General features: G+C 38.6%; 6 protein-coding genes and 1 long non-coding RNA gene across 25 annotated transcripts in view; 3 read left to right on the top strand and 4 right to left on the bottom strand.

Moving 5' to 3' along the window:
• ZRANB3 (zinc finger RANBP2-type containing 3) overlaps positions 1 to 20,112 on the bottom strand; it is a 37,286-nt gene extending 17,174 nt beyond the window's left edge. Inside the window, exons 1-6 of one of the 5 annotated variants that reach the window (XM_090143572.1) lie at positions 19,686 to 20,109; positions 16,789 to 16,853; positions 14,364 to 14,523; positions 2,962 to 2,980; positions 2,100 to 2,278; positions 1 to 47 (exon numbers count right to left, since the gene is read on the bottom strand). The exon at positions 1 to 47 is cut by the window's left edge and continues 185 nt beyond it. In XM_090143572.1, the coding sequence (XP_089999698.1) occupies positions 1 to 47; positions 2,100 to 2,278; positions 2,962 to 2,980; positions 14,364 to 14,515 (397 nt within the window). In that variant the 5' untranslated portion in view covers positions 14,516 to 14,523; positions 16,789 to 16,853; positions 19,686 to 20,109. Of the gene's footprint in view, positions 48 to 2,099; positions 2,279 to 2,961; positions 2,981 to 8,709; positions 9,070 to 14,363; positions 14,524 to 16,788; positions 16,854 to 19,685 lie in introns of those variants that run through there. The other 4 variants (XM_031590748.2, XM_031590745.2, XM_031590743.2 and 1 more) reach the window with 4 other exon arrangements.
• A 23,832-nt stretch (positions 20,113 to 43,944) lies between these two features.
• R3HDM1 (R3H domain containing 1) lies at positions 43,945 to 86,547 on the top strand. Of its 12 annotated transcripts, XM_090143571.1 has the most exons (27): positions 43,945 to 44,033; positions 44,851 to 45,061; positions 50,546 to 50,587; positions 51,040 to 51,129; positions 54,608 to 54,722; positions 56,526 to 56,604; positions 58,170 to 58,229; positions 58,311 to 58,451; positions 60,863 to 60,971; positions 61,067 to 61,162; positions 62,596 to 62,633; positions 62,716 to 62,766; positions 62,904 to 63,130; positions 65,612 to 65,866; positions 68,345 to 68,499; positions 69,466 to 69,567; positions 72,098 to 72,358; positions 72,921 to 73,041; positions 76,343 to 76,497; positions 76,741 to 76,889; positions 78,891 to 78,994; positions 79,431 to 79,595; positions 82,522 to 82,691; positions 82,894 to 83,044; positions 84,147 to 84,229; positions 84,732 to 84,816; positions 85,144 to 86,547. In XM_090143571.1, the coding sequence occupies exons 2-27, from the start codon at positions 44,891 to 44,893 to the stop codon at positions 85,509 to 85,511; spliced, it is 3,543 nt and encodes a 1,180-aa protein (XP_089999697.1). In that variant the 5' UTR covers positions 43,945 to 44,033; positions 44,851 to 44,890; the 3' UTR covers positions 85,512 to 86,547. The 12 variants fall into 12 exon arrangements, with proteins under 12 accessions (XP_089999697.1, XP_089999689.1, XP_089999690.1 ...); XM_090143563.1 differs by lacking the exon at positions 50,546 to 50,587 and having other exon boundaries at positions 69,466 to 69,564; XM_090143564.1 differs by lacking the exon at positions 50,546 to 50,587 and having other exon boundaries at positions 84,150 to 84,229.
• On the bottom strand, positions 54,730 to 91,856 carry LOC149917198 (uncharacterized). Its single transcript, XR_016468129.1, has 4 exons — positions 91,408 to 91,856; positions 91,151 to 91,322; positions 59,809 to 59,938; positions 54,730 to 55,493 (listed from the first exon to the last, which is right to left on the bottom strand). It is a non-coding gene; the product is annotated as an uncharacterized LOC149917198 (long non-coding RNA).
• A 65-nt stretch (positions 91,857 to 91,921) lies between these two features.
• UBXN4 (UBX domain protein 4) lies at positions 91,922 to 105,629 on the top strand. Of its 2 annotated transcripts, none has more exons than XM_031590749.2 (13): positions 91,922 to 92,078; positions 96,394 to 96,496; positions 97,338 to 97,366; positions 98,197 to 98,315; positions 98,857 to 99,016; positions 99,703 to 99,805; positions 101,148 to 101,202; positions 101,353 to 101,517; positions 102,269 to 102,396; positions 103,289 to 103,391; positions 103,722 to 103,853; positions 104,134 to 104,342; positions 105,003 to 105,629. In XM_031590749.2, the coding sequence occupies exons 1-13, from the start codon at positions 91,997 to 91,999 to the stop codon at positions 105,139 to 105,141; spliced, it is 1,527 nt and encodes a 508-aa protein (XP_031446609.2). In that variant the 5' UTR covers positions 91,922 to 91,996; the 3' UTR covers positions 105,142 to 105,629. The 2 variants fall into 2 exon arrangements, with proteins under 2 accessions (XP_031446609.2, XP_089999707.1); XM_090143581.1 differs by lacking the exon at positions 91,922 to 92,078 and adding an exon at positions 92,442 to 92,776.
• A 662-nt stretch (positions 105,630 to 106,291) lies between these two features.
• On the bottom strand, positions 106,292 to 124,460 carry LCT (lactase). The gene is made up of 17 exons (XM_090143590.1): positions 122,465 to 124,460; positions 121,388 to 121,467; positions 119,799 to 119,882; positions 119,172 to 119,274; positions 118,743 to 118,818; positions 117,270 to 117,951; positions 116,283 to 116,928; positions 112,977 to 114,536; positions 112,379 to 112,647; positions 111,627 to 111,917; positions 110,883 to 111,081; positions 110,365 to 110,567; positions 110,071 to 110,180; positions 109,346 to 109,480; positions 108,475 to 108,698; positions 107,513 to 107,749; positions 106,292 to 106,842 (listed from the first exon to the last, which is right to left on the bottom strand). Exons 1-17 carry the CDS (start codon positions 123,117 to 123,119, stop codon positions 106,637 to 106,639), a joined length of 5,760 nt encoding a protein of 1,919 aa, XP_089999716.1. The 5' UTR covers positions 123,120 to 124,460; the 3' UTR covers positions 106,292 to 106,636.
• Positions 124,461 to 127,244: 2,784 nt separating this feature from the next.
• MCM6 (minichromosome maintenance complex component 6) lies at positions 127,245 to 139,286 on the bottom strand. Its single transcript, XM_031590750.2, has 17 exons — positions 139,091 to 139,286; positions 138,305 to 138,451; positions 137,648 to 137,758; positions 136,936 to 137,185; positions 136,130 to 136,295; positions 135,904 to 136,049; positions 135,211 to 135,361; positions 134,452 to 134,593; positions 133,323 to 133,464; positions 133,078 to 133,185; positions 132,303 to 132,458; positions 131,178 to 131,306; positions 130,503 to 130,664; positions 129,241 to 129,376; positions 128,814 to 128,981; positions 128,168 to 128,307; positions 127,245 to 127,498 (listed from the first exon to the last, which is right to left on the bottom strand). The coding sequence occupies exons 1-17, from the start codon at positions 139,198 to 139,200 to the stop codon at positions 127,385 to 127,387; spliced, it is 2,478 nt and encodes an 825-aa protein (XP_031446610.1). The 5' UTR covers positions 139,201 to 139,286; the 3' UTR covers positions 127,245 to 127,384.
• Positions 139,287 to 139,324: 38 nt separating this feature from the next.
• LOC149917197 (uncharacterized) lies at positions 139,325 to 140,411 on the top strand. Of its 3 annotated transcripts, none has more exons than XR_016468126.1 (2): positions 139,325 to 139,978; positions 140,101 to 140,411. XR_016468126.1 is itself a non-coding variant. In XM_090143558.1 (2 exons), the coding sequence occupies exons 1-2, from the start codon at positions 139,481 to 139,483 to the stop codon at positions 140,380 to 140,382; spliced, it is 603 nt and encodes a 200-aa protein (XP_089999684.1). In that variant the 5' UTR covers positions 139,325 to 139,480; the 3' UTR covers positions 140,383 to 140,411. The 3 variants fall into 3 exon arrangements, 2 of the variants coding, with proteins under 2 accessions (XP_089999684.1, XP_089999685.1); XM_090143558.1 differs by having other exon boundaries at positions 139,325 to 139,801; XM_090143559.1 differs by having other exon boundaries at positions 139,325 to 139,830.
• The last annotated feature ends 2,338 nt before the right edge of the window (positions 140,412 to 142,749 follow it).

Raw genomic sequence — 142,749 nt, 5'->3', positions numbered from 1 at the left:
TTAACAGGCCATATCCCAGAATCGTCACTTTGCTGCTTGATATTCTCCTAAAAGGGAAAATTCAGAAGTTGTCTTAGTACATATTTACTGTAGGAAAATTAACATAGCAAACAAGTTCCAGAAAGATATTTTTTTTTAGTAACAGAAGGTATGTATGATGTCTTTTGAATTGGCTAGTGATAGAGTTGCTAGATTGACTAATATTGGCTATTCAATTGAAAAAAATTCTAGCATCCTACATTTCTAAGTCACACACATTTCATTACCATTTTCAGGGGACATCATTGTGGTTGAACACCAACAAGCTAAGCAACATCATGACAGACTCACTCACCCTCCTCAAAGAGACAGGAAGAAAATATGATGAAAAAACCTTGTGGGTTGAGATGAAGACTTCTTTTTTTTTTAATTTAAAAACAAACAAACAAACAAGTATTGGAAATGATTTCTCACAATAGATTTTAAAACATACAAAGGCATAAAGCACAAATTGTTTTTAAAATCACTAGAGAGCACTGTAGCCCTTCAGGAGCCTTTAAACACAGAAACACAAAGTTGTTAGACAAACAAGTTACCAGAACAAGACACATAGGTGATCTATTCATCTGTCAGAAACTACAACTCTGCTGGCCTGATTTTTATTTTTTCTCCAGTAGAAAGAGATCAAAAGCCAATCCAATAATCTAAAGTCTCTTACAGTATTTAAGAACAATTAAAGTTTGTGCATGTGTACATCCATGCTTCTGGACACGGAAGAAGAGGCCTAAGCATATTTCAACCTATTTATATTAAGAAGGTAACCAACATTCAAGCAGTACACTTCATTGTTGAAGTTCAGAAGGAAAGCAAAGTACTGAAATTAGAGAAATCAAAAGGTTGAAGATACAGCAGCACAATTTCCCAAAGTGCTAAACCAAGTGTGTCAGCTCTGTTTTTGGATTTTCTTGCAAATGCATAAAGCATCCTTTATGTTAAAATATTGATTAGTTCAACAGCTAGGAAGCCTCCTGGGAATTAAACAGAAAGCCAAGCTTTCCTCTTATCTCATTGAGATGTAATGGTTAAGGTTTATTCCTTTTAAGAACTTCAGAACATAAAATGAACAGAAATCCGTTTGCCATTTCCTTTCGTCTTCACATTTCCCTTATTCCACATTTCTCTTTGCTGCATTCAGCAGTATAAGCATAGAGTTTTTATGTGCAGTTTAACTGAAATGCTAAAAAAAAACTCTCGCTCAATGGATCTTTATTTTATTTCCCATATTCCTCTAACAGCTTTATTTTGATTAGCAATAGGTAATTATCCCTCAATTAAGATTTTAAACATATTTTGAATTGGATTTATCTGGTTATGGTTACCCCAAGGAGGATTCCAAGCTACTTTCTCATCTGCATGTCTTGGCAGTCATTTCCTGATACTCTACAGACAAGTTGGAAGTCAATCTACTTTGTCCAGAGGTCTTAGAACAATATCTAGACACTGCTGTGAAATTAACCAAGTTATTTAAAGCAAAACAGATTACAAAATACCTTTTCAGTTCAGTGTTTCCTTGCAATAGGAGAGTTATTTTAATAGCACTTAAGACTTGTAGTCCCACTGTAATGAATTCATGCTACTAAGTATAAAGATAGAAAACCTGGATCACAATGACCTTCACAGTTAGAGAATGCTTACTATAACATTTAAATTTCTCAGTGCTCTACATAGAAAGTTAGCTGTAATGAAATCTTTATTTTCTAATCCATACTAGAATTGTTTTCAAAAATGTATTCAAAATGTTTTCCAGAAACTAACAAGTACAATACATCAGAGCTGACACATGACCAACGTGTTCAATACAAAACACCCCACAAAGTAACCAAATCTTCAGCAGACAGCCCTTGCTACTGTGCAAAAATCAGACCTCTCAGTTACAGAGACAAGAAACAATCACAAAACCCAACTCTCCGCTGAAACATAAAACACAATTTAAATTTCTTTTATCTTGATGCAATCCTTACTTTTCATTATGATCATATATATCGTATGTTTTTCACATACATACTGCCATCAATTTACAGAAGGAAACAGGACTTTCTATACAATAATAATGAACTTACCCAGTATCAGTTTTGTTTTGAATGATAATAACATCATCTGGAGATAGTTCTGGAATCCATTTTTCCATCTCATCAACCCAAGGATATCTCAGAGATGAAGGCACTACTATTAAGAGAGGCCATTCCTTCCTGTAGTAGTAGGAAATAGCAATTGCTTGAATTGTTTTACCTAGCCCCATCTGGGAAAAGGAAAAAAAAGTAAAAAACAGAAGTTATGTTCAGAAATCATTGTTACTACAGTTATCTACAATGAAAGAAGATACTTCTCTTTAAAGGAATTCATACATACTGCATATTTGGTTTGCTTATTAAAGCTACAAGTATCTTTTTCAGTGATTTCAGAAGGCTTTTGGTTCAGAGACTTAGTAAGATAGACTAGGAAGTTGACCAAACTCTTCAACTTGTTAATTTGTCAAAAATATAATAATAAAAAAAAACTATTCAAAGGAAAGATAAATATTCCTAAGATGGAAATTTCCTCAAGCTTCCTTCTGCTAATTAACACCTGAAGTAAGAACTTGGAACCTACATCAGTCCTCAAACATTACCTCTTTTACATTAAGTTTTTATACATAACTATAACTTTTTATTACAAAAATATTTTATCTATGGTAAGAAATTACAAATTCAAATTTCCATAATATGGACTAAGTTTAAAAATGTTACAAGTCATGAATTTCACTATTAATGAAAGTACACCCTAGGTTTGCATCAAATTCAGTATTTTCTATTTTCCACTTCAGTATTTTCAGAACATCTAGATAATATCACAGGAATTGGGCTCCATTCCCTGCCAACTTTCCTGAATGAAGCACATTAAAACAAGAAAAAGAGATGTTAAAATAACTGGAATATCACTTACCTCATCAGCAATCATACACCTACAGGTGAAATAAGGGGGAAAAAAAGCAGAAAAATTAATAGTAAATATAACTGATAAACCAATCATTATAAATTGCTTACTATGAATTTAAGTTACGCATTCACTGAATCCTAAGGATTTTCTTTGTGACTAAAGGAAAAAAGATAGAATTCCTTTTTAGTGTACTTTTGACAATAACAATACAAGTAATTTTGGTATGATTGTAAAAGTAAGTACACCAGTTACTCTAAAATGGCATATTCAATTTGTTAGTATTATTGAAGAACATACACTGTGGAATTGAATTGCTGCTTTGGTTTAGCACTATATTAAATGTAATCATAAGAGACTGTGAGAAGTACATCTTCAATTTTATTGTCTTTCAGAAACATCATTGGTTTTGCTTCTTTGCGATTAAGGGTCACTTCTATAGCACACTGATTTAGAAAAAAAAGTCACTTCCAGAGGTGTTTCATTTGTTCTGAAATTGAAACAGACATCCTCTCACCTCCCCAGCTGTACAGGGCAAAGCATTAGAAAATGAACTTGATTTTTTTCCATTTAGAAGCCCAAGTGAAGAAAATAATGGCAACTCTACAGGCAAAAGCAGGAAATTATTTAAGTAAATGTATACTTCCTGAACAAACACCACCTGATATAAATTTCTTTAAGGTATGTTACGTTATGTCTTAGTATTAATATTCATAAGTCTGAAAGGATCTCGGGAACTGAAGTACTGGCCAACACAAGCTCCTTCAAAAACATTTTGAAATTGGAGAAGGCCAATGGAATTATTTGATGGACATTCAGTTACACCATCAAATGGCTGACATCACGTATTTCCAAACGTTGTACCCTCAGCTATTTTACAAACTTTTAGCTCTGCTATTGTACAAGTTCACACAAGTTGGAAAAAAATACACCTCCCAAAAAACCAAAATCCCAAGGAAAAAAGAAGCCTCCAAACACACAAACAAACCCAAGCAAACAGAAAAACAAAGGTTATCCAATTTGAAAGAATTATCTAAAGAATTAAGAGTTTAATTCTTGTAATTAGTAGGTAAAACACCTACATCATATTCACACACCAACAAATTCAGAGGAAGACAAAAACTGTTAATCTAAGAAAGAAGAAAAAAAAATCTACTCCCTTAAAGTCTTGCAATAACGAGAGTGACTTAAAGTTCTGTTCTCCTGTAACAACACCAGACTACACAAAGCTTCAGACTTGCTAAGAACCTTCTTACCACAATCAGTGCTAAGAGTTACAAAGCAAGATCTAAAACGAGCACAGTGACAACTTGTATCTCAATAGCATTCCCTGCTTGAGTTTCAGCTAAGTAACTGGAGGTTAGATTAATCCTCCACCTAATAAATAATCTGAGGAGTTTTTCAAGCACTGTATAAGTTTCCAAATTTTCATAAAAAACAAAGTGGAAGAATTACTCCCACTGTTTTGTATCATAGTGCCACACAAAAGGCTTGGTCACACCATTGAGAAATACAGCACTGAATGCTGCTGTTTGAACTGAATGGCAGCAATAGATTGACAGCTGCATGCAGTCCATCACTTTGAAGATTTGTAGATGTTTACTGACAGAAAAGCATCAAGTCTCAGAAATGGAGACAGTTCAAGCTCCAGGAGAGAATGAACTTCACAGGCCACTCTGCTTGTGCCCCATCACAAAAAAAAAAAATCAAAAGCCCAAGGACTTTTGCCTTGAGCTTTTGCTTCCTATCCCCAATAGGATTCAGTCACAGACACAAATTAGTCTTGATTAATTGCTCTGGATGAATTCCCTACTGCCTGTTCCCCACCAATGCATCTTCTGAGAAAACAAACTTCTCTGCCACACAAGCAGATGTGCACCCACTGCACCATGCAACTCAAATGAAACACTCCTTCTGTGAAAAAAACTGAGATCTTCCAGGTCTCTGCAACTATAACTAAATTTAACATATCGAGACATTAAAATTCTGTATTTTGATACTAGAAACCGTTTAAAATAATACAGAACTGCTTTTTCAGTGTTGGGTGTATGGAAATTCATGTAGGTACTCAAAGTAGTAACAACATCAGCTGTGATCACATTCAATGACATAAATCTTGCCATGAGGCCAAAATGGACATTCCTGTGGCCAAACTACAAAGCTTGGCAGAAAACACACAGTGGCAGTTCCCAGATCTGATGTGCTGGATACAAATTTGATGCTCTGAGAGCTCTGGTACATTGATGCTTGCTCATTCAACCTGAAAGTGTAGATTTCAACATCAACATTTTCTTCCAACACACACAAAAAAATAATATGTGTATTATATAGCTTGAGTTTTTATAAGTTGCTATCTACTTGTAATTAACTTTGTAACAGTACCCTCTGCTTTTTAGATGTTTTCCACTTCAAACATGGTTGGGATGGAACAATCAAAACAAAGAAAAAAACATAACAAAATGTAACTGCTAAATCCACACAGGCAAAGGAAAAAAAAAGTCAGGCAAAGGAAAAAAAAGGCAGGAAGAGAATTATTTTTAGTGGCAACTCGAGATTTTGGAGCCTTTATGTTTGTGATTTGCAGAAGGGCAGAGACATTAATTTGCAGGCAACAAATACACAATTCTATTTTTAAATAATGCCATACATTGCTTACTTTAAAGACTGAATTTTTCCATTTAATACAAACTGCTTCAATTATACTTCTAAAAAGAATTCTTCCTTGCAGATTCTTAAAGGTGGCAACTTCTTTCAGTAGACTGATTTTTAAAAACAGTTTGAAGACTGAAATGAAGTGGAATGTACAACAACCTAACGCCAGAGAATCATTATTCATTTTAGTTTTAACTCCTTAAAGAAATGCAGAAAATGAGTAGCAAACAAATGCAGAAATATAGCAATAAGCTACATACAGAGCAGAGGCATCACTGATGAAGCTAAAAACATCCTTTAATATTATATTTAATCCTGAAGGATATCAAAGCGAATGCACAAACACAGCAATATCTGAAAGTACATTGTATTCAGTAGCATCTGCTGGTAAGGAAATGTGGCAGAGAGAACAGGAATACAAATGTTCCTTGCCATCTTGTGCTGATAAATACAGTATTTCTCAGTATATCAGCTTCTATTTTAGCACAGTATTTTAAATAATGAAATGAAAACCATGTCACTTTAGGCGTGCATCTCCTACACAGCAGAAATAAATCTACTTTAGTGTGAGCCACGCATTTTAAAGAGATCAAAGTGAGAATACATGAGGTCCTATTGCACTGTGTTTTGGCGCATGCAAACCAACTACTTGGACCTTCATTCTACCTTTCAGAGCAACAAGCCAAAATAAAGAAGTTTACAAATTGCTCTGACAATTAAAAGCTAAGAGCAATCAGAATAAAAACTCTTAAAAGTATGTCAGCCACAGGAACAGATTTTTTTCATTAAATGAAAATGATTTTCATTAGTTTACTGCAGCCATTTACAGTTTGATGATTTAAGCATCTGCAGGACAACAGGAAGTTGTTCTATTTCACTGCTTTCAATTATTTTCAGACTCTGCACATAGAACCTTCTGTTTTCAGCTTCAAGTGAATATGTCTTAGGTGAAACCTGTTATGCAGCAGTGCTATCCAGAACAGCACATACAATTTGATCACTCACATCCATGGAAGATAAATACAAGCCAAAAGAGAAGTGGAAAAGAGCTAATAGGAAGATTAAGGGGCAGCTGAGCCTCCCGTGGTAGGAAACAACAAGAGAAATACGATTGCTTCATCTCCAGAAGGAAAAGCTGAAATGCAATGCTTGTTCCACCTCTCTCTGTTCTGTAAATCCACAAAAAAACAATTTCAGAGATAGAAATCACTACAGTGTTGGTACATAAAAGTCTCAGCCTATTAACACATTGAAGGTAGAAATTAGAATTATATTCTTAATTAGACTAATAACCGTATCTGTGAAGAATCACAAGGGGAAAAAAAGTTATTAATTACAAAGCAGAACCCAAATTTTACAAAGAATCAGCATGGACCCTGCCAGCAGCACAGGCCTCAGGACAAATCTCCAATTCTGTGTTCCCACACTGACAGTACAGTTTCTGTTAGCAGTTATAAAGATACAGTACTTCTACATACACTTCTCACCCTATTAAGTCTGAATCCCTTTGAAAGAGCTGTAATTCAGCAATAAATCTTCAAATCTAGTTCTCTCCCATCTGTTCTTCTACAATATTTGTAGTAAAAATCAAAGGCTGAAGCAGGGAAACTACTGGCTTTTCTTCCTATGCCTGCAACCCCTACATCATTTAGGCACTGAAAAATTAACTACACACATCACAGACTAACATGAATCAGGTGCACAAAAATTGTTTTTAAAGCTCCCCTGAAGTTTTCAGTCTTAGAACAAGTCTTAAACATGACTGCTCAGTGTAGTTACAAATCTAAGTAGTCCATTATCTGCTTTTTAAGGCACAAAAAATAGCTTATATACTGAGAGGGAAATCACCAAGAGTCCCCACATTTTATAACCACATCAATTAGTTTAGAAGTGTACGGAACTTCCCTATCATTATAGCCCAGATCCTACAGAACTCATCAGATATCTGATAGTCACATAAAACCATTCAAAAGAAATACCCCACATTTTGCTTTATGTAACCTTAAAAACACGCAGCCGCTATTTTTAACAAACGTCAGTATGTTCTACATTGCTGCAGTTAGACAAGCTGCCAACACGAACATAAAGAAACAGATCTTCAGATACACGGAAGGGACAAATATGTACTTTTAGTTCATATATTTTGACTGCAAGAAGACAGACTTCTCGTTCTCTGAAGTTCAATTAGTCATTTCCTCTCAACTGGTAGTTACCCAATTTGAGCTTCATCGTTCATATCCCATCTGTTCATTTGACACCTTAATAATAGCTCTATCCAAGAATAAAAAATCAGAGCTATGATACGCACTTTCGCATCCTGTTTTAGGCTCAGCCCACATGGTCAAAAGTTTCAGAAGAGCAGGAAAAATCATTTTAGATGTCTCAGTTACACTTCCCCTCAGCAGAGAAGTCCAACTAGGCAATGAGCATCACCATCAATGGCAAGCTCCTTCCATTTCCTTTCCCATTTCTAAACGCTTCCTTTCTTCACAGTGAATCCTGAGGTTGGCATCTGAATCCGTCCGTTTGTGAAGGAATGCTGCTATTTTTTCCTAACAGAACACATCAGAATCTCACTGCAGTGCATTACACATTCTGCTACAATCTTCCTGGTATTCATAAACCTTTCACAGTTGTAGGGTCAGCAGTGGGCTGTGGACACAGCAGTAGTTTTCATAAATAGAAGGGAACCACACAACCTGATCTCCAAGACTTCACAGTGTTTTCCTTTCAAGATGCGTTAACTTAAAATAAAACTAAGAGAAAGTATCCTGATAGGTGAATATGCATGCAGAGAAAAAAGAGCAAATAGGCTGTTTTGTTGGTTCACTCCAAGCATACATAGGTTCGAAGCTTTAATTTTGATCCAGACAAAAAAGAATACTATCATCTACGAGTATAATTTAAGGGTCCACACAAAACTGAATGAATCAGAGCCCCAGAACCAGATAGTCAAGAGTCAGCACACACTATCAGAACAGTCTTGTAAAGGTGCATTTGCACATTCTTATTACAGAAGATCTTGGAGAGAAAACAGAACTTAGAGGAAAATCAGAAAAAAAAAAAAAGGAAAGGAAGAACAGAAGGGATGATAATTTTTCAAACCTCATAGAGCACAGGAAGATCTGATGGTTATGTTGACGTCAAGAAGACTGAGCCAGCTTTCTAAAGCATAAGGAGAAACAGATGTTCAAAATTCTATGCAGACCACTTCATTAGAGAAGCAGAAGGGAAACTGAGGCTAAGCTTGTGTGGCGTATGTCATACAGCCACAGGAAGTCGTCTGCATCAGAAAGACATTAATACTGAAACAGCTTCATAACATGAGTTTCAGGGAAGGAAAGAGTGTTTAAATGATAATTATTTCTATTTCTGTGTGTCTGGGTTACATTCAGGCAACCCTTCTGAAATGTTAGCAACATCACCAAGTAAACAATGCAATTACAGTCTGTTGAATTAATTACGATGACTTCAGCAAGGTATGTGAACAAAAACAAAGAATCTAATTTTCAGAGTTACTCTTGGAAAAATACCAACAATTCAGCAACACATGGCATATGTCTGAGGTTTAACTTTATAACCTATATAATTTATATACATATTTAAGAATCCTAATAAGTCATGCAGTCATTGCTGTATGTTCCTTGCAACTACAACACTATTTTGCAATTATATTCTCTCTAAACTAGATAGTTCTGCCTCTTTATAAACAATGGATTAAAAATTAAAGGGGATATAGTGTTCCAATGTAATTATTGCTTGCTTGTGGGGATAATTCAACTTTCTGATTTATTTTCAGCAGCTATTTACCCAGAACTGCAGGCAGCTTTTTCAGAACAAAATCCTTCACCTTTAGTTCCATTTTCCAAGACAAACAGTCAAAGCAGTAGCACTTGATTTCTTAAAACACTGAAAAATTCTGTTACTACTCAAACAAACTAAAGCTGGTTCTGTTAATGCAGCCTTTGGAACATGTTGTACAGAGGAAGCTTTGCATCTTTCTTTCACTAGTGTGGGTGTTCTGATATTCTTGGGCTTCTCACCTACTCATGTGAGTCAGTTTTATATAACGCTACAACATATAATCTACCTCCTACTCACAAGCCAACACTTTAGCACTAACATCTTAACCAAGGGTTATTTAAGGAATCTGAACTTAGTGTATTTTTATATAAAACTGCGCAAGCAACCATTACATTTGTGTGTCAGTAATCGCAGCACTCAGTCCTCAAACTAGAACATAGATGACTTTCTTGCAGAAATAATCAAGGTTGTTTAACCAAAAATAGAGCCCCAGAAGATTTCAGCCAGATCATACCCTTGCTCTTCAATTATATTAAGTGTTTTAAAAAAGTAAATAATGAAAAACCAACCATCAACCTCATGTAAGATGCACTGAATTGCCACATCTGCAGTGTCCTCAATTCTTCAAAGAAATATAGAGGAGAATGGCTGTGCAGTCTTAGGCTTTTCTCCAACACTCCTCAGCTTGTATCTGAGCAAGACATCCAAAATTATCTGTGTTTATGAAGGTTTGAGAGCCATATCAGTGTATTAGCCTGCATATTTCGGTATGGAAAATGATGTGTGAAATAACACATATCAACCAAAGTAGTCAAGGCAAAGTTTAAACTCAAAGACTTAGAATCACAGAACAGTCTGGGTTGGAAGGGACCTAAAAGACAAGACTATCCAGTCCCACTCACCTGCCAGGCTATGGCCAGGGAGGCTCCAACTAGACCAGGTTGCCCAAAGCCCCATCCAACCTGGCCATCAGTGGAGCATCCACAGCCTCTCTGGGCTCCAGTGCCTTACTACATCTGAATAAAGAATTTCTTCCTCATGTCTAATTTAAGTCTATACTCTTTTAATCCAAAACCATAACACCTTGCCCTATCACTAGAGGACCTAGTAAGAAGTCTCTCTCCATTTTCCTTATAAACCCCCTCAGACACAGATCAGCTCACCACTGCAAGAAGAACTGACATCAATTAATTGGAACAGAATGGAATAACAAACTAATTTCAACTTCTGACAATCTACACTACAAACTTTAACCCAGATATTAATTTTCAAGATTGAAATACTTGCAATCAAAGTAGCTCTTGCCTAGTATATAATGTAATGTCCTTCGATGACAGTTAGCTACTTCTTATTACTATCAAATAAAATTTGCTTTCCCAAATGATATTTCTTACTGCAAAAGCTGCAGAAGAACTCATCTCTTTGAATCTTCCTCCTTAGTCCCTCTGTTCCCTCTGATCTGAAGAGATAAAGCCAATGGAGGCACTTGTTGATATCACTTAATACTTCAAATCACCAAGTACATATTACAATAAAAATGAAACATTCATAAAAATATTCCTATGCATGACTCAACAAAATGAATATTCAAGAAATTCCATTTTCCAGCACGGAAATTAGTTAAATTGGCATCTATCAAAGTCACTGGGACAAAAGTGAAGAAAGTAAGTAGATCTCCCTTAACAAATGGTGATAATCTTCAGCTTCCTTATTTTGGAAATCCTTCTCTGAACTTTCCATCTTAAAATCAAAATGGTCAAAAGTTGAACAAGAATTTAGATTAGCTCCAAACTTACAGAAATATAGATACCACACATTTGCACACCTTACCAGATATTCTATTTGGTAACTACACCAATTCAGCATCCTTGCCTGCAACATGTAAGAATGATAGTAGTTATGTGCTTACAAGAAAACAAATCAGAATGCTCACTCAGATTCCCAATAAACCAGACAGCACACGGTCTTATTGGCTCTAGAATTACTATTTTTATTTTTTTCTAGACAAGTGTTAGGCAGTTTGTGCTGCTATAGACAACACCTTTGGAGCATTTAGTGAAAAAGCTAGCATCTGCCTGCCTCTTCTGCCTCACTTTTACTAATGAATTATAAGCTCAAATCACAACAGCATATTTATCTTATTATTAGGGAAAGTATGGGAAGATGAATAGATTAATCCCAACCCCATTAGTATCTCAGAGTATATATTTCATTCAAGAATATACAGGTTTTTTTGTTCCCCTTTCATGCTGGGAGCTTCTCTAACCTAAGAAAACATTAACTCAATCTCTACAGTCAACAATAGAGAATTCTCTCTACGCCAGTTTCCTGCCACTACAGCAAAGCATGGATTAAGTGATGACAGCACAGGGAGTGCACAGCCTCAGAGATAAAAGAGAAGCCCAGATGCACATATTGCTTACTTCAAGTACTATGTTCATATATTTTCAAAATTAGAAAAGACACTTTTATGGAAAAGCATCAGACCTTGTTAAAATTTACCAAAGGGAATAGTAAAAGAATGCTTAAATTATTAAGGAGTGCACAAAAGAGAGATTTGGGTGAGCCAGAGGCTGACAAATTCATAAGAAAATTCAGCTACAAGCTGCAAAGGCTCTTGTTCTCTGTTTTGGGACTAAAAGAAAATTAGATCTGAGTAAGGGACAGATTTTTGAAAAACAGTCCTCAGGAAAGTTTGACTTAATATATTTTACTCCAGAGGCTATGTGAACATGTGCAAACAATTCCCCAATTTGACCCAGCTAAACTCGCTATGCCAATGAATGCCATTTCTTGCAGCCATAATGCAAATACTTTCATACCCATGTCACAGTGAAACCATCAGCATCCTATTATTCAACAGTCTTTTGTTAATGAAAAGTTTCAAGAAAAGAAAAAACTAAGTCCATAATCCTAATTGAAATAACCCCATAGCCTCCTTAGCAGTCATTAGCTGAGGCATTTCAAATCTTTCTACACACTTATTGCAGGCAACTGTTACTTCTCAATGAAAAATATCTGATTTGAATTTATCTAGTTAATCAGTTTCCTGAGGAAACTCTATATTATAACAGCTTGCAAAGGATCAAACATATTCATTAGCCTACACAAATTAACGTTAAAGAAACTATATACATATTTTCTTGTGTAATTTTATTATTTGTATATATAAATGCATCTCAATTGCATATCATGTAAACTTTACTTTCCCTTATTAGCATCAGATCATGAGATACAGTAGCCTAGGGCTTCGGATACATTAAATGCAACTCTTAAATACAAACTTTGCTGCCTATTCTGTCAAAACTTTAGTGATCCACTAAAACTGTACACAGTTATTCTTACAGTCACACCAGAAAAGTACATAGAATCATAGAATCCTTAGAGCTGGAAGAGACATTTACAAGTCATCTAGTCCAACTCCCCTGCAGCAAACAGGAACATGCACAGCTAGGTCAGGTTGACCAGGGCCTGATCCAGCCTCGCCTCAAAAGTTTCCAGGGACAGGGCACCAACCACATCTCTGGACAATCTGTTCCAGTGCCTCACCACCCTCACTGTAGAAGACTTTTTTTTCCTTATATCCAACCTAAATGTACCCTCTTGAAGCTTTAAGCCATCTCCCTTTATTGTATGACCACAGACCCTGCTAAAGAGTCTGTCCCCTGCTTTCCTGTAGCTCGCCTTTAGATACCAAAAGGCCTTCTCTTCTCCAGGCTGAACAGCCCCAGCTCTCAGCCTCTCCTTGCAGGAGAGGATTATTTCTGTGGCTCTCCTTTGGATGCACTCCAACAGGTCTATGTCCCTCCTGTACTGAGGACTCCACATCTGAATGCAGTACTCCCACATTAGCACCCACCAGTACCCCCAGGTCTTTGTCAGCAGGGCTGTGCTCAATCCTTTCATGCCCCAGCTTGTATTTGTTGTGAGAGTTGCCTCAATCCAGATGCAAGATCTTGCATTTGGATTTGCTGAACCTCATGAGGTTCATCTAGGCCCACTGCTCAAGCCTGTCTAGGTCCCTCTGGATGGCATCCCATCTCTCTAGTGTGTCAGATGCACCGCCACAGCTTGGTGTCATCAGCAAACTTCTTGAGGGTGCAGTTGACCTCACTGTTGTCACTGATGAAGATATCAGAGCACTGACCCCCCCCCTTGTCACTGACCTCCATCCATTTTGAAATTATAAACTTCCTCACAGCCTCAGCTCAAATCATTTCTTTTATGCCAGACTTGTATGACAACATTACTTTCCAGAGGAGCAACGTGCAGCCTAAAGTCATGAAACTACCGTAATTGCTTAGATATTCTAAAACTTACGAAGCAGAGATATTCTCCTTCCCACTTCTTTGACCTTTTAACACAGTAACATGATCTTAGCTAAGTATTTCCAGTTACTGTTGCACAGTGATTTTTCTGATTTATAGGGTACTTAATTGCTGAATGCTCTATCAGTTGCTGTACTTGTTAACTGAGCACTCTGCAAGTTGTCTTCTGCTTGGTTGTTGGAGCTCAGTGAGTTCCAGAACAGCCTGATTACATGCCAGAATTGTACCAAGTTTAAAATAGAATACCACACAGATGCATCAAGATCTGTTAGTCATTCTCTTAACAGACCTATCATGCCATTAAGAACTACAGAAGCAAATGTGAATTAACTTATTTTGAGACTGCTCTATTAACATCACAAAAAGAAGGCTCCACTGATAGCAGCCTCCTCTTATATGTAGAGATGTTGGATACTACAAGATGAATTTGCACTATTAAATATTTTCTCTCCTCCAATAGGAGAAAAACAAAACAACCTCATTTTAAATCATGTTATATTACAGTTGATTAAAAGAAAAAATGTAATATAACTAACCTAAGTGTTGCTGTATCCGCATAACCTTTGTAACCACTCATTAATTTTTACCTAGAATAATTCATTCAAGTATATAATATAAGGAATTTACCTGCCACTCCTCTGAAGTGCAAATATGATGCCTTTCTCCTGAAAAGGAAGCAGTTTCTTTCTCAGTCTTTCAGGCAGAAAGGACAGCTCAGTATCAACATTTTCAGAATAAGAAGCTTCACGTGTACATGTGTCCTGGAGCACATTAGCCATTTTTGAACCTACAGGAAACAAACCCAAAAAAAGATGTCTTACTTAAAAGATAGGTCTGCAACACATTAAAGAATAAAACCTCATGGAATAATAACAGCTTGAAATACTTGACATTTACACATAAGCTGTTCTTATACTGACAGCACAAGAAAGAAATGAATAGGAAATACTCAGTATAACAAGTAGCCTTTTTCTAACACCTAATAGTCTAGGCTTTTAATGGCTGTCACATATGACAATTTAATTTGTAAAAAACACATCACAAAGGAAGAACATCAGAATCACCACCATATTAATTAGTAACTTCCAAGATATAACAGTCATTAAGATCCTCACAATGCTTATGTTAAAAAGGCGAAGTCACAAAGTTGCTTTAATTACAGTGAACCTCTGATAAGGAAGATCAATCTCCCCTGATAACCCTTACCCAAAAGAAAGCAAGCAAAATATCCAAAACATTTCAAACATCCTTCCTGTTTCCAAAGTAGCACAGCTTCACTTGTATTGCCATATAAATAAAGTGCTAAATGAAGTTGCCATAGAACTGCCTGCCTTAATTTAGAATTAAAAACAAATAATAAAGCTTCATCTCTCTCTTTATAGCTAATAAAATCATGGCAACACGTGGGTGTAAGGAGGGAGTTTTCCCCTATGGAACCATTTCCAAAGAGGAGTCATTCAGCAAAGGGGGCAGGTGAAGAATGCTGTTTTCAACATCAAAAAATCTCACCAAGATTGTAAGAGAAAGTTGGTAAGATCTCAGTGTTTCACTGTGCTTTATCAATACACTTTATTTTATAACCTTTATGCCTTTGAAAACACATTAGTTTTTTGGTGGTTTTTTTTTTCCCCTGAAGTTGATTCATTTTCATCTTTTGGCTTATCTGGCTAAAAGTTATCTGAGGTGGACCTGTCCAAGAAACACGTTTTAGCTGGACACAAGAAATCTACTTAATTTAGCACGCACATAGGCAAACTCTTAAGTCACCCACTGAGGAGTATCCTAGTAATCTTTAAGAGCTTGGAGGTTTTTCCCCCTCCAGGCTACAAAGTGAGATTGAGGACCAGTCTTATGAACCACAGAATTGCAGGGGTTGGAAGGGATGTCCAGAAATCACCAAGTCCAATCTCCCTGCCAAAGCAACCTCCCTACAGCTGGTTGCACAGCCAGGCATCCAGACGGGTCTTGAATATCTCTGGAAAAGGAGACTTCACAACCTCCCTGGGCAGGCTGTGCCAGTGCTCCGTCACCCCCACGGGGAAGAAGTTCTTTCACATCCTATGTTCCAGTTTGTGACCATTTCCCCTTGTCCTACCCCCACAGACCACTGAAAAGAGGTCGGCCAATCACATCTCGAGAATTCTCTAGAAAGTACAATATAATGCAGATGATAAAGAGCCTGCAACCTTATTGTCAATAAAATGTTCTAACTACTCAATTGGAAGAGGTTGGTGCACATCACTGTATGGGAACTGCTGAGTCACAGCCTGAACCTCTGATTGACCCCTGAGGCAAGCAATGAGTCAGCCCTGGGAGCACAGGTGAAGGCAATTCACCTGTGCTGCTGGAAGGGGTGGAGCCTGGCTGCACCTCTCCTAGGCCCATTTAAGAGCTGACTACCAGTGGGGAAGGATCTCTTCTGGAGATCCACTTCACTGGAGTTTCATAAGAAGCCTAGGATATGGGTAAGTATCCTATCTATTTTCTTTGTGTTATTATAATCTGCTTTGCCTAACTCTCTTATTTATTTCATAACTATAACATCTTAGTATTCTTTGATTATACAATCACTTCTTCAACATTATGAAATAGGTTTTGTTTTTTTTTTTCAAGTTCCCTATTCAATGATGATAGTTACTGATCATTCAAATACAGCTTACTTACAGACATTAAAAAGTAAGTATTCACTTTTTTCAGAGAAGTTACAAAGAGAACATTTTCATTTTAATATGGAAACTAAATATCCACAACTCTAGGAGTCAAATCAGGAAGTAATGACAAAATACACCCAGCATGTTTCACGTGAAAAACAAACAACAAAGCAGCAGCAGAAACAAAACTAAACCAGAATCTTCCTTTTAGAAAGGAACACTCATAAAGCACAGAATACTTCAATGAAAATTCTCATACTGCACTTCGCTCACTTTATCTATGGGAACAGGACCAGAGAAGAAATACTAGCTCTTGTTCTCTGAGAACTTAACAGATTTAAGACATCAGACTGTTCAGTAGTAGCACACCAACTAAACATGTGTGAAGGAACAAACCATACATCAGAGCATGAAGAAAAGGTCTTTGATCCTGCACTGCCTCGTTGTCTAATTTTAGACTCGCAGCCTGTAAAAGGAGCAAGACCTTAATGAGCACAGGAACAAAGAGTATCAGCCAAAATACACCTCTTGTATTGTCACTGTCAACAGTAGATTTTGTATTACAAGGCTTGGTATCAAATTTTTGTAAGAACATGTTGTGCTCAGATTTGTTGAAACTTATGCATTTCTGAAGCAACTCAGAAGTCAGATATGATTTGATAGGATGAATCATAACACTTCCAATAAGAAACCCACTGAGCTATTGCCATTCACTTCAAAGATCTGCTGGGCTAAATAACCTGGTTTTTGCATTGACTAGTTACATAGATAGACCTGGGGTCAATGGATGTGGCTAAAGTAATCAGTGCAGTAAAGCAAGATCATGCAAGACAGAGCTTGCAACAACTTGCTTCTAGTATCCTGGAGTACTGTTAAATAAAACATTCTGATGAGGTTATATGAAAGAGAATAGCACTCATTCATAAATTCCATGTATGAATTTGTAGGTACAAAACTTGATGCACACTCTTCAAGCCAAAGTTACATTCTCTTCAGTGAAGAAAACCTAGGTGCCACCATGCTGCTGCACAAGAGAATAATATTGCTCCATCTTCCAAGGGCTTTCTGAGGGCCATCAGGTTACTAAAACTAAGAATTTCTTCCACTGGGCAAGGCGAGTTTTTCCAAGACAGCCAAACTTGCTCAGTGCAGTGCAGCCTCTTGGTGCCACAGCATGGATGGTTGCATGCATCACCTTAAAGTCAGGGCGAGCCAAAGGAAAGCGAAAGGAACATAGGACTGAGAGCTACAAAAAGAAGTTAACAGGAATTTGCTCTTCTGTAGGAAAAGAATTTGGCGCTACTGAAGTACTGTTGACAAAAGTGACTGTAAACAGACACCCCTTCCCCCCCCCACAGTTTCTGTTGAACTGTTTTCCTTTGCACAACATATAAACCACTAAACATATTACCATACACACATGAAAACAAGAATCTAAACTGGAATCATGGGTGCATGTCTTCTATAGATTTCTTTGTAATTAATTAAGCTGAAAAATCAATGCCTTAAATACTATTACTTTGGTAGAAGTGGTCATTTATAGCTCATTTTTAGATAGATCAAATACGCACAGCATTTTGTAATTTCATCAAATAAACACAAGATTAAAGTGACAGTGTATCAGAAACACTGATTGATATCCCAAGGAGGCTATTTTATGCCTGTTTTCTACCCATTAAAGCTTCAGAAGCTCTGAGAACAGATAAAGGGTGAGTGCACGTGTTTCCTCTTTTTTTTTTTTTTTCCCCCCATTTACTCCTGAATCCCAAGTATGCTGTAAAATACATCATGACAACCCTCCCACATCTCTAGATCACAAGCACAGAACTTTGGTTTCCTAAAGTAAAAGAGACCTAAAAGTTCAGGTGCAGAGATGCAGCTTTTCATTCAGGACTTCATTGAGTAAACAGCAGTGACAGAATTCTCATGACTAACAAAACAAAGTCACAAAAGCAAAATAAATGAAAATGCATATGGTATTTTCTCAAGCTTTCTGAAGGGCCAGAAGGATGAAATAACAGGGTTACTAAAATAATAGCATCTATTCATCTGAAGTTGCTGTATAATCTCAGGAGTAGAGAGTGGAAAGTGAATGCACTTCTTAAAAACAGGGATAGTGAAGATCTGTGGTGTTACAACATTATTCGTTTCTGGGGAAAAAACTGAGTAAAAATTAGGAAGCATAGAGCTCCTGAACAACAGGATAAACATGTCTGTGCACAGGGTGTCAACATGTCTTTTGTACAGGTAAATCTTATCTTTCAGGTCCACTAAAAGACTTTCAAAGGGGGAAAGTGTCCAAGAATGTACATACAAACTGGCTGATGCAGTTCAGTTTCCACTTTTTGAAAGTTAATAACAGAGTAAGTTTTATAACTATATTCATACAGTAGTTATGATTTCCAGGAAAGAATCTGAGATGAAAAGATCTCTCAAACTTCTAAGGAAACTGTACTGCTAAGAAAAAACAACAACATAACACCAAAACAGGAAGATGATAGCACTGCAACCTTTTCTTCTCATTGTTAGAATACAAGTCTGTTCATATACAAGACATGAAATCAGCAATATTTCAAAGCAACCTGTCCCAGCATCTACAGCATTCAATGAATTCATAAATCTCTTGGAAAAGTAAGTACTGAGGGGTAGGAGGAGTGTAAATATCAAAAAAAGGAAAATTAAGCATAACAAAAAACAGACAAAAACAATCCTGCTGCTTGTTTCACTACAGCCATTCTTCCTTCCAGTGACACAAGACACAAACCGTTTAAGACAAACTCATGTACTGCAAGGTCAGATGACTGATGAAAACTTCAAGGCTCAGTGGGCACTTTGAGCTCCAAAACAGCTGCTTGCTATCGCCAGCAATGGTCATAACACAAACCATTTACTTCGTAGGCTGCTCATTAGGAACAGCATTTCCATGCAGCTCGCAGCAGATCCCTGTTTAACAAACGGGTGTTTCTGCCACACGTTTAGCTTATAAACATCTTCTAGAATCGCAGAATCGTGCTCCTTTTGATGTTCTTCACTGCTCTATGACTGTATTTTCCGTGAGGTTTAATGGGAAACGCAAAGCTTTAAGAAAACCTCAGAATCCATTCTTCTACAATAAAAAGATCTTAAAACGACTTAAGATATCGGAACATAGAAATTAAAAGAACGATCAATTAGAACAAAGGACGGCAATCGCAGCGCTACGCATCACGTCACAATTTTACCACAGAACTATCGGGGAAAACAGACACCTCCGCCACTGCTCGGGGGCGAAGGTTTCTGTTGGTTGTCCTGGACTTACACATGTGCGGCAATACCCCAGCGTTAGGGCGAGCAGAGCGAGTCTTTCTGCTGCAAACGCGGACCGAGAGAAAGAAGCCCGCAGGCGCCCAACCAGCGCCTCACGGCTTGGCGCGCTCCGTACTCAAATGCCGCCGCCGGAAGTGACGTAAAACCGGCAGCGCGCGCGCAGGCAGGAAGCCGCGGGCGTCCCGACGCGCTTCCGGGGTGGGGAAACGCTGTGGCGTTGTGCCGTGCTAGGGCCAGGCTGAGAGGCCGAGCTGGGAGTACAGCCCCAGCTTGCCCCAGCCGAGTTTTCCGTGGCTGCGATCTAGGCAGAGTTCACCGCCAACCCCGGGTGAACAGCCACGCTCCCTAACTGCCGTTAGCAGCGGCCGCAGTCTGTCTGCGCACCGCCGCGCTACTAATGGTCGCTGGCTGCCCACAGGGGGTGGGCGCTGCTGTGCCGGTCTACCCGCCGAATGGGGTTCTTATTGGTGATCGCGGCTATCTGTCAGCGCAGCGGCTCCTCTAATTGGTTGTTATCTTCAGGATGGGCCTGTGCCCGCCTAGGCTCCGAGGGGCGCCACTCGCCGGCAGCGCTGAGGGCGGGCGGCGCGCCGCTGATTGGCCGGCTCGGCCGTAACTCAGGAACGTTCCGGGTCGCTATTGGCAGCGGCGCGGCGGAGGGGCGGGCCTCTCTCCCCGCCGCGGCAGCAGGAGGAACCCGGGCGGCTATCGAGGCTGGCGATGGGGTTAAGCGCCCCTCGTGCGTGAGCCCGCCGCCGCCGCGCCGGCCCGAGTCCGCCGGCCGTGCCGCCGCCGCCGCGGTAAGGAGCCCGAAGCGGCTCCCGGTCGGGCGGCGGAGCTGAGGAGAGTGGGGAAGGCAGGAGGCCGAGAAAGGAGGAGAGAGGAGGGGGGGGCGGTCGGCCGCGCCCGCAGTGCGGAGAGCAGGGGGCAGCCGCTGCGGGAGGGCGGCCGTTGGAGGGGGGAGGGGCGGGCGGCGCGGCCGTTGGGGCGGTTGGCGGCACCTGCACGGCGCGGCCGGGGGACCGCGGGGAGGCACGGGCCGGAGGGCAGCGCCCGGCCCCGCTTCTCTCACCTAATATAGGCAGGGCCGGCACCGAGCGGGGCACGGCGGCACCGGGGCCGAGCGATCCGCGGGGCGGCTGGGCAGCGGCTCCGGGCCGGCCGCCCTCACCTGCCCGAGGGCTTCGCCGGGGGAGCCGGCCGCGGCCCTTCGGCGGGCTGCGTGTGCCGGGCTCCGTGTGCCGGGCTGAGCCCCGCGCTGAGCCCCGCGGGCTGTGCGCCTGTCGGCTCCGTGCGGCCGTGGGTGGGGATGCGCTCGGGCTGCGGTCCCAGCGGAGGGCCGCCCCGCCGTCCCGTTGTGCTTTTGCTGCAGGACGGGTAATGTGCGTGGAAACGGATCTAACTGTGTAAGTGGGATGGAAACTGTGTCACAGCCTGATTTCTGCAGGTTCTCTGGATGGCGTTTTAAAACCAGGTTTCGGCACTGAAGAATGGGTTTTCGTTATCTAGAATTGAGATGGGCAGAGAAGTGCAGTGCGGCAGCTTCTTCCAGACTGAGGTGATTTCGGGTTATTGGCACTGAAAGGTTTGCCCAAATGCTGTCCGTGGCTGAACCTGTGGTGTGAGCTGCGCCCGCTGCGTCTGCCTGCTGCCCTCGTGCTTCTCTGAGCGCCATAGAAAGCCGTGCGGGAAGGTGAGGGGGGGGTCCAGGAGGCGTTACAGATGCCTTCATTCAGGTGCATTGTTTGGCGGCAGAATCCACAAGTGTGCGCTGACTCTTTGGCTTTTTGTCCGTCTTTTCTGTTGGTTTTTCCCAGTGATGCCTTCTTGTCAATAACCTGAAATGATAGCAAGATTTTCTTCTGCCCATGGTGTAACTAGGGGATATACCGGGGCTTTTGTTGTTGCTTTTACTTTTACATGATGTTTTAGATGAGGTGTTTTAATCTTTTTTTTTTCTTTTGTGATGATGTTGCTTTCTGACTGAGGCATTAACTTGAAATTTTCACCCAGATTATTTCCGTATCTCTTCTACAGGAAGAAATGTACTGCATTTAGAACTTGCTTTTTGGTTGAATGCTTAGCAGAAGATACAACAATGGCAGTCGTGTTGGGAATGTTAGGTTAGAAATGCTTATTGTTTAAATAAAAACAACAAAAATAAAATTTTGCTCTTACAGTATTTTTTTTTTTTAAAGGTGTTATTCGACCAATTTGCCTCTCAGGAGGAAGAAACAGCAATGATAACACATTTATTTGATAGTCTTCCTTTAGTTACAAGTGGCGATAGTGTTATCACCAGGCACCAGGCATGATATTAAGCCTTTTTAATTTTTTTTTAATTTCCTTTGATAAATACTGTGGTCTTCAGGTTTGGAGTATTTTGTAGAAAATCTGTAAGTCAGAGTTTGTTCTCTATAATTAAGAAAAAAAAGAAGAAGCAGTGGAAAAGATAATGTTAGGACTTGTTGTGTCTTAAATCAAGGGAGGTCAGAATGTAACTGCAACTCAATTTTTTTTACTTTTTGTTTTACAAAACTGTAATTGCTATTGAGATCAACTGCTGCTTTTCTCAGGAGCAAACATGGGTATGACTAAATATTGTAATTGCAAGGGGTGTACACACACAACATTGAGGAGGTGGATATTGTTACCTTCCTATTTCTTTTCTTAAACATAGATTTATATTTATACTTAACACAGAACTGCATCTTATACTTTTTTCTCTGTTCTGTTATGTTGTAGAAGTTTGGTATTCATTGCTGCTTATGTTTCATTATAGTTGCCTTACATCATTCTTTCTTATTCTATAATACTTGCTTAAAGCCTATCTGTGTAACTGCTTCCAACCAGCTGGATGCAGTAGGTGAAATACTTTAGATGTAGCTCTGGATACAAAATAAAAAAAAAAATTCGTTCTTGAAAGGTGCTGTCAGCTTTGTCCAGTGGGTTAACTTCAGTTCACGTGTCCTTGCATCACTACTTTAAGTCATTTACTTCTCTATTGGGTTAGCAGTACCCAGTACTTCTTTAAGGACCTTAAAGAGGATACTTCTTCAGTTTCGAGGCACTCTATTCTTTTTTAAAAGCAGTCGATACAATTGAGTTTTTTTTGGTCTCTTTGAGGTCTGTTGAACTTGTATTCCAAATGAGTGAGTTTTCAGGTAATGATCATGGAGCAAAAGGAACTTTGCAGCGCAGTATAGATGGAGTTTTTTAAAATCTTTGCATATGTTGATAGCAGTGTTCAGTTTGGTGAGCTGGATAACTGTGCTGTAACTTTGCTGCTTGAAAAAAACAGCAGTAACTTTGGATATTCAGATTTGTGTTAGCCAATATAATCACTACAAAGTACGCTGACTGTGAACTTTTCCAGTGTATTCTAGTTCCTCTTATGTTTCAGAGTTAAGCAATAGCTAGTAAATGCAAAATATTGTTGTTATTGGGTGTAACATCTAAGGAGCTTTCACGGAGGCGGTGGAGCATTCTGTAAAGCTGGCGCTGTTAGACTGGGAGTACTGCAGAGATGTTTGGGTTTGGGAGCCCAGTTAATCTCTTAGTGGCAGTTTTCCCACCTACATTCCGTGTAGGGATGGTTAGAAATGACCCAGGGGTTTTTGTTAAGAAGTGCATTCCAAATTGAGCCTTTTAATAATGGAAAGATGAGTTGTTTGGCTCTGCAGGATATGCACAATAAGGCCATTCACACTTTTTTTTTTTTTTTTTTTTAAGGAAAGAAAAATCTATGAGAATGCCTTAATTTGGTGCTTTATTCAGGATGATTGGTAGCACTTATGCAAGCCCTTAAAGTATGCTTTTTCTTTGAGTTTTTCTGTTGGTTTTGCTTTGAGGTGGTAGACTGATGCACTGTATAAGTGTTATGTTAAGAGGTTTTCTGAAAGTGGTATTGGAAAACTATTTCTAGGAGATCATAAATCAGCAATAGGTTCTGATTAAATGTGGCTGGGAAGATTGTACTGTCAGCCTACCTGTAAGCCTAATTTGATTTCAAGACTTTTGAAGGAGTCCTGTAGAGGAAATAATATCTGTAACCAGATTTATGGAAGCTCAGCAGCTTTAATTACGGAAAAGCCACCACTGCCAGTGCTGTGCATAAGCTAGCCTCCAGTTTAATGTGGGTATTATGAGAATTCTGTCAGTGTGTCACTTTGTGATATGAACCATTTTCCAATATGGAACATTTATGTTTCCAAGCATATTATATTTCCTGCTTGTATCCAGGCTGGTGAAGCAAGTTGTAGATTTGAAGTGCGGGCTAAGAGATGCTTAATAGAGGGTTTCTTTTCTATTCTTCATCTTTGATTCCCCTTGGAAGGCAATAGGACATTTTCTCTTTGCAGCCACTGCTTTCTGATTAAACATGTATATGCTGCATAGTTTACGTGTCCTTGTTTATATGCTAAGTTTTTCTGTTCTTTTAACCCTTTCCTAACATGAATTCTTATTGTTTATACTGTAACTCAGAGCTTTTTCTGTATAAAGCGGAGTTCTGTCCTTGAACACTCTCAGCTCTCTTCTCAGCTCCCTCACCAGTTTTGTTTGCTACCAAGTTTATACTGCCATTTATGGAAGATCTCTGTCCAGTCGTGTACAGAAGGGTCTGATGGCTGAAATTTATTGTGGCAAACATCTGTCATTTAAGATATGGCTGAATAGCATAGCATAATTGTTCCTTCATTGCAAAACTATAGGTTTGATTAGCTTGTATGACCAAGGTAAAAAGTAATCTCTAAAAGGGGTACAAATACAGAAACTGTTATTGTTGAGTTTGATAAAGCTGGGAATTCTAAGGAAAGATTCAGTGTTGAATTTCAGACTCAAAGAGAAAAGTATGGTACAGTAGCTAACTGTTGAATTGCCATACTTATTTTGAACAAGTACACTTTCTGCTAAGTGAAGTGTAATGATTTTCTATTCATGTGAAGTTCCAACTAAGCCATTTTACTTCATGTTACAGTAGAACAAGATGTAAACAGATGTGCTCCTTGCAGCTACCTGTCTGCATGCAGGAATCTGTCATATTGACATATTAGCTTTTTGTCAACGCCCTCTTATCACCCTCTCTGATCTGTTAATTGAGCTGTTATAATTAGCAGTTCTTGAGCATTTCACTTTAGACTATGTAGGATGTAGGGCTCTTTTTTTATTCTAATTTAAACACATCTAGGGAAGCTCTCAGGAACAGTTTAGCTGGCAGATGGAGGAAATGGTGACTTGGAAGTGAGATCAGTGACTTCTTTCCCTGGTGTAGCTGAATCTAGAAATCTGAATCTAGGCTGTTTGGTGTGCAGCTGGTGAGGGAATTTTAAACTAACTCAAGTGCTTTTGCCAATAACAGATTAAGGAGTATTCTCAGAGTCCTTTTTGATGCCAGAGCTCTGGGTGTGCTGCTGATGGTGAGTAGCTGGAAGTCACTGACCACCAGGCTGGATCTGCAAGATTATTTTAATTCATTTTCATATTTTAAGTGAGTTCAGAATTATTTGGTGTGTTATTGCAGAGATATAGTAGGAGTTTTTAAGGTCACTGGAAAATTATTGAGCTTTATGTATTTCAGACTTTGATAATGTGTTCATTTTTTTTTTCTGCACCCAAGTGATTCAGTAGAGAAAATCAGAAAGTTAGCACATCAGTTTGTGGGAATTTCTTGTCTGTATTCTCAAGGAATTCTATGGAGTATTTCAATGAAAAGTACAGTAAAAGGCTTGTTTCCTTGAAAGTACCATAAATCCCTCTGTCTCTTGAATTAAGAGATTTATTTCAGATTTGGTGTACTCTGTAGGTGCTTAAAAAGTAAGACATGATGCCTGGATTATCTTGTTCTCATTTTCTTTCATAATCTGTGGAATCTTTTTCGGAACTTAAAAGCAAGAACCAAACACTTGCCAGTTTCTAACTTCTCTTTGAACTGGCTTGATTGCTTAACACAGCTACCTAGAATGATAGTACCTTGCCTCAAAATAAAACTTGGCTTGGGTTTATGACCTTGGAAGTCAGACTATTCCCAAACAAGAACTTTTTGCCTAAGGACTTTCCTTCTGACTTCAGGAAGCTGACTAATTTTCTTGTGTTAATGACTATTTAATGGAAGAAACTTGTAAAATGGATAATTAGATATTGATAGTATCTGCTGATAGTAACTCTGTTTTTAGAATTAGCAGTAATAAGGCATTGATTTTTTTGTTTTCATTTTTTAAAATTTGTAATGAAGATAGCAAATTATTAGTCTCCTAACTCTGGTGGTGTGTTTTTTTTTGTTTTTTTGTTTTTTTTTTCCTTAAGCACCTCAAAATAATGTTTAATGTATTTTCATTGCAAATATTGCCTGAAAAGGATTCTAGGCACATGTTTCATTGCATGTTACATTATTTTAATGGAAATATAAGCTCCTCTGTCAAGGTGTGAAGCTGTTCCAGAAGCCAGTACGGGTATTGCTCTGCAGTGTCACCCTTGTGCTACGGGCTGGGAGGAGGAACAGGCTGTGCACAGCTACTTGGTGACTTGATGGAGGCAGCCATAGGAATGTTAATGCCTTCTGGCTGGACTTGTGGTTAGGAAATGGATATTAATCTTTCACCACTTAAACTTCTATGGTACTTCATAAAAAATCCTAGTTTTCTTTGATCCTAATGCCTTGTGTAGTAAGGCTACCCTGGTCCTTTTCTCTACCCTTTTCAAATAATGGCTAAAAAGCAACGTATCTGTAGCTATGTGGATCTTGTTACTGGGAGAAGCATTTGAGTCCAGAACAAGCCTAGCTAGTAACAACTTAAATACAGCAAAGCCTTCATCTGGCGTCTTGAATTAAGACCATGTATTGGCTGAGGTTTCTGAGTTCAGAAAGCTACTTTTAGGCTAAAATCTTGGAGCAGTAAGAGGAACAGAATAAATGTTGTTACTAGGATAATCCAATTATTGCAGTGTATGATATTCCAGTGGTAGGTGGTTCTTTTAGCTGTGATGACATCCTAGCAGTTTCTATCTAATCTTGTATTTTACTGACACTGTAAAGTTTAATTTGCAGAGCACAAAGAGCAGTAGTCTTGAGTAAGACTTGCATATCACAACGGCAGTGAAGGCTGTCCTAGCTCAGAATACAATCAGCTTTTATTTTCTGGCCTTTCCTGTTGAATTGTCGGACAGTGTTAGATTGGATTTATGTTCCTATCTTTGGTCCATAACAGTTTGAAAGATTAAATTTAATATATTCCATGAGGATCAAGAAATATAAATGTACAGGTATTCTCAGTGTCTCTCTTTCTTGTCCTGCCTTTCAACATGGAGTGAAATATAGGCACATTTTAAGCAAAAAACAGCTCAGCCCATTTCTAACATTGGGATAATTGGGTGTGGGGAACCTTGAAAAGATTTTTCAACTCTGATCAGACAGTGTGTCTGACAGCATGCCTGTGATTCAGAGGAATGTTTTAGATTATTGATGACAATTCCAGAATGTGTTGCTTAGCTGAGATTGCAGTGATCTGATGGGGTTCTTAGTTGTCTAGAGCTGTCCTAAATATCTTGTATTCCTGTCCTGCTCTTCCACTGCGGTGGTGTCCTGTAGGTGTGCTGGATCTGACCACGCTACATGCCTGTATCACTTGCTCTTGATATAGCAAGAAGAATTTCCTTCAGCATGAAGTTAACAGACGTTCAACTTCAGTACTGCTTATAACTTATTAACCTCAGCATATTTATGGTTGCAGTATCAGTAGTTTTCTGTATCCATTCTTCACTCGTGCCTGCAAGTGCTGCAAGTATGTGGTTATAATTGCTGAGATTTTAAAATGTTGAAACCAAGTTTGAGTTGAGGCTGTGTATGTACTGATGATAAGTTGAGTGTAAGGAGGCTGTGTTCCCTCGTGTGTTTGATGATCAATGATAGACTTCCATAGACCGTGCTGGAGGACATAACATTGATCTTAAACTGTTCTTTGAAGTTTTTAGAAATATAACAAAAATCGAAGGATGCATTCAGCATGTAACTAGGATTTTTTTTTAAGTGGACTTTCTCCAGTGTCTTCTAATTAGAAGGAAAATTTCTGGCTGACACTAAAAAAGAGTTTTTACTAGGCTAATTAGAAATAAAGATGGGCAGATACTCTATTCCCAGTGAATAGTCTATCCAGGTACTTGGATTTTAAATAGTAATAATTATCAGCCAAATAATGGAATGAGTGTGGACAGATATGAAACCTAATGCACTCTGCATTGCATGCATGTGTCTGAAAACTGAAAGAAGAGACTGTGTGTGCAGTCCCTTGTTGGTGCAGGAAAGAATCGATTCCTAACTGTCTCAAATATAAACATTAATTGGATTGCTGGCTGTCTCCTTTCCTGACAGATAGTATTTATTTATTCTGTTTCTTTAATGTCTTCTGGCCTCCAGCATGGCTGGCTGTGGTGAGTTCCTAGCACGCGGTTTTGTGACATTTTCCTCTAGTGTAAGTAGCTCTTCTGCCCACCTGTTGTCTCCTGCAGCCACATGTGCCATTTAATAGAGACTAATTGCTCTTCAGTCTGTGTTTTGACTGAATGCTCTTTTTCAGTCTCTTCTTCAGCTACCTTATTTTTAGAATGCAGTGATGCTTTTCATGTAAGTTTTTACCAGTGCAAATGCCATTTTTCTATCTAATGTTTCACCAGGGCTTCACTGAAATGACACTTGTGCTTCTGTAGGGAAATTTCTCTCATATTAAAGAATGCATTAAGTCAGTACTCCGTTATCAGCATCCTCAAGATAATCTTTTTCCTTTCTGTGTGGCACTTCCCATGTTTATGATCTATGGGTGTTAGTTACAGGATTGAAATGAAGCAAAGCTGGTCTCAGGCTTGTAGTTTTAACTCTTTCATCCATTTGCCCCCTTCATTAATCTACTGTTTTTAATAATACCCTTTTTTCAGTAAGCCTTCTAATTACCTACAATTATTTCTGTTAATCTTTGTTTCTGCTTTATTTCCTGTGTGATACCACATGTAATTCAATTAGATAATGCTTACTCTTTTTTTTCCTAAGAAATATTTCTTTGTTAAATAGAGTTGCATGGCATAATCTGTGTTGCACACATTCTTCACTCAACTCATTTTCTGCTGACTTTGTTGCCTTTGATTCATGCTTTCCTTAAAAATATGCTGAAAACCCAGACATATGGTATCTTATGTTTAGTTCTTTGCTTGTCTTACTAACATCAATAGATACTGTCATATATTTTGTAATATAGAAAAAAAATTTCTCTGCTTTGACGTTGTCTTAATCTCATGAGACAGTTCTAATTTTCTGTAGTTATTGGTTATGCTGTTTTCAGCACTTACATTGTGAATCTTGTTTTTGCTTTGTACATACTCTTTCAAATTCAATTTCAGATGTGGCCATAGAGTTTTTCTCCTGTTCTTCTATTTATATGGAACACAAAACTTTTGTTAGCAAGTTCTGACTCATGTTACTTCTTGTTGCTCAGTCTGTTTTGTTAAATTATTATTTGTATATTTTTTTTCCTTTTCACGCAGTTGAACTTGTAGGGTTTTTTTCTTATAAAGGGATCTCCTCCCTTCCAGCCCCTTCTCCCTTTGCTTTACGGAATCTGTGGTGCAGGTGAGTTCCATAAGTATTCTGATGAAGAATCCTTAAGTAAGCTAGATATGTAACTATAAAATAGAAAACATAACATTGCAATTTTTCATTTTTATTTCATATATATATTTCATATATTATTCTAACTAGTGTATGTATGTAAGGAAATGATGCATCAGGGACAGTGTTATTATCCTCAAGCCCTGGATTGTTGTACTCTGAGGCTGTATCAAAGTTCCTGACCTGGACTGTCCGTAAAGGTCAGAGAAACACAGACTTCTAATGCTCACTGTTAGCTATTCTGTTAATTGGCAGTACTACTTTTCTTGAATATTCTGAAAATATGAATGTGACTCTTAAAGATTCAGTTATAATGTCGCTGTCTCTTTAAGCTTTTTCCTTACCCCATGTTTGGTATCACTGAGAATGTCTGAGAGCTTTCTGGTGTGTTCCCACTGCCTGTGGGAATACAGGCTCTCTTTTTGTTGTTTCCTTCATGCAATTTTACTTCTCCAAACTAGTTGTCCAGAAAATTTTCAGATAACTTCGTCAAGTTCTAGAGTGCTGTATTCGTTTCTTAAGTAGACATTAAATGGTAGGAGTTGAAGATCCTTCAGAATATAGATTTATGGGTGGCAGTCTTTGTCCTGTGTTCACGCTTTGCAAAAGAAAATTGTCATGCTTGAAAGCTTCATTATGTTTACTCCTAGATATTCCATCCCATTCCAGCAAAGAGGAAGATGCTTATGCAGTGTTTGATCCCACTAGGTTTTCTTAGTGTGTAGCCATTTGCTTCAATGATTATGCCATGAGGGAGGAGGTTATGCTTGGCACATAGTGCCAAAGTTTGCATTGCTTCCTTGACAGAACTCTCTGCTCCTTAAGAAAATGAAATATCTTCGAAAGCTCTGGGTACCAAGATGGCAGAAATTGATGCTTTGTGTGTGTTATTTCCTTTTTTTTCCAGTCAGGGGAAAGCAGAAATTAGCTTTCCATCTCCCTTGTGCTTGGGTCTGAGCAATTAGGCTGCTCTTCTAATGATATGCTTTCAAAAGTGTTCATTATGAAGCAGCGGGATGCTGATTTTTCTCTGCTTTCCCGTGTTACCAGGCTTTTCAGTTTAGCAATACAGAATCATGCCTAAACAGCTGTTGAGTCAGGCTGTCATATCAGTGAGGCAATTGTCTTCTGCCCTCCCTCTGATGAGAAAGTTGAACAAAGGAATTTACAGAATTAAACTGCAATGCAGGGCACTGCTTAACACTGGATCTTAAACCCATTTAGAAAAGCTGCTGCAGAGCACAGTAGCTCATTTATAAACAATTCAGAAGGACTAACTCTAAGAATCGGATAGTGTAATCCCCTGCAAATTGAACTGTCTCTACAGAATGATCTTCAGTTGTGGTTTCTGCAGGAAAATGGTTTGGCTATAACAGAGTTCAAGAAGGTTTGCTGGCTCAGAAGCACGGCTGATAAGATTTGGCCAGATACCAGCTTTTTGATATGAGCTTTTTCTTGTGAGATTTCACTGAATAAACTCCAGTTTGAAAACCATTCCTAGCTCTGTGGAGTATTCAGGCCTGGATGGCTGTTGCATGTGACAATGTGACAGTTTAATGTGCGGTGTGTTCTAGAGCTTGACCCGAAATCAGTTGTAGTTAGTAAATAGATACACTTCATGGATAATGGAATTCTCAGTTCATCTAAATGATTCTGAATAATTTTATTATCTACTTAAACTGTTCTTCTGGAACACTTTTTCATCGCATCAGCTTTGTGAAGCAGCTTTGTATAAACATTTATGTACAGTCATCATGTACTGCATGAATTTATTTCTCAGTGCATAAACTGTTAATCTCCAGGTATTGAAAACATAGATTAAAATGCTCTTTATACTATTTTATTGGTGTTTAAAATGGAGCTCTGAGACATTTGGCAAAAAGGATGGTTTTTTTTTGTTTTTGTGTTTGCGTATCTCATTACAGCTTCTGAACTCAGTGAACTTGCAGGAAGTATCAGCTCAGTTCTAAAATAAGTGAAATAGCTTACCTTCTGTCATACTGAGCAAATGAATAGTCACAGCTGACCCTGTCCAGATACTCAGATAGTTGCTAGCCAGTTAATCAGAGGCTTTGCTGGAAAACTAAGTGAAGGAATTTAAATTAGTTCTGAAGTTCTAGTAGTACACTAGTTGTCAGAGTTGAATAAAGGTTTTAAATTGACAAAATCCTGCCAAATCTTGCTGCCATTGCTTTTCAAGTGTGATAACAGAGTATCTGGAGACAGTGCATAAGGATTCCCATCCCATAGCAGGAATTTTTCCACATCCATAATGCTATGCAAGTGCATGATGGATAGAATATGTCCAGTTCTTCTCTGTCTGTTCCATAGGTCATTATTATTTTATTTGTTCCTGTCCCTCTGGAATTACTCATTCATCAGTTCAAAGACGTTCTTCAACAGAAGACTAGATTCAGATTGTTTAAGCCAAAACTAAAAACAGTTTTCTGTTGTGTATCTCAGGATTTTGTGCAAAAGAACTGCTCGTGTCTTTTTATGCTGCAACCATGGGTCTTTTTTGTTCAGCCTAGTGATCTTGCCGTGCATATCATAACGAAATGCACGTTTAGGACTCCAGTAAATACACTAGACATGGTATATAGTATTTGCAGTTATGGTGATGAAATAAGGCTATTGCTTTTATATATCTCACTATTCAGGAGTACATATGAATAATTCAGTCAGGAGCCCAAGATTTTCATATGTTGCCACCTGCTCATTATTCAGAATTCTCGTTACAGACTGCTGTTGCCCTAGCAACATTCTGAAAATTAGTACTGCATCTATGAAAAAACTTTTGTTTATCCAGCAAAGCTCACTATCCAATCTGTAATATTGCAGGATGCTTCTCAAGTGGATACTGTAGGCCCCAGCCCTGGTTGTTTAAAAAAATAATCTCCTCGTATGTGGCATTAATTGAAGATTGTTTGTTTATGTTGTTTTATTAACCACAGATATTAAATATGGTGATTTAAGTTAGTCTTCTTAGTGTCTGATAATGCCATTGCATGATTCAATTGACTAGAGATGCTTTCCTTTATAGATATGCAAGAAAGTAACAATCCTGTGTTGACTGCTGGTGTTCTTCCCAGGGTACTTCACTCCCTCTTCTCTCCTGCTTTTTCTTCCCTCTGTCTCTTGACTTTTACATGACAAGTCAGAGCTTGTTTAATCTTGAGTACTCTGCGACCTAAAAAGATAGATTTGTGCTCAAGAACTTAACAGTAGCTGAATGTGGAGCATGGAGCAAGAGGTGGTGGTGTTTATAGTACAATCCATGAATCTGCTGTTGTTGTGACTAAAGGAGTTTATCTCAACTTGCTTTCGCTGTTTCAAGTGAAATAAACTCGCTTCTCTCACAAGATATACCCACAGAATCTCCTTCTGGAGCACACGGAGGGGCAGAGCTGAAATATTTGATGGTTTTGGTTTTGTTTTTCTTGAAGGGAGAGAAATAAATTGAAACAATATTAGAAATACCCAACTTTCCAAATCCTCTCCCTTGACACAAAGCAAATGAAAGCTGCCATCTTTCCCCCAACTTTTACTTGCAGTTACTTGCAGAGGTGGAAGCTGATGAGAAGTAAGCTTCTTTTCCTCATCTCAGCTGCAACCTCCCCTTTCCTAGCAGTAGGCACCTGGCACTGAATCTCTGTTTCTGTGTTCATAGGTGTTTAGAATTCTTTGGGGATGATAACACAACTTAACCTGAGCTTTCCAAACATCTTTGTTTTTTTGCGGATACGAGAGCGGGCTTATGGGTTTTTGATGTTTCAAGGTAAATGTTGTTATTTGGGAACTTCTGTTTCAGTTTTCCCTTTGCGGAAGATAACACTGATTTAGAATTAGCAACTTCTCATAGGTCTCTATTTTTACTTCTTCAGTCTTCACAAAACTGCTGGTCAGTGTATCTTTTCAGTAGAAAAGGTAAATCCATGGTTTTATTAGTAGCTTGATAATGGTTTTCCTCCCTGTACTCCCTCTCCTCAATATTCCCCCTCCTCCACACACACCATCAGCAATGCAATATGTTGGGTAGACATTTTGTAGAGCAAGCATGAAGGCTGTTATATCCTTTTTTAGAAGTAACACAATGAATGAGAATGTCCAGTAATGGGAAAAGCCGGGGGCAACATGAAGGATTAGTAATACACAGCAGCTGTGTACCCCACATTGCATATATAAAGACCTAATTTTCCTTTTCATTCATTTTTCCTGCTAAAAGCAAACATCTTCTAGTTAAAGCACTGCAGTTCGTTAGCCATGTGTCTCTTTCTCCAGGAGTTTGCTCCTCTCCTTTTCTGTCCTGAAAATGTAAAGGCCTAGAGATGTTACTGTGAGTGTTTTGGGGGAACGCAGAGGTAGAGTCCTTCTGCATTATGTGCAAAATTGAATTATGTAATTTTTTGTGAGTATACAAATAAAAACCAGAGATTAATAATAATTTCCCCTGACAATAGTACAGCTAACCTAGGGAGAATTTTATTTGTCAGGAGAATGATTCTGAAGTGGTTCTCTGTGTAGTGTATCTTTTGCTTTTGGGCAAGCCTGGAGACTCATTTCTTCTTTAGCAAGTATTTGATTGCTTTCTGGTCAGCCTTTTGTTTATCTCTCAAATCTCTCCGGTGTGTTTGATGTGTGGTATTGCTTTGAAATTTAAATTGAATTGAAAATTTATATTCGCGTATCTCTTTCTGTGCTTATTGTGTTAGATAGTTTTCTGCAAATGTAATTACGTGTGTTTGACTACAGATGAAGTTTCATGAGCATGCTCTGAGTTGAAGATCAGCTAAGTTAAGATTCTGGTGTTCTGTAAACTAGCCCTGTGTTCTAGTACCTCTTTTTGGGATGCAAGTTGTTACTAAGTGTATTGCTTCAGTATCTTTTCTTAAGAGAAATATTAACACATTCAGTTCAAATTGTTTTCCCACTTCACATTAATGAGTTATTTCTGTGTTCTTTTACATGCAGTTGTATTTGGCATAGTCTCTATAAGAGACATATAAGAGCTGTAGGCACAACATCAAGTGAGCATCTATGCAGTACATTTCTTAGGCAGGACTATTTTGGGTAGCTATTGTTCCTTGTCCAAATCCTCGTTTCTTTTTTAATACGAAGCAGAGATGCCCTGAAGACTATTTCAATACCAAGCTAAAAATTATTTCTCATCTTTCAAGGACAACTTAAATTGTTGTAGGCGTTTCTCGTTTTCTTGTGGTTTCAATGTAGTGTTTGTAAAGGAATCTCTCTGAAGGTATTAAAAATGTTGTCCATTGGCAATTATAATAACATTATAACACCTGTGTTTTGGCATCTTCCACTATAGACTACCTCTCTATTTTTCTTTTTTCTATTTTTTCGCTCTTTTTACTCCTTTCCCACACTTCAGCAGCCTTATCCAATCTCCCACTTCAATGAAATGGACAACTAAAGCTACAGCATCCCACACCAGTCTGTATGGAACAGCAACTGAAAGGGGGAGTGCAACCTGGAGGGAAGCTGAACAAGAAGGGATTCAAATTCACTCTTCTACATCAATGAATTAGAAAAGATCCTGAATATTAAGCTAATATTTTACTCCTACTTAATGTAGTTTATGCCTCTTTTCACCCATTTTGAAATTTTAAGAAACAAAATGTATTTTCTAATTGCCATTCCTATTAGTTTGTTCTCATTACAGCATGTGAAAGAGACACCTTTTAATAGGTTACATCTAATGGAAACTCACTACAGGTGGTTTTGAGGAATACTGTACTAATTGTCACATTGTGTTGATGTGTTCATGTCTTTTAAGTTTTTGCTTAGATGTATGTGGTTTTAGAGGTAGACAGCTTTATTATGTTGTTTCCTAGTGTAATCTTCTAAATTAATATGTCCTACCTCTATATGTTATTGAATGCACTGCTAAAGGATTAATGTTTATGAGGTGGGCAGTTTTAAAACTTTGATTCGTTATTAACTGGTATTTGTAGTGAGCAGGTTTCTTAAGCTGTCAAGTAACACACGTATCCCTGGTGTATTATTTTCTGTAGGAAAGGAACCATTGCATAGGTGAACATGTGGGAAATTTAATGGCATTTCTGTTGTTTGCTGTGGGGCTTTGTGTGTGTTTTTTTTGTTTTGTTCTCTAAATCTTCCTTTTACATTTTGTGAGAATAGGCCATCATGGTAATTCACAGTGTGACTCTTGTTCTGGGTGGAGATGGAAAATGCCTGCTATTGGAAGCTTCATAGCTTGTTGGGTTACCAAACTCCTTTTGTAATCTGTAGTATCTGTGGCCCTAAGCAGAGTCGTTCTGGCCTATGAACTTGGAGTCTGCTGCTACCATTGTCTTCTGTTGAAACTTGTGCCTCTTGCAGAGACCCTTTTTATTCCCTGTTCTTAAATCTATAAATACCAAAGGAAAAATGTGAACTTTCATATTCCAAGCATATAATTTAATTCTGTATTAAAATGGTGAGCTGCCGTGTTCACTTTGGATGCCGAATGTTTGTATCTTTCTGAAGGTTTGTATCTTTCAAGAAAGCTGCTGTTTGAAGGATATCTGTTGAAAATAGCAATGCTTTGGCTTATTTACTTAAATTACCTTTATCAAAATACTGTTGAAAAATATCAATCCTGATATTTTGATGTCGATGTCATGTGTTGACACAGAAGAGGGATAGAAATTGAGTAGCTTGAGTTTGTGTTAAACAGGAGATGGCTTGAAGTTGGCGTGGGCTATGGGTACAGAGCTGTGTACACCTCTGCAGTGGAGCTCCCAGAGTAGAAGCAGTGTAAGAGCCAGGAGGTGGCATGTGCTGTCAGTTAGGTCTCTCTGAACGATGTTTGCTAAGCCAGCCAAATCTTCGTCAGCATAGTTGTATCTATAGAGATTTTGCTGGTACAGCAATGTCATGTGAGAAGGGCATTCATTTCACCTCGCAGGCCAAGAGAACAATGTTAGCAAAATTAAAGGCAACTTAGTTGCCTTTCATAAGCATTTCTAGTAGTTTTTTCCCCTTGAGACAAGCATGCTGTTCGGCAAGAGGCGTAGTCATTCATGCTTATTTTCCACTAGCCTAATGCTTTTCTGTTTCTGAAGTGTATGGTTTTTGAGAGGTTAATTCTATAATGTTTAGACTAAAATGGCTTTTGTCTGCTACTCTAAGCTGACCTTTGCAGTTGTCTTTCTGTGAGACAATGATAGCAAAAACAGTTTCAGTAACTGACTTGAAGGCTGTTTAAAAAAAAATGTTTCTTTCCCTCTGTCTCCCTCTTCAGCCCAAAAGTAAAGGTGGGAGCAGAACAGTTCCTGATGTTGTTAGAAATTTAACTAACTGGATAAGCTGCTTAATGTTACTGCTCCCATGAGAGTGGACCAGCCACTGAGTTGTTTTGTAACACGTTTTCATCCAACATAGATTGTTCAAAGCTAGAATTGTAATTTTGTAAGGAGCTCTAAACACATGGATTGAATTTTTGTCAGGCAGTATCATGGTATGCCATCTCCTTCTTTCTTTTTCAAAAATGATTTTGATGGTCAGAATTACTTCTACTAAAAATGCATGTTTTCACGCCATGCAAAAACACCCAAAGCCTGCTGGATTTAGAAGCTGCCTGGGAGAACCTTTTTGTTGCCTTATGTTGTAGCAGTGCTTGAATTATGAGGACTGTTTCCCACATCATGAGGAACCCAGACAAACTGTTTACATCCTTGGATGTACTTTGCCCTGATTGTATCCTAGAATTCCAAAGTGAAGTCCAAGAAGAGAACAGATAAGAGAACAGCAGTGCTGCATGCAGAGTGATCCCACTCTGGCTGACCCTGCTGAGGATCCAGCTCTAGGTAACTGCAGCACTTATGGTGCCAGTCTTTTTGCAGACAGTCTTTTTCTAGGACAGAATTTTTAAGTTTATAAATGAAGGGTCACTTTAGCCTTGCTAGTTGCTGAATTCCTTATTTTCCTGTACACAGCTGTATTCCTCAACGCATTAACTTGATGTTCTTTTTTCACTGTCAGCCAGGTGTTGTTCAGTATTACTCAGAATAATAATTACAAAAAAGTCAATAGCGGAGCCACTGAAGGTCTGTGTGAGCTTAGACACCACTGAAGAGGCATATTTAAGATGTGAAAACATTCTCTTCTTCCAGCTTTTTGCTGTTATATTAACACCCCTCCAGCAGAGGTTAATTTTGGAAGAGGCAGAGTAACTCCATGTCATTCTTTTATATTCCCATCCATCGTTTTGCTGTTTTTTTGAAAATCTGATTAGTAAGTGGCTTACTTGTTATTTGATTCAATTAGCATCTTCTAATGCTAATCCAGTAAATAGCATTCCAGTGTTAACTGTGTATAAGTTTAAAAAACAAAAACAAACTGCAGATAATAGCAGTTGGGAAAAGTATTTATCTGTCAGTCGTATGTATTGAGGTCAGTGAAGCATGGATTCATTCGTACAGCATTTTTTTAGTACATAAGTATAAACAATCAACATTTTTTTTTATTCACACTTTCAAAAAAATGGAGAATGTTCTTATTTAAATGCTGCACTATTAGTCATTTCTGCATATAATTGTTCAATAAGGAACCCAACATTTCTTGCTCCTTTTTAAATCATTTGATGGTTCTCAAACTTAGGACATAAGAGATCATGTAGAAAGTACGTGCAAAATTATTTGTTGGCTTTCTGAAAGATGGGAGCAGCTGGCTGTCAATGATTCCAATGTCTTTATTTGATAATTGTACGAATTTGCTTTGAATTTTATGCTAAATATTAGTTATTAGGTCAGCTGCTGTGTTTTCATAAAATCTGTGTAGTGAATGCGAAAAGCCTTTGAAGCCATGTTCTGCAGTGGTAAAGCTGTGAGAGGAGAGCAAAACATGGATTGTAGAGCCTGTCTTGTTGCTCTCAGAGCATCTGGAGTGTAGCCTGGCCCGCTGGCAGGAGGGAGCATTGTGGCTCCCACTGCAATTCTTTACTCTCCAAGTTGGGAGTTTCAGGATTATATCTTTTTGATTATTTTCCTTTCCCTTTACTCTTTCTTTTCTCCTTTTCCTGCCCCTCTCCTAGGGAGAATTTCCCAGAACGGACTTAGTCTGGCAGGTACCAGTCATCTTGCCCATTTTTTGTCATCAATTGACTGTTGGTTAATAGATGGTTTGTTTTGTTTTTATCCAAAAATATTAATCTACACCTTCACACAGATAAATGATGCTATTGAACAGTGTCCTTAATTGACCACTGTGAAACTGCTGACACAAAACTTGCCCCTACAAAAGGAGGGAGGAGCAGTTCTTTCTCTGTTCCTCTTGTTGCTAACTTGATGATGCTGACTAGCACTAGTAACAACTTTTCTGTGCGCCACTGTAACTCAGTAGTCAGCAAAATCTTACCCTGGCAAAAGAGCTTCATGGTTTTCATTCACTTGTTGAATCACACCATGGAAAAGTTTAGCAGACATGGGAGCTGGTGTAAAGGTGAAGGTGGAACTGTGCCCCAGCAACATGGGCAGAAGTAGAGGGAGAGAAAGGAAAAAAGATGACCTTCCCTTCTTAGCACCAGTGAGTTTACTTTGAGTAGGTAAATCATCAAATATTAGTCTTACTGGCTAAAATCAAGTACTTTCACTTTGAGTTTGCCCAACAACTTCAGAGATATGGTGGCCCTCAAGATCTGAACAGTAGCTAGACACAATAATTCTTTCAGTTATACCTGTAATTTGTATTCTCATAAGAATGAGATTATTTTGATCAGTATCTTTTTGCTTAAGGCATAAACATTTTTCCCTTTCATTCTAACAAGGAAACATAAGTGAGTTCTTTGTGTCTTTGGTTAGTCAGGCAGATGGATATTTGTTCTACTCATACGAACCCTGAGGTTATGATGCTAACATAAATATGTTTATATTGTATTTAATTTTAGCCTAAAATAATTGAGATGAAAAATATCTGGAAAAGCTCTTGTTGTATGGCAAGTCTTCTGTTCTCTGTCTCTTCACTTCATTTGATGGTGAAGTTGGTTCTCATAGCAGTGATAGAAGGAGTCCTGATTGCTGATCAGCGAACTTCTGTATGTTCATCTTACCTGGGTTTGTTCTTTTGAAAGATGTGGAGTCTTTGGAATTATGAAGTGTTGTTCTCTGAGCACTTACAGGAAATGTAGACATACCAGGGAAAATCAATTTGTGTTTGTATGTGGAAAATGCATAGCATCTGTGTAGCAAAGTAATACATTTTCAACATATACGTGAAAAGCTGGGGCAAATATTGGACTTGCTTCCTGCCTGTCTCTGAACATTTGTTATTACTTTCTCCCAGCTGCTACTTGGTGTTGTTTCTCACCTGTTTTTCCTAGGACTGCGAGCTAGTGCTAGGATAGTCGGACAGCTCCTGGCCATTCCTGCCTCAGATTCTAATATGGTCTTTTTTACTTTTTTTTCCCTCCATACTGCTTTACGTGAACTTCAGTTCATGGCTTCAGGGATAGTACGCACAGGTAATTGAGTTCCAGCCTTTTCTACTCAGATAATACAGTTAAAGCAACTTCTGACTCCTGAAGAGAAATACAACTCTGTATAAACTAGAGCAACTGTTGGGCATCAGACGAGGTAAACAACTAAACGCTGTTCGGAGATTTCCAAATCACTTGCAGCAATCCTAACTGGGAATTCAGTGCTGTGATTTTGACTATCAGATTAGGGGATAAACTACTTAAAACTAATAAAAATGAGATAGATATTGTACACAGCAGCAGATACTCTTTAGACCTGTTGAAATAGCTGATGAGCAGAAGCTTATTTAAGAAGTAAATTTTCATTTGCCCATTTTACTGGCAATGTATCTGATGTATCTGCTTTGTTTGTTGAATGTAGATTTCAACCCCCCACACTTCTAATCCAATTTCCTGCCCTGTATTTGATGGATACCAGTTATTTTGTCAGCTGTTCTGTTTTGATGTTGTTTATTTTTGATGTGTTTTTGGTTTTTCCACCATCATGGTATCAATAATTGCTTCCAAGAAGAATGGAAAATCACCTTTTCTCTTCATCTTCTTTTCAAAAAAATCGATTTCTTCCATCCTGGGCAGAGCAAAGCTTCCTATCTTTATCTTCATTGCCTAACAAGGAGCAGATAGGAGTCTTGATGCCTATTAAAGAAATTGGATTAAGTTGAGTAGATCCTGTTCCCAGAAATATCCTCACTCATTACAAGTCAATTTAGCACTTTGCAAATGATGGTTTTCAAGTCAGAAACTGAAACAAAAGATCCAGTGGTTTTATATGTGTCATGATTCTGTCATAAAATTCAGTGGTTTTGCTTGATGACTTCTTTTGATGTCTTTTTTTTTTTTAATCACTTGCACTTTGGATTACAGAAAAGAAGGCAGTAAAAGCACAGCATTGATGTTTTTTTTATTTTTCTGACTGAAAAGTGTATGCCTTCCTTGCACAAGGCTTTCATCTCACAGCTTATAATGGCAGTTTTCCCTCTGAAAAGGGGCACGTTCAGAATGATTGTGTGGGCTAAGTGATTACTGCTTTTCAGAAGGAGAAATGAAAGAATTTAGGGTGATCTGTGGTATACCGTTATCTAGATGATGAAGAAGGGGAAGATTGTGCATTTCAACTTATATGCTGTCTAGACTGTTCAGAAGGGTGTCCGTGGTCTGTTGCAGCACATAAAAATACTTAAGTCTGTTTAATCCAACCTGTGTAACAATAGAAACTAGAATTGAATGATCTCAGCTATGAATTTGTCTCAACTAGAAGGAACTTTGGTGGAGGAATGCTATCCGAGTAACTCACACTTGTGGCTCACAAATCACAAGATTGCCCTATGAATTTCAGTGAAGCTCTGGTGGGTTTTTTGTTTGGTTGTTTTTTTTTTTTTTAAGGAAAAATTAGGTAGGCTAAGATTCAGTTTTCTATTTGTATCTGTTGCTGTTAATCTGAAGCAGAGGCTAAATTGGCAGGCTTCAAATCTATCTGCAGTTGATAAATATGTTCATAGCAATTGACAAGATTATTTGCAGTTAGGTTGCTTTAGAAAATAAGGACTTTTTGTGTACTAATCTTCTGGACTGCCATAAGCAAGCACATAGATCTTTGCAGTATGAGTTGCACTGAAGTGAATGCTGGTAACCCTTTTTGGTGTATGTTTTAAAAATGGTGTTGCAAAGAGACCAAAGTGAATTTGGGGAAAAATAAGGAAATAAAGAACTTTCAATATGTATAGAGACAGTGCTGATTACTGTCATTGCACTTGTGACCTGGCTAGTGTGTAGGAGGTAAATTAGATTTTAATTTCTGAGTTTATATGTGCAACTGTACATAATCTCTTTTCTTCAGCATGTAATCTTTTAAAATACTTTTTCTAAATGTGATTTAAGTGCTGTCAGTTAAACTGAAAAGCATCTGTATTCAAATTGTGTAAACATCGAAGGTTTGTGTGAGTGCCTTCCTAAATCTTAAATCACCATCTGGATTGTCTGGAAAAACAAACTCAGCAACCAAACAGCTCTGCTTATCCTTCCCTGCATTTCTGTCATTGTTTATTTCCAGTTTCTTCTTTCATCTCTAATCCTTTCCCCTCCATTAACGATCTGATGTTTTGAAAACACGGCCGGGCCTTTTTATTTTCCATGCTTCTTTAAGCCCAAACATCTGTAGTATCTCGTATTTATCAAACTCTGTTGCTTGAGATCTGAAACTGATCTGTGGCTGGGGAACACGGTCTGTGTGCCATGGCCTCTCTGCTGCACACCGCTGCCGTCCCCAAAGTGGTGCTGAGGCACAAGTGCAGCTCGGATAGTCGAGCGATGAGTGAGCATGGATTAAGATCCATCCCTTAGCACTTAAGGAGGAGAAGTTAAATGTCAAATGCTGTTTAAATGATCACTTAAAATTTTTCCTCGCCAAATCTCTTTTGCAGGGTGATGGCTTTTGGTTCTTTTTAAGGGGTGGTGAGGAGGGCAGCAATACTCCTGCTCATTTCATGCTTGTATCTTGTGAAGTGCTGCCTTGGGCTGTTTCTACAGTCACCATTTTCCAGGATAAGGTTGTAGTATCTTATTATATACAAAGGAATTTGTTTACAAGCTGGTGAGACTTACTGTTATGGAACGTAAAGTGTTTGCTTTCTTTTGTTTCATTGTAAATCCTACTTGCCAACTTCAGTTCTGTAGGTAGTTGTTGAAACAGGATATGGCTTTTTCTCTCATAACGTGAAGTTCCGTATTTAGCTAGCTTCTGTGACATGAATTTATGTGAAACCATTTGCAGAATGGTGATACTGACAAAGCAGTAGAACTGCTGAAAGGCTAGGCATTGTCACATGACCACAAGTTTGCTATTAATCTAATTCTAGCAAGCTCATAGCACACAACATTTTTCACATCCCTTTGAGCTAAGATGCACCATGTGGGAGGCACTTAAGATCTTTTAGGATATGTCTTTTGGCCCCAACTTCCTGCACATACTGCAGCTCCTTGTGTTGAAAGGGAATGGTTTAGTGCAGATTCTTTACTTACATTGGCTAGAATTCTTCATAACCACAGAAGAAATGGCTCATTTGTTTCTCATTTCACTTTAAACATTTGGATGTTTTTCACTTGTTGGTTTGTTTTCCTGAAACTGTTCTAATTATCTTGTTACTCACATGGAAATTAAGTAGTTCAGCTGGGGTAACAGAAGATATTCTTGGTGTTCATTATCATTTGTACTGCTTTTATAATAAGCCCCGGAATAGCTGTGAGAGATGTGTTTGGGGAACAAAGTACAGAGATGCTTGTAAGCTTTATTTCAGCACATCTTTCAGAGTTGAGCTACAGTTCTTTGCTTTGGGATATTTCTGCCACATCCTTGGGATACATTTTGTTTGGTATTTGATACCTGTTGATGCCTGCTCCTTCAAACACACCCTTGTGGGTGGTGGCATTATTTATTTCTCAGGAAAGCAAATCTGCAAAGAAGGTACATGGAACTTTGGTGTTCTAGAGATTTGTAAAACCCGATCAAGGGCACTTACTGGAGTTGAACAGAAGTATCTTCTATAATTCCAGTTGCATAAAATATAGATTATGTACTGTGTTTGTAGATTAACTACAATGAAGAGAGAACTGTTTATACTTAGAGGATTTTCTGAGCTTTCATGGCTCGTTGCTCCTCCACGCCTGCTGGGCTTCTTGTTAACTGTCTTTTTCAGACTTTGGGAAGATAACTGCTGCTTTATAGGAATAGTTTCACTGGGATGCCAACAAAATGATTATTATTATGACTACTTTGTAACTCTCTAATACCGAAATGCAAGTCTGAAAGCTATTACTGCTGGTACTGGCAAAGCAAAAGTAGAATGAATACATGTGAGAAATGGAGACTGTGCTTTTTTTCTTTAAATGGTTATTCAAGTTTTTGGATTGGTCACACCCCTCCCTACCCCCAGATAAAATTATCACATGTTTCAGTTGTCAATATTTTTAATGTATTTATTTATTTAGGCATTTGAAAGGGATGTTCTTGCTGATTCAAGACAACATCGTTCTGTCCGGGACTTTACACTGGGGATAAGGACATGGGACTCCTCCTGCCAGATTCCAGATGGTTCATTACAACTGACATCTTCGTTGACAACTGTGAAAAGGAACTTTGGATCATTTTATTTTATTTTTGTGGGAAACCACAATCCCCAAACTGTAGGACACATCAGGTAATAAATCCAAATACTTTGATTTTTCTGTACATTATTTGAAAGCTTGAAGCGTATAGAACATACTCTTTTTTCCTTAAAGAAATTGAATATTCCTGGTATTACGTCTTATACTCCAACTAAGTAATGGGAATAAATTGTATCTCGTATTTCTAGGGAAAACTAGAGTGGTTCCGTTATTGGCTCTAATCGTTACAGTTCTCTTTATATAATTGATTGTTATTAATAACTGTTGATAATTTTCATAGTAATTGCTGTTTCTGTCTGTCTTTGCTTCTGAGAGAGTGCTTAATTTAATATCAAGTGTAGTTTCACTATGTTTAGTGTGTAAGAGCTTCTGCATTTGGAACCTGTCCCATTGTTACTGACAACTAGGAAGCTTTAATGAAACTCATCTGCATTTGCACGCTTGGTTCATTGTAATTTATCTACTTACTCTCAACTCTTTATGTGTAATTCTTTCTTCCTTCAAATGAGTAAATCCCTCCTTGTTTCTGTTGGAAGCTAACTTGATTTGGAGCATTGGAATGCTTAAGAATTTGTTTTTAAAGTGCAGAAAGGAAAATCTGCAAGTGTCATCCAACAGTGTGGTGCTTAGTTCTCTTATATAGAAAGTGTGACATTATGTGCTTCTGCTAGAAGTGGTAAAAGGAAAATGATCAGTCCTTGCTTCTGATATGAGACAGGAACAATGTAACAGGAAAGCAAATCTTCACAGCAAAACAACTTTTACTTTGGGTAGCTGTTTAGGTATGTGTATTTCTTTATTAAAAAAAAAAAAACAACCTTAGTGATTCATTTTTTCTTTGTTCTAAAGGTTCCGTGTTTCTTGTAGAATTTTAAAATAATCTTTTCTAATGAGGATGTCTGATATTCTTACTGTAAAAGATGAAACTGATGCAATGAAGGGTTCAGAAGCTGAATTTAAAGATACAGACCCAGTTGAAAACCTTATAAAATCAGGAAGCCAAGAGCAGATTCAAGAGGAAAAGGATGAAAATTGCCCTGATAGCAAAAACAATATGCCGGTAAGAAGCTTTTCTCTTTATTTTTCACTGATGTATTGTGTTAAATGAATCTTTCTCATTGTCTTCTCATTTTTATTGTGATCTCCTTACATGTTAGTTTGACACAGATCAGGAGAATTTTTTTCATTTCTCTGTTTATGTACATATATGTATATATGAAGGTTGGTCATTTGATTGTTTGATTTGGATAAGTGGTTTTCACAGGAACCAGACAGGTTGTCTGTTATTTATGCTTTCACGAGTGCACATGTGAAGCTAAGTCAAGACTTTTCTATTATAGCAGAACAAGAGGAAAATTTGGCACTTCAAACATCTTCAGCTGTTGCTGAATATTGTCTGTATTTCAAAGAATTTGCTGTATTGAGAATACACTATATAGAATAATAGGATTTGGTCAAGACACTGAAATATTGAGTGTTGCTAGTATGGATAAAGCACTACAGAACAGCTCACCCTGAGTGGGAGTGACCAACCAGGGGTCCTGAGCTACGGGTGGCTCAGGTTTAACTCTTACAGAATAGCTGTCCTGCATGAGGCTGAAGTAATCAGATGCCAGTGATCCAAGTCCTGGGTATTAGAGGAATCAAATCAGCAATCTGGGTCCAGCCTGCATCAATGGCGGAGGGAAGCAGTGAGTTTTCATCCCATCTTGGCTGCCAGCAAGTACTTATTTACCTTCCCTTTTTCTCAGTATTCCCCAACTTGACAGCTGTGGTGTGCGATCTGTCAGGTTGAAAAGGTTAGGTTGTCCTAACAGAGAAATTAGTATGTATAAATATATGACCTTCGCAAGGTAGGAGATACACCTACAGAAACTTGTGGCATCAAATTTTGAGTAAGATGTGCAGGAGTTAAATACTGTGAAATCATCTTGTATTAAGAAAGCGAACGCACCAGTGTCAGCACCAGTTAAGAACGTGTGGCAGCATATTTGATACCTTTGAGATTCTGTTATGCAGTTACTATGTAAGCTCAGGAGCCCTAAAAGATGGGACTGTCTCATGGGACAAACTGGCTGACTCCTGGCTGAGGCCTAGAAAAAGAGTCAGATTTCTAAGAAGACATAGAAGCTTGTGTTTGAGAAGAAATTAACTTTCTATAGAAATTCTTCCATCTGTGGGTTGTTAATAATAATAAAAAAAAAAAAATGATAAAAATGGTGATCAGGGTATGGAGTTTGCCAGTATTCCTTTGTGGGCTGCAAAAACAGGAGAGTGGCTTATTAGATTCTTGTTATTGAGAATTGAATAAAACTTTTCTTTTGGGACTAGCTTTGTTCATGACTAGCAATTCAATATTCTGCTGAGTGAAGTAAGCCTTATCTGCTAGTTTAATTTGTTTCCAAATGAATCTTGTCAACTACTGTAATAACACAGTTCTACTCTTTAATATCTTCTGACTTTATTAAAGCTGGCATCAGTGTAAACAGATAGCTTTATGGAAAAATAAAGTCCTTAAAATGAAGTCCTTTGCCTGCAACATATGAGAAGCAACTACTGAAACATGGGTAGATATTAAAGCTGGTAATCTCTGTAATCAACGGAATATCCCAGTAGTCAGAAATTTCTTCTGGTTTCTTTTCTAGCAGTTCAGTAACTTGGAAGAATCTCATTCACGTTTTCTCATTCAGCAAGTAGTGTAGAAGCTTATGAGGCTCAAGTGGCAGATTGCTTTCCTGCAGAAAGGCACTCCTGCACAGAGAAATGGAAGTGTCCAAGGCTACGGGCTTTGCTTTTAGCTCTGGCTTCTTCAGCAGAGGTTTTGGTTGGTTGGTTTTGTTCTTGTGTGAAAGTAATATCTGGTGGCAGAGATAATTATGTAGCATGCACCTAACATACAAACCAGAAACTGTACATCTATGTAAAGACAACGTCTTTTTGATGCAGACAGTTCTACTGTCTTTTTCACTTAGTACTAATGTGGATGTTGTGTCCAGGAGTCTCCATCAGAAGCAGAACGTTGCCAGTACACGAATGGTGTGATTAAAAATCAAGCTAGTTGTCTGAGAGCACTGATTTCAGGAGTGGTAGGGAGATGGTCAGTTGTGGAGCCTAGTGAGTGCAGGGCTTCACAACTGTGTGTAACTGCAGTCTGTGAAAGTTAATATCACTTGTGCTGTGGTAGCTGATAGTGCAAATATGTATGTTATACTTTCTAAGTTGCAATTTAATTTCTTTACAATCAGGTAAGAAACTAGCTACAGTTGTTCCTCTGTCTAAACCTATGACAGTTTGTGTGCTTCTGGATCTCTGTAGTTTGAGTAACAGGCCATTATATTTTGACATACAGCTTTGAGTAAATTCTAGATTATTTTGAGATGTTGTGCACTAGTTACCAATTTGCTGTCATGTACAATGGGAATGCGAAAAATGTCTCATTAGAGTACAGGGGTATCTTTCCCAATCTTTTTAAGTAGTGTAAGAGTGGCACAGACCTTTTTGTTTCTCTGTTCCATGGCTGAGTTCTTTGAAGCCTTTCTTTGCCTCATTCTCAGCTATCTTGGTCTCTTCAGTTTTTACCTGTCTTTGTTTTCAGAATGTGACTTACTGATTTTTAATACGCCCATTATTGGATAGATTCTGTTCAGCTTTTGAACTGTTGAAAATGCTTCTGTAGCGAGTGGTGAAACTATTTTTCCAATTTTGATCATTAGTCACCTTCTCCTGTTTCATGGAAAATTGCTGTCAGTATTCACCAGTACAGGACAGCAAGTAACCATAGATCATGCTGTTTTTTCTGTCATTGCAAAGCTATGTTGTTAGGTAGGACTCTTACAATTAAGTGGTTTTAAAATCAGTCTAGTTTAATAGAAAGGTGAAGACCTCTTCTGTTCAGGTCTGCCACGAGTCACATCTGTCCTCTGAAATATCCAAGCAGTAAATCAGAAATACACAGACCTTTTCTCAAGATTTTTCACGCTCCTATGTTTGCCTTCTTGTGCCTGACCTGATTTTATTCAGTTTCTTTATAGCACAGAATGATAGAGAAAGGCATGTTAATGTTCCAGACCTTTACTTTGTATTTGGTATAATTGAAGTGTGGGGTAGTTAGGAAAAAATCAAGTCAGATACTTCCTCTGAAAGCCCCTAGTTGTATTTGACTGTTTGTGTTTGGTAAGCTATCTTCCGTTTTTACTTTACTGATTGCATTGTGTTAATTAGTTGGAAATGAAGCATAGTACTTGAACAGGTTTTTTTTCTTTAAGACAAAAACCTGATCAATGTTTTCATTATGCAATTTTTTTTTTTGGTAACACTTGCTTTTAAAGTGTCTTGATATCATGTCCAAAATTACTAATTGTGGGGCGTAAATATATTTTCAATCTTACTTTCATTAACACAGTGTTTTCTCAGGTTGGTAAAACTCTTTCAGAGCTGCAAATATAAAGAAGTTGCCTAACTCACTATGAATTAGATACTCTAAAGCAGCTAAAAAATGTTTGGTTTTCACAAATGAGAACGTAAAGATGCAGTATAGGAGCAAAACTTAGCAAATACAGGAATTGGAGCAGAACTAAAATTCATGGAGCTACAACATGTTCCTGTCCTGGAACTCCAATGGGAATGTGATTATTCTCCGCTGCTCAGGTTTTGTACAAGGATCCAGGTCCAATCATCTTAAAGTTTCATGAGTGAAGTTACTGTTCATGTCCCAGGATTTTTGGTTTTGCATTTCCAGACAGAGACCTTGCAGCATAGACCTTTTCTCACATGAGTTATCTATGCAATCCAAATCTAGTCTGGCATTTATCTCTCACAGTTATACGGCTGGACGTGGGGGCTTGTACTTCAGGTTTTGATATTCTTGAAATTATCCGGGAAAGCAAGGAATTGAGGCCTGTTAAAGAATTGTTTTACAGGGAATAAAAAGATGTGGTTGCCAGATAGCGGGTCTTAATATGATGGGTGGAATGACATTCATGTCATGTGCAACTGAGGTTGGATTCATTTCAGGCATGAGAGGGTCTCCCTCTCCCCTATCCCCAGCTCTCCCCAGTGTGGCTGCTACTGGATTGTCACGTGCTTATGAAGCCAAGCAGCAAAGTATTCAATACTTTCACTTACTACACTAAGTACCTATATTTTTACTCACCTGGGGGAATTAGTGTGGGATTAATTGATAAAGATTGGGAAATCATTCCATTCTTAAACTTCAGTAGCTTGATATGATGCAAACTTTGCTTGGGATACACAAAGTGCCAGCTTTCAGTAAACTATGCGTACTTTTAGCAGAGCTGATAGAAGGACAGAATGTTTTTCAGACACCAACAAAGCTGTCTATATTGTTGAAGATATAGGAAAAGCTGAACTGTCTTTGCTCAAAATCTCAGTAAGCTCTGATTTTCTCTTAAAAAAAAAAAAAAAGAGAGAAAAGAGGTAGCAGTTCAGTTTGCTTTCAGTCATCTATTTAAAGTCCTTCACACAGTGAAATGAGTAATATTTAAATGAGCAGCCCTTCTGCTCTTCACTGAAGCTGGGGCAAAAAAGACACTTGATACTTGAGGAAAGTGACAGAAAATAGCTGTTCTTCTTTCATAGCTTTTCATAAATAAGGGAATATTGTCTGTTAAACAAGATCTGAAATGGTATTATGGATGTTATTTTTCAGATACAAATATTAGGCTTACTCTTAGTGAAACCAGTTCTATTACAGGCTTGTATATTCATCAGTTTGAGTTCCATAGTGAAACCAGTACTTAAGCTATGTTACAGCACTGTGAGTGCCTCTGTACCTGCATAGCTATCACTGGAGTTTGTTCAAACTCTGCTGTTAAAAACCTGTCAAACACTTCTTTGCTTTCCATGTACATTTCAGTGATGTGTGCTGTCCTAAAATGGTGGTAATGTTCTTATTTTAAAAGAAACTATTAAGAAGAGAGGGAATCTTGGAAGAGATAGTGTTCATGGATAGCAAACTACTTAACTAAAGCAAAACTTTTGATCAGCAACCCATTTTAAAGTCGTTCTTTATAGCTCCTCATCTTTTAATTATCTATAAAATATAAAATAATAATTAGAATATAGTAATTGCCTTATAGGGGCTTTTTTCTTTTTTTCTTTCCTCTTCTTCCGTACCATCATTTTCCAGATGGGTTTCAGGAGCAGGAGGAAAATTTATCAAACAAACTCGTGTTACCAAGGAAATTGGGACATGAGAATTTTAAATGCAGGAGATAGCAGGGAGTTTTAACTACATGGATCTTACTGAGTGAGATTAATGCTTACTATTTGTTAGATTTCTTTTGTTACATCTTTTTTTATAAGTATCTTCTGTTATAAATGAAGAAAGGGAACTTGACAATAAGCACAATGAAGAAGGGAAAGCATGCGGTCCTTCAGCCAAAAGCACCTGCTATTGCTTTCATAGTCTTGACCATCACATCAGTAATAACTGTTAAAACTTTCTCTGTTATGCAGACTTTTACATGAATAAGTTGAACTATTAAGTTTAATAAAAACCTTTTCTGTTGTGCCTATCGTTCAGCGGCCAGTGCAGGCTTTTGGACAGACAGCAAAAAGGTCGAAGGTACAGTAGACTTGTGTGCTGGCATGCTGAGGAAGCCCTCCGTGCTTGATATGAAGCCTTGTTACATTGTGAACAGTGCCTTTAGTTTTGCCCTTTCTTTTCTGGCAATGAAGCTTTGTTTTATTCTGTTGGATTTTTTGTCTTGCCTAGTTGTCTGCTTTTGTGGTTTGCCTTTATATTTTTGGTGGCTTTTTATTGTTATGGACAGAAACACTTTTCCAAAGATTTTATTTACTTTCCATTAGATGTGCTCTGTTGTGCTTGATAGTGCCTTCAAAACTGCGATTGCTTTGGTATTTTCTTCCTAAAGGAAGTAATTTATTCAAAATATTAAAAATGCTGTTCTCAGACAGTTTGTTTTACGTAACTTGAATGGAAAAAAATAACAGCTTCTGGTGTCTTTATAGAACTTTGATAAGCCATAGTTTTTAATTTTACATACTTTCCTTTAGTCAAACACAAAGTTAAAGTTAGTTCGGAGCCTTGCTGTATGTGAAGAATATCCACCACCTCCTACAGCTGAAATATCACAGGACCTCCAGGTAAAAGTCGCATTACTGAAGTTTCTGAAACAATCTGAAGTAACTTACTATTCAAGAAAGTCTTTTGGGTGCTCTTTAAATATGTAGATACCATATTTAATTTTAAAAAATCAGTCCAGCTTTAATAGGGATGGTGATATCTATTGAAGAATCTGCTGCTTCTGAATCTTCTGAACTCCAGTGACTGGTATCAGGGAATGCAAAGAGGGAGGCTTTGTTAGTTCTTTCAGCTTTCTAGCATTACAGTGTGTGTGGTAGCTAATGCTGTGTGCCTTCATTAAGACAGCTAGAAAAACAGTGTGGTTGATATGCAGCATAACTTAACAGCTTTATATTTAGATGATTTAAGCAGTTTTAAATTTTAGTGTTTTGAGTGAATTTATGCACGTTATTAATAATTGCTGGTGGTTCTCTTAACACATGCCTGAGATATTGCTGAAGGCTAATTTGTTAATATATACTCAAAGAAAATCCTAAATACTGGACAAAATATATAAAATGCTTTAAAGTCCAACTTCTCTGACTATCTGTATCCTTAAAGTACAATGCTATTACCAGTTCTTGTTTGGGTATGGAAGATGGGCACTGAAATGATTTTCGTGCTGCTCTCGTTTTCACTCCTAACAAAAGTTAAATTCTTCATGTCTTCCTCATAAAGCATATCGACTTATTTCGCTGTTATTTGAAAAGCTTCTGAACTATCTTTTTGTGAAAAGTCTCACTTTCTGTAACAAGCAAAGGGAACCAGTAGGAGCGGGTAAGAATTTGTTGCTGTTGGAGATCCATTTTAGTTTTGGAGAGTGAAAGAATGTGAGAACTCAAACTAATTAAATGTCATAAGAATGAGCCACAAAGTCTCTGTCTAGGTTCTGTTCTTGGAACTGAGAAAAGGGGCTTTCCCAGTCCTTCCATAATGTACTCGAAGAGTTTACTGGAGAAATTTTGGAACTGAGCCAGCTAATTTAATAAAAAATCCAATTCTTAGGAACAGCAGTACAGCATGTGGAGTGAGAGATAAAAAGACAACAGAAAAGTTGATGCCATGTACTGTGATTTATAATCCTGTAATGTTTCCTGTAAGGCTACTAACACTGACTAGGAGATCAGATCACGGTTGAAGCAGTAGGGCTTAGCTGTGTCACTGCATCCTCATTCGATGAGCTGTTCATCCACAGCATATTTCAAATGTAAGTCATCAGGATTTTTTGGAACTCTTGCACTATATGACACCATATATTTAATGCTTTAAAATCAGAGACTCTCATATTAAGCATTCTCTGCAGGTGACGTTTATTGCAGTGCCTTGTGGGAATCTCTCCTTAGCACTTTGTAATACATGCAGCTTATTTTACCTTTGTAATACACTGATTTTTTATTCTTTTGCCATCCTTTGTCTAAGTTTAGGTGCTGGGGTTGTTCTGATTCTGTACACTGATATATGAACTATGACTACTAGTGCAGGATGATTAATTTCAGCTCTTAACAAGAAAAAGCTGGTTTTGTGTCCATGATATTGATATGGGTAATGGGCAAATTGATCTTTAAGAGACTGAACTTCTGTAACAAAATGAAACAACCCAAAGTGGGAAAAATGAAAACAGAAGGTGACAATTAACAAACAGTCTGTAGTGATGGTTTAAATTGACTTGTGTAAATGCAGATCATAGCTGATTTTAGAGAGTGCTGATGAAAGTTGAGAACACAGAATGTAGATCCTTTGAGTAACTGCTCTGTAATGCTTCTATTCAAGTGTATTAAGCTGGAGAAATTTTTCAGATTTTGATGGGTTTGGTTTGGGTTTTTTAGTTGTTGTTGTTTTCGTTGTTTTTTTGTTTTGTTTTTACTTTTTGACTTTTCTTTAAGTCAAAATTTGCTAATTCATGCTGAATTTGACAATTCATGCTGTTACAATGAAGATTTGAGATTGGAAGGTCATTTGCTTTACAATAAAGAGACTGTGAAATCAGTGTGCTGACAGACCAGCTATTGCTATAGTGGGATTAAATGAAAATTCTAAGGAACAGAAGCTGAATTATTTTTCAGTGGCTTTCCATGAAGTAGGTCACGCTTAATTAGGTGCTACAGGTTTTAAGGCATCAAATCACAAGAAAATGCCCTTTGGTACACAGTTCTATCACGCTTTGAAGTAGAATTGGTGGCAGTAGAATTGGCTGTTCAGATGGCTCTCCTTTTTTAGCTCTTGTTGCAGAAAGGAGCATAAAAATGATTACTTAGTCTGAAATCCTTTGGCTGAACTATTGCTACGATTTTTTTAAAAACTTTAGCTATATACTCCAAACCTATCCAATCAATATTCTAATAAGAGAAAATCAGACTACGAAAAATCTTAATTTACTTAATTTTGTAGTGTACTGTTGTAAAACAGAGAATAGCATGTTGTGTTGGTAGATCTGACGCAAAATTAATCTCTTAGTATGACAATCACCATGCTTTTTTTAAAGTAGCATTTGCATAGCTGTTGGGTGAACAGTCACTGTTAACTTTATAGTTGTTAGTGGAGGTTGTGCAAAGAGGTGTTTGCATGTGAAACAGTCTTTAGCCTTGTTAAGTCCTGATTGTTTGCAGTTATCTCAGTTATCTCTGGGGAAGCAAAAGAGATGTTTGAGAAGGTTCCAGGTAAAATGAATGAGGAAGTGCTATTACAGATCAGGATTGGTGGTCCACCTCTTGGGATCACTCCAATAAAAAATTTGTCTCCATTTCTCTCATCTTACTATGTTTTTGCTGTCTGAGACATGATAGTCCTTCATTAGTAGTTTAGTTAAAGACAAAAAGAGGCACAAAGGACAAGATGTTACTTGTCCAATAGTTAGGGAACCGTTGTGTCACGTGAATTCAAAAGGAAAGCTCAGATTTGCTTTATCTGGGAAACAGTTTTCGTGATAGTTCCCCTATATTGTATAGAAACATGGGTTTCTGAGATGACTGCTCGCAAAGCTACTTTGTCAAAATACACAAAAGGAATCAAATCCTTGATTGCATTAAGGTTTGCAAATTCAGCCTGGGTATTTTCTACTCTGAATATTTCATCTTTGTATGTGTGGTCTGTCTTAGAGATTGAAGCATTTGTTTTATTCTGTAATGGAGGGGGAAATGTAGATGATGCACACACTGCATAAAAACATAAAAACATGGTATAAAAAATTTGTCTGAAAACTGGAATATTTTCTTTATGTTTCAAGATACTTTAAATTCACTTTGAAATAGCGTTCAGAGCCAGGAAATATGTCAACATTCTAAAATATATATATTACTTTCTATCTCTTCTCAATAGTTTTTGCTAGTAACTAACTTCATTTTGTTTGGCTAGAGTATATGTGTGATCAGAATGAAAATGAAGTCAGTTACTTTCCTTGTTATTACTTCATTTTTGCAGGTGACATAGTGCAGAAAGTTCTGTCGCAGATATATATTGTTTGAAATAATTTCCATGGTGACTGACTTTTACTTTTGACAGGAGAAAATTCAAATCCAGTTGTCACAGTGTTGTGAAAAAGAAGAAAAGCCTGCAAAAGATGAAACGGAAAAGGAGAATTCCAGTGATAAATTGCACAGAAAAATGTTATCCAGAGGTTTGCTATCCGTCATTCTGCTTTTAATTTGTATTTTTTAATCACTGTTTTCAGGATTTATTAATGATCTTGTCTGACTTCTTGATGGGAAAAGTCTTAGGGAAGAATTTTTTAAATGTAAAAAATTATAATGCTTTCTTATGACTGAAAGCTCGTTTCTTCAGAGATCCACTGTCTAAGAATGCTCTGTTTGCATGAACCACAAGGGATTTTTGCACATGTTAATGATTAATATTTCATTGTGCCTTGTTCACTTGACTATATGGTCATTCACACACATACTTTTGGAAGTATCTAGATTATAAAAATCCTTTGGAGTAAGGGTTGAACTCAATAAGTTAGAACGATAAATATGATGCATGCATGTTAACGTTCCTGCAGTCTGGATTGAAGGTCTATTCTACTTGGAATAGAACTGCAGAAATTAATCATCACTGTTTCTGTCCATGTTATCTTTTGTTATCTTTTGCCATGTTTATTGCATATAAGTTGGTAAGTCATTGAACAGCTCTTGGTTTAAATAAAGGAGACAGAAGTCATATCTAGGAAACTTTTATCAACCAATATGTAGGAAATATCTTTAAACCTAGTATTCTTTTCATGAGGCTGCTAGCACTTGTCTGTCTTGTCTCTTTCTCAATTCCATGAGGCCTTCTTCATGTGACGTTTCTGTACATCTTGTCCCAGCTGGCAACCAGGCATTCATGAAATAAAAAGCACCAGGGTGCAGAACTTGGCTGCATTTATAAATGTCAGTCTTCAAAATGATGCCTTAAGAAACAAATGCATCGTGTTAGAGCTACCTTGCTTAACCTCTGTAGTGTGTGCTCACCATCTAAAAATTAAAACAAAAAAAATGTGCTGTTGCTTCCTTAAAAAACAACAACAAAAAAAGCCTGCTTATGTTGTGTCCAATGAATCTTATGCTCCTTACTGCAGTAGTCCCCTCCCTTGTTGCTAGTAGAAGCTAATTTGCCAGGACTATGCTCCATACTAAACACAAAAAGGCCTAGAATAGCAAGGGCTGATGCACCTAAGTTTGAGCTGTGCCTACCTTGGGCGTAGGTTGACACTTATGTAGTTCTTGAAAGAAATCTAGTTCCAAAATTATTAAACCATCTATAGCTTATAATTCTGAGATCTGTAACTCTGGAATGTGCTGGTGAAAGGGAAGGTTTGTTGTTAAAGTACTTCAGTGACACAAATTGTTATTAGGAAATATTTTATTCTTGTTCTGAAACCAGAACAAGACTGAAGGCTGTGGGAAATTCCTGAATGTGATGTTGTGGAAAGCAAGACCAATAAAATGAAGGTTCTTAATACTACAGAATAATAATAATGTAGGATAAACTGTTACATACTGAATTACAGTATTTCTTTGGGCAATATCTAGTCTTTCTGTATATCAGCTACTGGTCTGTGAAAGTGTATACAGCAGTGCAGTGTAGTATGTTGGAGAAAACTTGGAGGGTCGATAGAAATGAGACTACTGAAGATGATAAAATACTCCTTCAAAATGTAAGGAGGTTGTTAATAGACTGACAGTGTTACTGAAGCTTTTGTTTCTTGTGTTATGCTTGAATTGGAGGATTAAGAGAGACAGGGTTTTTCAGCTTTGTTTTTTTTTTTTCTTCAAACCTTTTCTGTGGAAACTGCAAGTGTTGCAACATGTCTACTAGTTTAACAGTATTGATCCATAAAAACAATGTTCATCAATAATTAGGAAAAAGATAGGTTTGGTGGTTTTTTGATTTTGGTTTTTTTTCCAAAATGTAATTCTGCTTTCTTCCACCTTACCTTTAGATTCCAGCCAAGAGTACACAGATTCCACTGGTATAGATCTTCATGAATTTTTAGTAAATACATTAAAAAACAATCCCAGGTAAGCATCAGCAAAATCAACTTGCAGTTTTTCTGTCTTTGGTATAGGACCATGTTTTGTTATGTATGTTTGTTTTGGTTTTCATTATTATTATTGTTGTTGTTATTTTATTTTCTTCCTCTTGAATGTTTACCATTACATCAATTACTTAGGATGAGATTTTGCTGTGAAGACTATCTGAAACACCAGTCCATTGTAGTTTGTGTGTTATATGAACACAGGTTCAGGACCCTGACCTGTTGTAAATGCTTTTCCTGTTTAATGAGCAAATAATGAGTTCTGTCTGTGTGCAGCTCAATCTGAAGAGACTCTAATACTCTTTAAAATTTGTACTCATTTAGCATCTGCTTGTTAGATACCAGATTGCCTTCTTTTACTTTAACCTATCTCGTACTGAATTTATAGACAGCTTCTTTTAGTATGAATATATAAATCACAGGCACATGTATCTTCAATCTACACATCAGAAACCAAATCTGACCTAATCGAAGTCCATCATTTTGTTAGGAAAAGTTGATATGATTCTGTTGCTTTGAAATTTGCAGTACACTGTCTGTCTGGTTTGTTCTTTCCCTTAACAGTTTAATACTAGATCCTAACATGTGGCTTAACATACAAGGCAAGAAATGAGCTTATTGGAATTGTGCTGCTCTTGTGAAAGATATTCCTGTTATTTGTTAGTTGCTTATGTTAGTTATTATTTACAATATGACAATGTATTGATATTCCATTTTATTGGAGGGGGAGGGAACAAAAGAGAAGATTATCATAATGGACCAACACATTTTGTCCTATACAGAAGACATTAGAAAAATTAGAATGCATAGGCCTGTATTAGTCTCTTACTTCAGCCCTACTGGAAGTCATAAATCATCCTAGTGAAAACAAGAAGTTTATAGGCAAAGGCCTGCTGGGGGTTTACCTGCTGTCATATTAACTGATGTGTGCAAACAATGACCTTTTGACAGTTTCATTATATGCTCATGAGATATTGAAATTGGCATATGCATTTTTAAGATTATTTTATAGTGTTTCAGCTGATACCCATTTCAATCATCTTCAGTTTTAGTTTTTTATATTCTCTTAATATCTTACCACATTGCAGTGTGTGCCAGCTTTTAACTACTTACTTGTAAGTATGTTGTAGGAATGCCTTCTGTTACCAGCACTTACTCAGTCTGTTTCTATGATCCTGTGATTTACAGTTCAGGGGGCAGAATCTTGCTACCCATGCTGACCAACAAGAACCAACCTAGTCGCTCTTTCCCTTCTCTAGCTTTCTTGATAACTTTACTTTCTATTGATAGTACCAGGAAGAGATTACTAGCAGGCTCTTTGCACTATGATTTCTGAGATGAGAACAGTGTGGGTCAATAAAATACAGCTTAGTGGAAAATGAGTACTTTCTCCTAAAAATAAATAAATACTGTATTAGACACCTGATGGTCCTATTTAGAGTCTTCCATCATTCCTTGATAATAGATACTATCTGTGTATTCTTAAGATGAATACAGCTGGAGTTATTGGAGTGTCTCATATGTGAGTTGCTGTGTTTTTATTTTCAGGGACAGAATGATGCTGCTGAAATTAGAACAGGAAATTTTAGATTTCATTGGTAATAATGAGTAAGTACTGTACTCTTATAGGAAAAAAAAATTCAAGAGTGTTCCTGTTTATTTAATAAAGCTACTATTCCTTTCTTCCAGAGCTCCAAGAAAAAAGTTTCCCCCAATGACATCTTATCATAGAATGCTGTTGCACAGGGTAGCTGCTTACTTTGGATTAGAGCACAACGTGGACCAGAGTGGGAAGTCAGTCATAGTAAATAAAACTAGCAATACAAGAATGTAAGTGTAAAAGTCTTGGAAAAACTTTATGGTACACACATTCAACTCTTGATATAATGATGCTGTATCTGCAGCAATAGGGGCTTGTCTGTTCATTAGGTAGCATGCAGCAAGGAGAGGTGTTCTGAGTGTTACGTAATAATGTGATGTGTTGCATGTTTAAAGATTTAGCAATGAAAAAGTATGTTGTTTCCATAAAATATGAACTTACATCTACTATTATCTGTTTAAAGATTGAAAGCAGCTTCAAGTATCTCCTTTTGTTTGGATCAAAGCAGGACCAGCCCTTATCTTAGAACAGGCCTTGTTCTGATAGGGTGAACAGAGGGGAAAAGTCTTGCTGAGCTTTGGTTTTTGTACTGTAAAAGTCTACTGAAAAAATTCAGCTTTGAAATCTGTTGTTGGAATAATGCTGCCTGCAAATCTCACAACCTCACAAAGTAAATGTAACAAGGAAGGCAAACAGTGGAAGTGTCAACCAGGTTAACAACTCTGCATGCTGCTTTATTCTGATGGCTGGGGAGTTCTTGGAGAAAACTTACAAAATGCTAGCACTGGAATCAGAGCATCACCAAATTCCACGTGTAGTTGACACTTCTGCTCTTAGGACCCAGCTATTCTGTATTCTGCACTTACTCTGTCTCCTCCTTCTCTCACCACAGAAAGATGAAGGGCTAATGTGTTGACTGTATTTAAGTTTTGTGTACTTAGTTTCTAGCTTTAACTTAGTAAATTTGCATGTCACTTTTTTTCTTGAAGTATTCTGATATGAGCATGAAAGTATGAGTTCACAGCTCCTGCATCCTCATCATAGACTCTCTGCAGCTTTGAAGGAATAAAATCGTATTATCCATCCTAATTTAAGAGTCAGTAGAACTGAAACAACGTACCATACTGAAATTTTACTTCAGCAGATAGTTTCCCTCTCAAATTTATTAGAAAATTATATAGGGCCTAAATATGTGTTAGATAAACTTAAGTCTTTTTGTATTTATTTTTGGTTTGGCTCTACATACTCTATCAGAAATTAATTACAAAGGCATACATTTCAAATCTGTTGTCTTTGCATCTACTGGCATCTGTAGACTGAAGCTTCACACATACAAGTGTGGAATAAGAACTTCTAAAATATGATTTCTTGTTATTTTTTAATTTATTATTATTGCTTTTTTTTTAACTGGCCTCTGGAAGCCCCATGTAGGTGTAGTTACTAATTAGCAGGCATTTCATCCAACCTGCAGACAAGAAGAGTCTTAATGTTTTCAATATTCTTATTTTAAATCACTTCAGATATAAAATAAGAATTTAGAAAGAAAACCTTGGAGATCTGCTCCATGTTGAATAAAACCAAACTTACCTTTTCCTCATAGGCAGATTCCCGGCTCCAGCGCCGATCAGTGATGTTACTGACATCAACAACCCAGTGCATACTGGGACGTCTCAGTGGAGTGGGAAGTTGGTGATTGCAGGGCAGTAAATTCAGGGACCTTAAAAAGAAAGAGGTAAGACAGTCTAAAGGTTCTCTGAAATGCCTGCTAATTATATTTGGGCATCCAGTAACTAATAGTTAGGCTTGACTGTTTTACAGAAAAAGTTCTCCTGATTTTATACAAATGCCTTGAGTAATAAGTAAAATACAGAGAAGAGTACATATACATTTTGTCTTTCAATAGGCAAATTCTTCCTGATTGTCTGAGACAATCTTACTGTAGTCGTAGCAGCTTCATTGTCTAGGTAGTTGGTATCCATTTTTTATTTAAAAAAAAAAAAGTTTGCAAAATATTTCACTTTCTTTCACAAAGTAGATAAAGTACCAAAAGAATATATATTGCTTCTTCCTCACTTTGATCTCATGAAGCTCTTGCTTGTCTGCACTGTTGTCATTTTTCTTCTCTTGTTTATTTCTACTTAATTATGTTTTAGAAGCTTGTAAGTGTCATGCTTTTTCCTCTCTATATATCTCCTTATCATCCATTTTCCCTTGAAATGAATTCTGAGGTATATTACAGCTCTAGCAGAAAGCACCTATCTTCAGTTCCGTGCATGCCCAATACTCATTGCATGGCACCAGTCTGGATTCAAGAGCACTTCTGGTTCCCCAAGGGCATGTGGTTGCTTCCCACCTTAGTTGGAAACTGAAGCAAATGCTTTGAAGGAGGAAGCGATTTTAAAAGCAGGTTTGTCATGCATCAGGAACAGGAGTTGTCAGGTGTACACAACAGTACACGTTTTTGGTATTTTTCCCATTGCCCAGACAACCACAATCTGTCACATCTGTTAGACTATTAAATATATTGTACACGTCACTTATGTTAGACTGTTAAATATATTGTACACATTTCAGTTGGTTCCACCATGTATAGTGTATTTTTACAAGTCCATAAATTTTTCTTTTTAACAACTTTTCATAGACCTGACCAAAAGTTTTGTGAGCATATAAAGGATGAGAAGAGTGATGACTTTCAGAAGCGGTACATCCTTAAAAGAGATAACTCTAGTTTAGACAAAGATGACAACCAGGTGAATAAATATTACTTTCCACTTCTGTTTGTTGTATTGGACGATGTATCTGTACTACTTTCATGTGTAAGTTGACGCTTTATCACTTAATTTAGATGAGAATACGATTAAAAGATGACAGAAGAAGTAAATCCATAGAAGAACGTGAAGAAGAGTATCAGAGAGCTAGAGAAAGAATATTTGCACAAGACGTACGTATCAAAGAAAAGCATGCTGTCTTTTATATGAACACTTCACATACATGTGTGTGCTTGTTAAGAGATGTTTCTTTTCAGGAAACTTTCTATATCAGAAGAATACTGAGCAGATCATCATTAGTGTGCCTTGAAGTCAATTTTTAGATGATACTGAAGTTTCTGGGAAGTTACTGATTTTTCCTCTCATTGTTACCGCATGAAGCCCACAGAAACATCGAGAACATTTTCATATGTTCTTTAGCATTACTGTCTTCAATGCATTATTTTGCCTCTTAATGAAATTTAGGTTTAATTTTTGGTACTGTAGACATGACAAGTATTACTGAGAGCAATAATTATCACTTTCATTTGTTTTGCTCTTAGACACAGGTGTGAAAAACCTATTTATTTCAAACGCATCTTATGACCAGTAGCAATAAAAGAATTTGAATTTCCACATGTGCAAAATGAGTCAGAAATCTGGAAGTCTGGTATCTTGAGTGGAGTTAAGTGGGATGAAAATTCTGCAGCTCTAGTTTAGTTAATAAGTTTGTGGTGTTAATGATAATGTGAGCCATACACTTATTCCAGAGCCATTCACTTATTCCAGAGCATCATATAGTGCCACTTAGTAAATTGTTCAGCCTTGCATTTTTTGCAAGTAGAGTTTCTGTTTCATTCAATGTTATTAGAAGTAAATGTTGTCTTGCAAAGTTGATTACTTTAACCAACTTTTCTGCCATTTATCTGTAGCTCTCACACATTTGTAATATTCTTATTCTGTAGGAGTAACGAGCTCTGAGAGGCTGATTTGCTGTACCCATGATTTCCAAAAATCATTTTGTTCACCATAGTTACAAGCAAAAAGGATGGAGTTTTAGCCTTTTCTTTTTGCACACCATGTATTGTACCCTTAGAAAGCTTTATACCAAAGGTTAGAAGTCCTTGTTAAGAACAATATAATTAAAGTTATTAATAACCTTTTTTGCTTTTTACTGTATGTGTGCCTGTATCTGATGAATTCAGTATAGTTATTGCGGTAGCCAGTAGTATTACTATACGCTTCAAGTAGAGGAGAAGGCCACCAAGATTTTGCTAACAGACCTGCGCAGTCATATCAGCTGGATGTTGTATGGAGGAAAGGCCTAATTCAAGGAATTGCAGCTTCAGAGAAAATACTGATATAAATGAATTGATCAGTCCTATTCTAAAGTTAATTTTAACTTCATACAGATACATCTTTTTATACTGACTTTTCTTCCCCCCATACCATGGAAATTATTCACCGAAGAGGTTATATTTTCAGGCAGTTTTATATATGAAGAAAGCTATCAAAGTTCATAGCTAACAGAAAATACTTCAAATTGCAATTTGTTTTGTTACTATGCCGTAAGAGGGGTTCTAGATGCAATTAATGCTTATTTCTACACTTTTTTTTTGCCACACAGTCCCTGTGTTCCCAAGAGAATTATTTCACCGATAAAAGGTAAGTAAATTTGCATTTCAATTCTGTCTCACTTTTCTAATTTCTTAATAAATATTAAGCTATCTTATTAAAATGCCAACAGAATCCAGGAGGAAGAAACTAATAGTACACAACAAAGACGACAGATATTTAGGTATTTGATGCATTCTCTAAAAATATATATATATATATATCCCCAAGTATTCCGCATGCATTTCACCTTTTTCTTTTCTTCTTTTCCTTTATTTTGCAATTGATGCTTGTGCTAAAATTTTAGTTTATAACTTGCAGAATCAATAAAAAAGCATCAGGGAGATCAGCCAACAGCCATCAGAGCAGTACTGAGAACGAGCTGAAGTATTGTGAGCCCCGTCCCTGGAGCAGCACCGATTCCGATAGTTCCATCCGCAGTCTGAAGCCAGCTGTAACAAAGGCCAGCAGCTTCAGTGGGATCTCAGTTCTGACAAGAGGAGATAGCTCTGGAAGCAGCAAAAGCACAGGCAGGCTATCTGAGACAGGTATTATGAAATCTCTACATAGTTACCTAGCAGTGAAGTACCTGCTGGTTTGATGTTTGACGCATATTGTGGATGTGTGCTAAGTAGAAGCCTTGGTCTTGTAGGAGTTCCATGCATACAGCTCCCTCTGGTCTCAGTGGGTGTTGCGTGCATAGAATGACTACTGACCGAGGCCTTAAGTGTGTAAGTGCCTTGGAGAATTAGAATTCAGGTTACAAATTAAATGAAGACTTTTGACTTAGGAAGTAGAACTTAAAACTTAATTACTGGTGGCTTTAAATTAAATACATTACAAAATTACAAAGAATTTGAGGGTATTTATCAACATATGTACTTAATACCAAATCAAAATGAGTTTGGAGTTCAACTCCATCACAGCAAAGCTGCTTTGTGCAGTCTTAAGAATCTGAGTTGCTATCCTTCTACCATACTATCGCATAAAAACCTATAAATCATTGTTTGTTCTGATCAGTATCATTGCCAGGATTTAAATGCTTAAAAAGTTTACTTAATTTTTAGATTGCTGGAAAAAAAAAAAAACAGAACAATGGAACAAAGTGTACAGTTTAATTGTAAGCTTCACAAATTCTGGGAAAAAGAATACTAATTTTTTTTAAGCCTTTGGGTTTCAAAGGTGTGCTCATATGTAGCTAATGTCAAAACAAAATCTCAGAAAATAAGGATATAAATCTTCTGTCAATCGAAAGTGGCATTTAGTAAATATTTGTATTCTAAATGGTAAATAAATTCGATATAAGAGATCATCTTAGCTGTGCAGAATTTTGAGTCTTGAAGTAGATGGGTGGGTTACAGATGTGCTACTTCAAAGTTAGAAGTAGAAATCAGAAGAGAAGAATGTTACTGCTTATCTGTATTGTAGTTGGCCTTCCTGTCATTTATAACACTTTTTTTCTAAGGAGAATTTGTGAATTTTTTTACTTTCTTTGATACTTTTACTAACTGTAGATATACTACCACATCTTTAATGCAGTAACTAGATTTTTTTTCCATTATGTGTAAAAATATATATATGTTCCAAGAGTACTTCTACATTTGTTTTGAAACTCTGAAATCATGTACATTCTCAGAAACCTTTTGTTTAAAAACATTAATCAAAAGAAAAAATGTTCATTTTTTGATAAAAAATGCAACTGGCTTTAACTATGGTGACTTCAGGCTAATTTCTCTACGTAATCTAGAAGTGGCTACCTTTGTTAAGAAATCTAAACAAAGTAACTGGTAAAATCAGGAGTGTTTTCTGAAGCTGACATAAATTATTTTGCACAATTTACAAATTTTAGCTTTGCATTTCACTTTAGCAATAGGAAAAAAAAAGCTAATAGCATCAGCATATGCTTGCAGCTGTACTAATTTTTCATACTAACAAATGAAAAGCTTGCAATTAGAATGTTTTTTGAAGGACAGTAAGGTGACTTAAAATGGTAAATATGTTTTACCCCAGTCTTCTAGATTGTATAGAGGCTGCTAATAAGAGTTATTACATTGAAACTTCTATATGCTAAGTCCTGCAAGTGTCATAGCAAAGACTTAAAGTGTGCTGGATTGTATGGCTAGAGGTCTCTAGGAAACTGTGCAATTCTATAGACCATTCCATATTGGGCTTCTGGAAAACTGCTCTTGTCAGCATGCATTAGCTTTCAGAAAGCTCAGGGTCTGATTCTCCACTGCCTTGCAATGTTTATAGCCATTCACAATTGTAAAATAATTGCTTTCTCTAAGCAATTTTATATTCTTTTTGAACTTCAAATAAGACTAATTCAGGTTAAAAATACCATATTAACTTATTTTTCTTCTAGCTGCATTTTTTATTTCAGCCTTAAAATTGCCAGGGGAGAGGGGAGGTTGGGAAGAGTGTGTTGGGAATTTTAGTATTCTGCAATTTGTCCATCAGGTGAGACAGATCTCAGACATGTAGTAGCCACAAAAAAGTAGTCATTCCTTGCATGTAGGCTGTGTCTATAGAGCATGTACTGTAAGTAGTGTATCTGAAGGGATGTTTGGCTGAATGGATCTGGGTTATCCAATGGCCTGCATGTATAGGATAGCTGTCAACTGTGTGTGCACAACTGGTGTATGTAAATCCTTGAGTACATCAATATGTATGCATGCATCTTTTTGGAATGTGTGAGCAATCAGTTATTAGAACTGTGGAAGAACTGCACAGTAGTGCATGTGCATGTATACAGATGTATTTTCTGACCAGAAATCAGATCTAGAGATGGTTAAAGTGCAAAGCAGTGCTGAATTGACCCTTGGTTTACCGAAAGAATCTTATAATGGTATTCCAGGGGAGATGAATGAATTTCATTGGCAAGGCCACTGTTTAATGATGTGCTTATGCTTAGCTTTAAGGATAAGCATTTAAAAGTGTGTGTGTGTATGTGTACATATATATAAATATAAGTGAGCATGATATTTCTGTCTTTAGGTAAAAACAATTTCTCATTACTCCTTTCCTAGGTTCAGAGTCTTCTAGTAGTGTAGGGTCATCCACGGGTTCTCTTTCTCACACCCAGCAGCCTCTTCCAGTGCCAGCTCTAAGCCAGCCTTCTCATGGCACGCCTGCCGTCTATCCAACTGTCAGCACTAGTAACTCTCTTTCCTTTGATGGTGGCATAAATGGGCAAGTGGCACCTACTAGCACTAGCTTCTTTTTGCTTCCCTTGGAAGCGACAGGCATTCCACCTGGCAGTATTCTGATCAACCCTCAAACAGGTTGGTATCTGCTCGTGGGTGTTCTTGTTACAGTTGAGAACTCAGACCAAAATGTGCAAGTGTTTATATAAGAGTTAATTTCAGTACTGTCCTTTCTTTTTATTTTTTGGTGTTTATGTTTGTTCAGTACACGTAATTTAAAAAGCATGACTTTTATATAAAAGGAATAAGTAAATCCACTTTGGGTTTTGCTACAGGTTTTAATTTATAGGTTTAATGTATTGTAACAGTGACTAGTTCAAAATACTTTAATATGTCATTTATTATCTAGAATACAGAATAAGGGGAGAGGGAAGAGTCTTTTTCAATGCTAATATAAAACAGTTTCACTGAAGAAAGAGCTCCTGAGCAAACATTCACACAGACTTGAAAGAATTCATTATCCTTTGTTTTGCACGTTACGATAAACATTTCTGTAAACTCATGACAGAAATAAGGATGGATTATATGCTATTTTTAAACCTCTGTTTCAGTTTAAAACAAGATTAAGTCAATGTTGGTATATTTGGCCAATGTTAATATTTTTAATAAGTAGGAGGATGAAATTTTGTAATGTAGATGCAGAGATGTGTAACTTCTTGCCTGATTTAAAAAAAAAAAAAAAAAAAATCAACCTTTTCCTTGCTGTGGAAGCTAAGGAACTCTGAAGATTTGATTTTACCTTTTCTGTGCAACACAGATTATATTTCACTTTTCATATATAGATTAGTTTCCTTTCTAGATGAGGAAATTCTTCAGGATGCATTTCTCATTCTCTAGATAGACTTAATTATACTTGAATATAATTGCATGTACTTTTGTAAAACTGATTTTTTCTGATTGCTGTTGTTAAAGTAATCACTTATTTCTCTCACGTAGCTAAATAATTTTCTTTTTCTATAATGCAAATCAGTTGCTGTTCTTGTATACAAAACTAGAAAACTAGTTGATTAATGAATCTTCATATTGATATGCTACTAAAGCTTCTCTTAACTAAATCCCTCTAAAAATAGCTAATGCTGATCCTAATAGAATTTGGTTACAGCTGACTGTAGCAGCAAATTTTTCTAGGCAGCCATTGCATTTCTAGGAGGAATTGTTTGCTATCTCAGGTATAGATTCTGGACATAGCAGTAACTTTGCTTCTAGGCATAATGAGGACCACTGCACATCTTACATGTGAATTTTTCATTGTGAGGTTGGCCATCTGAGCAGAAGTGTGGCAATTTGTGATCAAATTTTGCTAGGAAAGCAAAACTTTGTAGCATTTGTAGGCATTTGTGTGCTCTGTGCTCTGCAGAAAATATGAAGAATATTGGCTCGTTTTTCATATTATGAGTTTATAGCATGACCGTACTAAAATCTTCAGAGTTGCTGTAAACAAAACAGATAAATGCAGACATTGGAAGGCTACTATCAGTTTGCAGATAGTGTCATCTGAAACATGATACAGTTTAAGTCGTGGTCTTTGTCATCTTCATTTCACTTATGTCTATGTCAACATTTTGCATGTGATTAGATTCACTTTGTTCCTCCTGTACAGTTGGTCATTTCCCAGTTATTTTGGTGAGACTTCCACATAGCAGCAGGAAAGGGCAAAGAAAGAATAGACTGTGAAACAGTTTTTCATGCTGTAAGCATTTTTTACTTGCGCTCACCTCAGAAAAGCAACAGAATTCTATAATTGACTGTTTGATGTTTGTTAAAACTAGCTGGACCCTCAAGTTATGATTCTAACTTAAATATGGGCTCTTGCTGATCTGCTGTACCTTTTGGGTTTTGTTGTTTGTTTTTTTTTTTCCTTTCCCTAACCTAGGCAACAAAACAAGTTACTGTTTATTTATAATTTACTTTTAAGTTGTTTAATGGCATTAATGGGGAGCTTCAATATTGAAGTTGCAAATTATTAAATAGGAGAATAGTATTACATTATTTCATTGGAAAGCTGAAGGAATTGATTTATGAATAGAAGTATTTCAACTCTGTTAGCAGTTATGGGAATATAATTGCTGCTTCTGTTTTGTGTCTGTTTTATATAGGTATTGCCTTTACTCTGCCCTATGTTTCAGTTGATGTTCAAAACAATTGGAGTTATTCATTTAATTGCCTTTTAAAAGGTCCTTAAAATACTGTTTTAGTAGAGTTGTCCTTTACTGCTTCTGCCCTTTTTCAGTTCACTTAATAAAAATAAGTTGTCTGCACTGTCAGGGTATGGCAAATGTTTACGTGTTCATTAAGTCAATGCTGAGTTTCTTTGTCTAATTTAAATGTTCATTTACATGTTTTAGCTGCATATACTTTGCCATTTGACTCCCTTTTAGTTATGGCCATTGTAAATGTAGTTGTGGGGATTTGGCATAAATTTGATATGAAACAGTATGACTTTATTTCTAAACGTTATTCATTTTGTCTGCTGTAATTGTATTTATCTTAATTTTCTCCAGACTTGGATAATAGAGCTGTCTGTCTCTGGTTGTTTGTTCTTTTTCAACCTTTCAGGTCAGCCATTCCTTAATCCAGATGGCACTCCAGTTGTGTACAATCCTCCTATGCCTCAGCAACCTGTTAGGACCCAAGTGCCTGGACCTGCACAACAGCCACCTCTTCCCCCACCACCTCAGCAACAGCCAGCAGCTAATCACATCCTCTCACAGGTGCACATGTCAAATATATGCTGCTTGCATTGATGGTTGATACTGCTGTCTTACAAGGGATTAGCAGGTTTGCTCTGTTGACACATGCTATAGAAGCAGGAATAGCTGCACAGATATGAGTATATGGAATTTTTCCCCATAGTTCTCAAAACTGTCAGTTTTAATAACTGAACAGGGTAGGCAGTCTTTTCTTAAAAATATAGAAAATACAATGATGTACTGAAAATGTTATGGTATCAAGATTATAGAAAAAAGAAAAAAGGGTTCTGTCTTTGTCCTGTGATACATGTACTCACACCCACACACAAACCCCTGCCACGTGGTCAGCAAGGTAGGCAGTTAATCCAATTGAAGTATTTTTTCATGAAGCTTACTTTTCAGTCAGAAATTCTTGGGCTGTACTGTCAGGTTGTACTGCTGGCACCAAAGAGGTAGCTTAGAACTGCTCGGTGTGAATGCCTCTGTAGTAGTAGCACTACTACAGAGGTGTAGCGTGTCCTACTTACAGTGGCACACGCTGAAGGACAGGCTAGCTCTCTGGTGTTTAAATGACCAGAGTGCACATAAAGTATTTCAGTATTGGGGAATAAATAAAAGCAATATGTTTTAATTTGTGGTTGCTAATAGATTGATTCTGTCTTCAGATGCTTTAAAACAACTTCTGTTTAGAATGCAAGTCTACTTCTTATTTTATAATTTCAAAACAATTTCTCTCTGAACAGCATAATGTTAAACAAAAGCAATCTGCTGACTTAGTTTATAGTCAATATAATGTGTAACAAAACAAATGCCATATTGAAAATTAATTTTAATTCTGTGCAGTCTTTCAGCTTAATTAAAAGAAAAAAACCCTATCCCTTCCCTTTCTGGTAACAACTGGAACACAATTGCTTTTTTGTCCTGTTACAAAAAACTGTTTTCACTTCTCTTATGTTAACCATGTTTATAAACCTGTTATTTCTTCAGCCTATCCGACCTCTACAGCCTTCTTCCCAGCCTGTTCAGTACTCTGCAGTCTCTTATCCACCCCCGCTCCTGCCAGTCTCCTCTACCCAGCAATATTCTGTGGTATTATATCTTCTGTTCATTTCCTTTTTGCGTGGGTTAATCATTAGTGGAAGCTGACCTTTGCTTGGGTTGTTTGTAAGTGATTGTGATAGCAGTGTAATGACTGGTTAGCTTTTCAGTCACAGTAAAATATCACCTGAGTCATGGAAAATAGTTTCCTGTTAATTTCAAGTTCAAGAGAAATGCGTACATTTAAGGCTATTCTATATATCTGTATATAATGAAAAATATTTTTTTCTTAACTAAGAAACAACTTTTTCAAAGTTTTGTTGGCCAGTCAATACCTTTTGTCTTTTGACTAATGTCTTTCTATCCATCCTTTCCACCCTTGTTGCTTTCTGTCTGCTTTCTTCTGCTGACCCTTAATTGCTTTCAAAGGGTCAGCTGTGCTGGGTTTTATTGAAGTAACTTTTTGAAGCCTCTTTGCCAGAACTCTTAAACAGTTCACCAGCATCCCTTGTTCTTAACAGATAGAAGCTGGAAATGAAATCTGATAGTCTCTTGTAAAAATGGATATTATTTAAGAGTCTTATTGCTGAGGCAAAGTGAAGCCTACTGAAGGAGAAACATTACCCAAAGCAGAATGTGAACTAGGGCCCAGGTCAAAAATTGAGGCTTTCCAACTCCCTAAACTGCTTTACGTGTTGTACAATAGCTATTTTATGATGAAGTTTGTATTTTGCTACTGCTTGCAACATAAATCATGTCATATGACAACAGATGCTCATTAATCTTAATTCAGTAGCCTGCATTTAATTAAAATGATATTATAACCATTACCTGTACTTTAGGTGTACAATTCTAAAAGGAATTGCACTTCATTAGGGGTGCTTTCTTTTCAGCAACATTGTTTCTCATGTTATCTTAGAGTTTGAGCACATGTAAACTGCACTGTGTATAACTTCTCAGTTAATTAAATGAGAATGGTTATTTAACCCATGTAATGCATTGCTTCCAGCAGCAGCTCATTCAGAAGCTAGTTTTGTGCTATAATCTGCAATCATTGTTTAGGCATATGCTTGCTAAAACAAAGAATGAAACTCCTTCCAGGTTTATGATGGTTTCAAGCCATTTCGTATTTAGGAAGTGAGTTTAATACTAAATTGTGCTGTCAGTTTCAAAAATGTATTTTTACTGATGGCAACTTATGTAACATAGTGAAAAGGATTAATCAACTCTGGTTCATAATCTAAATGAATTATCAGCTGTAGTCAGTAACAGGAAGGTTGGGTTTACCCATGTTTTGACAATAACGTTTCAGTGGTTCATCATTTGTACTGTACGTGTCGCTGTAGGAATAACTGACCAGATGATGATTTACTTGTATTGACAGTATAATACAAATGTGTGTTGCTGGATTTTGTCCTTTAGACATTTTCAGAGTTAATATTACGTCGTAATTAAATATCAGTATCCTTTCTTACGTGGACGTTGTGAGAAGCAGTATGTAAAGTTCAATGCAGAAAAGCATTATGGTTGTGTTAATAGGCCTCATTTCAGAAGTGCCATACGGAAATGTAAATTGTTGATAGAATGAAAACAGAGATGTTCTAAATTCAGAGGTATTCCAAATAACGTTTCACATGCAAATTCATGTATCAGATGAATAATTCCAGGGCTAGAAGTGTAAAGTGTCATCATAAAATATGAACATAGATGATCTGTAAAAGACAAAAATTGAACTTAGTATTTCTTGATTACCTCTTATCTTCAGGATGATGTGTGAGAGAGGATCAGGTGCTTCTAAAGTTTTTGAGAGTTTTTTCACAGTTAGAGAGACTGCTTTTTGAAATGTGAAATTTCATGTTTACTAACCAAGACAATACTAGTGATAACTTTTAATTTCTGGGATGCTGGTAATTTGTTTGATGTTGAATTTCTTATAAAGAACAAGTGCTTAGGCTTAGTTACAGTAGTAGAAGTTTTCAAATGTCACAGGACTTGTGCAGTGCCCAGTGCCACCAGTACCATGGTTTCAGATGTAAATAAAACAGAGATAGTAAGTAATTTCTAGAATGGCTTTTTTGCAGCTGTTGCGAAGATTAATTTTTTAGCATGAAATCAAGTGCATAGTACAACACCAAGTTTGGCAAATGTACCTTGTTATCCAGGATTAAAGCCTCATTAACTTAAGCTCTTAAAGCCAAAAGTTGTTTTGTCAGTACAGCCTTTTGCTGTTTTAGCTGGGGTTCTGTGTTTTCATGCAGAATTTGAAGTCCAATCGGAAGAATGTATTTTTGACAATTGAATTCTTGCATTTAAGTAGATAGAGGCAGATGTAATCCAAAAAAATCAAGTATTTGAAGTGAGAGGAGTCCCTGAATGTGGATGTATTTTCCCATTGTCAGCACTGAAGACACTTCACTACTGTGTTCTGATCATGTTCTTCCCTGTTCTTCTTTGGCTGATGTTGCTATTGTGCAGTAATTTAAGACATTCCTATCTAAAACCTTTTGTTTAAGATATTTGCCTACGTTTTTTTTTTTTTTAAGTATTTCCAAATGTAACTTTTTTTTTTTAATTATTACAGCAAGACAACCTAGGATCACAGTTTAGCCATATGAGTCTTGCCCGTCAGCCACCTGCTGATCCAGCTGAACCTCACACCACTATGTTCCAGTCCACTGTTGTCCTGCAGCCCCCGCAGCAGTCTGGTTATATCATTGCAGCTGCTCCACCTCCACCACCTTCTGGCCAGCCGGTTTCTGCGCCGGGCTACTCTCCATCCAGCCACCCTGTCAGCCAGCAGGTCCTTCCACAGCAGGGATATATGCAGCAGCCTGTGCCACAGGTACAAGGGCTTTGTTTCCTTTCTACTGAAAGCTGTGTTTATAAACTAATCATGCTGTTTCATCAGTGTGCTTTCTGTAAAGTCTGCCTATTTATGTGTAGCTGGTTTAAAAAACAAACAAAAAAACCCCACCAAAAACATACACTCTGTTATTGGTAGAAATATTTTAAAACTTCAAGTGGAAATTGGTCCTGAGATACTAAATCAGCTTCCCTCTATCCTTCTCCGTGATTTCACCAATGGTGCTGCATTCTAAAAGTAATGGGGTTGCTTTCTTCTGGCATTGACTGAAATGGTATGCATAGTCACCAAAGCCTGCTAAAAGCAGTTCACGAAATCAATGCCTACATAGGGGAATATAATATTGTGGAGTTTTCCTTTCTACATTGCAAGTCCAAGAAATCAGCCATTAAAGAGAGACTTTATATGGAAAAAAGTTGCTAAAGCATCACTAAAATTTTGCATCTATCTTTCTTGTACCCTGTTGTTCTTTTTCTGTTTATGTGTCTGCCTTCTATAAACCTGCAGGTACTGAAACTCTTTAACTGTTGTTTGTCTCTAGGTGCCAGCCTGTTATTGTTCCCCCAATCAGTATCCACACTCCAGTCAACAATATCGACCTGTTTCTGTCCATTACAACACACAGCAAAACCAACCATTGGCACAGCCTGGACAGCAGACAGGTTTGTTGAAGTTACTCAGCATTTCATTAGAATACCCTGCATACATCTTGTCCTCTGCTTTTAAAATTTATTTTGCCTCATGATTTCAAATAAAAGTTCACACTGGACACAGTGCGCAACTGAAGCAGAACAATTTGAGTCAGTTGTTCATGAAGCTTGAGATCTGAGCCGTTACTGTAAGTGGCCCATGCTGCTAAGTTCCAGGACAATTTTTTAGTCTAAAACTGAATAATTCATAAGACAAAGCAAAAGATTGGTAACTTAGTTACTAAAAAAAAATTAGTGGCTTGTAAAATAAGATAAATTAATAACTTGAAATGATGTAAAATCAGAGAGGTGTGTCTTAACTGCTGAAAGTTCCAAACAAAAAATACTTTTGTTTAAATTGCAGTTTAATACAATATGGAATAAATCATTTTTCTGGCCATCGACTCACGGTATCTGGATATTGACCGGTATATGTAATAAGACCTAAAGCTACATCTGAAATGGTTGGGGCTCAGTATTGGTGGCTGTGTTTGAGGTGAAAGGCAACGTGCTGCTTGGCTAGTGCAGCAGTGAGTCCCTCAGGCTGGGTCCCTTCCAGCTCCAGATGTTCTGTGAGTCTATATCTGGTCAAGACCAAGAGTGAGTAGATCGTGTCTTACAGGGCTTTATTCATTTTATAAAGTGCTTACTAACTGTGAAATTATTTTCCAAACAAATGTGGATAAAAGATGACAGCTTCTGAGAGCATGGCAACTGAAACCACGTTTGGTTTAACATTATGGGATGGCCTGACTTTGAGCTGTTGAATTCGGGGCCGTAACACTGTCTGAGAGGTTTATATTTCTCACAGTGAACCGGTCTCTTTTTCAGCTGCTTCCTGGCTTCCTTTTTAAAGGGGTTTCAGGTGTTAGGTTTATTGCTTCTATTTTAAATGCTTTGTTTGTCCAAATATGTCAAATAGGAGGAAACGCTCTTTAAGAAAGTAGCATCTCATGACCTCATAATCATGAGGGCTAAGTTACCATGAGACTTAATGACAGGTTGATTAAAAATCTGAACTGGACTACAATTACTGTTTGGAACATCAACTGAAGTTCAGCTGGCTTCTGCTACAAAATGGCCAGTGATAAAGCTCCTACAGTTGTAACAACAGCTGTTGTTGCAGTAGTTGGTATCAAGCTGTAGTCATCACTTGCTAACCAGGTTATTGTACTGCTGTGTTCTTGACTAAAAACCGTTTCTCATTCTCAGTGTATCATTCAGAAGATATATTTCTATACTCTGTCTGCTAACTTATATTAAGTGATTCATTTTCAATTATGTAAATATCAAGCTCTCTTCCACTTTGGAATATTTCTGCTTTGGAGTATTTCTCTGTTAGGAGACAGTCTGCTATGGCAGGTGTGGGTTTTCTTTTTCTGCTGAGTGCTGCATTTCTGTCATGTCATTTTCAATGCAGAGGTGAAACTGTGGTGCTAAAAATAGAATATTCTTTGGAATGCAGTGGGGAACTTTCTTGGCAGTCAATTTCTATTGTTCCAGTTCTCTCTGTTAGCAAAATTGATTACATCTGTCACTGGAAGTGCTAGAAAAAAGTGACAAATGTTCACAGCTACATTACAAAGTCTAGGAAGTAAGGGCTTTAGATTGCAGATGTATTATTGATTGTGTCTATCATATATTGCAGCTTTGCATTCTGTTGCTTTTTAGGTGCTGTAGATCATTCTGCAACAAAATACACTTAAGTGTTTTGTTTTTTACAGATATGAGAGATTTTTGTGTGCAGTTCAAGCTTAGCTATTAAAAACTGTAATTACTAGTCTTCATTCAAGCATGCATTGTTCTGAATTGTATAGTACTCTGAAAGCATGTCGTGTATTCTGTGTTTCTAATGAACAGCGCTCATAATTAACTGAACCTTCTTCCCTTTAATTTTCTCAAATAATATTTGATGATGTTACCAGTCTGCTGTCTCCGTTGTTGCAATCTCTGTAAAAGCTGAGACTTAATTCACGTTTGTTGTACCCTGAACGAATGTAATGAATGAACATCCATGGGTTTTGTTTTGTGTTAATTGAATAATTACTTACAAAATAGACCAAGCAATATTTTAAACACGCAGACACAAAATCCTAGTGAGTTTTTATGGCTCTATTTGCTGTATTAAGTATAGTTCCATATCAAGCCAGGGAGCATGGGCAGTGCCAAATTTGTTAGAATGTGAATGCATTAGAGTTGGATACAGATTCTTTTTGCCATCAGTTCATCTGGACAAGCCTCACTTTGTTACTCTGTGGTCTCTGGCACTGTCTCAGCCACACTAATAGCTAGGGGGTTTTGCTGGTATGGTAAGTAGTTAAGCACATAGCCTTAAAGGTGGAACAGGGGGGAAAAAGAATTTCACTTCTGTTCTACATGTATTTTGATCATGTTAGCAGTTATCTCCTATATGCATTTAAAAAAAAAAAAATGTGAGGCACAGTGGGCTGGAGCATAATAAATGCACAGATGCCATTTGCTGTTTGCACTCAGACCTGTGGGTTTATTTATTTACTTATTTGTTTAGGATGCTTTTGGAAGATAGTAGAGACTACCAGTTAAGCAATAAGAAATGGTTGTAGAATCACAACATGGGGGTGAATATCGAAGTCAGGTTTTTTCTTTTTTTTTTTTCCCCACAAGGTAATATAAAGTATTAAATGTCTTCCATTGTATATGAATGCGACTTTTACCTGGAAGATTTCTCTCAGATCCTAATTGTTTTACTATTCCATACTTCAGATTAGAAATGGCCCTTTTGAAAAGGACTTGCATGTATGTCTTGCAAGGTCTGCTTCAGCCTTGAATCACTGCTATTTCTATCTCTGGGGCACCTGGGATGCTAGCAGAAGTTATCACAACCAGAATTTCAAAGCTGGTGTACTTCAAACAGCATTACTTATAACAACTGACAACTGATTAATGTCTTTTAATGTAATCTGGCATGCCTTGTTCAAATGCCTTCTGCTTTCACCAGGCAAATCAAGGTGTTAACACATGTAACTCACTAGTGTAAACACTGCAAGCACTTGAGCAGCACTGCAGATAGGATGTGAAATATTTAATGCTGATGCCAGATGGATGCAAACGAATAAATCTGTTAATTTCTAATGTTGGCTTCTTTTTATGTGCATGATAAGTTCAACTCTTACAAAGCTTCCAGATGTAGAAAGCCACTGGAAAATGCCACATGTACCTCTTCATATAGGCAACTGTGCATAAAATTTGTTCAGATATAATTATTTCAAAATAACATTCAAATGTATGATTTCAGGTTACCAAGTTTTGCCTAACCAGCAGCAAAACTACCAGGGTTTAGTTGGAGTTCAACAGTCTCAGAATCAAAGTCTAGTCAGTGGCCAACACAACAATGTTGGGAATCAAATTCAAGGTGTGATTGTTCCATATCCTTCAGTGCCATCGTATCAGGTGGGTAATTTACTCAGAACTTTCCAATCTGTGCATTCGGAGTGATCTATTTTTAATTTGTTTACAATTGTTTTGTAAATGGGTGAAATCTGCAAGTATGTTTCAAAGTGACATATGGATAGAAATTTGAAAAAGTAGAAACAATAACCCAAGACAACTGAAATGTGAAGCAAAAGTTTTAAACAAGAGGCGGAATGAAACATTGTCTGCACGAGGAAGTCTTAATGTGTTCGCAATTTTTAGGTTTCGGTGCCTCAAGGTTCCCAGGCAGTGCCCCAGCAGACATATCAACAGCCTGTTATAATTCCTGGTCAGTCAAATCAAGGATTGCCCACAACAGGAATGCCAGTTTACTACAGTGTCATTCCATCAGGTCAACAGAATAATTTAAGGTAAGCTTAACTTAGTTATTTCATTTCTCAGCAATGAGGTTTAATTGCCCTGTAGAAACTGACAATATCTGCTTTATTAGTCCATGTATTGAAATGTATTTTAAAGGCAGACTTGCAAACGCTTTGTTAGCTATTTATTTTACTCTTATGCAGTTAACTGAAACAACCAGTACTGCTTGTTTGACTGGAAATACACTGTTTTGGTGTTGCTTTCAGCAATCTTTTACTTGTTAGTTCTATATTATAGTTTTCAGTGTTCCTTTTTTTACATGTGAAACACGAGCATGTCCAGTAGCAATATCTTTTTGCAGTTATCTTTATTCTCTTTATTTTGAATCTCTGAAACAGATTACTCAGCTTTCTTTTGTCCACATAACTGATAAAACCTGTTAGCACAAAGCTGGCTGTGAATTGAGTATAGGAACTTCCTTGGATGTTCAGGTCTTGTTTGATAAATAATGTTGAGTACTCATGATAGAACAGATATTTGAATACCTAAAAGAATTCATTACAACTAATGCCTGTTACATGTGTGTTTCAAAATACTTGGTTTGCAGCTTTTAAACAAGCAGCAATGGTATGAAGCTTGCTTCATCCATCTGTAAGCACAGATTTCAGTGTTTATGTTATTGCTACATGGCTTCATCGAGTTAAATGAATCTGAATTCTTGTTCTGTGTACCCTAAGGTTCTTTTTAACCTTTTCTTCTTTGGTTATGTTTGAGATTCAGTGGAGTCACAGGTAGACATCATCATAGACTTTTTTTTATAGTAAGCTTCGTTGCTTGATCTCTTCTGTCATTTGCAATGGCCATCTTTTTCAAACAGGGTAACTTTTATTATTCAGAGCGGACTAGCAGCTTAGGACAGCATCTTGCTTTTATCAAAATAGATGTGTTGCAACACTTTAACAAAGAACACAGAATACTGTTCTGCAGGAACTGAATGGACGCAAACCCACAGGTCATCATTGTAGACTAAAATAATGGAGAGATGAGAAGCTGTGTGAAAGAGTACATCCTATGCAGATAGTGGAAACTAAAACAAATTGCTTCCTGAGTTTTGCCTTTTTCAAAATACGAGCATTTTTAATTTATAATTGAATACTTGATCTTGGGGACAAAGGACGGAAAAAAAAATTTAGGTGAAGTCATATGTGAAAGTGGATTTCTAGTGGAGGCTCAACAGGATCACACTTCCTTTATTATATAGTTTGAAGTTATTTAAAAACATCTCATTCCCTCAGGATATTCACTTTCTGTCAGTACTGACACGAAGTACCAGATTCTGTAGACACCATTCTCACGTTGCAGCCCTCCAACCTGATGGGTGTTTTGTCTGTTTTATGACAGAGTTTGGCTGTGTCGGTTACTCAGCTGTTTTGCCTTGAATGTCTTGAAAATTAGCTGCATAAATAAACTTTCAAAATTGTTCTTTTCATGTGTATTACAAATAAATGAAAGGCTATTTCTTTGTTGTCTTGCATGACTGGTACTTTTCTCTAATTTCCTGTTTGATAAAGCCATGCTAAAGGAGCCCCTGTAGGTATCTGTCTAAGCTGCCTTACTATGCTCTGAAGTGGATGAGTGTGCTCATTCCATGTGCTGAATAAGCTGACTCAGCTGTTTGGGGCCAGCCTCCAGCTGAGAAAACAGCATGTGAAATCCTTGTGGTGGGTTCTGTGGTGGCTATTTAACTGAGACCTAATTATGGTTAATTAATTCTGTATATCTTTATACCATCTATTTGCACACAGATCAAAATAAAAAATTGCTACAGTTTTTTGATATATGCAGGTCATAAGTTATGGCCAATGAACAGACTCGAAACCACTGTCTTCTGAAGAACAGGTTCCTGGGCAGGGGGTAGGTGGGAATATTACTGATTGAAATTAGTGAAATCCCATTAACTTGTAGTGTCTGTAGGCAACAAATGCAGTGGTTAGGATTAAATGTGACAAACTTCTGTTAGTCATGTTCTTTTCTCTTTATTATTATTACAGTTCATCAGTAGGATATTTGCAGCCTCCTGGATCAGAGCAGATACAGTTTCCTAGAACATCATCACCATGTAACTCACAGCAGCTTCAAGGACAGCAATGTGCAGGTTGGGGGACTAAAGCTTTTTTGGAGCAAGTTTCTAGCCATTGTTATGCAGAGTGTTTGTATATTTGTAATTAAGGGTTTGATTTAGAATTAAGTATTTTTTTTTATTTCCTTCTGTATTCTGTGTTTGAAGTTAGATTGGATGCACGTTAACTTCACATCTTAGTTTTTTTATCATTGAAAGCTCTCATTACTTTGCTCGAATTCAGTACTGGACACCACGATGCCTTGCATGTCTGCTTTTGAATTGAGACAGACTTGAGAACAATGCGTTCGCAGCCAGATGACTTTAATCTTTTCCTCAGTGGCTGTTGGGCTTGGGTAGAGAGGAGAGAGGTAGCCTTTTCAAATGTTGAAAGGGGAAATTAAATACTCAAGTATTCTGTTCTCATGTTTGTTTCTTCTGGTAGCCTTATTTACTGCCTTTACTTCCATAGTTTATAACAACCATTCAAGTCAGAAGCCACCACCTCCTACATTATTGTCACCTTCATCAAAGTCAAAGCCGCAACAGGCTGCTTCCATTTTGCACTACAGCATAGTGTCTCCACCCTCATGTAAAAGTTCACCCACTGGTCTTTCCATCATGCAGCCAATAAAAGGTATATTTTATTGGGATTTATATCTAAGCCATTCTGTCTAGAAATTATCAGGTTGATTTCATGGCTACTTGTGAGAACAGTTGTGACTTGAGTGCTGTTTCTGCAAATACTTTTTCATAATTCTTCATCTGAATTACTGTCATTGTAACTTTAAAAATGACCATGTTGAATCTAAATGAAACAATAGCCAACTTTACATGAGCAGCCTGGAGGCAGCCTTATTCAACAGAGAAAAATATTGCTTAGCAGAAGTACTTAAATCAGGTTTGGAATGTTTTTCTCTATAAAATATTAAGATAATTTTTTTAAAGGCCTATATATAGCAGCCTCAATGCAGTATGAAAACAGTAGTGACATAGAGCTTGTCATATCCTTAAAACATTTATAAGTATTGATATCCAGACACTTAAAATCTCTGCATTTCCAACCACAATTATCATAAAATTGATGACCTGGTCAGGAAATTAAGGGCATTAGGGTTAGCCTCCAAACTAGAGATTTATAGATCAATCTTTTAATCGTAGTCAGTACTGCTGCCCTTATTTTACTGGAGGGAATTTGATGCATGAGAGGTTCCATTGGCAACAAAAAGAAAAGAGGGGTGTAATTTCTAACACTGCTATCAGTATTTTGCAAGCAATTGCTGGAACAACTAGGTCAATGACCTAGATTCCAGTAGAGATGAGATGTCTCTTATGACCTGTTATCTTTAAAGATATTTTTAGAGACTGTTCATTAGTAAATAGGTAACGTACAGTTAAGTGGCATGACAGCTGGATCAGCAGTGTATTTTAGTTCACAGTTATTTTTAGTTTCTTTTTGAAAGTAATTCTTAAAGATGGCCATTTCCAGATGTCCAAAATTGGTCTAGCATTGGTTTGTTCTGCCCTTATCCTGGTAGTTCTAGTTTTATGCTGTTTTGAAGGCTGATTCAAATCTGTTAAACTGTCATTTAAACAAGGTTGGGGAAGGTAAAAGCCTTCTAAATATTGAGAGAATAAAGAAAAGCATGCACTTGATCAACAGCAATACTGAGATGACACCTTGAGGAATCATCTCGAGGTAAGGACACAGGACATACATAGGCATGCAGCTGAGTGGTGTTTCTCCTCTTGAAAAATTTGAAGGGGAGCACATTCAGCCTGGGAGCCTTTCAAAGATTTCTCCTGGGTTTTTCTTGTCATGTTTTTTGATAGCTGAATATCTGCATCTGACTTATGCCTTCTGTGACACTTGATTTCAAGTATGCTTGTTATAGGAAAAGAATTCCATTTATTCTCACTTACTCAAATGCTGTGAAACTTGTAGTAGAAGTAAAGAAAAGAGCATTTGGGGATCTACAGTTTTCTTTTGTAGTTTACATAGAACTTTTCAGCGTGTGACATCTGTCAAGCAATAATGCTGTAGGTTATTTCCTTGGGAGTTCTTATCTCATAGAACAGAGATGACAAAAGCTACATGCCAAGCACTGTAGAAATAATAAAGCAATAAAATGTAAATATAACATTTATAATATTTTTATATATGCATAATTAATAAAATGAAACCAATCTTGTGTGAAAGGTAGTGGATATATTGGTTTTTGTCTCTTTCCCTCAAGTCTATATATAGAGATTACAGAGGCCTTGCCACTTAGCAACTTGCTGTTACTCTGATTATATAGCAGCAATCCATAAGCAGAAGTTTGTTTTATTTTGCTGCGCAACAGAACAGAAATATTCACCATGTGGCTTTTACAAGGACAGAGCAGGGATGCTCAAATTTGTATCCTCTACTAAAGTTGGCAAGGTAATCTGATGATTACATTTCAATCTATAGCACATAGGTAGAACTTTTTGCCATTTAAAAAAATTGGAAAGAAAGCATAGGTGTGAAAGCGTTGGTGTTATCGCATTGTTTTGATAAACATCAATACAGTAAATATTTCACAATACAGTTTAGAAAGGCTAATACAGTTCTAATATTAAGAGCTTGTTACTCTACATTGTATGGTTTGTGTTTCCAAGGAATCAGATTGTTTCTTTTTGGAATGCAGGGGTAGTGAATACAATAGCCCATTTTAAGAAGATATAGGAGCAATGCATTTTGTAATCTGATTGACTTTTCCTAACTGATGGTATGATGTAGGTAATGAATTGAGAAGATTGTGGACTCCCTGTTTGAAGGAAGTGAAGTTGGATGATAAATGGTGTTCAAACTGTGTATTTTAATCATGGTTTCTGAGAAATTATGTAAACATAACATAGAAGAAAGAAGGAAATTGCAAACAACCATTTCCAAGTAAATAGGACACTATATAAATTACCTGGGATGGGGGATAACAACTAATCTCTCAGAAAAACTCTCATCACAGCTCTTTACACAAAACCATATGGAACAGCATTGGCTGTTTGGCTCTTCTCCCCTAACTGGAATTTCTGCAGCTACCACAGCAGCTAAATGGTACCGGCAGCATGAAACAAACTACATTCCCTGCTCAGAAAAACCAGTCCCAGACTTGTAGGATTGTTATAAAATCTGTGAATGAATAAAATGTTGCTTTGGACTACAGACTGATTTCAGATCTTTCTCACCATATCAAAGAGAGCATTACTCTGATGATAACTACAGTAAATGTAGAATACTTCTAACTATTGTTAAATAGAATTTCTTTTAAAAAATATTCCCACTAATGAGTTTCAGTGGTTCCGTTTATCTTCTGTAGTTCTGGGAAACCTCTTAAGCTAATCTAGTGCAGATTTATTTGGTAGTGGAAATGCAATTGTACAGAATATCCTGTCCTAGTTGTCTAGAAACTAGCAGGTTATTTAGAAGGATGTTTTAAGTGTTGTTTTCTTTTGTTTTAATTCATGTCTTTTCTACTAAAATTAGAATTAAAATTGATGATAAACTAACTGTATACTGTCCACTTCTTCTTGCCATGTAGCAGTAGCAGCACCACCGGGTGGAGGAGTAGTAATGATGCAGCTAAATATACCCAACAACCCTCAGCCTCGGAATCATTCACCTCCACAGTGGAAACAGAATAAATATTACTGTGATCAGCAAAGGGGGCAGAAGTCCACAGAACTTAGCACTTTAGACGGTGCTGCACAGGTATGAGTTTTGTTTTATTTTGCAGCATGACTTATTTGCATGAGTTGCATTTTTGTTTTTTTTTTTCCCAAAAGTTCTTTTTTGGAATAAAGTCTATACTGATAGTACTTAATATAGTACTTTTGCTTCCAGTGTTGGAATGCTTGTAATTTAGCTTGTTCAACTGGATCCCTTTTTAAATACACACTTGTTGTTTATCCAGTTGCAGCATAGTCCTCAACTAGGTAGTCCTGTCACCTCGCCAGCCCAATCACCAGCACCAGCTCAGCTGTCAAACCTCAAGAACATCCGTCCCACGTTAACACCTCTTTCTATTGTGCCCCAGTTTTCTAGACCTTTCATCCCTGGACAAGGTATATTTTTGGTTGACTAAAATGTGCGTGTGTTGTTTTGTTTGTTTTTTTTGAAATGTATCTTAAAAGACATAAGGATTTTCTGACAAACTGTGGCTCACTGCAATAGTAATCTTACTGAAGGAAGATCCACAAAGCTATCCACTAGCTCATCTTAATGCATTTTATGGTGTTATGATGTTATCTTACAGGGATAGAACTGTAGTTTTAAGATGAATGTTCTGCCAAAACCCTTTTCTTCATTGATGAATGCATTGAATCAAACCACTGCTATGTGTGAATTCTTCATTTCTTTTAGAAAAACTGATATGATAGCAGAAAAAGTCTCTTGTAGAATAATTTAATTCCTCTTCTGCCATGTTATCAGGAAAAAAAAAAGAAAGAAAAAAAAACCCAGAAAATAGGGAATTTTCATTATAATGTGGAAGTCTGAAAACAAACAAGAAGTCCTTTGGCATTGACCAAAAATGTCCTGGTGTGTAGTTCCAAAACTGAAAATCAATGGGTCTATTTTCTAGAAAAATTACATTTGTAAAGCGAGACTTAGAGAAAATGCTGCTGTGTCTTCCTTATTGATATGAGAAACTTCTTTTGTTTGTCTTTGTTCTGTGCTGCACAACCTTTACATCATTTTTTGGTATTCCATTGCTGGTGTAAAAATTCCAAGTCGCCTGTTGCAAACTACATCTCTCAACTTTTTTAATCTTCTGTGATTGTTAAAAAATTCCGTTTGGTAGTCCTGGGCGCAAATAGGAATATGAAGACATACCTGGCACTCACCAAGGATGCAACCATGGAAATGGTTAAATTAGTACACTGAGAACTCCTTTATTAAAGTCATTTTCAGGTGACAGCACAGTAAATAATGTTATTGTGTTTTTCAGCGTAACTCTTAAATGCAAGCCTTGGGCTTGTACCTTTTCACCCTGTGATCAGTATGTGACTTCATCACACTAAATCTTGTTTTCCTAGCTTAGCTGGATACACTGCATTGTGCATACTCATTCTGCTTTCTCCTACAAAAGATATACACAAAACCTCTAAATTCTGTTACTATGTTCTGGGGGTGGGGGGGACCCTTCTAATTACCTTTCTCTTTAAGGAGATGCCAGATACCCATTGCTTGGCCAGCCCCTGCAATACAATCCACCATCTTTATTACGTGGACAAGTAGCAAGCCAACAGGTAAAGAGAACATTCTCCTGGCAACACAGAAGAAAGCAGTTTAGGACTGCAATTATAATAACCGTGAATAGGAACTTATAGGAACTTATAGGAACTTATAGGAACTTATAGGAACTTATAGGAACTTATAGGAACTTATAGGAACTTATAGGAACTTATAGGAACTTATAGGAACTTATTATTGCATTGGAGAAGTAATTGACTGGAAAGCACTTTGTTTCTTACAAGAAAAGAAAATATTAAGTGTTGGCAAAACTGTATTTAGTTTTGGGGAGAGACTTAAACCCTCCACTCCTGCCTTGCTCAGTTCTACCAGAGATCAGCCAGAAGATGTGCTGGGTTTGGGGGGAGGTGGTTTATTTTCTTCTGAGAAGTTTTAAGGTGATTTTTTCATCATTTCCTTCCTTTCTTCTGAAGTCAAGGATTTACACTGAGGTAATGTAGAACTTATAAGATACAATGCCTTGTCACTAAAGTACATCATTTATATTCATCTCTCTAGTGTCAGCCTGGAAACAGACATGGAAACAGGGGAAAGAAACCAGCAAAGAAGGCTGCTTCAGCAGATCTCGGTGCAGGAGAACCAGGTATAGAACTAGCCAGGTGATGTATAAGAGCAAAGCAAGTCAGACGGTACAGTCAGTTCACAAATCTACTGCAAAATTCAGCATTGATTCCCTGCCTTGCTCTTTTAAGGAGCCTATTTGTAATCTCAGCTTTTATTTGTACACTTGCAGCTGTAAGCAGCGTTAAATGTGAAAGAAGCATTGCCCTCTACCAACAACAGAATGCTTTTGTAGTAGCCTGTAATATCAGCCAACTGGAGATATGAGGATAAAATAACTCATTCTCCGCTGCTTGATGCATCTTTAAGTACAAAAACGAATTTTGATTCGATGTTTTTCTTGTTTCAGTTGTGGGAAAAGTTCTAGAAATAACTGAGCTGCCAGAAGGTATAACTCGTATGGAAGCAGAAAAATTATTTGGAGAACTTTTAAAAGTTGGTGCCAAGATCCGGTGGCTGAGGGATTCACAGTGTCTACAAACACAGCAGCAGCACCACCGGCGTTACTGTGGCAGCGGAGATAGTAATGTGAACACTGAGCCATGCAAATCTACTGACTTGGCCTCCACTTACACGGTTCTAGCTATGTTCCCTACAATGTCGGCTGCTCAGAACGCATTGAAGAAACAAAGTAGTACCTCAGTTAACAAGTTCAGGCTGAGAACAAGCAAGAAGCACTACGACTTTCATATCCTGGAAAGGGCTAGTTCTCAGTAGCAGTTACATCGGTGGACACTCAGCCTTTACTACTTCCATGTCCTCCTCTCCTTGATCGGCTTAATGTTGTGGGGTTTCTGTTCTTTTCACAGAGATTCCTGGGATGTTTTGTCATAAGTGACATTAGCCATTGAAGAATAACCCAGTGATCCAGCACGATGAAAAAGTTAATTCCAGACAAGAGCAAGAAATCATCTTTGAGAAAGGCAGCTTTCTATACAGAATGCCATTGAAATGCCCCCCCCTACTTTTATAATAGTTTTGTTTTATATTTTTGACTTCTTGTATCAGATCCAAAGTTCTATTGTACAGCAAACGTTCATAAAAGCCCACATGCAGATTTGTATTTTATAATCCCTGTTCACTGCCAGCACACAGCTGTCCATTCCAAAGCAGGAACCTGAGGATTGGTGTAGGGGGAAAGAGAACCATTTTCAAGGAATTACGCTCATTTTCTAGTGAACTGCCCAAAAGATTCAGATTAACCTGTTCCCTGTCCCTTGCATTTCTTTTGTTTTTTAAAGAAAACAAATATATAATTTTAGTAATTAGTTAATTCCTTAGATGGTTGGTTTCTTTTGAGATTCATTCAGGTGATGTCAAAAGAAACTACAAGTTCATTGTGCCCTTGAAGGATTCGCTTTGATCCAATGAGTTGAATAAGTATTTAAAGGGGAATATGAATAGATTACAAAGAATGTTCACTGAATCACATTTTAATATTTCTTTTTAGCAAAAAAGTGAAGAAACTAAAATGTATCTTCACAGGTGACAAAATGTTTGCACTTTAATTGTGTTCCCACCAGTATGAATCTCTTTCTCTTCACGCTAAGATAATTGTGTTTGATAAGAGCTGGAAACTTTTTTAATGGTTTAAGTTTTCATCATTTGCAGATACTCACTGGACATCAAAAGACTCATTGCACATAAAAATGAAACAAACATTTTTTTCAATTTGTGTAATTTGCAAGGCTGTACAATGTGTGCTGATGCAAGCCTTTTTCAGTTCAAGAAAATAAATGTTTACAAACACAAACTTTTTTGGTGCATTTGTTTAAGCTTCTAGAAGTCTTCTGAAACCTGGATGGAACACACTGATGGTTTGAATCCCTATAAATGTGAGAAAATAACTTGAAAATCTACTGTAACTTTTTTTTTTTAAATCAACATCTCTTCATCTTCTTAAAGCATTTATTTACACCATGTTCTCCATTTTTTTCAACATTTCCCCCATACAAGTGAAAAGAAAGAATAAATCAGAGACTATAAGGGCTGCCCCTGTTTAGCTGTGTTTTTTCTTGTTTTAACACGGGTCCTAACAACCAGTTTCCTTCCTTTAAGGCCACAGCTTTGTAAAACATGCATTTTTAATTCCTCTAAGTGGAAACTCAATGTAAATGTTGTATTTAAAAACATTCTACAGTGGTTAAGTAAATAATTTTGGTGCCTAATTTTCTCCTTGTTTCAAAAATTCTACTACTGGACAACTAAACATCAATGTATGAAGCAGCATGAACTATCTTCTGCATGTTTCGTTTTTAAATCGTTTGTGTGATTAATCAAAGTGCACAGAAGAAAATTGGTCTGTCTGGGGATGAGGTAGCGTAAGGAATTAAGCATGTGGGACTTGGTTCTGCCACAGCCTGTAATGACACGTATTTACATAACTAAAGGTAAACTTTCCCTCTGGATGTCTCCTACAGCAGAAGGAGAACGTTCAACTTTAAGCCCCTAGCTAAAATACACATCTATTTAAAAGTAGGACCACTTTGCTCAAAGGATGGATGCTTCCTGACATTCAAGTACATCTGCTACTAGCTGAATTAAGTATACCTGAGAGGATATCTGTTTTCATCCTGAGCTGGAATCACTGTAGATTACCACACCCACGACCAAAGAAAACATAACCCCAGGTTATCTAAGTTACAGTATTCCACTCCTGAACAGTATGGATGATAACGTGACCAATGCACAAGCTGCATCACTGCTTCCAGCCAATAACTAGAACTAGTTTAAGATTATGGTTTTAATCCTGTAAATTAGAACTTGGAGAGGCAGTTGCTGCCTTTGGGTAAAAAAAAGAATTATAGGACAAGATTTTCCACAGATGTAGAAGAGTGAATAACTGAGTTACCATCCATTCTGAATGACCAAAGAACAGTACTAAATACAACATCCAATCTAGCCATTCCAGAGCAATTAATAAGTCATGTATGCTAATCCAGAATATGACTCCTCCCTACTATTACTAGACAGGTCACCCTTTCTGGGCACTTTTTTTCTGTTGAGCAGGAGCAGTTACATTTTTTGTCTGGATAGGCTGATATGTGCCTCACTGATGATTATGAACAGGACTCAGTAAGTGTCAAAGGCTTCTGTACCCATTTTAGACTTCAGAGTTAAAAAATACTTCTGCTTTACAGTGATTTGTTGACTGCATGTTTTGTGCCACTTATAGCCCCTAAAAGAGGGCTCATCAGACATTAGCCTTCAAACTTCAAATAAGATAAGTAAGACCAGCTGTACTTCCCTGACTTTTACACTTCTGTCCCCTTTGGTTTGTAAAAAGGCACAACTTAGGTCTGTATACAAAGACCCTGGAACTGGATTTATTTCCCAGCTGAGAATAGATACTGTATGGAAAACCAGTTTTCTCAAGTGTTCACACCAACCTAGAATTAGTTTATTTGCGCTTCCTGCCATTCCGTGTTGGAGCCATTTTAAAAGTAATTAATGGCGAAAGGAATTAAGTAAGGATACAAATCATATTGCAGTGATTTAATACATTTCATTGGGTTGGGAGCATGTTGTAACTGCTAAGGCTGAGGAAACAGCACTCAAGAATAACTAGAAAGCTTGGGTGAATCTATTACCTACTCCACCCAAGGCTATTACCTGGGTTCAATTTTTAATTAATGCAGTAATATTACTATACAAAATGCATCCTTGAACTGTGAACACGTTCACTGTTGTGATTGTACACTGAAAACAAATGTTCATAATGAAGAAAACAAACAAGCCCCATCCCTGGGGAGCACTGAAAACCCCACAGGCATGTGCCTGGGTTCAGGTAAACATAACAGCACACCTGAGAATCTACTTGCAGCCTCCGCCCAGCTGCCAAGCCGGCAGAAAGTGAAATGTCAGCAATCTGTTTCTTGCATCTTCTTGAGACTCCTCCCTAAGCAAATTGATCCCATTTTAATCTGAAATCCTTTTCTTGCATTCACAAAGACCTCAAAGAGCACCACAATAGTGGAACATCTACAAGGAAAGAAACTGAACATTGTGGTGCACTTGATATTGAGGTCTAACTACTGCAGCCATCCCTAACATCACTGGACCTGGGCAGACTAAAGTTGTAAATTACGTTTTGAGATCCAGATGAGGATGGTGGTACATAGATGGGAGTTCTGCTCTGTCACAGCATGGAAAGAATTGCTTAGCTTGGTGAATCAAATAAGGTACTATCATACACAAAATGTATTTCACACTAAGACCAGTTTTGCTGTCATTCCAACAGCTCCTTTACCTACCCAGTGACACAAGCCATTTTGCTCTCAAGGTGGAATTAAGTTTTATTCTCATGTTTATACACTTGATTGTGCCTTAAAGCTTCACATTTGATGTTTGCTAGCTTAAGTTAATTTTCTCATAGTAACTTGTTTGGATGTGAAAAGAGAGTTTTAATTAAAATCGCAACTAATGTTTGTAAAGATCTGTTTTAGCTACATGACATGCTCCATTTCCCATGAAAATTGGTGCTGGTTGTAATTTCCCATATTTAGCCCTGAGGCAAAGAATGCTTATATGAAGCTTCGGAGAAAACTGATCAAACCACCTCTAAATTTAATGTCATAAAAAATGACTGTAGCTCAGAAAGGACTGACTTCAGTCCCCTTGGTGTTTCTACAGTCCAGTCTTTATGAATATTGATGTGCTGCCTCTATTCAAATTTCTGATCCTGCTGTTTGGGTATTTTTGGCTACTGATGTCAATGAACATAAAATTAAACAGTGCACAACATTAAAGTCTTAATTCTCACATGTAAACCAGAACCCTTAAAAGGGCCTAATTTCCAAAACTTTCTGAAAGTTATGTCCCCTTAAGTGCTTTTATCTGAAAATTAAGAGAAAAGCCATTATTCACACATGAAAATTTTAGATGTGAGGTCCAACATAAATGAAGGTGTCTCTTGGCTGACTTGAAAATTATGCAGTCATGTTCTTAACCTAAGATGTGTGAACCTCCCCTTTGTTCAGTGGTGGCTCCATATGTTTAGACTTGTAGGGCTGGAGTTTGGACCTATCTGACAGGCCCTGTTTAGCAAAGCTTATTTTTTATCCGGCTTGTAACTACTTGACTTCTTTGCAATGTTTTGCCGACCGTCAAAATTTGTCAGGTGAAAGTGAATCTTGCATAAGAGATGAAGAAGCATTAAAATTTGGTACAGGTCACAAACACATAAACATCTGCTGTTTTATTTTGTCAATCTTACCAGTAAAGCACAGAGCAGTCGTTCTGTGGGATGCATGCAAAATGAATTGTTTCTGCACTTCTGGAGAGATATTTAATGTCAGAAAGACTAGTGCTGTAAACCAAAGAGCCATATAGGAAAATTTTCACCTTGCTGATAGTCATTTGGTTTAAAAACTGCCATTAGGTATAAAAATAAACTCTGCTACTATGTATAATGCTCACCAGTGAAGTTCATTCTTAATTCAGTTCCCATGCCCCAGTTGACTGAGAACCTGAATTAGACTAAGGACTGATGATGATATAACATGCTGAGAGCAGTGAAAATTTTTAGGTGCAGAAATGCTACAAGTTGGCTGTGGTATGTACTAGCTTCAACATTTCCAAATGTTTCCAAACAGTACTTGATAGCTAACTTAAAGAAACTATATTAAAAAAGAAAATGAAAAAATGCAATACTGCATTACATCAAACTCAATTTACAGAACTGGGGACCTTTCTAACACCTACCTTGTAACTCTTCCTTGCAGTGGTTGTAAGATTAGTTGGAGAGACTGGTATGCAGCACAGCCTTGCTGTCTGTACAGTTTCCAAACTAGTTACTGTAAGAAACAGCACTAGGACAGTGCTAGGATAGTCCACAGCACTGATTTACAGATGCTAGGAAACACACCACAGCTTGTCTCTATGTTAATTCAAATCCCTTTTAGCTGGAACTGATACTTTGATTTGTTAATGGACCATTGATTAGAATTCAGTAACAGTGCAATTAAAAGAAATTCACTCATGAAAATATTTTCCTTTACAATCCAAGTGAATCTGCACTGATTTGTGGGGTTTTTTGAGGGGGAAGGTGTGAATCACCAATGTCCTAAAATGTAAACAGCCTTCTTGCATTATCTTCCATAATGATTGCCAAATTCAATTTTGTGTGTTTATCTGATACTAGCTAAAATTTCCACAAGAGTGACAGATGGAATTTCAATCAAATTTGGCTCCGTATGTTCTCAGAAGTCTTAGACTTGCAGCAGCAAATGCTGTGGAGGTGGGCTGCAAAGCTTCCTTGCACCTCGCGCAACATTACATACATAACCAACTCGGGAAGCTGGCTGGATATGAGAAAACCCTTTAAAATCTTTTTAGAGCAAAGCTCTGGAAGGTACCTTAATCCACGTGCAGCTTTCTGCCCTCTGGGGTCCTTCACTGTGCAACCAGCCCAGCCTGATCCCTGCCTGCACTACAAACGCTCCATGTATTTGCAGCTTCTGTGGGACGTTGCTTCAGGAGCTCTCAGATTAACGGCAGCATAGTTGCAACTGCAGCAGCTCAGTGACCCTGTGGTTAGACAGACGTGTTAAACTGTACCTATTTGAGAATGTAACATCAGTAATTCTTGTTGACGTCCAGATGTAACCCTTACCAGATGATCCGTGGGCTCTTCCCTTGGTGTGTGTCAGCAAAATTCTGTTGTTTGAAGCAGTGTAGGAGCGGTAGAAAATCGTGCTTTCCAAGGCACGTCCCTGAGCAGCGCTGCTCCCTCACGGCTCGGCTGCGCTCACCTTCCCACAGCGAGCCTCGCTCGGTTCTTTTCCACACACTGAGCACCGCTTTCTGTCAGTTCCCCCTCACGCACCCCAGCCTTTCCGGCTGAGCTGCGTCCCCCTGCCCGCACAGCCCCTCACCACACGCCACACGCGCGTAGGCGCCTTTTTCCCTCCGGCAGCCACAGAGCAGTGAAGCTTCAGAGCCGCCTCGAGCCCGACACGGCACCGGGACACAGCGCACAAACCGCCCGGAGGAGACGCGCGAAGCGCCCAACATGGCAGCCATCGTCCCCACAGACCGAGGCGAATCTGCCGCCATCGAGCGCGCGACCGAGGGCGGGCACCAATCAGAAGGCGGGGCGCGGGCCCCCGGCGCAGGCGCGTGACGAGCGGTCGGCGCGGCGGAGCGGCGGTCGCGGCGCATGCGCACAGCGGCTGACGCGGCTCCGGAGCCCGGCGGTCACCATGATGTGGTTCGGGGGCTCCATCCCGGCCGCCATCGCCGCCGCCAAGCAGCGGAGCTCGGTCTTCGTCGTGTTTGTGTCAGGTACGGTCCGGCCGGAGCGGGGCGGCGGCGCCGAGCGTCGGGTCTCGGCCTCCTCCGCGCTGACACGGCGCCCGAGGCCGCCGCGCTGCCGGGCCCGGCCCTGCCCTGCGGGCCGCGAGCGGCGGGCGGGGCTGCGGGGCTGGTCCGGTCCGGTCCGCGTGGGGCCGCCGAGCCGAGCCGAACCGCGGGGCGGGCCCGGCCCGGCGTGTCCGCGGCCCCGCGCGCTCCGTCTCCTCGGCCGCTGCTCCGCCAGCTGTTGCTGCGCCCGCGGCGTGCGCTCGTTTGTGCTGTGTCAGCGCCGGGCCGTTCCGGCGCGCCGTGTCCCCGGGCCGGGCGGCGCCGCCGATCGCGTGGAGCGCCGCGCTCGAACCGCTGGGGCTGCGGGGCCGGTTGGGCGCAAGGCTTCCTTTTCCCTTCGGCTTCTCCGTGTTGTTTGTCGTGTAACCGGCGGGCCGCCGGAGGAGGTTAGCTCGCCCTGACTCTGACCCCGTGCAGAGGAGCGAGGAGGAGCAGCTGCAGTGCGGCTGTCCCGGGGTGCGAGCTTCAGGCGGCGTTTGAAAGCCCTGACAGCGTGATGGCAGCTGTGCTGAACTGCCTTTAAGACGCGGTTATTAGCTCTGTTCGTTTATTTGCCTTTTCTTTAAGCATTCTTCAGCGTGTTTGCCTTCATTGCCTTCGTGGGTGCCGACGTGTTGTACGTAAGTACGTGCAAAGCCAGGTGGTGAGCGGGAGGAAGGCAGGTGCTCTGCAGAGCTTCACTTCTTCAGGGTTAGACGTGTTCTGTTGGATTTCTTGAATGTCTCACATTCTTAAAGATTTTTTGTCACATTCAGAACCCTTTCAAACTCCTTTGAACCTGATGCAGTGCATCGGAGTTGAGAAGCGAGTGCTGTAACTTCCAGTGTTTTTTTTTCGTGCAGCTCAAGAACTGCACAGAACGTCCTTTTCTTTTGGATGTGGATTGGACTGGGTGGGTGTGGGAATGCACAGGTGCTCAGGCTGGCCATAAGTGTGTGTCTGCAGGGATGTAGCCTTGCTTTGATACTGTAACACTCACGTGGTGGTGATATTGAATCTCGGTGCTGCACACTGGCCCATAGCCATACTGAAAGAACAGGCATTCCTAAAGCAGCTGTCCGAGCAGGAAGAGGTGCTTTCAGAAGTGTTCTTTGGAGATGCTTTGTACACTTTGCTCAGTGATCTATGGGGGGACAAAACATTAATAATGTGGAAGAACAGTAAATAGCAAATACAAATCATCTGTGATTGTAGTGTGAGCACTGTGAAGGATAGCTAGCTACGAGTTTCAGTCTTGACCAAAATAATTGAAGTCTGCTTGGTTCACTGCTTTTTGTTTGGTTTCTACTACCATCTGCTCGTCCATCTCTTCCAGTTTGCTGCACTTCTCTGGACAAGCACCAGGAATGAAGGACTGAATTATTCCTTCTGACTCTAGATTATTTCCTACTCAGGCAAAATGTAATGTGGCTGCTTAGCTTAACAATGAGGCAGTGTTTGCAACTGCAGTTGCATGTTGTTCTTTTTTTCTTCAGCATTTCTGTTTGTGAACTTCATAGTGTAGTTTTAAACCTTCCTGGTATAGTTCTAGTTGGGATCTTACATACTCTAGCACATCTCATGGATGTCTCCAATATCTTCTTAGTAGAGGTAGATGGCTTCTGTAGATGGCTTTCCATCCTGCACAATTAGAAGACTGAAGTTAGTTGTTTGTTTTCACGTGAAACTTCCTTGGATGCCTCCTCTGTTCTGATTGGGGTGTTTAAGATTATTTATTCCCAAAAGTTAGGCGTGTTCTAATATTGAAAATACTAGGCTGTGTTTTAAGAGGTGTCTTTTCAGAAGTGGAAAAAGGGAGGGGTCTGTGGGGTAGAGAAAAAGCACTTCCAGCTAAAGAGTTTGTGTTTCTTTTTAGAAACATTTGTAGGAACAGCCCTTTGTTTATAACTTTATTTTTAGGATTTTTTTGTTCTTTAACAAAAGAGCGATTTGCAATCAGCTACTTATTTGTTAGTGCTTTCCTGCCAACCTGTATCCAAGCACTTTTCAAGTTAAACATGTGAAGTAACGTGAGGAGGAGGTGAGCAGCCCTGCATTCTGTCATTTCCAGAATGGGCAATCCTTGTCCTCACTGAGGAGTTAGGAAACGCAGCAGCCAGACAGCTCCTTCTGTAAGGGAAACGTTTGTACCTGGTGACTGCGTGCTGAACAAGCTATGAAGTTTTGATTTGTCTGTTTTATTTTAGGACTGAGGAATAGGGGAATTAAGTCCTTTGGCAACCTGGGGTGGTTTTGAATAGATTCCTCTTAAAGGAACTGGGTCATTGCAGATAAAGTCTTTTCAGTGATCTGAATCACGTGGGAGGTGATGGATACCTGTCCCCGTGTGGAGCTCTCACTTGACCTGACCACAGTGAAGAGATTGGCACGTGTGAGTGAGTGTTGTGTGCAGGTCTTTGATTGCTGCTAAGCGAAGTAAAGTGATGTGTGGGAAATCTGGGAGTTCTGGGAACAAGAGATCTGAGGCAGTTGTAATAACTCGGTGTTTTGCTGAGATCTAAATTTTGCCAGTAATGCTGATCGTGGCCTCTCAGCTTTCTCCATGCCTTTCACATTTCATTGTCAGGGTACAGTTACTGTGATAAATGGACGTGAACTCCCAAGTGGGGAAGGGTTATTAACAAAAAGATACCCAAGTAGCTGTTCTGTGGGTAGTCCCTATGCTAAAGTGCTTCACGAGGTACAGTTTCACAGAAGGTGATTTATCAGCATTTTCCTTCCTGGATCACGGCTCTCGGAGGCTGCACGGTGAATAATCTCTGACCTGTTTTTGTCCTTCAGCATTCTTTTGCCAACTGCAGCAGTTGTTTGTCTGGAAAAGTTACCATTAGGCAAGTCTTGAGGTATTTTTAGTAGCCTAATCGGATGAGCACATGTGAAAGTGTGTGCAGCACAGCGGCTCTATTTGAGCATGCGGGGGGGGAGAGGCTGCACCACTGGGCAGAACAGCTGCAGCCACCCGCTGCACTTGGTTCCCTAAAAATATCCTAAATGTGAACTTGGGCTGACAGAGATTAACGCTTCTAGGGAGAAATCAATAAGTACGGATGGAAAACACTTCTCCGAAAAGCAGCATTTTGTATTTGTTCCTTCTGGGCAGCATTGCAACCAGTCCCAACCTTAAGGGAGCAACACTTCACAGGGGCACTCCTGGTCATCCATGAGTAAAAGATGCTGTGTGAAATAGTGAGTGGGATGAAACAGTTTGTTGTTGTCATTGAGTAATGGACTTCTATGCTAAGGAAGCCAGTATGTGACTCTTCTCTGAGAGCGCAGTCAGTTCCAAGCTGCTAGGAAATAATTGAAATTAAAGATAAACAAATGCTTGTAGGTCAGTGCACTTGTGGAAAACTGATTAACGTTCACCTGAATTTACTGATTAACCCAAATTCCCACTGAACCAGTGCTTTAGAATACAAAAGTGATTAAAATAACAGTTCTGAATTTGTGGCCCCTTTTTCAGTTTCCCTTTCTTTCATAGCTGCTCTTCTGTTCCTGAGTGCTCCTGATTCCTTTTCCTCCATTCCCACTGTTACTGTTCATATCAAGAACTGGAACACAAAAGTAATAAATCTGTGAACAAAGGCTTTTTTTTAATTATCAAATTCTGAAGCCTTGTACTTAATTATGAAATATTTTATAAGAGGTGGAAAGTGTAGTTTTACCTGCATTAGCAGCTACTGTACCAATACATACTTAAATTTATTAGGAAGGACAAACAGTGGATAGCATGTTAGCAGGTCAAGCCCAGTGGCAGGGAGAAGCTATGGTTCATTCCAGCTGCTATGGGAATCTCCTTGCAGATTACAAGAGCATAGCATACAGGACATGAAAGTATAAACATGCTCCCTATAATGTGAAAATGCGGCCCACAGGCAGTTGTGCAATGAGATGATGCAATCAAGCCAATCCCCAGGCTGCCATCAGTTCCTGCTCCTTTATCCCTGTTCCATCTGTGTGGTCCAGTCCCGTCTGCTCCCCTGGACTAACTTGCCATGCTGAATGAGTGTGCAAGCTACGTGCTTGCTGTCTTGGAAGGATTTTCAGTGTATTTGCCTTTTTTGGCACGTTAGCGAGATGAATCAGCTGGAGTGAATTACCTCCAGATTACAGGAAAGAAAAGAAGATTAACTGATTTAAAAATAATTGAGAGAGTCTCTTTTATCAACGATTTCAAGCAGCTGAAGCAGAGCTGAAGTCAGAAGTTTGTTCAGCTTCATGTATGTTGTGTTTGCAGGTGAGGATGAACAGTCTGCTGAGATGGCTGCAAGGTGGGAGGATGCTCAGGTGACCGAAGCTGCCTCCGATGGCTTTGTTGCTATTAAAATCGACACCAAAAGGTTTGATTCAACTCTAATTCTGTCTTTTATACAATTTTTCATTGACGACGATGGAAGTATGAGGCGTGAGAAGTCCTCTCCCTGCACTGGAGGTAGTCTGAATACAGTGTTTGAGAACATAAATGAGTTCAGTACTGCTGAAAATGAGTTCAGTACTGCTGAAGCCACCGGAATCTGAGAAAACTGAAAATTTGCAAATGTACTGCAGTGTTTTGCAGAATATTTTTTGCATGTTTCCTTCTGGCTTCAGCATTAGTAAAAGAATGCTTGAGGATGTCCTCTTTCAAGAGAAAAAGATGCAAAAAAGGCCAAGTAAAAATAACGTGGAATCAAAATGCAAGTACACTTGAGTCAATCCTTTGTTCAGTAGGATAGGTCTGTAAGGCCCTGGAGGAATTCTCTCCTTTGCAACACACAGCACAGAAGCACTGAGGCTTCTGGATAAATTACTCAATTTTGTTAGAATAAGAACTTCAGTTCCAGTGAGCAAAGTGTGTTGATGTTTCCAAAAGTTGCATTATTTTAAAAAGCTCTATAGACCTTTTAGAAGACACACTGCATTGTTTGCACTCAGTGGGTTAGAAATCTCTTTCCTCAATTGCCTCTTAGCACTGTTTCCAGAAATAATCTACTGCAGTCAACTGTGATCGGCAGGGATTGATAACACTTATGCAAAATTATAATGAGAAGATGCAATGCTAGTTTGCTTTTAGTGTTCTCTCAAGTATTTAAATAGTTCCGCGTGTGGTGGTAGAACAGTTATTTTTATGATGAAAGGCTTAATCTGAAGTTGTTGCAAAGTGATTGCTCTTCCTCAACGTGAATCTTTTCTTTTTACCAGTGAAGCCTGCCTGCAGTTTTCTCAAATTTGTATCCTTTAAAAACAATTTAGATGCTATGTTGTGATTACAGATAATTTCTCTCTACAAGTTCAGACAGTTCTTAAATATAAACAATATTATTAAAAAATTTTCTTATTGCACAAAAATAAATAATAAGCTGTTGTTAAATTGTGTCATCTACATATTCAGCTTACTGTTAGTACTTAAAGAAAGTGAGCAAGTTTGTTTAATGCTAATACTGTGCAGTTCTCTTAATAGAAAGTTACCCAGAGCTTTATGTAAACAGAATAACTCATTGGTGCTAATTAGTATTAAGAAACAAACAAAAAAAGCCAAACTCTAAACTGTTATCTGAAGTTCAGAACTAGTGAGGAGGAGGAACAAGTAGTGAGTTGGGTTTGCCAGAAGCACAGGCATGAGGTTAGGTAAGCTTCCCCTGCCTTAAGTAGATTGTTGCTTATAGCTCAGGAATTCTGTCTGATGCTGAAAAAGAATTTGGTACTTGGATTTTCTTAGTACTGTAAAGTGTTCAGTATTACTTACATAAGAAGTCCTCTTGCACAAACATGAAGGCTTTCAAATCAAAGAGTAATTGGTAGTTGGGTATGTCTGTCTGAGAAAAAAACTTTGGCTCAAACAATTTCAAGGAAAAGACGAAATACTAATCAGTTGTATGGGATGTTTTCCAGCATATTTGGTAGCTTTGTTTTTCTTCCTCCCCTGATATATTCAACTGGTTACCAGGTGGAGATAGGATATTGAATATAGAGATATTCAGCACCTAAGATTTCTGCTTTTCCTCACAGTGTTACTTTATAAATTTGTTGTCACGCATTGCCCTTAACTGCTGCTGCGCAGATCCTGTAGTGTGCGTTCCATCCAGTTTTTTTATAGGAGACAATGGAATCCCTTTGGAAGTAATTGCTGGCAGTGTTTCTGTTGAAGAGCTTGTTACCAGAATCCATAAAGTAAAACAGGTAATGCTTGTGACACGTGGATCTTTCAGACTGAGATGGGTATGCTCGCAGGCCCTCACATTCTCCTTGGAGAAATATGAATTATTGTGTTTATCTCCCTCCATTAACAAAATAAGTTTGAATTCAATACATAATGTTCAGTGAGTGTGAAAGACCTGAGCAGAAATGCTGTGCTGTCTTTTGTTTCACAGATTGTTTAATCGTTTGTGTAACACCCACAGAAAGGAGGCGTGTCAAGAAGCCTAAGCTTGAATGATACACCAACTACTCTTTCAATAATTTGTATGTGGTTTTGTAATACTGTTTTATGATGTGGGTTTATAAAAATATGCTTCAAAATATAAGCATAGTTCTATCACTGGGAATGCGAGTGTAAGATTATAGTTAAGAAAAAAGTATATGTGGCTTTGTCAGACTCAGTATGGGATAATTTTAGTTTTATATTTTAAATAGGACCGAGTCTCCAAAACCAGGTCAGTAGCCTTGATGTTTGAACCTGAGGAAAACATCATACTCTCACTTGTTCCCCCCCATTTCTTAGATGCACGCAGACAAAGGGCAATCTCTGGAAAATCCATGTCAGTCCTCTGCTCTGTGCCCCTCGTCTCCATCTGATGGGGCTCCAGAAAACATGCAGTGCACAACAGCGGATCCTTGTGGCTCTCCTGAGTCTGTTATGTCTGAAGCAAGACCTTCTGATGGTAACGGTCAATATGTTAACACAAATGCTAGCTGATTTGCTTTTAAATATTTTTCCTTGTCTTAATTGCTATGTAGTATTACATAAAAGATAATAGATTGAGTGGACTTGTTGAAAAACTTGAACATACCAGATGCTTCTTGCAGAACTTGTCATTCTGCACTGTTCTAATGTGAGAAATACATGGTTTGTAATACAAAAAAAAGCAGTGTTTAGGATTCAGCTGAAAAGGCTCCTCTGGATTAGTAATCTGAAATCAAACAGCAGGAAAGCAGGAAATAAAAAGTTTGAATAGCAGGACCTCCTTTCCTTTTTTTCCAGGGTAAGTTTAGGTTGGATATCAGGAAAAACTTATGTACTGAAAGGGTTGTTAAGCACTGGGATAGGCTACCCAGGGAGGTGGTTGAGTCACCATCCCTGGATGTATTTAAAATCCATTTGGATGTGGTGCTCAGGGACGTGATTTAGCAGAGGGTTGTTAGGGTAGTATGGTTAGGTCGTGGTTGGACTCAGTGATCTTTAAGGTCTTTTCCAACCTGAGCAATTCCGTGATTGATTCTATGATTCTTCTAGAGATATCCTAGTTTCTGCCAATTATGGCTAATAGTAAACAGTTAATATTTTTGTATTAAGAAATATGCCTTTAACTTTTCTCTCATGCATTACTTTCTTGTAAATTGCTTGCAGATGGAGCAAATTCAAGTCAGGCAAACCAAGAAGCAACTCAGTCTTCAGATGAGCAAGTGAGCAATGCTCAGCCTGTGAATGATCTTGCACTTAAAGTAGAAAGGTAACTCTTCTTTGTAGACTATCTAATGTATTCTGTTTGTTTCTCAGGATGTAGTTCTTTTACTTTTTTTTTTTTTTATCAGGCTAAATTACAGGATTTTGGTGCTGATTCTGTTGTCATCAGCAGCCGTTTCATGTGGGCTTATTTTTGTTCGTATGTCTGAGATTAATAGTAGGGGGAATCAGCTTTTTAATTAATTTTTCTCATATCCTGAGATAAAGAGGTAATCTGGAAAATTAAGAAGATTGTCATTACTTTGATATGATGTCATTATTTTGATCTCTTTCAGACAATATGCTTTCTGCAAAGATTTTGAAGGAGTTAAAATATTGTACTGGAAGCACTGAAACTAGTTTAGAAATGCTAACCTAGGTTTTCTACAGAGATGTCCTCTCATTTTCTTGTCTGTTTGGTGACTGCAGTCCAGGCATATTGCAAAAGGCAGAGGAATTCTATTTTGTGACTCTTCTGCTTTTTATTTGATCAGTGAACTGTAGCAAGGCCCAATAAGCAATGCTAGTTCAAGTACTAAAAAGTATGGTATTAAAAATACAAAACTGATTAAAAAAAAAAGTCACTATTTTAATGTAGATATAAAATTCATTTTTTAAATATATGTGAATCTTAAATTGCACTATATTTGCATATATGTACATCATATTTTCTATCAGGAAAAAAAAGGAGGCAAAGCCATGTGGTACTTAGCATTTCTCTTTTAAAAAGCATAACAGCAGCTACAGTACAAAAACAAAAAGTTCCTCCTGTCTGACTATGCATGGCATTTCGTCATGCCTGCCCTCTTCCCAGACTTAAAAATACATTGCAAATTTTGTGCATTGGTCCTTATTCTAAGGCACCTGTCTGGATAAATGGGACAAACACATGTGTGCCTATATCAGTACTTGCTATATATTGTTTGTTTTCCATTTTAGGAAGTGATGTGCAGAAGAAACCAGATGGCTTAAATAGTTGAGAACAGGTTGAGCTTAGCGTTTCTGTTACCATAGTTTACAAATAGTATTGCTTATTGTATGTCTTACAAGATGTCAAACAACAAGAATATGTTCTTCATTTAGTCAACAGAAAAGAACAGAAGAAATATGTTAAAACTACCATTAAAAACTGCAGGCTAGGTGCTGAATCACTACCTCGTGTTGTTAGGGATGGTACAGCCACGTGTGAATGAATCATTACTCTTACATGAGCTGTTAGCAGTGTGTTACAGTTCCTCCTCACTTTCATGTGTTTTATTCTTCTGTGCTGGGAAATGCTTCATTGAAAGTAAGAATGTTAATAGTAGATAATGCCATTTTAAAGCTTTTTTCCTTTCCTTTAAATTTAGAATCACAAAAAAGCTTGAAGAAAGACGAGAGGAGAAAAGGAAAGAAGAAGAACAGGTAAAACAAAAATACTGCTTGCAGTATTTATTTAGACACCCGTATTTGAATAAATGCTTAATTGCTTTTTAAGCAAATATACTTCAGTCTCCTACACTTACCCAAGGCAATTTTATGGTCTCATTTTTATTGTCTCTCTTGTTTATTCAGAAAGAAATTAAGAAAGAAATAGAACGGAGAAAAACTGGTAAAGAAATGTTGGAGTACAAAAGACGTCAGGAGGAAGAATTGACAAAACGAATGTTAGAGGAAAGGAACAGAGAGAAAGCAGAAGAGAAGGCAGCTAGAGAGCGCATCAGGCAACAGATTGCATTGGTAATTTATTCATTTGGAATGACAGCTTGCTGCTTCTTTCTTGCAAGGGCTGATAGTACTAACAGGATACATTTTCTCATTTGGTGAAACGTTGAAAAATTTTCAGTTTTTCTGTTTGGAACTCTGGCTTTGCATGGTGACAGTTATGCATTTTAGTAGCATTTGCTGTGAAGCTTCTACTTTTATATGCTTAATGATGATATCTGTGAGAATTAATGTGCTAGCTCTTTTCTATGTAGCTTGAGCCTAGTAATGAATTATCATTAAACATTTTTAAAAAAATTGCAGTTCAAACTGAGATCTGAAATGGAAGCCCAGGAAATATTTAATTGTTTGAAAATGGAGGTTTTTGTTTTAGTTTTAAGTTCATATATATAGGTATTTATGTATGCATATCAGTGGTTCACAGCTGAAATTCCTCTTTGTTTCCAAGTTTTGCTTAGAACATGTAGAACTACAGCAATGTGACTTGTCATAGATTTTTTCCCTTTCTCTTCACTGGAAAGTTACACTTTCATGGGAAGGCTTATCTGACTACTTGGATGAAGTAACTCATTGAAAAGCGTATTTTATCTTTCCTAGTGACAAGAGACAGTGCAGTTTGACAGTGAGTACAGCTTTGCAGCACCACTGCCTTTTCTCTGTGCAGCCTACCTAGAGCAGTTGGGTTCTCAGTACAGATTGAGGTTTTTATGAGTATTAAGTTGAGGTTCGTAGTGAAAATGAAGGTTTATGTTTGGCCTTTCCTAAGGATCGTGCTGAGAGAGCAGCTCGCTTTGCAAAATCGAAGGAAGAAGCAGAAGCTGCAAAAGCTGCAGCTCTTCAGGCTAAACAGGCTGAAATAGAAGCCAGGAAAGAAGCATCTCAAAAGGAGCGAAGGTGAGTTGTTTTAGAGAAAGCAGAAATGTAGACACATGGGAAGAAAGGTTAAAAAAATCTTTGCATAAGCATTAAGAAATTTAATACTATGTCCTAACCTATTGATTGATGCTATGCTGGTGTGTTTAAATACTGACATAAAAATTAGCTTTCTTTTGTAATATTAACTCGTAGCTATTTCCATTAATGGTTATGTTCTCAGATAACTTGCATCCTTTTAGACATTCCTGATAATGATTCCTGATCTTTGATTTGAATATCCAGTATGATGGGGCTAGGTAAGGAACTAGATGAGGTGGTTATGTCAGAACTATGGTGGAGAATGTGGTGCTGACCCAGCTATTTCTCTGGCACAACTGGCTTGGATTCAGCAAGGCTACTATATGGACATAAGCATTAGAGTCAGACATGGCTCCTGTTTCAGAAAGTATCCTAACTTATGGAGGCCTCAGATAGTTACTGAACCACTGTGAACCAAAACCCCAGAAGAAAGGGCACAGTGCAGGAGAAACCTGTTAGATAGCTGAATGTAGCATTACCTGCCAAGCTAGAGTGAATACCTATGCCCTCATAATATAACTCCCAAAAAATCCAACAGAAGTAATGCAGGCTACACAAAATGTGTGGTTTATATTTCATTCATATATTCATTGTTCTGTGTGATTAATATAAGCATCTTGTTTGAATACCGATGAGTCTGGTGAAACACAGAGATGCATGGTGATATATAAAGAAGATGGTTATCAACCACAAATCCAAATCCATAAGCTATCTGAACTGCCATAAGTCAGATGGCTGCCCCTCCCTTGCACACCTGAGTACTGCCAAGCTAAAGCCCCAGGACTGTTTGTAATTGTTAATATACCAACTGACCGTGGTGAATGTCCTGCAGTGCAATAGCCAGGATTCAGTTCCGCCTTCCAGATGGATCTTCCTTTACTAACCAGTTCCCATCTGAAGCACGGCTGGAAGAAGCGAGGCAGTTTGCTGCACAGGTAAATCAGTGTTTCATTTTCTCAGCTACGTAGCAGCAACTAGTTGAACATGGCAGAATCATTGTTAGCTGCTTTCCTTTCTGTTAATTTGAAGTGAGTTTTGGTTAGCAGCATTCTCCAGAACCACCAACTGCCTTTGTACAGCTGCAGCATGGAACTTGTAAGAGATATGAAAAGTTCTGCTATTCTCCATATGAAGATCATTGTAATTTTGATAAGAACTCTTGGTCAGTAGGGCAATGTATGCTCAGCTGGCAGCTCCGCAGTTGTTTAGAAAGTGGAAAGTGAGCAGTTAGTTGTAACTAAAATGTTTTCTTTATACCTTCACAGACTGTTGGTAATGCTTACGGCAATTTTTCTCTGGCAACAATGTTTCCCAGAAGGGAATTTACCAAAGAAGATTATGGAAAGAAGTTACTGGAGTTGGAGTTAGCACCCAGTGCTTCTGTAGTGCTGCTGCCAGTAAGTGTTGCTTTGTTCTTCATCCACCTACAAACATCAGTACTGTTTCTATACAGGTGCTGCTGGTCAACCATTATAATATCTGCTTGAATTTTGTTCTTTACTGTCTCTGAGACATATTGCAAAATTAGTATAATTTTTGTTTGGACTAATTAGGAAAGAGATTGACATAGATATTTGTTTATTGTGGAACCAAATATGGTCTTTTCTAGTGTCTGTTGAGCTGCTCATGAGTACAGCTTTTATACCTGACAAGTTTGCTTTTGGTGTTTGTATCCAGGCAGGAAGACCTGCTACTTCTGTTGTTCAGGCTTCAGGCGGTGATCTGTGGAAGTTCTTGGGCACGATACTTTATCCCCTCCTAGCAGTTTGGAGATTTATTAGCAACTTTCTGTTTACGAGTCCACCTCCCTCAGACTCTACTGTAAGAACAGTCCATCAGCAAGACCATTCAAATCCCTCAAACTCTAACAATTCTGAGCAAAGCAGGTAATCAAAACTGTTTATGGTGGCTCTAAGTACTTGCTAGAATTGTTTTAGTCTTATCTTACTGAACTTATAAAAGAACCATATCTGTACTTGCAGTTTCAGGCAACCACCCTTCCGTGTGGCTAAAGGATAAACTGGGGGCAGACAAACTGCATCTCAGCCCTGATTAAGCTATATCTTGCTTTGTACTTGTGTAATTAAGCAAGCTCTTTACTTGCTTGCTTCAGTTTCCAACTACAGCGTAGGGAAAAAAAAATACAAGATAGTTTTGCAGCCATTAATGAATACAGAATTCAGCTGTAACTATGAATGCGGGTTTCATTTGAGCTGATGCTGTTTAGATGATAAAAATTTTGAAAGTGTAAATTTTGAAGATGTAAAGTTCTCTTATGGTGTAGTTACACAAGGAACATGAGCAGTCGATCAGAGAGTTGAGATTTTGTGTTGGAGGAGAAATCTGTTATACCAGGAGCTATTTCACATGAAGTAGACATTTATCACCTCAGTGACAGGAGAATCAAAGTTCTGTTTGTCTGACTACTAAATGCCATATTTTCAGCTGGGTACTGTTTCCCAGGGAAAGAAAGGGCTGAGGAAACCTATTTTTGGGGATAAGAGAAGGAAGGATGCTCCATTTACATACTGCCTTTTGTACCCTAGGCAAACTGTCAGGAAAAGAGTAACAGAAAAACGAGGGGAAGACTTCAAAAAAGAAGGCAAAATATATAGACTGAGGACTCAAGATGATGGAGAAGATGAAAACAATACTTGGAATGGAAATTCTACACAACAAATGTAGTTTTGAGTACCCGCAGTAATGAGTTAGGCTTTTTTTTTTTTCCCTTATTTGATTTACGTCAACTAAAGCTTCTGGAGAGGTGGGGCTTCTTTCACACCAACTGAATTATTTACTTAATTCTTATTCCGTCAGTGGAGTATGGAATAAAGTTGCCTGTTTCAGAACAATCAAGTGGGTGTAGCTGTGGCTTAAGAAGTCAAGAGTTGAAAAGATTGAAAATCTCCATCAGCTTTCATAATCATTACCCTACTGCCATTAGTAAGGCACTTTTTAATCTTTAAATATTCTGCTACATAAATTTAAGCGACAGGTGTTAATATAAAGGCCATAGTAGGGAATGACTGATTTAAAACGAGGATGTCAGAAGCACTATAAGTAGCAAATCAGGTAACTAATTTATGTTTAACTTTTTTCTTGCTTCTGCAACTGCAAGCAAAACCTTGTAGTTTTTAATTCCCCAAGCACTCAATAAACTATTTTCCAGAAAACGTAGCTGTCTTTTCTTGTAACATTCCTCTGAGGTACATAGTCACAAAGAAGCAAGCAGCTAGGCTTACTTGCTAAGATTTAAAATACAAGTCACAGTTGTTTCAGTTTACATGACCTTACTTGGGAGTTCCTGTTGAAATCTGGTAAAAGAAGTATGAAAGTTTTTAGTGTCTGAAAAGGTGCTACAGGAGAAAAACACTTTCTTTGTCACATAAAGTGGAAATGCTGAGAAGAAAGACTGCAGTACAAGAGCACAGAAGCTTTTATTTTGAAGGTGAGGATGTGGCTTTCACATATGAAGAATGTTGACTTTCCTTCCTCCACAGGTATTGTGCATTTATATTTTTTTTACAGTTACAGGTGTTCAGTGCTGCTGCAGACTTCTTTGTAAAGGAACTTCAGTAAGTATTGCACTGTTCAAATGTAAAGGCTTAATACTATTACTTCTGTTAAAAAATAATTCATGATAAAATTAAGAAAATACTATAGATGAAATGAAGGAAAGGGGGAAGGGGGGGGAACCTCCACAGTAGCTGCAATAGAACAGTACATTCTCCTAGACCTGTTTGTGCCAGTGTTGGCACTAGCTTGTCTTCAAAAGATTAAGCAGCAGCAGAGCTTCATGGGATGCTCTCAGCTCCCTTGGAAAGACAAGCAGGATCCAAGGGAAGATCATGAAGGAGGGCAGATGAAGGTTTAGGCTCAGAATCCTTACACAACTTGGAACAGTCAATTTTAGTTTTGACTTGAAAAAAATTGTTAGTAGTAGCTGGAAAAAAAATAGCATTTTTTAATTAATATTTTAAGCAAACAGCAAGATTGAAAATCACCTCCAAGGCAAGATACTGAGTTGCAGCAGTATAAGCCCTAGGTATCTTTTTTCAGTGCTACAGAGTACAGTTTGGTAGGCTTCCTTTGTTAAGGAAAAAAAGAAAAAAAAAAAAAAGCATTTTAGCAAGTAGAAATACTGTTTCAATCTGTTCCACATACTCAAATGAATTAAATTTTACATTTTACTAAGTTCCATGGATGATTGCTTATGAGATCTTTTGGATAATGTTCCATATTTATATGAAATAAGTGCCAGGCCCAGTGCTCCAATTCCAGAAAGAGCAAAAAGCACATACAGTGCTATTTCTGCACTGTGTGATGTTAAATCTAATCCCAAAAAGCGCACGCTGTCAGCCAGTCCTGGTGTGGTGTCTGGTATCACTGTTCATGAGAAAACAATAAGAAATAGTTAGTACATGGCTTGTCAGGAACATTTTCCTGTGCATGTGTGCATCACTTCTTCCTCACTCTGCAGGGCTTTTTAGCATGGCTCTTCAGTGTTCTGGCAGTAGCTGTGAGTCTCAGGGATCAGCGATTGACACAACTCTAGCTCAGAGTAATGGTATAGCTGAGGGCTTATAGTGAGCTCCTGGGACTGGAGGAGAGAAAAGTATTTCCTGATATCCACTGCTGATAGAAAACGTCCTTTCAAACACCCAAACTGAAGTGGTTGCTGCTCAGTTAGTATACTTAGGCCAGAGATCACAAGACAAAAAAGAATATTTCCAAAGTCTTCTTAGAAAATAGTTAAAATTGTTTTTAAGAAAAATGCAGTGCAGGAGTGTTGAATGGGTGGGATGTGGAAAACATAGTAGAATGCAGTAACTTTTTTTGCCTGTTTTGAAGACAGATGCGTAGCTAGGTGTTAGCATAAAATCTTTAGTTATTCTGGTTTTGGAAAGAGAAACGACAGTATGTTCTGCATGAATGTCTTCATTAATAAAGGCTGGTGATTAGGCAGTTTACTACCCCAGCTCTTTAAAGAATACTGGAGAAAATAGTCTTTTATGATGAGACATTGTGGAAGTGCAATTTCTGCTGCGCCACTTACCTTCAAGCTCCGTTTCCAGACAGGGATGTGGGCCCGTTGCAGGATCTGGAAAGCCATTGCAACTGATGATCTGTGAGTAGTAGCTGGCAGAGGCCTTGGGAAGCCGTGGCAACGTGGGATCTGTGTAATTCACGTGATAGAACCCAAACCTTTCATCAAAGCCCACTGCCCACTCAAAGTTGTCCATCAGCGTCCATGCTGTGTAGCCACGCAGGTCAACACCATCAAGCAGGACAGCTGTTAGCAGGAGCAGACATAGCAGGTTAGTTGAGCAGTCAGGTGACAGGGGTCACCAGTAGGCCAGCAGTGGTGCAAACAGGGTGCTACAGAAATGCACAGAGTGCAGTGCAGTTACTGCCACATTTATCTTACCATCTCCCTGTCCCTACCACTCATGTGTTCCTACAGCTAGTAATAAAAAAATCAAAGCTTTCATTCAAGAAGTGAAGGTTTAATAGAGAAGGATGAGTGTGTTTATGGGGGTCTGTGCTGCTCAAACAAAGTAACAAGTACTTGAACAGCTGGCAGTCAGCTCCCTCTAAGGCAGACAAACAAGCTTAACCACTGCTGTAAGTAAAACAAGTTTTTTTCTCTGTGTCTGTTGTGAAGAAGGTACAGTTTTTAGAAACAGCAGTAGTTAGGACTATCTAGTTTAACCACTAACCCATCAAGTAATGGAACCCTCTCTTGCCAGATGCAGCTATGAAGCTATAAGCTGCCCTTATCCAATTTCTGTTAAACCCATGGTTTGTTCTTCCTTTGTATCATTGTTCCCTGCAAAAAGTTTTGGCCAGCAATGGCCAGTTACTGCTAAAATCCAAAGGCTTTCAGCATGGCTGCAGAGTAAATCTGTGTATAACTTAGGAACATGGTGCCAGTGATCTGTCAGCTCCTTACAACTTGCTTAGCTCAGCAGCATCTCCCAACAAGACTGACGTGCAGATTTCAATCATCATTCTTACCTTTCAGTGCTTCGTTAATGTAGTTCCGATGGTAATGTATTCGCCAAGTGTCATTGAAATCTATGGCTCCCCTCTCTGATATCCCATTTTCAGTCACATAAATAGGAGGGTTGTTGTACTCTTCCTTTATCCACCTCAGGAGCTTTCGGAAGCCAAAGGGCGTCACCTTTAGCCAGAAGGAACCAGAGTTCAGCCAGCTGCGGTCGGTTACTGAAGCAACACCCCTGCAGAGGAGGACACACTGATCACAGCACAGCCCCAAGCCTAGCCCTGCATTACTACTCAGCTGGGAAATCTGACACCAAGCTCTGTAGAAAAGTGCACCCAGGTGCAAGCTGTGAAAAGCACCAAGCTTGGGGGGAGGTGAAGAGCTGCTGGTGTTCACAAACCTCCAGAAAACACTTTTCATATTTTGTTTTAAAGTCGTATTCTGCCTGTAGATAAAAAGTTTCACTTAATGTAAATTTAACCATGAAGTGATTTAGCTGTTTGGCTTTAAACAGCAAATGGAGTAGTAGTATCTGTAAGCCAGGACGCTCTCCCACTTCAAACTACAGACTGGATGCAGGAAAGATGATAAATGCAGTTGATACCAAGTGGTTGTGAGACTGATTCCTTCATTTTTAGATGCTCTAATTTTCCTCATTCTGTCTTAACAATTCATATTTTAATCAGGTCATAATAAGGTAGCTGGCCTATTCTGAACACAGCATCACAAGTATTGGCTGGGGCTATTTTCCCTAGTACTGGTTGTAACAGCTTAATATGAATGCCTCATGGCTTTATTTGCTATTAGTGTACATTGCTCAGATGGCGTAGACTTCCAAGCATGCATATTTTACTTATCCAATAATTTACAGTCATATCTTACCTGTCAGCATCATACGATAGAATACCAGTAGAATACTCATACTTGTATGTTAAAACTGTAGTATAATGATTTAGACCAAAGTAGTCATATGTGCCTTTAATTCTTTGCTTTTCACTTTCTGTAAATTCTGGAAGTCTGCAACAGAAAACAAAAAGGCATAAGGCCATCAAAATATAATAAGCACAAAAAAAGGTACTGTGATCTTTCTAGAGGAACATCGGAAAAATCCCATCAATTTGTTATTAAAGCACAGGCAGGGTAAAACACAAGCTTTCCTTTCCTTATATGTGTCTAGAAAGAAAGAAAAAAAGGAAAAATAGTCTTAGCAGAACACTGGTAATGTGACAGATTTAAAAGTAGTGAGAAAGACAAATATAATTCAGAGGTGCGAATGAGTCTCAATGCTTGAGTTCAGTACATCATTTTAAGAACAATTAAAATATATTTGCCCCAGGCAGGCAAAACACCACATATAGTGCATAACATTTATTATATCACTATGAACTGCCAACATGTTACCCCTAGGGTAGAAGCCTGGATAAATCTCTTTTATATTAGTAAACTTAATTTGCAAGAGAAAAAATATACAATTAGTTTTTCTGTGAGACTACACTAAAATTTTTATAGTACCATTTCAACAGAATTCTTCCTACTTAACAGCTTATCAGAAAAGCAGGTTTTAGCTCAGCAAGTAGAAGAAAAGCAAGTGTGTGCTACAGTCTTACCGGGAGCTGCTCAGACCCTGGGCCAGGCTGCGTTCCCGAATCCTCGTTTTCATCACTTCATTATAATCACCATTTTTGAAAATGGGATGAGCAAACCAACCTATAAGAAACTAACCCAGGAAATAAGGGAGAAGGATAAATTATAGATTAAAACAAGGATTTAACTGTTCCTCCCCGTAGGCTGCTTTATATATAATAGCTGGCCCTATAATGAGCAAACATATGCAGGAATGCCTGTATTATGGCAGCAAATTTACGAGCAGCCTAGAGAGCTGTGACCAGATTCTTCCCTACCTGTAAGTATTGTCTGGCAGCATCAAAATCCTCCTGTTTGTGTGGGTTCCTTGGCTCAGCCCAGTCAGAGTTGATGGTGATAGAGATCAGCCCTCCTTGTTTCGCACGGTAAGTCTCATTGTAGAGGTGCCAGGCTTCTGCATGGGCCTTGATTAGGTTGTGCCCCACCACATAGGGGGCTCGCCCAGGTCTAACAGAGATACCTGCAGGAACAGCACAGATACTGCAGCAGCAATTCCTAGCTCCAATCTGCTCCTTCGCAGCTTAACAGCCAGGACATGCAGAGCTGCTCACCAGTAATGAACAAGCATGCAGTACCTGGTGCCTTTGAGCCCAGCCATGGGCTGAGATGCATGCAACAGTGACTCTACTGAAGGCACAGCTGTCATGTGCAGGCTATGGGGAACCCACATCACCCCCCTGCCCGTGTTCTGCTGTCAGCACAGAGAGCAGAAAGTTGTGTGTTCAGGCCAGCTCCCACCCCTTCCCTTCTCAAAAATTGTGCTCAGCAGTCTTACCTGGAGCAGCTGTACCAAAGCCGTACCCAAGATATGCAGTGTTGTAGGGTTCATTGAGGGTTATCCAGAATTTCACTTTGTCTCCCAATCTCTGGAAAAGGAGCTCAGCATATTCCTTAAATCTCTGAACTATGGTATCATTCTCCCACCCACCAATGTCCTGCAGTGCCTGCGGGAGGTCCCAGTGATAGAGAGTGACCTGTGGGGAACGACAATGAAAGAACTCATTGATTTACTTTCAGAATGAAGGACAAGAGAAAGGCTTTCTTTGCAGGCATAAGCCCAACTCCATCTGCAATTTTCTAACAGACACATACAAATCTGCAGTAATCCGAGTGCCTTCTGTCTGTAGTGGTTTGAGGCCATAGCGATCACTTGCACACTGATAAATGCCATTCTGCCAGTGTTCCAGTTCCTTTAGTATAGGGGAACTGACTCAAACTCTAGGGCCTGCCCAGCTGTCCAGATGAGTCTCTCACTTTCAGTCATACTAAAGCCCGCAATAATCACATGACAGCAAGAATTCAAGTCAGTAAAGAACAGCTGCAGCTACCCTGATTCTCAGATGAAGCACAGTCCAGTACAACACCTGTTCTTGAGGGATCTTGAACAGCCTGGGAATTCTTAAGGACAAAGAACTTCCCAGTAATCCCAACACAGGAACCACACAGGCAAATCTGAAAGTGGGTATCTGATCTTTCAGCATCAGGATAATTCTCAACTCCTGCCCTCTGTTGGATTTACCTGAGGTGTAATATTGGCTGCCAGAAGAGCATCAATTAGCCTCTCATAGTAGTTCAATCCCATTTCATTGACGTATCTGGTGGTCCCATCTGGGAGAACACGTGACCAGGAGATAGAAAAGCGATAGTGAGACACCTTGAGGCGTTTCAGCATTTCCACATCCTCCTCAATCTTGTGGTAGCTGTCACAAGCTACATCTCCATTATCATCATTGCTGATTTTCAAAGGAGTGTGAGTGTATTTGTCCCAAATGCTAAGTCCTTTCCCATCTGCTCTCCATGCTCCCTCAATCTGTAAATGAAGATGGGGGAGGGAAGGGAGAAATCATCAGTAAACTCCAAATTGACATTTTGGCCTAGGAAAGAATTCTGCCTGTCAGACTTTGCGGCACCACATAACATTTTCACTTATCAGCCTAAGCCTTGAAACAGTATCGTTTTTTGCTGTACTAAACTGGTAAGGTCTCTTGGGCCACAAGGCATAGAAGTATTAGCAAAGTACAGTGTCAAAAGAAAGGTATTGTTTCCCTTCAACTTGCTGCTCAGTGTTTGCTTCCCCTTGTGAAATCTATGCTGCTGTCTCAATTTCCGTGGTATAACCATGCCGTTATAAGGGAAAAACTTTGAGATATTTAAGGCAGTTGTTACATAAGGCAGTTTATGTTATCATAAAACCTAATGTAGAAGCTATGTCTCATCCAAAACAAATTAACTGTCCATGAGTGTTTGAAGAGTCAGTCTTTGTTTCCTAACCTGATATGCAGCTGTTGCTACACTCCAACAAAAGTTCTTTGGAAACTCCCCATATAAAAATTCATCTTCTTTTGGCAATGGGATACCATTATTGCGAATGATTTCTGCATAGTACACAGCCGAGCGCCTTGGGGTTCTTGGCCTGTTGGGATCATTAAAATCAACCTCGTGCAATCCGAATCTTGGCTCATAACCATTCAACCATTCAAAGAAATCCATAAAAGACCAAGCATTGTATCCTCTCAGATTAACACCGTCCAGCTTGTAAGCTGAAAGACCAGAAACAGTGGGAGAGCATCAGTGATGTTTCACACATTTAACAAACCACAAGGAATTCACTTGCAAACACATACGCACTTTCAGCTTCATTAAGCTATCTCTGAATGAAAAAGACCATGAGACTTCACATGTGGAGGATACAGAATACAAATGGCTCTACAAAAGAGATCATAAAAAAACCCACTATGTTTATATTGCACTCAGAATATTAAAAGAACAGCAGAAGATGCTTTTAAAAACTACACCTCAGAGGAAAACTGTGACAAAAACCTAGAGGGGAGATATACAACACAAAATAAAAGCAAACATAAAAGCATACCTTTTAAAGCTTCATCTATGTATGTTTTGTAGTAAAGTATCCTGGTGTGGTCATCAACATCCGATTCGGTCTTTAGCCCCACTCCGTTCTCAATGATGTACGTTGGGGGATTTCCATACTCTTCTTTGACCCAGTTCAACAGCCTCCTCAGCCCCCAGGCCACAGCCCGATGGCCAGCAAGAGCCGAGGTGGGCCAGGAGCTGTCAACATCTGTTGATATTTCCTGGTCATACTCATAAGAGAAGGGATTCAGGCGGGTTGTTGCATGGGTTACAAGTTTGGCAGTGTAGGTGTTGAAACAGAAAACATCCGCTGTGCCCCTGATGTACTCACGCTCTTCAGCTGTGAAAACTGGTAGGCGGGATGATGGCAGGTTTTGGAGCTCACTCCTGTTTCCAACTTTCCATTTCATGACCTCAGGGTAGTCCCCATTTTTGAAAACTGGATGTGCAAACCACCCCACCAAAAATTGCATGTACCTGTCTGCAGCTTCTAGGTCCCTGGGGTTGCTTGGTGTCTTCGGCTCAATCCAATCAATATTGAGACACAGAGAAATGACTCCTCCCTGACTCGCTCTGTATTTGTCATCGTATGTGTGGTAGACTCTGGCGTGAGCTTTCAGTAAGGTGTGTGCCACTTCATAGGGAGCACCACCAGGATTATTGACATTGGGTGGAAATTCCCCCGTTCCATAGCTAACCCAAGCAATAACCTGGGGTTCGTTGAATGTAAGCCAGAACTTCACCCTGTCCCCAAAAGTCTGGAAACAGAAGTCTGCAAAACTGTCAAACAGTTCAATGAGCTCACTGCTCTCCCAGCCACCAATGTCCTGGAGAGCTTGTGGCAGGTCCCAGTGATACAGGGTGACGATTGGAGTGATGTTGTTTGCGACCAGTCCATCAATGAGACGGTTATAGTAATCAACACCATGGCTGTTAATTGAATTGTTCCTTCCGTTGGGGAAAATTCGAGGCCAGGACAGAGAGAAACGATAGTTCTTTACCCCTAAGGCTCTCAGCAGGTAAATATCTTCCTCTACTTTATTGTAGCTATTACAAGCTATATCTCCAGTGTCATTGTTTTTTATGTTTCCTGGTACATGGGTGAAGTTATCCCAAACACTGGGTCCTTTGCCATCCGCATCCCAACCTCCCTCAATCTGGTATGCAGAAGATGACACACCCCATGTAAAGTCCTCTGGGAACGTCCCATAAAAGTACATGTCTCTTTCAAAGTCTGTCTGGGATGAAAACTTCTGCCAGACAACCTTTGACTCGGAGGGAACTTCTGATGCTGGTAGACTCGGCAACTTTGATGGCGTGGGTAGGCCAAATACCACCGACACAGAACTTCTGTCTGAGACTTTGGATGGGAAACCATTGTTTTCAATAACACTGGAATAGAAATAAGCACTTGCCCTGGGAGTCCTTGGTCTGTTGCTATCTTCAAAATTCACATGATGTAGCCCAAATTTTAGGCTGTAGCCCCCTGGGCCTTCAAAGCCATCAACCAGAGATCGAGCAATGTATGACTGAACATCAACTGCGTCTAGTTTTACCGCTGTCATAGAAACAGTACAAGACTCTGTTAGTCACTAGAACATTTTCTGAATGCAGCAAAGCACAACACAAGCACACAGCTGAGGGTGACAACAGGGTGACATCCAAACATCTACAAATTGTGTTTAGGTAAAAGAAAACAAAACAATTAGAGTATTTGGCAAGAAGAGCCACAATCACTATAATAGGAGCCAGTCAAACACTCAGTGATAAAAACGCGTCAGAAAATAAGTATTTGAGTAAAACCCACTTGTGCCATGGGTATTCCCTTCCCTATGTCCTAGTTTTCAAGAACAACTGTCATAGTTTTATGATTTTTGGTTATCTGTATTCCACATCATAACATCATGTAATGTTTGACTGTGGATGCTCTAGTTCCGGGTGCCTGTCTGGAGGAGAAGAACAGCTACATTCCCCAGGGGGCTTTGCAGTCAGCAAGGAGATGTAACTCCCAACAAGGTCACTTGATGCTCTCTTCTTTGCCTGCTCCTCTTCGCCTGCGCTTTGCCATCTGCTCGTCTCCGTCTGCTTTTCTTCATCGGCTCAACTGGACTGCACTTCTCACCTCAGCGTTGTGCTGAGACCTACCCACCTTTCGCACACACTCTCTCTCTCATTATATTTTGCTGTTCCTATATTTAGTAAATTAGTTTGTTTCACCTCAGATCGTTGCCGCTGTTTTCAATTATTTTGGGTCCCCTGTTTTCCTTTTTCCAGAGGCGCGGATCTGCGGATCCCTCCGCCCTGCTAGTCATGGAACCGGGCCAAACCAGCCCATAAACCATTGACAGCAACTCATCAGCTTAAGTATACAGTGCTCTTTTATATTTACCACTATACTTAAACTGAAACATGATATGTATGTAGTGCTTGTCTAGCATCCCTAGGCACAGAAGAATTCATTTCTGCAGAACACAATGCTCAGTACCATCAGAGACAAGTCTAGCATCCTTCCTCATATTGCCTACAGTAAAGCACTCTCTTTCTTATTCCAGAAAAGTAAACTTTCCATATGCAGTCCATGTTCCTTTTGCAGAGGCAAAACAGCAATGCTAAATACTGCTTTTTGCAGCTCTTCTATCAGCACGTTGAGAACTAGGTCAACAGGATCAAAAGCTGTGCAGTGATCGTCAACATAATTAATACATTATATTCAATATAATGAAGTTTTTGTGATGTTATTGATTTGTGCATCTGAAGAAAGCATACTAAAATATCTATTTGAAATCTCAAATCTCTGTATTTGTCTAGGACTTCAGTTACCAGTATTATTTTTTGTTAAGCTGATACAGTTTGCAAAGATAAAGGCATACATTGAATCTTTCTCAAAATAATTGAGATGTAAGTATTTCCCTAAAAATTCTAACTTGCAATGGTGCAGGATGCTATCAGTTAGATCTATGGAATCAGTAAAGACATCATTCAGTCCCATCTATGAGATCTCTGCATGTAAGAGCCTGCCTTTAGCCAAATTGTCTTCAAAGGTATTGAAGTAGGTAAACACTGTTTTCACTGAGGGACTGGCTTTAGGTTATATTTGTACCTATGAAAAACCTCTTGCAGTACCTAGACAGAATGGAGAGCTCCGTGCCTGGTCACCAGATAGGCTGGAATTTATGACACTGTACATAAGAGATGGCCCACCTTATATTACTCTACAAATGGTGATGTTTTAAAGTTAATCACTGTGGAAGTGACAGAATAACTAGTTGTCATCATTTTAACTTAAAAAAAAAAAAAAGCATACCTTTTAGAGCCTCATTGATGTATCGGCGGAAATAATCCACTCGCAGAGTGTCATTAATAAGATCCCCTGTGGCTTCTGTGGGCACACCATTTCCTGCTATGTAAATTGGGATCTTTTCCCCTGTATATTCCTGGGACACAAACTTCAGCAGCCTCCTTAATCCCCACGGGACCACATGGATTGAAGAAGAGGCAGTCTTTGGCCACGAAGGATCTACATGCAAAGAGAAGTTCCCAATGCTTTCATATCCAGGTGTGCAGGTACCATTAGTCACGGCACTAACCAGGTGGGAAGTGTAATGGGACAGGCCAAAAAAATCTGCCGTTCCTTTCACCCAGGTTTTCTCCTCCTCTGTAAACACAGGCAGCTGTGCAACTGTTGTGGAGCACTGGTCATTTACTTCCTGGATCTGAGCCTTCAGGACATCTGGGTAGTCACCGTTAACAAATACAGGGTGAGCAAACCAGCCAAGCATGAATTGCAAGTACCTCTCTGATGCTTTCACGTCCTCAGAGTTGGTTGGAGTCTGGGGTTCAGCCCAATCCGAGTTCAGCACCAGCCCTACCCTTCCCAGCTGCTGAGAACGGTATCTGTCATTATACAGGTGCCAGACCTTAGCATGAGCCTTGAGAATTGTGTGAGCCACCTAGGGGCAGAAAGCAGAGGAATTCATATCTCACTGCTTTGCACAACATTGCATTAACACTGCCCTGTGAGAAAGACATCTCCATGTGAAACAAGAAAACTTGACAAAACAAATAATCCTAGCTACAGAGTATAGCAGGGGTTGGATTAAGCATAAGAACCTGGCTGATTTCATAACAGAAAATAAAATCTAGCATCCTTTAAGTAATACATTTTCTTGGGAGTATCATAAGTCCAGCAAGCAATCAACTGTCTCAGATGTCTTATTAGGCTTAAGCATAGTTAAAATCTGCAGAATCTGAGGAACAAAACAATGGCAGCTGTAGGATCCTATGTCCCTACCTTGTAAGATGCTATTCCTGGATCGGTGATTCCTGGAGGATGCTCCCCAGTGCCATAGCCAGCATAGCTGATAACCCAAGGCTCGTGGAACGTAACCCAAAACTTGACCCGATCTCCAAAAGCGGCAAAGCAGAAGTCTGCGTAGTTTGCAAAAGCATCTATGATACTGTCATTCTGCCAGCCACCAAGAACCTGAAGAGCCTGTGGAAGGTCCCAGTGGAAAAGAGTCACCATGGGCTCAATGTTAGCCTCTAGCAACCTGTCAATTAATTGGTTATAATAATCCACACCCTTGATGCTGATGGTTTCATTGGTGCCAGTAGGGAAAATTCTAGGCCAGGATATAGAAAACTTGTACAGCTGGGGATGAAGACCTCTTAGCAAATAAACATCATAGCTGGTTTTATGGTAGCTGTCACATGCCACATCTGTTGTTTGGTTCATGTAGACGTGACCTCCATGCCCAAAGTGATCCCAGATGCTCTCTCCTTTCCCATCCTCTGCCCAGGCTCCTTCAATATTAAAGGCACCTGTGGATGTGCCCCAGAGGAAACCACTTGGGAAAACATCTTGCAGGAAAGTATCCCTCTCCAATTCAGACTGGTTCGCAAACATTTCCCAAACGGTTTGATAGGAGGAGCGAGGGGCAGCAACTGGATTCTCTTGTAGAGTATATGTTTTGCTGAAAATAGAATAAAAAAGAGTTACAAGCTCAAGGTGGATGCCAGTGCCACAGAATTTGCAGACAAGGAGCATAAATAATTGTTGGCTTCTCATTCAGCTCACGTATGCCAGTTAGGGAACAGCCACTTTGTCATCCAATCAATCCAACCTCCTGCCATCCAGCTGGCAGATGAAGGAGAAGTGCAATAAACTAACTACAGAGCACCTCAAGTGCTATGTATCTCATGCATTTCAAAATTCATTAAACTAGGTCAAAGACACAAACAAAATCCTTGCAGTGTGTGGCAATTTCACACACTCACAAGTCTTCACAGGATAAGCTAAAACCAGTCAATCCTGCTTCACTACTCCTTAGCTTCTTTCTGTGCAATGACATTCTCTACAACTCTGTGGGCACAATTGGCTTCTCACATAGGACAGTTGCTATTTTATGTTTTTAATTTAATTTTTTATATATATATATAGAGAGAGAGAGAGAGAAAGATTTATATATACTATATAGATGAAAAAAGAACAGTATGCTTGGAATATATACCTGCTATTACTGTCTTGAAGGTGAAATCTGGGTAACTAAGGATGAAGGAGAGACAGTTACATTTCCTGAAATAGCAGGTTAGAAGATTGCCTGTAACAGCAAGAGGCTGGACTCAGCAGAAAGGCATTCCCCTGCATTCCTTTAAGCAGCTAACAGTGATTTTATCACTAGAAATGTCTTAAGTCTGCTTAGCATATTTGTTCTAAAGGATACCAATTTATTACAGTATCTGGTTTAAGGGAAAAGAACTGTACCTTAAAACACGAGATGAGAAGTCCAAGAATTCATTCACATCATATCCAATTGTACGTGCCTTCTCTTTATTAATAGCTGAAAATAAACAATAGATGGATTTAGTCACAAATTAAATGTCACAATGACATTACTCATACATACAATTACATCTTTTGAAACAAGGCTTTCAGGTTTTTTTTTCTTTCTAATAACTAATAGCTATTTTTCTCAGATTTAGTATGTTGTGTTGTTGTTGTTTTTTTCCCCAAGAATGCAAAAAAAAAAAAAAAAAAAGAATAAAAAAACCAAACCAAACCAAACCAAACCAAAAAACCACAACTTGTAAGATTATTTAACCTAATAGCAATGGTCTGGAAAGGACAATTACATAATTTCCCATCCAGAGCCCAGCTACAGAGCTCTTCTACTTCTCAAAACATATCACTTACCAGTGACAATGGCAGCTACTGGTATGAATGGATTCTCTTCCAAGGAATCACAATCAAGGAACTTTAGACTAAAGAGCAATACTTCTATGTCCTTCCAGAAATTCTGCAAAACAAGAATTCAAACAGAGATATATATTTAAAAAAATATTTATTGGTTTTCCAAAAATGATGTGTGGGAAGTTTCCACTTCTTGCTCTACACTTCTGGCTAGGCCATCACCCTCTGATTTATAGGGAATAAGTGTCCTGCTATAGATACACAAAGCAAAATTGTTAAGAAAGAGGCTGACATACTTCTTTTCAGGCTAGTATTGCCTATGCTACACAATTGTGAGCAAGGCATATAATCTCTGTGCTCATCTCTGCAGACACATGCACCTAGGTTCTGAAGGACTTACAACAGTAACTTCATTGTCTATTACTACAAATTGTCTATTGCTTCAAGTTTAGCATGAAACCCCCTCTAAGTTACTTTTTTGCAAAATAAGCTTTTACAGATGGTTTACAAGGTTCAGTAGAATTGTAAGAACAATGATGGATTTATTCTATCTGCTCTATTCTATTACTAGAATTTTAACTCCACATCCGTGAAGTTCAGTGTTCATTTTCACACTGTGCATAATGTTACCTGGAATTCACTCATTTTCAGGTAGAAATCTGTTTCATTTCCACACCTGTACTGAAGACTAAGAGACAGGAAGTCTACTGAATCCTGGAAACAAGAAAGGGAAAATGATCATCCTATTGGAAAATTATTGCAGGCATTCTGTTTAAAATATACAGAGTTGCTAAACGTTTGATACAGGCACTGCTGGAGTAAAAAGACAGAAAGCTACATGGAACCCAGAAAAATATGAGTACAAATTGGACGCTGTATGAGAAGATGCATTTTGTGTCTTTCCTTCTAAACAAAGCTAAATTTTAGAAGTACTAGAGTTTAAAAATTATTGTAAGAATATTTTATGCATCTAATATTCCTGATTTACAATTGATTATTTAAATTAGTAAGACTGAAGAGTCTCTGATAAATCAGATAGAGAAACCTTTGTCACCGTATGACTCAGGGTGGCCTTATCAATAATCCTTCGGGGAAAGTCCACTTCAGAAATCTTTAGTCATTGCACATTACAATGTTACTTTGCTAGAAGTCCACCAGATCAAAGGAATTCATAGTATTCTTTTATTAAACCAGTTGTGAAGCTGGGATTGAACAAACTGATAAGCCTTCCATTTGTTTTTCAGTCCAAGAGTTTCTTCTAGTTTAGTCAGCTCCTTTAGTACATCTTTCCTCCTCCTACAAACCACACCTTGCCTATATCCTTGAAACATCACACTTATTTGTCCTCATTATTTGTCCTATTGTTAAATTTGGAAGGACTGTGAACACGAGCCAAACACCTGCATTGTCATTTGTTCACTGCATCCCACATCAACATGCTCTAGGCAAAAAGAACAACTAATCACAGAAAATCACAGAAAACTAACAGAATGGCCAGGGTTGGAAGGGACCTCAAAGATCATGAATCTCCAACCCCCCTGCCACATGCAGGGCCAGCAACCTCCCCATTTAATACTAGACCAGGCTGCCCAGGGCCCCATCCAACCTGGCCTTGAACACCTCTAGGGATGGGGCATCCACAACCTCTCTGGGCAGCCTGTTCCAGTACCTCACCACTCTCTCTGTAAAGAATTTCCCCCTGACATCCAACCCAAATGAGGGGTTTGGTCTTTACAGAGTGGATTCATCATCTTTGTAGAGATTAGTCACATTGTGCCATCTCTGTTCTAGACCACTTTTAGCATAGCTCAGGCTGTGCTTTAACAAATTAAATAGATTTTTTTTTAAATAACAGTTATTTTAAATAGAGTAATTTTTATTTGGTTGTGCATTAAATAGACTTGCAAATAAAAAACCAGTGGGCAGAGTTTTTGCAGACACCTTGGCATTTAAGCATGTATACTGCTAAAACTGCCAATTATATGAGAGAAAATATGTTTCTGTGTTTTTAAATCAGTGCTTACTAGCCAAGAAAGGATGTTGAAGTAATTTTTAAAATCAGAGAGCTACACATAACTGAGATAATCAAAAAGTAAAATGTACCACATTGGACAACTAAACTCTTATATATCTTGCAATACATCACTTAATCCTATGCATAAAAATCAAGTGAAACAAAATCAAATTTAAATTGGAAATAATTTTCATTAAGGTGTTACCTGAAGAGAAACTGAAAGCAACTCAGATGAAGTCCTATCCAAGATAAGATCCATTCCTAAAGCAATGGACAGCTTTCCACCTTGGAAAACAAAACAAAACAAAAGCACAATCTATCAGTAGTGCAGGAAACACAAATGAAAAAAAAAATATCAGTTCACTATAGGTATTTTATAATCAAGTAAGACATATAATTTTAAAGCATTTTTTATTATCAAGATACCTTATCTTAAAAGCAACCATCTTGCTTCACAAATGTTTTTTTCTTTTTTATCTTGTCAGTACATTTCACTTGAAATAAATGAGAGATGCCATTTTAAAGCATGTCAGTTTTGTTTCACTGGATTTTATAAGTACATTTTCAAAGTTTTCCACCCTTGGGTAGAAAGCTGGTAGATAAATTGGACCAGATTCTTCAGACCTGGACTTCTCAAGATGTATTCCTTGGGAAATATCTTAATGAAAAAGCTGACTCCCATCATGCTGAAGACAGATAGCTACTTTATTGGATGGCAAAGTTTTCCCCTCCCTAAAATGGAACAGTGGCGATTGCAATTTCAATTATCAGTGACACTGAAATATGTAAGACGGCTTTGAAAATGAGGTGATTAATCAGGAATTAAGGATTTTTCCTAGCCAATACATGTAAGGTTTGATATTTAAGCTGTACAAGACTACTGTTATTCTAGGGTACTAACTGGTTTTTAATAAGGACCCTCAACAAGCACATAGATGAGTCCTTAAAAGACAAAGCAGATACAAGTATGGTAACATCTATTTTTAAAGTACCAGCTTCTGCTGCTGAAATTAACCTGAGGCTTCTTAATGTTTAAAAAGAATATATGACAGTATACACACAGAGATACTTGCCTATGTTCTCCCTGACTACTTTGGCTGTCCTTTTAAGTAAAATGCCATTATTATTAATTGAAGAACAATTATCAAAATAAGGTGTTTGAAGAAATCCATTAGTCAAATATTTCTAAGTAATTCTGAAAGCATTGCTAACAGATTCACAGAGATCACATGTAACAAATTGTGAGACGGTCATATACAAAAATCCTTCCCCCTGTTCTTACCTGACACAGAGTATTTCTCATGGTAAACACTGTAAGCTCTTTCATGAGCAGCAGCCAGGGCCTGGACATGGAGCTGGGGGTCACTGTAAGGCAGGCTTCCCAGGAGCTCAGGCAGGTCACTGAAGGTGAGCCACATATCAGCCAGGCCTCCAAAAACATAGAAACTGAACTCTGCATAGTCCACAAAAAGGTCAGCAAAAGAGCTCACCTTCCTGCCTACAGCCACACTGTCAGGAACACCCTTGTGATGGAGAACTACCACTGGCTTGAGGTGTGCAGCAACCAGCATTTTGAGCAGCTCCTGGTAGCATCGCACTTGAGCTTCATCTGGCTTCTTGGCGTCCCCATCAGGAAGAATGCGAGCCCATGGCAGGAAGACTTTGTAATGTGTTACCCCAATCTCACGGAGGTGGAAGAAGTACTGGGGCAGTTGGGAAATCACAGTATCTTGCTGACAGAAGTCATCGTGGGCTTCAGACACAGCAGGGTCCAAAGCTTCTTTGGGTAGAATGTGGCTCTGCAGATGTAATCTGTGCGCTAATGTGGTAGGCAGAGGTCCAGCAATGGCAACAAAGTCCTGAGCTAATTCCCCATCTATCCCAAAGCTAGTAGAGACTAACAAGAAGAAGACAACTGTCTTACAAACCAGCTCCATTTCTGGACCTCGCTCAGAAACAGTGTCCACACTATTTATATTATAGTAGGAGTAATATTTAACTGCAGTTATCTGTTACACAGATAAGTGCTCCCAGAAACAGCTGACACTCCAATGATAACAAATCAGAACTTTCAGTTGATAGATGAACAAATAAATAGATGTTCTGGATGCAAAAGGCAACAAAAGCAGTATTACCTGCTTGGCTGGGATGGTGACACCAATGCCTCAGTTGAGGCATGTGAGGAAGTTGAGGAAGGTGAGGGGATAAGTTTGTGCTATAAATCTTGGGTGTATGAAGGAAATCTGAGAAGGCAGCATCTTACCTCCATTTGGAAAAGTTGTTACATAAATTCAAGAAGCAGTAACAGTGTGTGTCCCCATGCTAATAATAATATTATTTTATTGCTTTCCAAAGTACTCTTTCCTTCAGCCTTGAGAATACTTTATCTGTCAGTAGGGTGAGTGCATAGAGATCTCTTACCCAAATTGCTGCAACAAGGAGATAACTTTACTGTTCCACATGCAAATACAGCAAAATTGAAGAGTTGAGATCATGAACCACGATCTGTGCTGCCTAAATACAGAACACATTTAAACTAACTAAACTCTATATAACTATATTGAAACTATACTGAAAAGCCAGTTGTCTCCCACTTCACCTCCCTTAAAAGCTAGTTTTTGTCTAAGACATCAGTGAAATCATCTGGGCAATTTATTGCTGTCAAGAAATATTTTCATTATTATTTGCATTATAGTAGAAACTGTCTCTGAACTTTTGCTTTTACTCACATTTGACAACCTCCTGTGTATACAAAGCCTATAATTTGTGTACTTGGACTCTGTTTGATGCTCAGGTGACTATTTTATATTTTTAGGAAACCTTAAAAAACTTGCTGAAACATTGTGCCTCTGTTTTGAGCACGTAAGTACTCTTTCCCTCCCAGCCACAATGAATTTAACAGGATTGAATAGGAACTTTATATATAGCACCACCTGCTGTTAATTTTTGAGAACAGCAGTGTTAACTCCAGAAAAATATCCCTCCTCTATATATGATGCATACAGAATTGTAGGGAAAGAAGTAGGAAGAAAACATTTCCTCCTTACTAAAAGAGAGCGGAGGAAAGAAAGAACGTAGAACGAAGAACAAATATCTCCCTATCCTTAGGGTGAGTTATTAATAATATAGAAAATCATTGCTGCAGGTGGGCAGTTGTTTTTAATAAAATGTAGCTTTAGCTGAGATGCAGTTTATGGGAAAAAAGGTAGCAGAGAAATGTTACTGCAAATAGTGCCCAATGATAGCACAGTACAGCATGCAACATTTATGAATCTTATAATTCCATAAATATAACATCCATGTTTAAAGTATGCTTAGTCAGACTAAGGAACATTTGGACTGCAATGATTTATCTCTGCAGATAACAAAGAAAAATGGGAATCCATGTCCCCTACAGACTCTTTACCAAATCTGTAAGGAATTTCGGCTTCAATCTAGAAACATAAAAGACAGTTTAAATATTCTCTTGGATTTGTTTCATGCTATTTATATTAAGCACAGTAGGATCACTTGATTATTTAGATATTTTTAAAAATATGATTGTACTTGTATTAAAGGCATTGGTCACAACTCCACAGTTAAAGCTGCAGATGTTTGCAACAAAATCACCGTCAAAAACTGGGAAGTTTTTGTTTTGTTGATTGGGATTTCTGTTTTAAAAGAAAACCTTTAAGTAGCAAAGCCTGGTGCTTCAGGAGTTAGAAAGGTTTGTAACACAGGGTATTGGCAAAATAGGAATAGGTTACCCAGAAAAGCAATAGTATCTCCCATGCTGGGAACATTCAAGACTCAGTTTGGTGCAGGACAATCTAATCTATGGCTCTGATGCCAACAAGAGGTTGGATAAAAAGATGTGCAGTGACCCTTTCTAACCTGGACTTTCCAATAATTTTCTTTTGGAAAATATCACTTTTCTTCCCCTTTTTTTCATAAGTAGCAGCTAAACTACTGTATCAGAATACTAGATGTTCATGCAACTGAAGTACAAAGCAACTCTTAAGTGTCCACATTTGATCTCTACCAGATACACATACAAAGTAAATCTCTCCCAGAATTGGCACTGGTATGACAGGGAGTTTCTACAAGTCTCTGTTGGGCCTCCATTGTCATACGTAGCTTACCCAGTTCCTTGCTTCCCTGCTTTGCTTCATGTCATTCTTAGTTCTATCTCTTCTGTTTCTGGGCTTTTTAAAGTTCAGGAGAAACTGGGTCTAAGAGAGCTGGCAGCAGAAAAAAATAGTATAACTAACTTCCAAATATTGTATCAAACAATAATACAGCGCCTATATGATTTACTTAATGGTTGTAAAACAAGGAGGCCAATTTAATCACTAATTAAAATTAGTTAAAACTAGTTAAAATTAGAAGATTAATACGTTGAAGTGAGCAAGCATTTGATTCAGTTGGCTCGAATTGACAGTGCAATAAAGATTATTTAGGACTACGTATAAGATAAATTACTAATCTAATACAGACTAACAAAAGGAAGTCCAAAAACCATATATCGTATCACCTTCAGCACAACTCTAGGAATTCCTGATGAAGAAATTCTGCAGTAAAACATGTGGAAGGCTATTAAATGGACACATCATGGAGAAGAGGAAGATAATTCCCATTCTCAGCAAATGCAGGATGGTGTACTGGAAAAAGAGACTAAGGCGTAAATCCCAGGGGGTGTATTTAAAAAGTTACACATTTGAAATAGTATTTCCCTCTTAAAAGTGCATTAGGAGAAGTATTCTGCTCCCTTGGATTCCTCCCAAAACCTGTTAGCATTCACACTGGAGTTTGTTATTTCCTTACTCACCAGGAGATGAATCACAGATGAGACAAAGGTCACAAAATCAACTTACAATCTTTTCTATTAACTCAAATTCTGTTCTTGTTTGGTACAACATTAAACTGTTAACAAATTCTTGGAACCAAAAAGGTAAGCCTTGAAATTACAATAAAAATAACAAACCAAAATGTTGTCTGTAGCTTTTAACATGCTAAAAGGATCCAATATGTTTATGTTCTACTTTGAAAAGTTAATTTGCAAATAAATTACAAAACTCCTCATTCTGGAGTGCAGAAACTTAAGCTGGAAATTCAGATTTAATATGTTTTTATCTTTCTGAAGAAATATAAATATACATTTTTCCACCTAAATTACAGTTTAATCTCATTACAAACTATTAATGAAAAGGTCACATAGAAAAATCCCTCCCTATACCACCCTGACATCCTGGATCTGACTTAGAAGCAGTTAGTCTACACTATCTGTACTTAAAATATCATGGTATTCTTTGAGCTTTTACAAATCTTTTATGGGTGCTGGTATCAGGTTGATAAGAATTAAAAATATTTGAATATTTCTTTTCTAAAATAACATAATAATCCCATACTGTACAGCACATAACTGAGACCAATATAAATTTAAGTAGAATCTTCTTATACAATTATCTGTAAACAAATTTATTAATGCACTCTTAAAAATCTCTCACAAACAAAGGTACTGTTCAAGTCACTTACGAATCAAGACATTCCTTTAGGTGGGAGAGTTCTGCCATCCTGACCTAAAAACCTTGCTTTGGGCTCAACTATTTTAAATTTTCTGTTCTATATATGCAACAGGAGCATGCACAGCTTTATTGTATCTAAAAAGAAAAAGAAGTAATCAGTTTTCATTATCTGTTACTGGCACTTAAATACTTCCTAGGGTTTACATCACCAATTTTTCTGTTTCAAAGTGCAGTCATAGAAAATAACCCCACAAACTAGTAAGAACAAATCCACCCCCAAACATTTAATGGTCTTTTATTTACGTTAGTAAGAAAAGCAATAAAAGCCCATAGCATAAAAAGTCTACCAAATACAATAAAACAACAATGAATATAAGAAGAAAATTCCTCTCATTTAAAACAGAAGTGCCTACTTCACTTGACACTAAAAAGAGTTATTGCATGAGTCTTCTCTGCGTCTGGGTGATGACAGTAAAACCCAGAAGTAATAATTAAACTAATAGATGTTATTTCTTTAAAAACTTTCCAGGTGTGCTCAGTGTGTATGATCAACCATACATCACTAATTGCATATTGGTGCATTCTGAAGTAAAGCACTGATACAAATTTGTTAGCTATACAGCAACCATTGCAAGAATGCAGAAAGGATGTACTTTCCAACATGTCAATAGTCAGTTCTACAGTCCAGTTCTCAACCCTCAGTCCTCCAGCATATAGTTGGGGTTGACAACCAGGTAAGGGTCTTCATCAAAAGTCTCCTCTTCTTTGGAACCCCTCAGGCCTGACTGAGACAGTTCGATCAGAATGTGGTCCTGCAACAGAGAAAAAAAAAATGTATTCCAACAAGAACAGAAAGGATTGTTTGTCCTTTTTAAAAAGACATCTCCTTTTCCTACTAGCAGCACCTCTTACTGATGAATTATCTAACCCTTCTACCTGTGAATTCACTCTTTAATAAGTTCCTAATTCCAACAATTACCTATACATAGCTTGGTTTCTGGGAAGGCTTCAATCTATCATTTTCATACTTCAAAAAAATGGGAAGCCTTTTTTTCTTTCAAAAATCCCCAAATGTTAAATGAGTAAATTCTTTGCAAATACACATTTTGATACTGGAAAATAATAATTTCTACTTCAGAGCTCTGTGTTATGTAAGACACAAGGACTAAGATGTTCTGTTTGTATTTCTGCACGCTACTGCAACCAAAACTAAAGAAATACAGCAAATCAGCACTTACATGTCTATAAATAAATAGAAAATAAAACAGCACTTCAAACTCTTACTAATACACACTTCTAATTTATTTCCGTGTTTTGTCTTTTTAAGAAATATTCAACAAGAAAGGTACTTACACTGCATTCTGCCAGTGACATGAAAGCACAAAATGTATTTCTCGTATTAGGAAATTTTGCTAAAAATGAATCAGTGCAGTGTATATTAAAACCTTTTTTCTCTACTATGCACACATCTTTATACATACATAATGTGTAAGTCGGTGAATGACTTTCTCAATAATCTTCTTTTTGTTTATCAGTTCTTCTTCTGATTCAATTTCAGATTCTATTTCCTTCAGATACCAATTAATAAGTTCGCTTTTCTTTAATGATGAATCATCCTCTTCTGCAAATAAAATAAGTCATATTTTTAAAAATCTAATTACAATACCATTCCACATAATTAGAATAAACATAACTATAGTATAATGCCTTTCAAATCATAAAAGAAAAGGATTTCTGTGTTAACAGTTATAATGCTGAAAAGATAAACACACAATAGCCTGTCAGGCTTCCTTGCTGTTCTTAAAACACATTTTGTACTGAAGACTGCTGTATCATAGTTTAAATCAAGATAGTTAGATTGAGAATTTAATCTTTCAGTTGTATATACATCCATGTGGTTCACAAATCACACGAGCAGCCTAGCAAACACATCAGACTGAAGCTTCAAGAACAAGCAGCCATAAGGACTTGTAGCACCTTTTTCTGAGTGAGGACAAATGATCACCATCACACAAAGATTAAGAATTCATCCTTCCTTTGTAAACATCAGGTGCATTTGTATCAGCAAAGAGACAATTCACACATGGTGATGCTACTCAGTCGGCCACCTTTTTAGCAAATTCTTACCTTCCTCTGCTTTTCTGAGGTGCAGCACAAGAAGATTAGAAATTCGTCGGTACTCAGAGAAGCCCAGCCTAAGAGAAGCTTTGGGTGCTGCATCCTTGTTCACGTCCTCAGAATGGCCACCTATCCCATTCACAAGACCATTGACCCCAGCTGGAGCTTCTGCTTCGCCTGTTTGGACATACGATCATCTCTGTAACACCTTTTAACTGCCTAATCATCTGAGCCACTAAACAGTGTTGCACTCACCAGTCAGGCAAGTGGAGCCCACAAGGAGGCTAAAGTAAGAGAGTTAAGGAGCTAAGATTCCTAGACCTTGTGAGAAGAAAAATAGGTGGGAAATTGAAGAGAAGCATATACACAAACAAGGTAAGCTATAAGAACTGAAGGTACGTTTTCCCCTTGGAAAAGTTCTCCACAAATATTTTACCATTGACTCCATCTTGCTCTTCTTGGTACTCCATTTCCTGCTCATCATCTTGGTCCAGATTGATATCAGGTGTCTCAACTCTAATGATGGATTTATTTAAAAGCCTGAAAGCTTCCTTCACATGTTTTGGATGAACCTGGGGAAGATTTAAAAAAATACACATTAAAGAGGCATAATGGCTCTTTCTCTGTTAAAGGCTTGTTTCCCCGGTAGCTGCAGAAATTCACCCTGATTGTGATAGTCTTTCTACCCATCTCACCTAATTAATCATAAGCAGTAAAGACCCCACAAGTTAAATTACATCCTGCTACAAGTATTCTGCATTCACATAAAGTTATGGAGGAAATAAGCAGCCTGATGGAACTTTTCAGGCTTTAGCTATCACATGGAGACAACAAATTTTAGCTCATTCAAAGAAAGATCAGTAGAGCATGAAACATGAAAAACATGGGTCTAAACACAGAGAGAGTGAAAAATGTTATAATTAATGAGATTCTCCTCTGGAATTGAAAAGCAAAAACTGGAAAAATCTTTTCTAGCTGAACCATACTAAAAACAGTCTGTTTCTTTCTAAGTCGAATTTAATTAAAAAGAATCCAATGGATGACTTTCTTATACAACCAGTGAGTAGGTTCCTATTACATGTGCCATGTGACCCCTAATCAACATTGCAAAGCAAATTCTGAAGTGGAGACTAGATGGATAACAGTCATACTATAGTTAATGGCCATAACACAATATACATTTCAACAGTGGCTGACAGAGGAGGAGCTCACATCACAAATATGTGCCTAACTGGATCTCTCTGCATACTCTTACGGAAGTTCAAACACCTTAAACAACACTGGCATTTTAGATTGCTGGTCAGAGAAAGCTGTAAGAAATTATAAACTGTGCAAGATTAGAGAAGACAGCGCCAGCAGTCCTGGCTGGTAGTAATCAATAACTGTTCCTCCTCTGTGGAACAATTTGACAGGTAAAAGGCTGAGTGCTGACACAACAATCATGCAAAAATATGCATGTTCTCAACTTGGGCCAGATGATCTCAGGTGGTTTTTTGTTGTGTTCTGGGTGCTTTTTTTGTTGTCTTTAGAAAGCAGTGTTTCTGGTATACAAATCCAGGCTGAGTACGATCATGTCACAAGAGAAAACATGATCCCAGCTCTCCTCTTCGCTCACAGAATTTAAATACATAAAATACCTTGGTCAAAAAGCCAGAACTCCCACAACATTTATATAAACTTCCATCAAAACCCCAATACCTCATCACAGCAGTGCATGCGGGCCATAGCTTCAGACAAGCGAATCATGCTTTCCAGCTGCCTCACTGTGATCCTCCAGGATGACTTTGTCACTCCAGAGCCGTCACGCTGCCGAAGGCGTTTATACTGCTCCACTATGAAGTCCTCAGACTCTTTAGATATCTTTGTGAGATAAGATGGTAAGACAGTTTGCCATGTTAAAAGCACTGAAGTTTAAGTTTCTTAAATTAGTTAAGACTTCTGTACTAGCTACAGCTTTTCTCCAAAATATTCTATTCTATCACACCACACATAAATAGAATGACAATCAGATTAGAATTATATTGCAATAATGACTGCAGTAACAGTTATATTACAGGAAGTACTTTGACTCACCAATTATTCTACAGCAGATTTTTAATCAATTCTTTTTTTCTATTCCATTGGCTTGCTTCTAAGCACAATTCATGCTTGTCTTTACCAGATTGTTCCATCTGTTTACCTTTCATTCTGCTACAAAGTACTAACACTGACTACAGCTTTGCATACATGCTTTTTAACCTGACTCTATCTGCACATATACAGATCCATCAAGAAAACAAACTACCTTCCATGTGGAAATGAAATGGAAGCTTGCAAAACTCAATAAAGGGAGCTTTCTCATATGGAATAACTTACACAACAAAGTGGAATTACCTTTGGTTTAAACTGTCTTGCAAACAACAGGTACCTTCTGATATCATCTAATGAATAGACACGATCAACAGATTCTTCTACTCTGGCATGCAGATCCACTATGCGTCTGGCAATGGCATAATCTGTGACCTGGGATATTAGTGCTCTGTTAGATCTCTTTCACAGCAGCAGCCAAATATCAAAACAACAGCTATATTCTTCCTCCCATCCCCTTCTCTCACAGTCCTCATGGCTGAGCCGGTCTTTCCAGAAGAAAGACACTGCCAGAAGACCCAGGAGAATGCCCTGAAGATTTATAATACGAGCAAACAGCCAAGAATGGATGAAAGGCAGTTTTAGGATTTACAACCTCTTGGAATTCTCCTGGGTTACAAGTTAGTCATAGAACAGGCAGAAAGCAGCACTTTGCAGCGTGGGAACTGCTTGCTTTCTTTATAGCCTGCTCTATCTATTTCAATAGCCCCTTCTTAATTACATCATTGCAATGAGCAAAACAGTGGAAAGAGTAGTACTGAACCAACATTAATCTCTGTATCTTTTATGCTCCCAAGGCAAATGCCACACAGACAGGTGGTAGACATTTTAACCTTAGTGACTAGCAGTTTGTAAAAATGACTACTGTTAAGTTTGCAGGTCAAATCACCACAAGATTAAAAGTCAGTATCCTTGTATTCAGCAGAGCATATTCAAATTGTATTGTCAGCTTTTAACTTGGCAAAGAAGAAAAGCAGAAGCAAGAAGCTCTCATGAGACCAGCTTCATCTAAAACTGTAGAGGGCCACAGAGATGGGCAGAGGTCAGGAGCACATTATGTGCAAGGGAACTGTCTGTTTATAGATGCAATGAAAGTAAATTGTTTTTGAAAGTACCAAGAAGCAACAGACACAAACTGACGTTACGATTAGATATAACTCAGAGTTTAAGGAACAACAGCAACAACAAAAAATCCACATTGTAGACGTCCAACATTGCTGTAGTATCCTAAAGAGGCTGCAGAGTGCTCAGAATTCATCAGATCAAGGAGTTGACCACATGCTCTTCAGTAGTGTGCTGAGCAAGAGAACAGACTAGAGACCTCCAACGGGCTTTTCTGATATCAGTTATTCTACAATTGCTCAAAGTTACCTCATTACATTCATCCACAAGGATGAAGAAGAGATCAAACCGAGACATGATGGGAGCTGACAGGTTTATATTCTGTTTCAGTGACTTCGATCTGTCATAGCGCCCGCCAACTGGGTTTGCTGCAGCCAAAATGGAGGTTCTGGCATTCAGGGTAGCCTGACAAAGAAACAAAGAAACAAACAAAAAGACATAAACCACTCGCTAAACCAACGTACTGTCATTTGAAAAGATCAGTGTAACATCTTCTAGAGAATTTAATTAGCACGTTACAACAAAGGCTCTTCAGAAGAATCCAAACTCTTCTAACCAATCCTTTCTACCCAGCTCCAATATTGTATCATTCTCCCCTGATACACAGCATAACGATTCAATATTTTAACATTATTACACACCTTCCATCATTACTGAACTTATAAGCCCTTAAAACTGCTACTCAAATTACCCTGCTTTCAAATAGTGCATATCTATGAATAATGCTACAAACAAACAAATCTATACCATTTTAGGCTTATTTCAAGGGTTGGGATTTTCCCACGCTAGTTCCCATTTTTTCTTTCCTGCTCGCTGTCTCTTCTCTCCTTTCAGTAAAATATCTGGTTCTTTATGAGCACAAGGCCCAGAAACTTTGCAGGTAAATGATTTCTCTCTCCCTGCCACAGTGAGGCAGCTGCAGAGCTGCCATGAAAATCTGACAGACAACGCCAGATCAGAGTTTACCACACACACACCTGGGCAATCTTGTAGACTACACAGCCAAAGGAATAGCACAAAGTACCTTTACTCCAGCTTTAGTAATGGATATAGTCTGCTGCTCCATTGCTTCATGAATGGCTACCTGATCCCGCATGTCCATTTTGTCAAATTCATCAATGCAACATACACCCTGCAGTGAAGAATAAAAAACAGGTGGCTCATTTCAAAAACTTTTGGAGCAAAAGAATCTTTAAGACAGTTTGGGGTCTATACTCATCAATTACAACAACAATTCCAAGGATGCAGGAACTGGGTTCCTGGACTCACATTATCTGCCAACATTAATGCTCCAGCTTCAATGACAAACTCATGTGACTCTTCATCTTTTACAACAGCTGCTGTTAGACCAGCAGCACTGGAGGCCTTCCCGCTGGTGTACACAGCACGAGGACTGAATTCATCCACATGCCTATGGAGAAAAATAACAGTGTGGAATTGTGTTGCACAAACTTAGACAGACAGACCAAAACCTGCAGAAACATGATAACTTTCAGGAATCACTGCTTTCAACTTCTAAAGCCAGGACTCATTCCTTCAGGAAGCAACTGACATTTAGGTAGGTCCTCCTATCTATAATGACAGTTGAGTGAACCTTGGGAACTAATCCTTATCTAACTACAACCTGGTTACACCATCAGAAAAAGCATTCCAGACCTCCTCTCACAAGTTTTCTGCTGACTTCACGAGCCAACACAGCTCCTCGCAGGTCAGGTAAACATCAGTCAGCACAAAAGAGGAGCATAACACAGCAGGAAGCAGCTAGACTGACCACAGGCAGCCTGAGGCAGCTGTACTGCCCGCAGGCAGCTTAAAACAGCTTTTGGTGTCTGCGTATTTCTGAGATGCAGTGTGTGCTGCAGGGACCTCAGCCTTGTGGAGAATGATGCAGTGATAAATGAGCATCGTAACCAAATCAAACCATATTAAATAGAATTTCAAGTAAAAAAGAAGTTTAAGATGCAGCATTATAGACATGATTATTTTGTAATTACTGTTCAGATTTAATAGTTCTCTAGGTGAACAAAGTGATGGGACAAACCAACGTAGACTAAGCTAAAACAAGCGAGAAAAAAAGAAAATCACAACTTAATATTTTAAGATGTGCTATTTTGTGTGTTTTTTTAGTATTCAGTGACTTTCAGAGACATAGAATAAACCATACTTTCCTAATTAAAGGAACAACAACAGAAACAAACTCTTAATTCAACTACTAGTAATTACCACAGGGACCTGTTGCATTTGCTTCAGACCTGTCCAAATAACTGTCCAAACAATTCCTGGAAAATTTTCTCAACTATTTTACTTCCCTCTTCTCTGTTTAATGTAGAAGAGGCACAGTACACACCTACAGCTCTGGTCACTCAGGTCAAACATTGAGTTTTGAAGAGATTCTTACTTTAGAAATTGACTCTTGGCTGTACTGGGATCACCAACAACACAAACATTGATGTCCCCACGCAGTGAAGTGCCCTCTGAAGTGGTCTTAGGAACTCCTCCAAAAAGCATCAGCAGGACACCACGTTTCACTTCATCATTACCTGCCCCAGAAAAAACACCCAGCTAAAAATCCACATGCAACTCCACATTTTTCCTCTATTAAGGAAACTTCAAAACATTTGGGCACATCTGCTCAGAGTTTACCTGTTTCCTAAACTTCCACTAAAACTGCATTTATGAACTTGATACAGTTTCAGGGAAGAAGGGCTCAGAAGGCAGCTGGATTCTTTATGCTACCACAGCTCAGAACATGGACAAAAGTTTGCTGATCGAACTTCTCAGACATGAATACTCAAACAAGTTCTGAGCCAGAAGCAGTGGCAAACATACATGCACATACATCTATGTACATCAGTGTACAGATTAGGAACTCCTACATCTTTTGAAGAAGGCAAATATAAAGAGTAAAGTTTCACAGTAAATGAACCAATAGCAAAACCAATCATCTTGACTAATCATGCAGGCCCTAATGATTTCATATAAGTCTGCAGGAATTTGGCTCTGCAGGAATGTTTTTTCTAGCATAACCAGTTCTGAAGGGGAACGTTTGAGATAGGTAGTACTGAGCTTTCAAGAATTCCCAAATGGTGCTACACAGATATCAAAAAGAACTTGTATGTCACAACTGAAATCCCTGAAGCTACAACTGGAGTCTTACCATGGATAGTGGGGAAGAGGCTGGTACACAGATTATGATAGAGATTTTTATCTTGGCTCATTTCAAACACCTTTTCCCACTCTTTAACCGTCATCTGGTTTTTAATGCTTTCTGCAGTCTGTTCTTCATCTCGAAGCTCTTTTCCACCAAACTAAACAAGGGAAATTCAAAAGAATAAAAATAAAACCATGACAAACACGATCATTACTAAATGCAAGTACTACACACCAGAGCTCACACAAACCTGTCCCCCAAACTGGGTAAAAGAACACATTTATGAAGACTACTTACAGGCTAAGGAAGCTCATCATGTTATACTTTTAGAAAAGCAAGAAGCACAAAAACAACACAGACAACTCCATAGGGAGCAAATGGAGTCTAAGCTCGGTCCATGGGCAAAAAGACAAGAAATGCTTGTTTGTTCAGAAAGTAAAAATAGAGCAAAAAAAACCACCAGTACAGCTTCCTTTGACTAAAACTTGCCATTTTACGTGTCATTCATTAACCAGAACTTGAAAGATGTTTAATTACTCTGGAACAAGGCAAGAAATTTCTACATCCAGAAAATTGTGTAATGCACACGAAGCTGGTACACATACATATTTAAAGTTCTGTACACCCTCACCCAGTAATTTGAGGTAAGAATACAGAGCAGAAATAATCAATAATTTTCTAGTTTCTTTTCAGACTCACCCGTGGATTTGTTGGTGCAACGTAACAGGCTAAAAAGACCAGTTTGTAGGACAGCTCTCTGACTCCAAGGGCACGAAGTCCCCGGATTCCTTCAGCTTCATAGCCCTCCGTCCCACTGACCCGTGAGCCAGTTTCTGCACGCACCCCTGCCATGAGAATAAGAGTCAGAACAGCTGCAACCAGAACAAGCTGCACAGCATCGAGGTGATGAGCAGTCGCAACAAACCTGGTGTTGATAGCTGAGCCACATCAGGCACAACAATCAGTGATCCTGTGAAGTCACATTTGTCACCTGCCTGAGCAGATTCCACTGCTTCTGCACGCAAGATCACTTCCACGCTTCGAGGAATGCTGCCTCGGGGCAGCTCGGCCTGTGTCTCTTGAATGCGAACCTGAGGAGGCACAGAGCATTAAGTACTCAGATGTCACCAAATCTGGAAATGCTTTGAAAGCTAAGCTGCTAACAAATGCAGTAGGAAGCATTTGCTTGCAACCATCTGATTCAAGCAGCTGTCTTGGGGAAGGTTAAGAGGATTCACAGGAACCACAGTGCCTAATCTGAAGTCAAGAAAAAGCACTGAGGCCACTTAGTGCTTTTTCTTGAGTGCTTTGATTGAGTGCTACTCAATGTGACGCGTTACCGCGAGATGCGATGTGCTGAGGATCTGGCAAAGTAAATCCATGTGGAAGAGTAAAACACTGCAGATACAAAAAAGACACCTCTTTTCAGACTTGCATGAAATAATTATGCATGACACATCTGTGACAGGAGACTGACAAAGGCTTGAGTATATAGGTTTTCAGTGGATTGCTTACATAATAAATGTCATGCAATAAAACTGTTTAGATTCTATTTATAATTTCCCATGCTTAATCACAAGTCTTCAAAGAAAGAAAGAAACAACGTGCAGAAACTCCAGTACCTTTATTCGAGGTCTTTTCAATGTGCAGCAGCAGCAGCAACACCTTTCAAACACCACAATAACATCACATCACCATTTGTCACCCCCCCATCCAACCTCACCACTGTACCTTTTGGAAGTCAACGAATCTTGATTTGTTTGTGTCCAGCAGGAATCTCCTTCTGTTGGCACAGACTGGGTTTCTGCAGATGTTTGGCTGTGTATACTTAAATTGCTGCTCCACATCCTTAATCACTGTCTGGCAGTCTAGGCATAGGAAGGTTCCACTGACAAGCTCTGGATGAACAGGGTGGGTACGTACCACCTGCCCACTGATACGCATCAGCGAGCCAATTTTGGCAGATGTCAGTTCTCGAATCCTGTGTAGAACAGAAATTAATTCTAGATTAAATTTCTAGCCCAGCTGACACGTCATGCCTGCAGTACTCAAGTAGTAGCAGTGTGCTTTCATTCCATTCGTAACAAAAGAACAATTGTAACAAGCAAAAGAAAAAAGGTTAAGAAAAACAACTTCCCATTTTGTCATTTTACATACTTTCAGATTAACATAAATTACATCATCAGCACTTCAAAAGCAACACATTATATCAGATTTTAAAATACAAAAGTTAAATTAGTTCATCAGTATATGCAGTCACTTCCAGTCCAGCATTTGTATGATTCACAAATGAAAAACCGTTTCATAAAATCATGCAACTTCTTCACAATTGTACAGGTTAAATGTACTTTCATGCTGTATAATGAGAACATTTTCAATACCCTTTTACATCTTTTTCCAGTAGTGAGAATATATAAGTTTCTAGGATCAATAATCATCTTACTTGTGTCTGGTAGGCAGATCCTGAAATGCAACATAGAAGTCCTTGCTTGCAGGAACATTTCCATGGTCTCTAGCAAAAGTCCTTACTGCTCGGCAAAGATAAGGATAAACCCTGAAATGAAGGAAATAAGTTTAATTTCTATGAGATATCAAAATGTTTTTTTCACTTTAGACTACATCACAGGCTTGTATCATATACTTGCAGGTTCTGGCTTTTACAACCACATTATGAAAAAACACACAAAAGCTCATCTAAATACGCTAAAAATGAGATTGCTGTGTGATAACTACATTTTTTAATTGTATGAGAAAAGATTTTTGAGATCTCATTCTATGACACTTTTCTCCTTATATTAAAAAGCAGAGCCTCAAAATGAGCCACAGGGTCAATAAAATATTTTCAGAGCGATAAGCTCTAGAGCTTATCCTGCATTCTCATTCTGACTGTTTATTTCTTTAGCAGAGTCAATGAAATTGCCTTGTTCACCCGTTGTTTTCAGAAAGGCAGAATTAGTAACTATGAATTTGTTAAGAAATAAGTTTTGACTCAGTAAAAATAATTTCCTAAATGTGAGGTTTTTCAGGATACAGGTCAGACATAAGTTATGGGCCTGTGACTGCTGCACTGGTCACATCTCAGGCAATCCATACACTTTACCTGTAAAATTCCTCCTGAACAGTGGTAGAGAGCTGCTGATTGAACTGCTCCAAATCCACAAAGCTCACTGTCAGGGTGTTCCGCTCCGGCCGGATCAGCTCCTCAGCATCACGCAGGTATTTGACCTCCCCATCACTGTTCTGGAATCTGAGAGCAAGCCAGGGAAATGAGTGACAGTTACACATCAGATAGAAACCAAATACTTCTGGATTCAACAGGGAAGGATTGTACATGCAAGAAATCAATGGCACCCCCCATTCCCTCACAGACGTCTCTCCCAGCAATGTTTTCTCCCAAGCAACAAGCCATAGGACAAGAGAAAACAGCCTCACGTTGCAGCAGGGCTTTAGGTTGGATTATAAGAAATTGTTTTCATTTTAAGGGCTGTGAAGCATTGAAACAGACTGCCTTGGGAGCAGCTGAATCACAATTCCTGGAGGTATTTAAGAACGACACAGACGTGGTGCTTAAGGACGTGGATTAGCAGCAGACTGGCAGTGAAAGGTTAATGGTGGGACTCTATGATCTCAGGGGCTTTTTTCCAACGCCAATGGTTTTCCCTCTGCCCCCTGTCATCACGCCGGCACACACACAGGCCAGGCCTGCACAGCTGCTTTGCCACACTGTATTTATCGTCCAACCAGGACCCTGCGCGGCCGGCGGGGTTCTGCTCCCTCAGCACCCCTCAAGGGCGGCCTCCATGTTTCCACAAGGCCCGGAGGGACCTCACCACCCCCATACACACACACACATATACACACACACACACGCCCCGGCCGCACTCACTCCTCGAGGAAGTCCTGGAACAACTTCTGGCACTTCTCGGCCACCTCATCGCGCAGCTGCTGATGCTGCTGTGCCGCACCCGCACCTCCGACCGCCACCGCCAGATCCATGGCTCCCGCTGCCGCCTCGCTCCCGGCCCTCGCCCCGCCCACCGCCCTTCGCGCCACAGCCGCGCCGACCAATGGGCGGCCGCGGTCCCGCAGAGCCCCACCCCCTTCCCCGCTCTTCCTCTTCCCTCTAGGGCGTTTTCGCGCCAAAACCGAGCGGCGCCTCAGGGCCGTGGGCGGGGCTCGTGCCGCGCCGTACGCGCATGCGCCTGGCGCCTCGCCGTCGGCAAAGCTTCGAGCGCTCCAGCCTGCGTAGCCTGCGAGGTCGTCGGGTCCCACCCCGATGGCGGCACCGGGACCCGGGGCTCCGAGCCCTGTCAGGAAATGGCTGCTCGGCGCCGATTACACGCACAGCACGCGCGCTGAGGGAACAGCCCCGCGCGTAACGCACAGCAGGCGTGAGCCAGCCCGAGGGCGGGCGCTTCCGTGCGCTCGGCTGCCGGCTGGCGCGGGGCGGCATTTGCCGAGCGGCAGCACCGGTGCGGTGACAGCTGCTGGCAAGCGATACGCTGCCAGGAACAGCAATGAGGGCTGCGAAGAACTGCTCGGAACCGCGCTGCCACCTGCACAGACATTCATCTCTGCCCGAGCGGGAAATGCTCCTGTAATTAAGGCAGCTAAGGGCTGTTTTTGGTTTGTTGTTTTTTTTTTTTTTTTTTTTCTCAGTTCTGAAACACTTTAAAGCCTCTAAAAATAAAAATCTAGCAGTGCGAGCTTCCTGCCAGCCTTACTGTGTGCTATGCTGCTCTTATGTGCAGGGCGCTGTCTGAATTGCAGAATGGTAAACACAACTCGTTGTAACATTTTAAAGATTTGCAGTGAATATTCGAAATTGAGCGTCTTTGCACTGTGCTGAGACTGAAATAGAGATAAACCTAAGCGGGTGTTTGTTTCATTCCACAGGTACAACGTGTTCGCCATCAGGTGGCACTCAGCACGGGCAGTGCTGTCAAAAGAGCAATTCAAGTGATTAAGAAGTACTTCTCCAAAAACATCCCTACTGCTTCTTCATGTAATGAAGTGAAGCTCACCATTCAGAGCTGGTGGGCAGTAGGTACCACCAAGCCCTGCCTCAGTTGCAAAAACCATGGTGAGGAGAAGCTATGTGTCCTGGCACCAGCAGTAACAGGGCAGCACTTGGCTGAAGCCAGCTGGTGTGCGCCCAGTCCATCTGCTCTCTTCTAGTTCTTCCTCTTTGAAAAGGCAGCCTCTTTGGAAACCACCCGTGACAGAAGCAGGAGTCTGAAGGACTCTCCAAGTTTTATCTGGAAACTGAAACACAAGGGCTCAGTGTGTTCCCTGGGAAAGATCCCATGAGGGAAACCTATCAGTTTCATCTTCCTTTTGTTATCAGGAAAGCCTTGAGGGGCAGAGATGAGATGGTGAAGTTACTGGCACAATCAGTGTGTGAATAAAACATTTTGCCCTCTACGTAAAGGAATAGCTGATTAATCTTAAGCACTTATTACATGAATACAAATCAAAGAACAAGCTTTCAAGCTTCAGAAGATGTCTGCAAGAATATCAGTTGCTTTTTTTGTTGTTGTTTTTTTTCCCAAACAACTTGAAAGCAACTATGAAGTTTTATTTGCAGTGGAAACATGCATGATTCTGACTGAGGATTAAAGTACCCATAGACTAAGGGAATTGTATCTGTGTATGTATCTAAGGACAGGAAGCAAGAGAGTTGTTAATGCCGGATGTACTGGAGAGCGTGGGACCCGAGCATGGTGGGCATGATATGGAATAACATGTGGAGATCATACTGGATGGAAATGGGATGGAATTAATTTTCTTCAAAGCAGGTGACATGGTGCTATGCTACATACATTTGTGACCAAACACTGGAGACTGAGCAAGACATTAGGAGCAGACACAAACAGGCAGTTGACCGAAACCAACCATGTAACATCATACTCAGCAATAAAAAGGGAGAGGAAGGGGCTTGGGAATTTGCCATATTTTGCTGGGGAACTGGCTGGGCACTGATCTGGAAGATGGTGAGCGATTACCTTTGCATCCATCTCTTGTTCTCTCTTCTTATACTTCTTCACTTGCTAAACAATTCTGCAACACGAAGCTTTTTTTTGCTTTATTCCTTTCCTCAGCCCCATCCCACTAGGGGCACGGTGCTTAGCTGCCTCCTGGGGTGAGCCCACAACAGCAGCGCTCAGCCACTGGGCATCAGTCCTGTGCTTTGCTTCCACAAAACTGCCAGAGTCTTCTTTCCTGCTGGGCAGATGCAGACAGCTCACTGAACACAGATGGGTTTTCACAAGGAAGAATTTCAGTTAAACTGCAGAAATAAACTGAGGCTTTGCAGTGTTAGCTGTTAACAGATGACTCCCTGGCTATCCCTTATTAATAGCTTTTTTAGTTACTTTAATACTTAAAAATGTACAAGAATGATTACCTTTATCTGTATGTCATGAAAGAAAAAATAGTAATTTTAACTGATGAAAAAGCAGCAGCAATTTGGACTCCAGGTAGAATGCTAAACTTCATGCAATAGGTGGTGGGAATCAAGGACTACACAGGTTTTCCTGAACTAAGAAACCAGAATTGCTAACTACCAAAACAAGATAAAGTTCTGAATTACTATTTGCTGAGTTTTAACCAAGTTCTAGCAATGTGCAGCATACACTGAAGTATCCTGTTTAGATGACAGTCCTGACAAATGCATTTTGCATTTTGATTTATGATCATAATTATTTTCAGTTGGCTAAGAAAAAGGATCCTGCATGAAAGGATATGGCGTACAAAGGGAGAAGAAGGGATAAGGGCCTCCCAGCAGAACTGTAGTTCTTTTGCAGCTACTGAGAATAAATCAAACTAAAATATGAGCTCAAATAACTCTTAACAGAATTGGGATAAGCACAGTTATTTACAGGATTACGTGCAAAACCTCCTGCCACATCTAGAGTAATGAACATAATTCTCGGATCTGTTCTTTTGTTGGCATGAAATGTAAGCCACTAATTTTGTGTATTATTAGGAGGAAGCACTTCTGATGTACATTACCAGCTCTGTAAGAACGAAAGAAATTAATAAAATTCATACCAGCCAATTTAGCTGAATAAACAACTGTTTTGAAACTTGGATTCATCAGTGATAAGTCTGTGTACTTAGCCACTTAGCTTTCTAAAATAGAACTGAGTACAGGATAACATTTTAAATACCAGTAAATAATATGGGACAGATTCTATATTTAAATTAATTAGAAAGGACTCATAAACAAAGCTTCAAAGTATGTTATTCTTTGTATTGTATAACTTCTAAACGAAGTTTAACTTTTAAATTTCCAGCACTCTATCAACCTGACCTTTAGTATTCCTAGAATTATCGCTTTATAATGAAGAACTTGTCACAAAACAGGAAAATTAAGTCTTGTTCAATGGCAGCTGCAAAAGATGATTTGGCCTTTTGTGAAATTCTACACAATTTCAACACAGCCTCCCTGACTGACCTTTTTGCAGCATAACCAATATGTGACTTCTCTGACATTTAAAAATCAAGGTAGCAACAGAAACAGACTGTCTAAACTATACCTCT

Source organism: Phasianus colchicus, chromosome 7 (genome assembly GCF_987193195.1).
Source record: "Phasianus colchicus chromosome 7, bPhaCol1.hap1.1, whole genome shotgun sequence".
NCBI lineage: Eukaryota > Metazoa > Chordata > Aves > Galliformes > Phasianidae > Phasianus > Phasianus colchicus.
Note: the sequence above shows the minus strand (reverse complement) of the source record. Positions and strands in the feature narration are given on the sequence as shown.

What these genes read in the sequence shown, in the direction of transcription:
- LCT (XM_090143590.1), bottom strand. Translation starts at nt 123,119, where the DNA reads ATGGAGCTGGTTTGTAAGACAGTTGTCTTCTTCTTGTTAGTCTCTACT. An exon ending in TGCTTTCAGTTTCTCTTCAG is followed by an intron (nt 119,883 to 121,387) that starts GTAACACCTTAA and finishes TCTTGTTTCCAG; the next exon opens with GATTCAGTAGACTTCCTGTC. An exon ending in CATTAACGAAGCACTGAAAG is followed by an intron (nt 107,750 to 108,474) that starts GTAAGAATGATG and finishes TCCTGCTAACAG; the next exon opens with CTGTCCTGCTTGATGGTGTT.
- UBXN4 (XM_031590749.2), top strand. Translation starts at nt 91,997, where the DNA reads ATGATGTGGTTCGGGGGCTCCATCCCGGCCGCCATCGCCGCCGCCAAG. An exon ending in AAAGGAAAGAAGAAGAACAG is followed by an intron (nt 101,203 to 101,352) that starts GTAAAACAAAAA and finishes TTGTTTATTCAG; the next exon opens with AAAGAAATTAAGAAAGAAAT. An exon ending in CTTCTGTAGTGCTGCTGCCA is followed by an intron (nt 103,854 to 104,133) that starts GTAAGTGTTGCT and finishes GTTTGTATCCAG; the next exon opens with GCAGGAAGACCTGCTACTTC.
- MCM6 (XM_031590750.2), bottom strand. Translation starts at nt 139,200, where the DNA reads ATGGATCTGGCGGTGGCGGTCGGAGGTGCGGGTGCGGCACAGCAGCAT. An exon ending in TTACTAAAGCTGGAGTAAAG is followed by an intron (nt 132,459 to 133,077) that starts GTACTTTGTGCT and finishes TTTCTTTGTCAG; the next exon opens with GCTACCCTGAATGCCAGAAC. An exon ending in AGAGCAAGATGGAGTCAATG is followed by an intron (nt 128,982 to 129,240) that starts GTAAAATATTTG and finishes ATGTCCAAACAG; the next exon opens with GCGAAGCAGAAGCTCCAGCT.
- R3HDM1 (XM_090143571.1), top strand. Translation starts at nt 44,891, where the DNA reads ATGAGGATGTCTGATATTCTTACTGTAAAAGATGAAACTGATGCAATG. An exon ending in TAGACAAAGATGACAACCAG is followed by an intron (nt 60,972 to 61,066) that starts GTGAATAAATAT and finishes CACTTAATTTAG; the next exon opens with ATGAGAATACGATTAAAAGA. An exon ending in ACCTTTCATCCCTGGACAAG is followed by an intron (nt 83,045 to 84,146) that starts GTATATTTTTGG and finishes TTTCTCTTTAAG; the next exon opens with GAGATGCCAGATACCCATTG.
- LOC149917197 (XM_090143558.1), top strand. Translation starts at nt 139,481, where the DNA reads ATGGCGGCACCGGGACCCGGGGCTCCGAGCCCTGTCAGGAAATGGCTG. An exon ending in CCCGAGCGGGAAATGCTCCT is followed by an intron (nt 139,802 to 140,100) that starts GTAATTAAGGCA and finishes TTCATTCCACAG; the next exon opens with GTACAACGTGTTCGCCATCA.